This window comes from Euleptes europaea, chromosome 19 (assembly GCF_029931775.1).
Source record: "Euleptes europaea isolate rEulEur1 chromosome 19, rEulEur1.hap1, whole genome shotgun sequence".
NCBI lineage: Eukaryota > Metazoa > Chordata > Lepidosauria > Squamata > Sphaerodactylidae > Euleptes > Euleptes europaea.
The window spans coordinates 6,841,485-6,983,316 of record NC_079330.1 but is presented as its reverse complement, the minus strand read 5'-3'; the positions used below and the strand labels follow the sequence as shown (position 1 = coordinate 6,983,316).

At 48.6% G+C, this 141,832-nt stretch overlaps 5 protein-coding genes and 1 non-coding gene across 6 annotated transcripts in view; 5 read left to right on the top strand and 1 right to left on the bottom strand.

Moving 5' to 3' along the window:
* Positions 1 to 128, top strand: part of FNDC10 (fibronectin type III domain containing 10) — a 723-nt gene extending 595 nt beyond the window's left edge. The window contains exon 1 of the mRNA XM_056865521.1: positions 1 to 128. This exon is cut by the window's left edge and continues 595 nt beyond it. Coding sequence (XP_056721499.1) covers positions 1 to 128 — 128 coding nt within the window.
* A 19,127-nt stretch (positions 129 to 19,255) lies between these two features.
* Positions 19,256 to 20,359, top strand: LOC130491457 (actin-related protein T2-like). The gene has a single exon (XM_056865199.1). It carries the CDS (start codon positions 19,256 to 19,258, stop codon positions 20,357 to 20,359), a length of 1,104 nt encoding a protein of 367 aa, XP_056721177.1.
* Positions 20,360 to 23,136: 2,777 nt separating this feature from the next.
* SSU72 (SSU72 homolog, RNA polymerase II CTD phosphatase) lies at positions 23,137 to 69,958 on the top strand. The gene is made up of 5 exons (XM_056865200.1): positions 23,137 to 23,227; positions 43,758 to 43,901; positions 63,093 to 63,232; positions 67,537 to 67,655; positions 69,742 to 69,958. The coding sequence occupies exons 1-5, from the start codon at positions 23,148 to 23,150 to the stop codon at positions 69,841 to 69,843; spliced, it is 585 nt and encodes a 194-aa protein (XP_056721178.1). The 5' UTR covers positions 23,137 to 23,147; the 3' UTR covers positions 69,844 to 69,958.
* An 819-nt stretch (positions 69,959 to 70,777) lies between these two features.
* TRNAP-GGG (transfer RNA proline (anticodon GGG)) lies at positions 70,778 to 70,849 on the top strand. Its single transcript has one exon. It is a non-coding gene; the product is annotated as a tRNA-Pro (tRNA).
* A 5,591-nt stretch (positions 70,850 to 76,440) lies between these two features.
* Positions 76,441 to 103,831, top strand: TMEM240 (transmembrane protein 240). The gene is given in 5 exon segments (XM_056865372.1): positions 76,441 to 76,477; positions 76,480 to 76,688; positions 76,941 to 77,047; positions 101,486 to 101,694; positions 103,683 to 103,831. Coding segments are annotated over 5 exon segments (711 nt in total).
* Positions 103,832 to 117,835: 14,004 nt separating this feature from the next.
* The window catches only part of ATAD3A (ATPase family AAA domain containing 3A), a 29,612-nt gene continuing 5,615 nt past the window's right edge, over positions 117,836 to 141,832 (bottom strand). The window contains exons 6-16 of the mRNA XM_056865089.1: positions 141,095 to 141,260; positions 140,512 to 140,581; positions 135,645 to 135,800; positions 134,582 to 134,638; positions 133,418 to 133,543; positions 132,361 to 132,485; positions 131,042 to 131,093; positions 130,250 to 130,320; positions 127,712 to 127,879; positions 126,027 to 126,135; positions 117,836 to 118,004 (exon numbers count right to left, since the gene is read on the bottom strand). Coding sequence (XP_056721067.1) covers positions 117,837 to 118,004; positions 126,027 to 126,135; positions 127,712 to 127,879; positions 130,250 to 130,320; positions 131,042 to 131,093; positions 132,361 to 132,485; positions 133,418 to 133,543; positions 134,582 to 134,638; positions 135,645 to 135,800; positions 140,512 to 140,581; positions 141,095 to 141,260 — 1,268 coding nt within the window. The 3' untranslated portion in view covers position 117,836. The remainder of the gene's footprint in view (positions 118,005 to 126,026; positions 126,136 to 127,711; positions 127,880 to 130,249; positions 130,321 to 131,041; positions 131,094 to 132,360; positions 132,486 to 133,417; positions 133,544 to 134,581; positions 134,639 to 135,644; positions 135,801 to 140,511; positions 140,582 to 141,094; positions 141,261 to 141,832) is intronic.

Here is a 141,832-nt window from a genome sequence, read left to right as displayed (position 1 = left end):
CCATGACGGCCGTCGGGGGCTCCATCTGCGTCATGCTGGTCCTCATCTGCCTCCTGGTGGCCTACCTGACCGAGAACCTCACGCCCCCCGACGCCCCCCACGGCGGCTCGGCCAAGGGGGCCAACTGAGGCACCTGACGCCGGAGCCACACCTTCGGGGGATGCTGCCTCGGGAGGCGCAAGGACTCCGGAGTAAGCCCCGCTGGGCTTTACTCCCAGGTAAGTGTGGCCAGCCTTGACTCCCTAGGGTTGGGCTGTTGGGCTTGCAGTCAGAGCCTCCCCTTTGAACGCATGCAACTGCCTTGTACTGGATCGGACCCTCGGACCATCAAAGTCAGTATTGTCTGCTCAGACCGGCAGCAGCTCTCCAGGGTCTCAGGCAGGGGTCTTTCACATCACCTACCTGCCTAGTCCCTTTAACTGGAGATGCTGGGGATTGAACCTGGGACCTTCTTCATGCCAAGCAGAGGCTCTACCACTGAGCCACAGCCCCTCCCCATAATTTCAAGAAACAGGACATCATATGAACACATGAAGCTGCCTTCTACTGAATCAGACCCTTGGTCCATCAAAGTCAGTATCGTCTGCTCAGACCGGCAGCGGCTCTCCAGGGTCCCAGGCAGAGGTCTTTCCCATCACCTACCTGCCTCGTCCCTGGAGATGCCGGGGATTGAACCTGGGACCTTCTGCATGCCAAGCACCTGCTCTGCCATTGAGCCACGGCCCCCTTTTTAAAAATGAGAGTAAACCTCAGTTGAATCCAGCAAGGGTTCTCCCCCTTCCCCAGTGAAGCGAGAGCAGACTAGTGTTGGAGCGGTGGAGTCTGATCTGGAGAACCGGGTTTGATTCCCCACTCATAGAATCATAGAGTTGGAAAGGACCACCAGGGTCATCTAGTCCAACCCCCTGCACAATGCAGGAAATTCACAACTACCTCCCCCCCACACCCCCAGTGACCCATACTTCATGCCCAGAAGATGGTCAAGGTGCCCTCCCTCTCATGACCTGCCTAAGGTCATAGAATCAGCATTGCTGACAGATGGCCATCTAGCCTCTGCTTAGAAACCTCCAGGGAAGGAGAGCTTACCACCTCCCGAGGAAGCCTGTTCCACGGAGGAACTGCTCTGCCCGTTAGAAAATTCTTCCTAATGTCTAGACGGAAACTCTTTTGATTTGATGAGCTGCGGAGGCTAATCTGATTAACTGGATTTGTTTCCCCACTCCTACCCATGAAGCCAGCTGGGCGACCTTGGGCTAGTCATACTCTCTCAGCCCCACCTACCTCAAAAGGTGTCTGTTGTGGAAAAGGGGAAGTGATTGTAAGCCTGTTTCATTCTTCCTTAAATGGGAGAGGAAGTCGGCATATAAAAACCCAACTCTTCTTCTTTGCCACCTGGAAGCCAGCGTTACTGAACTGAATTTATCAGGGATTCTGTCTGAGAAAACGCAAAAAATGCTGGGGAGCAATTTTGTGCACGTGTGAGCCGGTGTTTGCTTGGTGGAGGTGGGAAGTGCCCTCAAGTCACAACTGACTTAAGGTGACCCTGCACGGTTTTCAAGACACTTGCCTGCCTCTGCGTCATGTCCCTGGTTTTCCTTGGCGGTTGCCCATCCAAATGCTAGGCAGGGGCAAACCCTGCTTAGCTTCTGAGATCTGATGCGATCAGGCTAGCCTGGGCCACCCAGGTCTGGGCAGATGAACAGAAGTGGTTTGCCATTGCCTGCCTCTGCATAGCAACCCTGGACTTCCTTGGCGGTCTCCCACCCAAATACTAGCCAGGGCCGACCCTGCTTAGCTTCCCAGATCCGACAAGATCGGGCTAGCCGGTGCGTGCTTACCTGGTCGTAAGTCCCGTAGAATGCAGCTGGGCTTACTGTCGATTAAAAGTGCAAGAGATCTGTATCGAAGTAAGGCTGCACGGTTTAGGCTGTGACCCTATATGTTTACTGGAGAGTAAGCCCAACTGAACTTGGTGGGGCTTGGTTGGAGCCCCTGTTTAATTCCCCAAGAAAGATAACACTCTCCTTCTTTCCAGACAGCTTTTGGATGGATCCTTGCCCGGGGGTTGCTGCCTGGGGAGTTTCTCATCCGCTCTTGAACGACGGGTTAGAGCTCTGACTCAGTAAACAGATGGATGCTCATCTCTTATCAAATACCACCATCCAGATGAGAGTGAAGACCATTCCACCTCTGGCACAAAGGCCGGCAGGACCCACATCCATCCAACATATGGGGCCTCTTCATCCATCTTGAAATGAGCAGTTCTCAGTCAACAAACATCCCTCCACGTCCAGAGCATAGATGGAAAGGCACCTCCAGGGGAGAGACCACCGTGTCTATCCGGCGGACATCCGATACCTTAATATTCTTGTAACTGACTTTAGAGAGTTACCAGATCTCACATTGGTAAGAGCTGCTCCGAAGATGAAGACAGAACCCCAGATCGGATGTAAATATGACATTCTGGGTTTTGAAGCGACTTTTTGGAAGTTTTCTATGCTGTTGGGAGCAGGTTTCTGCTTGGGTGGGGTGGTGTCCAGCAATACTCAAATTTCAGCGGCGACTCCCGGTATATTTTGTCCTCCAAACTTTGGTTCTCAGCACAAAGAAATTGTTCTCTTAAAAAAAAAGAAAAAAGTAATACCATATTTTTTTATACACAAACGTTCTGTCTGAATTCACTTGTTCCAGATGGTTGTCAGAAGTCGTTTCCTGTCTGAGCATCACCATTATGTAACGTGGAAACGGAGATGGCGGGGAGCTACGGTGTCTTTAGCGATGCCTGGGTATTTAGACTTTGCTTCTTGAAAGGCCATTCTAATGCAGGCCAATTTTGCTTGCTGGATTCTTTGGGGAGGGGTCGCTGCTCAGTGGAAGAGCCTCTGCTTGGCATGCAGGAAGTCCCAGGTTCAGTCCCTGGCGTCTCCAGTTAAAAGGATCAGGCATAAGTGATATGAAAGACCTCTGCCTGAAAACCTGGAGAGCCTCTGCCAGTCAGAGTAGACAATACTCACCTCAATGGACCAATGGTGTCTGATTCAGTATAAGGCAGGTTCATGTGATTATGTGGGCCAATAGTGAGGGAAACCCATCTTTTTGTTTTGTTCAGAAGTAGGTACAAATGGTTTTGTACTAGGGCCTAACTAAAAATAACAGTGGAGTTCTGGGGCTGGAACTCCAGACCTGTGCTTTGTCATTGTAGGGCAACTGGGGAGGTAGCTGGATTGGTGCCGTGGTTCTGAGGAAGGAGAGGGGGGATGCAATTCTACTCCCCAGTGCTGTTTCCCTGATCAAAAATGCCTCCTTTAGGTTGCTTTTAGCTTGGGGGGGGGGGGAGGAGAGAAGCACAAAATAAGAACCTGTCTTTTTTTGTTCCCAAGTAGCTTGGGGTGGGGCATTTCTCATATGGAAAATGGCATAGGAGAGTTATTCCCCCCCCCCAAGTGCTGCAGTCCTTATCCGGATCTCTGTTACCCTGGGTGCTTTTGAGAGCCAAATACCATGTCAGGAACTCTAGTCAGCGTGGTGTAGTGGTTAAGAGTGGTGGTTTGGAGCTATGGACTCTGATCTGGAGAACTGGGTTTGATTCCCCACTCCACATGAGTGGCGGAGGCTAATCTGGGGAACCGGGTTGGTTTCCCCACTCCTCCACACGAAGCCAGCTGGTTGACCTAGGCTAGTCACAGCTCTCTTAGAGCTCTCTCAGCCCCACCTACCTCACAGGGTGTCTGTTGTGGGGAGGGGAAGGGAAGGTGATTGTAACCCGGTTTGATTCTTCCTTAAGTGGGAGAGAAAGTTGGCATATAAAAACCAACTCTTCTTCTAGTCATTGTCTTGCGTAGTTTTGCTTTCACTTAGGTGCTCATGTATTTTCCCGTTTCTGTGATGGAAGACTTAATAAACTGTGAAATATTTGCTGGGGTGGGTGGGCCTTAGATGATCACGCTTGTCAGACTCACTGGTTGGGCCTGATAACTGGTGGGGGGGGTCTTCTGCCAGTGGTCACTTCCGAGTGGAACAACTAAATTTTTGACATTTGGTTTATTAAAATACGTAGAATCCACCTGCCTTCTGAATCGGCTGCTTTCGGGACTTGGGATAACCACAGGCAAATGCTAACAGATCAGAAGAGGCGGAAAGCTCCCAAAATATGTCACGCAAGAAAATAATCCAGGGTAAACCATGGCAAGGCAGACGGGCGAACTAAAATGGCTGGAAACTGATAGAAAAGCAGAGGTGGGCGGCAACAGTACAGCTCCAAATCCCCTTCTTGATGGCACAGATTTAATTTGATGCTGAAATGCTATTGGGGAAGGAGAAAGGTGAATTTCCCGGAGCAGTGAGTTCCACAGTCTCAGAACCAGAGCTAAAAACGCCCTATTCCTCCCATAGCCACCCACTGACTTTCTGATCCTGTCTGCTTCTCATCTCTCCTGAGTCCATTCCTCTTCCACCCTCAGTTCTACCTGGGGGTTTTGTCCATGAGGTTCCGGTGACCCCCAGCACAGCCTTTTTGGAAGTGGTGGGGTGTAGTGGTTAGCGTGTTGGACGAGGGCCTGGGGTGACTGGTTCGAAAACCGCGGAGGCCCGCCTGGTCGCCCCGGGCCAGTCACAATCTCTCAGCGTATCATCCTCACAAGGGTGTTGTTACAAGGATTAAGTGGAGGGGGAGGAGATGTGAAAATTCACTTAGGGGAGAAAAGCAGGATATAAATTTTAAAGAAGCAAAAATAACTTCCACGAGAAAAGCTGTCAGGATCTAACCCTATCTATGGAACTCAACGAGAGTGACAATACAACCTCGGGACCCGTTTGCGGGAGAGAGAGGGGAACCGTTTCATGGCAGAATTGCCTGCCTGTGCGAACTGGGATCCCAACGCGATGGTAACCTTTAACAAGAATGATCTAATGTCATCTTCGGTCACTAACGTATTGTGGCGGTCCCGCGATAAAGGGACTCTCTTTAGGCCAAAGCCTTCCACTGTTCCTGGCCGGCTCTTCTCCAGCTTTTGGATCGCACCCGTTATCTGCTGCTATGATATCCCGATTGTAGCCCTACACTGGAGCTAATGATCTCGTGCCTTAGTGTCGAACGCTTCCTCCTGCATCCGCAGTCGCGACGTTTGTCTTTTTTATAGGATGACAGACCCCGCTCCGCTGTCCGTTTCACGGAGCTACGCTTATAAAGACGTTATTCAGCATGGTTTTGAATTGTCTTCTGGTGAGATATTGGTACGTCCCGGTAGAAGAGCTGTTTGAGGAGAAGCGATTGTGATTTCTCTCGTTCAGAAAGCATAATGAAACTTTCTCGAGCTATCCAGAATTTCTGTAGCCATGCCAATATGCATAGATGGGTTTGGAATCTTTTCTGCAGTCAATTCCCTAGTATTTATTTATTATTCACATTTATAGCCCTCCCTCCCCCAGTCAGACTGGGCTCAGGGCGGGTTACAACCTCTAAAATCAACAAAGACCATAAAACATTAAAATCAATAATTAAAACATCTTTCCTCTTTAAACATATAAATCTAATGCCTCTGTGTCTGACATAATGCCTTTTTTATTAAGTGACCGGGATCCCAGGGCTACATTGTCAGTGGCAAGATTTATTTCAGTCCTTATATCCCTCAGACGTTAGATTTAAAACTACGCTGCTCAAGATCAATGGATCAAGGAGCTTCTAAGGGATAAAGAAAGGAATAATTAAAACACAACAAAAGATGACATTTAACAGCGGTAATTGCTGTGGTACAAACTGGAACCGGGGCTGAGAGCGAATAGGTAGCCCAAGATCATTTTTTGTGTTTGTGGCCGAGCCTTATTTATGTTACAGATTAGTTTTAAAAAAACTTGGGGGGGGGGCAGACATTCATAGTGGCTACGACACAAATCATTTATGTAGAAAATGCAGTTCCTGGATACCCTTTGTCACACTGTGATGTAACCAAGAGATTAAATCCAAGGTGGAGCTATGCAAGTATGGGTGGGCTTGAATCTCAGAATCTCCCACGATCTGTAGGGGCCAAAAAATCCCTTTGATAAAACAGGGTATGGTTTCCCATATGCTTTCTTTTTGTGTGTTGTGTTCGTGTGTGCGCAGGCGTGCATAAATGTATCCGTTTGTAATGAATAAACCAATACCCCACTGTGTTTGTTAAGTTGTGAACCGTGTACAATATACACTGACTCGTGGCTGGATCTATGGTTTAAATGCTGACTCTTCCATTAGGTGACGGACTGCGTGGTACAACCCTCCTTGGACTGTACCATTTCGGCAGGTGGGTGGGCGAATCACATGTTGGTGCGTTCCCTCCCTGGTGCACTTCCTCGAAAGCGGAAAACTAGCACTTCAGGACAAAGGTTGGGCTTTTCCCTGATGTGCAAACATTCCATTTGCACCGGATTTAAAAAAGAGCAGCTTACAGGAAGTAGAAAGGAGTTGTTAAGCCTCCAGCACTGTACAAAGTTCCAAGGGTGGAGAAAAAAAAATTATTGTGGTCTTTGACCAGTATAACAAAAGTTATAACAAGATTTAACAAAAGTTCCAGATTTAAAACAATGATTCCAAACAGCGGAAGAATAAAAGTCTCCAGTTTTACAACAGCTTTACTATCGTTCCCCCGAGTCTTACATATCCCGAGGCAAAATTTAGCAACTTGTCTGGATACCCAGTGATTTTTATCAGACAGTAAGTTTTCCCATTTAATTTCATCGGATTCGCCCAGAAAGCCATCTAGTACAGGCTGAAGATATTTTGATCTGGCCTTCTTGTGATGTGGGCATCTCAGAATACCAAGAGTGGAGAGATGATCTCCGTGGACACTTGCTGTCTTTAAGCATTTGAAGGGCTGTCACATAGAGGAGGGCAGGGAGCTGTTCCTGTTGGCAGCATAGGAGAGGATTCGCAAAACGGGTTCAAATTGCGGGCAGAAAGGTACTGGCTGGATATTAGGAAAATTTTTATAGTAAGAATTGTTCGACAGTGGAATCGGCTACCTAGGGAGGTGGTGAGCTCCCCCTCACTGGCAGTCTTTAAGCAGAGGCTGGACAAGCACTCATCAGGGATGCTCTAGGCTGATTCTGCATTAAGAAGGGGGTCGGACTAGATGGGGAGGGCATGTGGCTCAGTGGTCGAGCATCTGCTTGGCATGCAGAAGGTCCCCGGCATCTCCAGTTTTGGGGAAGGGCCGTAGCTCAGTGGTCGAGCATCTGCTTGGCATGCAGAAGGTCCCCGGCATCTCCAGTTTTGGGGAAGGGCCGTAGCTCAGTGGTCGAGCATCTGCTTGGCAAACAAAAGCCCCCAGGTTAAATCCATGGCATCTCCAGTTAAAGGAACCAGGCAAGTAGGTGATCTGAAAGACCCCTGCCTGAGACCCTGGAGAGCCGCTGCCGGTCTGAGTAGACAATACTGAGTAGGCAATACCGACTTTGATGGACCAAGGGTCTGATTCAGTATAAGGCAGCTTCATGTGTTCATGGCCTGCATGTCCCCTTCCAACTCTGATTCTTCTGCGATGGACCATTCCTTTCCCTTCATCCTTTTATAGGATAGGGCTTTGACAATTTTTGTTTTGTTTTAATTCTATCCCCTCGGGGCTGGGCTCCAGCTTTCTTGAATTGTGAGGTTGCTATAAATAGATTCGCCCTGTGTGTGTGTTTGGGGTGTGTGTGTTACCAGATGGTGCTGCACGCGATGAGGACAATTGAACAGATGGTCCTTTTGGGAGCTGGTTTCCTGTGCGACGTCGGCTTTGCCGGAATTGAAGCAAAATGCTGAGCGGCCGCATTCTCCCTGGGCCCGCAGGTTCGGGCGTGCCACATGCAGAGGTGCAGGTGGGTTGCTTCTCTCCTTTCCCACGTGGGAACAGATTCCTCTGTGGCTCGGCAGCCCCAGCGTGAAACATTTGCACAGAGGGGCAAAGCCTGTTGCCAGAAAAGGCGGTGGTCTTTTGTTCTGCGTGCCGCTACCGAAGCCGGTCCAGCGCCTTTCGGTGCCTATCCTCTTAGAATTGACCCCTTCCTGACAAGAAATATGTTATCCAGTTAGACACCTAATAAGAAGGACTCAACTTATATTTACTTACAGAAGCGTGTAAATCTTTTTATTGAAGTGCTTCAATTAAAAATATATAGATATGTATATGTATGTACAGTCTTAACATACGAAGTATGTATGCACGTAGATGGATACGAAGTCTTTAAATGTTACAAAAGGTCAGACATAAGTCTTAAACATATTTCTCGTTACAAGCAATCTCAATCTTAAACCTCTATTTCAAACCTTAAAACAGTAATAATATTTCATTCAGAAAATAAAAAGTTTCAGAAATCTGTAAAACGGTCGGTTCAGTAAATGTAATCTGATTTAGTTAAAAGTATCTTAATTCAAAATATCTAGACTATAAGTAAGTAGGCATACTTTACCCAATCATGTCTTCTGTGAAACTCTCCAGTCCATAAGGACTAGAGAGATCTGAGCGTCCCCAGTCTATGCTAAGACTGGGTAGACCTCTAAGACCCTCCCTTTGTTGGAGAAATCTCTGAATCTCTAGCAAGTTCTCTTGCTGAGTTCTGACCGACCAGTCCAATGTTAGATTTGTTTAAAAAAGCGGGCAAAAGCTGTGGTTAATACCTGATCTTTTAAGTGATGGGTACATCCCTGCAATTGATAATGGACTGTGCAATTAACTTTCATTCAAGTTCAGGCTGCCTGGCATTAATGAATGGCGATGTGCCAGTGGTTTTGTTTTGTTTTTGCATTGAGGCTTCATTCATCTTCATTATCCCCATTCCCATCAATGGGGAAACTTCCGTGTCAGCTCTGTATCTCAACCTCTCCCACAGGCCTCTGCTTAAATATGTTGCATTGGCCGTACTTGTTTGACTTTGCTGATTGGAAAGCTGCGAAGTCAGTTTTAGATCTCCTGCTCTTTTGGACTTCCTTGAATCACACGTTTTAACTATCCTTAGTCATAATAAAGAGCCCCATGGCGCAGAGTGGTAAGCTGCAGTACTGCAGTCCAAGCTCTGCTCATGACCTGAGTTCGACCCTGAAGGGAGTCAGTTTCAGGTAGCCGGCTCAAGGTTGACTCAGCCTTCCATCCTTCCAAGGTCGGTAAAATTAGGACCCAGCTTGCTGGGGGTAAAGGGAAGACGACTGGGGAAGGCCCTGGCAAACCACCCCGTAAACAAAGTCTGCCTGGGAAACGTCGGGTTGTGATGTCACCCCATGGGTCAGGAATGACCCGGTGCTTGCACAGGGGACTACCTTTACCTTTTACCTTTCTGGTCATAATAATTGTGTGCCGTCAAATTGCAACCGACTCAGGGCAGCCCCAGGACCATGGGGTTTTTAAGCCAAAGACAAGCAGAGGGGGTTTGCCGTTGCATAGCAACCAAGGTCTTCCTTGGTGGTCTCCCATCTAAGTGCTGACCATGGCTGTCCCTGCTTAGCTTCCAAACTGCAGTGAGTTCGGGCTATGCTGGGCTAAGCATCCTTATTCAATTTTTCCACCCTTGCACATTTTTCTTAAGAAGAAGAGTTGACTTTCTCTGCCACTTAAGGAAGAATCAAACTGGCTTCCAATCTCCTTCCCTTATCCTCCTCACAGCAGACCCCCAGTGAGGTAGGTGGGGCTGAGAGAGCTGTGACTAGCCCAAGCTCGCCCAGCTGGCTTCATGTGGAGGAGTGGGGGAATCAAACCCGGTTCTCCAGATCAGAGTCCACCGCTCCACACCACCGCTCTTAACCACTACACCACGCTGGCCCTTAGCATCCTGAACCTCCTAGCCTCATCTCTGGTTAAAGGATCTGAAGATGCCTTCTCAGCCCTGAGAGCTGATCACAGGAGACGAAACTGAACTGGAGAGACCAATGGCCCGGCTTCGTATAAGGCTGCTGCTTGTGGGGTTTTTGCAGCCTCTCCAAACTCAGCACCTCTGAACTTCGGCGCAGGTGGATCAGATGTTGGTTTTCATCCTCCCTCTCCCCCACCTCCCCCTCCTTTTAGGAAGGACACAAATAGCCCTAAAAACAGCCCTTGAGTAATTACAGTTCTTAAGAGTCTCCTGCCAGGCGGTTCTTCTTCAGGAGCCCTCGACTGCTTCTGGCGTATCAGTGGCTGAAAATAATGTTATGGGTTTTTTCCCTCCCCTCTCTTTTTCCCCTTGCAGGACAAGTGGAAGAAAAATAAATAAATCCAGAGCCAAGTTCAATACAACCGAATTGACCTTGAGCTAAAAATGGAACAGTGTGGGTGTGATATCCATTTAGGATGCAGATGTTCCTTCCGTTGTCAATTTGGGTGATGTGACGGTGGATGGATAACACTGTAAATGATTGGGAAGGCTCAACTAGGAAGCTTTGGCTGCAGCGTTTGAAGAAGAGTCGGTTTTTATATGCCGACTTTCTCCAACATTTAAGGAAAAATCAAACCGGCTTACAATCACCTTCCCTCCCCCTCCCCACAATAGACACCTTGTGAGGTAGGTGGGGCTGAGAGAGGAGGGCAACAAAGATGGTGAGGGGTCTGGAGACCAAGTCCTATGAGGAAAGGTTGAAGGAGCTGGGTATGTTTAGCCTGAAGAGGAGAAGACTGAGAGGGGCTATGAGAACCATGTTCAAGTATTTGAGGGTCTGTCATATAGAGGATGGTGCTGAGTTGTTTTCTGTTGTCCAAGAAGGCCGGACAAGAACCAATGGTTTGAAATTAAATCAAAAGAGTTTCCGTCTAGACATTAGGAAGAATTTTCTAACAGAGCGGTTCCTCAGTGGAACAGGCTTCCTCAGGAGGTGGTAAGCTCTCCTTCCCTGGAGGTTTTTAAGAAGAGGTTAGATGGTCATCTGTCAGCAATGCTGATTCTGTGACCTTAGGCAGATGATGAGAGGGAGGGCATCTTGGCCATCTTCTGGTTACTAGGGGTGTGTGTGTGTGTGGGTAGTTGTGAATTTCCTACATTGTGCAGGCCGGGGGTTGGACTTGATGACCCTGGTGGTCCCTTCCAACTCTATGATTCTATATACAGACCATACCTTCCAGCCTATATCAAAGTCGGAAACCCAACTATCTTCAATATATTTACTTAACTTGGCTATCTTGGCCAACTCCATAACTTTCTGATGCCATTCATGCAGCGTGGGTACTTCTTTTATTCTCCATTTTTTTGCCCGTACAATTCTTGCTGCTGCTGTCAAATATTAGCTGCTTATGATCCTTCTTGGACCTGGGTAGTCCAAGGTTTCCTGATCTTTCAAACCAGCCAGCCAAATTTTGCCACCTTAAAAGTAATCTCCTGATGCTTATCTGGTAACATACTATAAAGGTAAAACATTCTATTCTTCCCTGGAGAGCCCTTCATTATTGGAACAATCGAAGCATCCCGAGTATGTTGGTCCGTCCAGAATCTACTGCCCATGTCAAGGTGCCTTATCCCGAATCAGACCGTTGGTCCATCGATTCCTGGCCATCTCTAGTTAAAAAGGATCTCTGGTAGCAGAGATTCCAAGAACCACCGCCTTGCTGGAGTGGACAGCGGGAGGCTGGCTGGACCAATGGCCCGGCTCTGTATGGGGCAGCTTTGGTGGTGGCGGTTTCGGAGAGCTGTTCTTCCCTGGCAAAAGCTCCTGGGTCCTTTATCCCCAGGACTTGGGGGGGGATTTCTTCCCTGAACTCAGGCAGCTGGGAAAATAAAATATTTCCCTGGCTGCACGCGTGCAAGGCAGCTTGGCTAAAGGAGGGCTATTTTTAGAACTGGCGGGCACTAGCGAGGCAGGAATAGAACTGTGGTTCTCACCCCTCGCATCTTTCTCCGAGGACTGTAAATAAAGAGAGCAGCTCGCTGCCGGCGCGGGTGGAGGAAAGTCTCAGAATAAACATGCGAGAGGAGGGAGGAAATGCCGGCAAGCGCGTGTGGACGCATGAAGATGGGGAGAAATTAGGGTGCAAGAGACGATGTGGAAAAGATGAGTCTGTCTTGCTTTTATCTCACTCGTCCACCAAGAATGTCAGACGTATGTCCGCCGAGAATGTCAGATGTATGTGGTCCTTCCCCTCCTCTGTTTGGCCTTCACAACAACCCTGGGAGGTAGGTTAGGCTAGGAGAATGGGGTAGGCTTGAGTTTTGTGGCTCAGTGGGGATTTGAATCCGGATCTCCCAGTCCTAGTCTGGTATTCTAAACTCACTGGCTTGCCTGTCGTTTAATGACAGAGACATGCTGTCTAATCACAGCTGAAAAAAGGGCTGTTGCCGACAGGTAAGAATGCCCCTGTTCTCACAGCATGGATTATCACTCAGTAAGGTGCTGGGGTTCTCAAGCCAGGGACTTGAACAAGCCGTGGGCTGCAGGAAGGAACCAAGAGCTGGTTTTCTGCCGTAGTACAGTGCCACCACTACACATGGCCAGAGAGTGGTATTGCAGCCACCAGCTCAAGCAGGGTCAGGTGATACACGGAAAAATAGGATTCCACCTTGTTTCCATAAAGCCTCTGGCTATAGCTCGGTCCTTCAGAATGAATATTTGGGTCACCCATCCGTTCTCAGCCCACCCCTTCATCCAGCGAGGTCTCATACAATCCTGCTATTTCAACTGATCTCCGGCTGATAGAGATCAGTTCCCCTGGAGAAAATGGCCACTTTGGCAATTGGACTCTATGGCATTGAGGCCCCTCCCCAAACCCCGCCCTCCTCAGGCTCCGCCCCAAAAATCTCCAGGTATTTCCCAACCTGCAGCTGGCAACCCTAACTGGTGGAGTCCAGTGCCTGGATGTCCTTTGCTGTCCGGTGAAAAACCCGTTCTGTCTAGCATGCTGCCCGCACTAAGCCTCCAATTGAGTTGATATGTTCCTTTTTATCCGCTGCCTTTAAAAAATGCAACACATCCTCCAGCATCAAAAAAAAGGGAACAATTTTAACCATTGTATATAGCCTACCATATACCATGGCGCCTAGCTGGTTTCTTCTCTGATAGCTTCCTCGCTGGAAGCTTGAGGGAAGGGAGGATCTAGCCTTAACAGAAGGGTGCTTCCTCCCCTACCTGTGATACTCCTATCGAGGGAAAGGTGGTTTTGAATCTTGCCTCAGCACTTCTGAGCTTCGTTAGCTCCTCGAAACAGGGCGCAGAGAGCCAAGAAACCACCCTGTCTCCGCAGCGTCTGGCACGCTGCAGGAACTCGGTAACGAAGTGATGATGATCATTATGAATAGTCATAATCAGCCCCAAAGCCGCTGCGGGGAAGGCTGCCGTTGCACCACAATAAATCGGGGGCCAGTTACAGAAGCGAGCGACAACGTCCAGAGCTTATTAACAGGTCTGCAGGACTCCGGTCCCTAATTCTCAGTTTAATATCTGCCAAAGCTCCTAATTAAGACCTTAACGAAAAGGCAGGGTGGGGGTCGATGCTGCAAAGGTTGGCGTCCCCCAGGCCCGCAATATTTCAGAACATTATCCTCGCTTATATCGGCCGCGCTCGGCCCCGTCCCTGCAGACGAGAGCTCTTTAATCTGTGTCCGTTTTAATAGAAGATTGATTTTTGCTCGAGAGCCGCTCCCCCCAGCATCCTTGGTTAGTGATTGACTCATAACGGGCCTGCGGTAGGCGAGATGTCAATGCGGTCGCGCCCCAGGCTGGAAAGAGATGGTGGCATCCAAATGGCTTCCCCAGGCGTTGTGGTGTTCTCCTCGCTGGCCGACAAAATCACTCCGGGAGGCTCTGAGCAGGGGACGGCCTCTTCTGCGGCCTACATTTTGTGGTTGCGCAGAGAAAGGAACCCTGCCTGGCTGTCGCTCCCAACATCGCTGATGGATCCCTCCCAATTATGATTACGCGTCAGTCATCTTGACGTCTGTGCCGTACCCCATCGCTGGTCGCTGAAACCTCTTGTTACTGTTGTTTTGCAGACAGCTCCATCGATGGACACGGCTGTCGAAAGAGCAACTTAGTGAGTTTAAAAAGGCAGAACCCTGCCGTGAGGGGCTTACAGCTGGGGACATCCACGGAGCCCTGCTTGGTTCGCATGGAGGTGCTGGGTTTGATTCCCCGCTCCTCCACATGAGCGGCGGAGGCTAATTGTCAGCAAGGGCTTTCTGTCGACCCCGGATAAACAAGATGGTTCCTCACCAGAACAAAATGGAGTTTGAGTTCGCTCCGTCCTTCCCCGTTTACATTCTGTCCCCCGCCCGGCATCTGCACCACAATGGAGACCCGCCCGGGATAATCGCTAGTATGATACCAGGTCCCGCAGTACAATGCCTGGGAGCCCTGGAGATCATCTAGCTATTTTACGCGTTAATTCCTTGTATGCGTTTTCAATGAGTAGTTACCGGCAGTTACCTTCTGTATTGTCTCCTTGTATCTGAACTATCAATACAGCTCTGCCGCACCTCGTCCTTTTGTGTTATACCCTGAACATAATCAATCCTATTGTATGTACCCTATAAATGTACTGGTGTTTCCCCACGTCTGTATTCTAGCCTTATGTTTCTATGGACTTACTGAACTCGCTGGCTTTCTTAATAAAACTTTTAAACACGCGACTACGTCTGGAGTGAAGTTCCTTATGAAAGAAACGCAACGAAGTACTGCAGTCTGACACTAATCTGGTGAACTGGATTGGTTTCCCCGCTCCTACACATGAAGCCAGCTGGGTGACCTTGGGCTAGTCACCGCTCTCTCAGCCTCACCTACCTCACAGGGTATCTGTTGTGGAGAGGGGAAGGGAAGGTGACTGTAAGCCGGTTTGATTCTCCCTTAAGTGGTAGAGAAAGTCGGAATTTAAAAAACAACTCTTCTTCTTCTTCTGAAAACAACATGGGAGGGGAAAGTTTTGATCAGGGAGAGGGTTAAACCCCTTCTCTGCTCTGTGTAGGGAGAGGGTTAAACCCCTTCTCTGCTCTGTGGCTAGGGTCGCCTGGAGATTTTGGGGGTGGAGCCTGAGGAGGGCGGGATTTGGGGAGAAAAGGGACTTCAGTGGGGTATAATGCCATAGAATCCACCTTCCAGAATGGCCATTTTCTCCAGGGGAACTGATCTTCATAGCCTGGAGATGTAATAGTAGGAGATCTCCAGCCTCCACCTGGAGGTTGGCCACCCTAACTGCGGCACCAGTCGAGACCTTTTAGATAATGCTGTAGAGGTCAGTTCTCGATTGGCCCTTCACCTCTAGCCCAGTCCACACACCCCCGCTAGCCATTTCATAATACAGGGGAAATCCCATTGCGCCCCCTCCTCCCAATGTTTCCCCAATATCTGCCTGAGGCTTCTAAACTTTGTGGCCTGAGATTGCCACCTAGTGTTCCCCTGCAGTCATAACCACCGGTTTCCAAAGATCAGAGAATCACAGAGTTGGAAGGGACCACCAGGGTCATCTAGTCCAACCCCCTACATAATGCAGGAAATCCACCACCACCTCCCACACAAACACACCCAGTGACCCCTACTCCATGCCCAGAAGATGGCCAAGGCGCCCTCCCTCTCATCATCTGCCTAAGATCTCCCAACAGAGAACTCGGGTTTTGCAAAAAGAGGAGATGGCTGAGGAAAGGCAGGGGTTAATTTCTAAGCCAGCGGTGAGCATCTGTTTGGAAACCACGTCCTCCAGCCCAATCCACCACATCCAGAAATGTAATCTAGGTGCTGAAAGGCATTTTGCACATGGTCTGAGACCCTGAAAGCAGGGACCTGGCCAAAACACCGTGGATTCTTGGGCAGAGAGGCCTGCACGAATAGGGTTGCCAACCTCCAGGTAGTTAGCAAAAAATAGACACTGCTGTACAAATGTTAGTTACAACCTCAAAAATACAGTCACAACTTAATATAGATGCAAATTCTTTGTTACAAAAATTGTCAACACACCCATATAAACTATACAATCCACCAACTAGTGTACACATACAAAGTATCAAAAAGGTACAAGATCTTTCTTATATCAGATAAGTATAATAAATATTTTGTTTTTACTCTAGTTAACAATATTGTCTATAAAAGACTAATCATATATGAATTCTTGAAACAAGAATTCATGTATGTATACACAATTTTTATGTGTACACTAGTTGGTGGATTGTATATATATGGGTGTGTTGACAATTTTTGTAACAAAGAATTTGCATCTGTATTAAGTTGTGACTGTATTTTTGGGGTTGCCAACCTCCAGGTAATAGCTGGAGATCTCCTGCTATTACAACTGATCTCCAGCCGATAGAGATCAGTTCACCTGGGGAAAACGGCCGCTTCGGCAATTGGACTCTCTGGCATTGAAGTCCCTCCCCTCCCCAAACCCCGCCCTCCTCAGGCTCCGCCCAAAAAACCGCTCACCCTACGATTGCGCCACTTAGGAAACAACCGATTCCTTAGGTGTGTTTCTTTCCAAGTTAAAAATTAAGGGCCAAATTGCAAACAATCCAGGGGCTGTAACTGGAACTCAAGGCTCATAATTTGCCACCCCAAAACAACAACTGGTGGGGGAGGATTGGGGGAGGATTGGGGGAGGATTGGGGGAGGGGGTCAACTCCTCATTCCCACACTGTTTTCCCAATCAACAATACACCCCCCCACACACACACTGTTATATGACCCAGTAGTATGAAAAAAGATACATGCCCATATTTAGTCCTTGATATAGCAAATCTTGCTTTGGTGGGCTGTTAAATCGGTATGTAACTCTGTTAACAATGGCCATTTATTTTTTTAAAAACCAAAATTTCAGGAGCTGTTCGGCCTTTAAAAATATATAGTTATTATTTTTATTATTATTTATTTACTTAGAAGAAGAAGAGTTGGTTTTTATGTGCCGACTTTCTCTACCACTTAAGGAAGAATCAAACCGGATCCACCGCTCCAAACCCCCGCTCTTAACCACTACACCACAATGGCTCTCTTACTTCATTTTTACCCCGCACTAAGGTTTGTAGCTAGTTTGTCAACCACAGTTTGCACTATTTGCGGTTTCTTATGACATCTGAATTCACAAACTACAGTTTGTTGAACAGCCCTCTCCCCCCATGTAGGCTCAGAGATAGCGACTGAGGTCGGCTGTCCTCCCAGCTGGGGGTGGAGGGGGGTGGAGAGAAGGCAAGAAACCGACAACCCAGGATTTGCGCACAAACCAGAATTTGTTCCTTCTGTTTGGTAGATCTCGTTTGGCAAGTCACGGTTTTGACCGAGTCGCGGTTTGCTGTAGTGACTGAACACAGCCGGTAGTCTGTGAGCTATAAAGTTGGGGAGTAATCAGCCGCCAGAACGGCAATCTTTCTGCCGCTTTAAGGTTTATCGGGTATAACCGGCGCAAGCTGGTTATGTAAACAAACTGCAAAGCTGATACTGAAAAACTGCACTTGACCCCAGTCTGGGATGCATTCGCATTTTGCAAAACTCCTCCGTCAATGCGCGTTGCTGTATAAAGTCTGGCCTGCGGGCCCAATTCATTTGTCCAAACCTGACCTTTGGTTCTGGCCAAGACCAATGCACTCCAACTGAACTTTAAATCTCCCGACAAGTTTGTGGATGTTGGGGTTTCTCTTGTTTGTTTGCTTCCAGCGTGGTGGAGAGCCAGCGTGGTGTAGTGGTTAAGAGCGGTGGTTTGGAGCGGTGGAGTCTGATCTGGAGAACCAGGTTTGATTCCCCACTCATCCACATGAACTGCGGAGGCTAATCTGGTGAACTGGATTGGTTTCCCCACTCCTACACACAAAGCCAGCTGGGTGACCTTGGGCAAGTCATGCTCTCTCAGCCTCACCTACCTCACAGGGTGTCTGTTGTGGGGAGGGGAAGGGAAGGCGATTGTAAGCCGGTTTGATTCTGCCTTAAGTGGTAGAGAAAGTTGGCATATAAAAACCAACTCTTCTTCTTCTTCCTCCCTTTCAACAGACAACACATCATTCTGCCTCCTGGGGAGGGAAGAACGGAGCAGGCAATTCTCCCACTAACATCACCAGAGCCGCCTTCCATGTCGATTTTTGATGAAAGCCTTTAATTAGGCAACCCTTGCTCTGCCTCCCCAGATGGCCCGGCCTTTGCATTCCACTGCAGTGTAATTATCGCCATTGCTCAGCCGGCCAGACAACCGGCTGATTTCATTTTTTAAAAAATGAAAAAACTTTGTGTCCATTAATATTTTTTATTGACTGCTTTCTGCAATGCTGTGCAATAGCATTGGGGCCAGCATGGTGTAGTGGTCAAGAGCGGTGGTTTGGAGCGGTGGACTCTGATCTGGAGAACCGGGTTTCATCTCCCACTCCTCCATACGAGCGGAGAATGCTAATCTGGCAAACCGGGTTGGTTTCCCACTCCTACACGTGAAGCCAGCTGGGTGACCTTGGGCTAGTCACAGCTCTCTTAGAGCTCTCAGCACCACCTACCTCACTGGGTGTCTGTTGTGGGGAGGGGAAGGTGATTGTTAAGCCGGTTTGATTCTTCCTTAGATGGTAGAGAAAGTCAGCATATAAAAACCAACTTTTCTTCTTCTAGGCAAGTAGGTGATGTGAAAGACCTCTGCCTGAGACCCTGGAGAGCCGCTGCCAGTCTGAGTAGACAATACTGACTTTGATGGACCGAGGGTCTGATTCTGTATAAGGGAGCTTCATGTGTCCACTCAAAGCAGCTTACAATCTCCTTTCCTTCCTCTCCCCACAACAGGAACCTTGTGAAGTAGGTAGGGCTGAGAAAGTTCTGAGAGAACTGTGACTAGCCGAAGGTCACCCAGCAGGCTTCATGTGGAGGAGCGGGGAAACAAACCTGGTTCTCCAGATTAGAGTCCACCGCTCATGTGGAGGAGTGGGGAATCAAACCCAGTTCTCCAGATTAGAGTATGCCGCTCTTACCCACGGTACCACGCTGGCTTCAATAAATTGCTAGAAATCAGGGAAAGGGGCTGAACCCTGAAGGATAACAATGGTTTTCACCAAACATCCTCAAAAAGGCAAAAATTGGTTCGGTGACTTGCCAGGGAAAGGGACTTCAAAATAAGGGCTGCCTAACAGGAACAGTTGGAGTGGGTGTTACCGAATCAGTTCTGGTTCATGGTGTACATATACCTGAATGTAAAGTATGGCATAGGTTACTATGCCCCATCTTGTTCCTAGGATTCTGTGAGGCAGAGGTGACAGTTCAAGGGAGTACAATCGTTGTCATGTGGGCCTCATCTATTTGTGATGTCAGGACGCTAGAACAGTTGACTGCCCGACATTCCAACCTGATGCAGAGATCCCACATGGAAATCACCAGACTGCCAGCATTGTGGCTTTTTCCGTAGACGGGGCGATGTTTGGTACGAAAGCCTTGCTTATGCCAGCCGTCATCATTGACAATGGATCCGGATCGTGTAAAGCCGGGATCACAGGTGAACTGGAGCCACGGTCGACCGTCATGTCGGTTGTTGGCCACCCGAAAGAGAAAACAGAGGAGTGCTACACAGGGTGGAAAGCCCTCTCCAAGAAAGGCAGCTTGGTTCTGAACTATCCTGTCAATCGCGGCACCATTACTCATTGGGATGACATGGAGAACCTATGGAGGCACATCTACAAGGACAAGCTGAAAGTAAAAGCCAGCGAGAGGCCCGTGCTTCTTTCGGAACCACCCCTGAATCCTCTTAGGAAACGGGAAATAATGACAGAGTTGATGTTCGAACACTTCAACGTGCCGGCTTTGTACCTGGCCATCCAAGCCACGTTGGCTCTTTACGCATCAGCACGCACCACCGGGCTGGTGATGGACACTGGAGACGGGGTAACCCATGCCGTCCCCATCTACGACGGCTACTGCTTGCCTCATGGGGTGTCCAGACTCGACGTTGCGGGAAGGGACATTACCAAATACCTCACCCATCTCCTTTTGGACAACAGCCACTTGTCCGTGAGCAGGGCCAAGGAAACCACGGTGAAGGATATCAAGGAGAAGTTCTGCTACGTAGCTCTGGATCCCAAGCAAAAAGCAGAGAAGAAGACGGAGGGGGTCCTGAAGCTGCCGGACGGAAACTCCATCAAAATCAACCTCCCCCTCTGCAGGGCCCCCGAAATCCTATTTGCGCCAAAGACCGTTGGCGTCGATGCGCCGGGTCTTCACACCATGATCACCAACAGCATCCGGACGTGTGACAAGGATATTTGCGGCCACCTCTATGGGAACTTGGTCCTCTCAGGGGGGTCTTCTCTTTTTCAGGGGATGGCCGAGAGGATTTTTAAAGAGATAGAGTCTGAAGTTCCAAACAGAGTCCCGGTCCGAATCATTGCGCCCCCAGAGAGAGCGTGCGCTTCCTGGCTAGGAGGTTCTATAATAACTTCCTTAGTCTCCTTCGTACCGATGTGGATTACCCCAGAGGACTACAAAGAGTTTGGTGCTGCTGCAGTCCATCGCAAATGCTTTTGAGGTTGGCGATCACATCCAAATGGGAGCCTTCAGCAAGGACTGATAAAAGGGCGCAGATTGAATGAAATAATCTCACAAACCAATGTTTTAAAAATTATTGCTTGAATAAAAGATCCAAAGGTGTTCCTCTCAATAGGTGTCTGTCCGTTTATGAGAACGTCCTTTATTTTTGCAGGTTTCCCTTCTGGTTCCGAAGGAGCTTTTAAGATGGAGAAAAGGATGGATTTCTTTTCTGATGTTTTCAATGAACCTTTGAATGAGGGGAAATTTCCAGAAATTTTTGAAGACAGGCCAGGAGAATAGGATTTCTCCTATGTTGGGAACATATTAGGAAAAATTGAAATACACACAGTAGAAAAGAGCAAAACTCCAGCAGCACCTGAAAGACTAACAAAATTTCTGGCAGGGTATGAGCTTTCTTGAGTCACAGCTCACTTCTTCCGATACTCTGAAGAAGTTAGCTGTAACTCACGAAAGCTCATACCCTGCCAGAAATTTTGTTAAGTCTTTCAGGTGCTACTTTTCTACTTCTCTTTTCTACTATTTTCTACTGCTACAGACAAACACGGCTACCCTTCTTGAAATACACACAGTACTTCCTTCCTTATCAAGCCTAAACTTATTCCACTGCCTTAACAACACATAATGCATAATTTATAACTTAGCACATACCACTGAAATATTTGGCATACTTATAGAGTCCAAAAGAATAAATATTCTACAAGCAAATCTGTAAATGTACTCTGCTGGATTATTCTACCGGTCCATCTAGTCCAGCATCCTGTTTACACGGTAGCCAATCAGTTGTCCTGGAGGGCCAAGAAACAGAGCATAAAGGTGGGGACCCTCCCTTACTGCTGCCTCCCAGCAGTGGTATTCAGATGTTTACTGCCTTGGTAGATGGAGGCGCCCTCAGTCACCACGGCTAATAGCTATTGATGGACCTCTCTGCCATGATTTTGTCTAATTTCCCTTTAAAGCCTCCTATGTTCATAGCTATCACTACCTCCACTGGCAGCTCACGAGTATGACTTGAAAACTACAGCATACGGTTGCCAACTTGGGAGATTTCGGGATGGAGCCTGGAGATGGTGAGGCTCGAGGAGGGTCTAATTAGGATTGCCAGGTCCCTCTTTGCCACCGGTGGGAGGTTTTTGGGGCAGAGCCTGAGGAAAGCATGATTTGGGAAGGGGAGGGACTCAATGCCATAGAGTCCAGTTGCCAAAGTGGCCGTTTTTTCCAGGGGAAGCCCACAAACAAGACAACTGCAGCAGCATTATCCTGCTTGTGTTCCACAGCACCTCAATAATAGGCATGCTCCTCTGAAGCTGGAGAGAACAGAAAAGAGAGCAGCATTGCTGGACTGGGCTAAACAAATTAAAACAGCAGGCCGGGGAGAACCTGACCGGGCCTGCAGGACTTCTCCACTCAACCCCTAGAATAGTGTCTGATCCGGGGGCCTTAGTCGATTTATTTATTTATATCCCCCTTTTCTCCCCTGTGGGGATGCAAAGCGGCTTACAACAGCCTTCCCCGCCTTCCTTCATTTTATCCTCACAAGTCGATTCTGGGGATGGGCTGTGGCTCAGTGGGAGAGCCTCTGCTTGGCCTGCAGAAAGTCCCAGGTTCAATCCCCGGCATCTCCAGTTAAAGGGACCAGGCGAGTAGGCGATGTGAAAGACCTCTGCCTGAGTCACTGGAGAGACGCTGCCGGTCTGATAATGCAGCAGCATTAACCTGCCTGTGTTCCACAGGACTTAGTATAACAGGGATGCTCCTCACTGGTTCCCAACCAGGGGTCCATGGACCCCCAGGGGTCCGCGAGAACTAAATTAAGGTCCGCAAAACAAAGTTATAAACCCATAATGAAATTAATATTTTCAATTAAAAGTTCTCTATTATAAAAATATATATTCGAATATTATTCTAAGTTTAATGTTTAACTAACAGTTATGATTAAAGTTTATTTTCAAATTCTCAGAATTTTTATTTTGAACCTTGGGGTCCCTGCACCGAACAAAAAAGTCCTAGTGGTCCCTGGTCAAAAAAAGGTTGGGAACCACTACTGGAGAGAACAGGTATGCATCATGACTAGTATTTATTTTGACTAGTAGCCATGGTTAGCCCTCTCCTCCATGAACATGTCCACTCCCCTCTTCAAGCCTTCCGAGTTGGCAGCCATCACCACATCCTGGGGCAGGGAGTTCCACAGTTTAACTATGAGTTGCGTGAAGAACCATATAACGACTCTCATCAGCACCACGTGGCGGGATCGACCAATCCCGCTAGGGCGGCGCTCGACTTCCGCGCCGTCTCCTTTTATGGCCGCCGGAAACCGTTTCCATGGAAACATGCAAATGACCTCTATGGGGGGGGCGGTCTCTCCACGGCCTCGAGGCTGGATAGATAGGGCGGGAGGGGGAAGAGAGGAATAGCCATAGAGTCGTCGAGATAGAAAGGCCAGGATTGAGACGGGAAGGAAGAACCCCGCTCTCTCTGTCTTTGTTTCCCCTCCCCCGCCCGGAAACGCCAGGGCGTGGCCGGGGGGGGGGCGGTGGCGCCTTGCACACCGCGCCTGCGCGAGACCACGTCGCCAGGCCCCGCCTCTTCCCTTCCCCGCCGCCGCCATTTTGTGAGCGCCGGAGCGAAGGGAGAGCGACGGAGGAGAGGTTCGCCGCCGCCGCCGCGAGGAGTGCCGCGGCCCGAGGAGCCCCGCCGCGCGTCCTTCGCCGCCCACTCGCTTCCCCATTCGGCCCCCCCCGGCCCCTGCCCCCCTTCTTCGCCGGCCATGCCCTCCTCGCCGCTCCGGGTGGCGGTGGTCTGCTCCAGCAACCAAAACCGCAGCATGGAGGCCCACAATATCCTCAGGTAAAAACAGCCACTTCGGGCCTCGTTCAGCTCCTTCCCCCCCCCCCAACTTGAAAAAACGGCATCTCCGTCGGAGTGAAATTTAAACCTTTTTTATAAAAAACACAAAAAAAAACCCCTTTCTTAAAATACACTTGAACTCCATACTTAAATATTCAGGTAGGAATTTCAGGGGGGAGAACCAGGGATGTAGGGGGTTGATATCCCCCCCATTATTAGTTCCCCCCCTCCTTTATTTTATCTCTCCCCCCCAAGTCAAAACTGTACCTGCCCCCCCTCCAAATCATGCTTAAATGTTCAAGTAGGAATTTTAGGGAGGGGCCTCTATTCGTTTTCCCCCTCCTTTATTTTATCTCTTTTTTCCCCTCCCCTCGCCCAAGTCAAAACTCTTACCTTGCCCCCCCCCCTCCAAATCATGCTTAAATGTTCAAGTAGGAATTTTAGGGGGAACGAGATTTACAGGGTTGATCTCCCCCATTATTAGTTTTTACCCTCCTTTATTTTATCTCTTTCCCCCCCCCGCCCAAGTGAAAACTGTACCTGCCCCCCCGTCATGCTTAAATGTTCAAGTAGGAATGTTAGGGAGGGGCCTTCATTAGTTTTTTCCTCCTTTATTTTGTCTCTTGTTTTTCTCTCCCCCCCCCAAGTCAAAACTGTATCCCCCCCAATTGTGTTTAAATGTTCAAGTAGGAAGATCTCCCCCATTATTAGTTTTTATCCTCCTTTATTTTATCTCTCCCCCCCCAAGTCAAAACTGTACCTGCCCCCCCTCCAAATCATGTTTAAATGTCCAAGTAGGAATTTTAGGGAGGGGCCTTTATTAGGTTTTTTCCCTCCTTTATTTTATCTCCTTTCCCCCCTCCCCCCTCCCCCTCCCCCCTCCCCCCCTCCCCCCCCTCCCCCGCCCAAGTCAAAACTGTATCTGCCCCCCCCCCAAATCGTGCTTAAATGTTCAAGTAGGAATTTTAGGGAGGGGCCTCTATTCGTTTCCCCCCTCTATTTTATCTCTCTTTTCCCCCTCCCCCCGCCCAAGTCAAAACTTTTACCTTGCCTCCCCTCCCCTCCATATCATGCTTAAATGTTCAAGTAGGAATTTTAGTGGGAACAAGAAATTTACATGGTTGATCTCCCCCCATTATTAGTTTTTATCCTCCTTTATCTCTCCCCCCCCCAAGTCAAAACTGTACCTGCCCCCCCTCCAAATCATGCTTAAATGTTCAAGTAGGAATTTTAGGGAGGGGCCTTTATTAGGTTTTTTCCCCTCCTTTATTTTATCTCCTTTCCCCCGCCCAAGTCAAAACTGTATCTGCGCCCCCACCCCCAATCATGCTTCCATGTTCAAGTAGGAATGTTAGGGAGGGGCCTTTATTAGTTTTTTCCTCCTTTATTTTGTCTCTTGTTTTTCTCTCCCTCCCAAGTCAAAACTGTATCTCTCCCCCCCCCCCAAATCGTGCTTAAATGTTCCAAGTAGGAATTTTAGGGGGGACGAGGTATTTACAGGGTTGATCTCCTTTATTAGTTTTTCCCTATATTTTATCTCTTTTTAAAAATTCCTCTGCCCAAGTCAAAACTGTATCTGCCCCCCCATCATTCTTAAATGTTCAAGTAGGAATTTTAGGGGGGGACAAGGGATATACATGGTTGGTCCCCCCCCTTTATTGGTTTTTTCCTCTATTTTATCTCTTTTTTCCCTCTTCTGCCCAAGTCAAAAACTATCTCCCCCCGCCCCTGAAATTGGCCTTCGAGGTGCCCAACAAACAGCTCCGCGCCCAGTGCGGTGATGGGGGGAGAAAAAGGGCACATAATTGGGCAAGATCATGCTGCTGTTATGACGGGGGTGGCGATGTGAATTTCCTTTACTCTTTTATTACCAGGCGGGGGTGGGGGGAGAAATGTAGCTTCGCATCCTGTGAGGACCGTGTGTGATCCGAAGAGAAGAGAAGAACATCCCCTTATTTTTGTCAAGTGTGTATGTAGTATTTCTACCAAGGCTTCTCATTTTTTTTTAATATAAAAAATTGATTGGTTTTTGGTCCCTGCCATCATGGACCCTTCTTCTAGTTTGAGGCTTGGCTGGGGGTGGGAAAGAAGGAAGGATCGTTTTCTCATTCTTCAAAGTTAAACGGAAGGCCCATAGTACCTTCGAGGCCAACCAGAGTTCTGTTTAATTTTGCTGCAACAAACCCTTCTGGAATCCTGGTGTGTATAAATAAACATTGAGAAGTGAGGACATCCCCCCTTTGCTTAATTTCGATTATTTCTCCGTATAGCTATATTACCCAAATGTGCCCACTGAGTGGCCTTTGAGGCTGCTTACCGGCACTTTTTTTTCACTGTGGCCTAAAGTATTTTTCTCTTTCATCTCTTCAAACCCCCCTCCTCCATGAGAGACTGGAGGGAGGGAGGAAATAAAGAAGAGCTTTGCATCACATGACAAGCATTTGCTAACATGGAGTCTGTTTCATCATGACATGGCCATTGTCAACATTTTATTACAAGCTGCTTTGGGTGTGTGGGGAAAGGCAATTTCAACACAAACTTACGCAGATGAAACCCTTCTTTTTATTGTTCCAGTGTATTTTTAATAGATGTTAACAATTGGAGGAAGAAAATCAATGCAAAACTATTAAAAAAGAGGGTGCGTGGGCTTAAAAACGGAGAGGAGGGGGGAAAAGGGAAAGTTGGAGGAACCAGGAAATCTTTGGGGTCTACTAGTAGGTGGTAATCAAAGTCAGTAGGCTCAATCAATATTGCTGTCTTTTTCTTTGTCTCTCCCCCCATCCCCTGTGTCATAGTGTGAATTCTAAAGGATGGAAACAGAGCTTTAAATCCCTCCCTTCAGCTTTTTTTACCTTACAGGCCCCTATTCTTATTGAGACTCGAGGTGGATTACACAATATAAAAGTGATACAGTCAAGGTAGCATGAGAAATCACAGTGCAGTAGGTTTATAAAACAAAAAATGTAAGATACGACATACTACAGATGGAGGAAAATGAGTTGCAAAAGTAGGAGACAGTGCCATAAGAATAAGATAGTGCAAACAATAATAGTGGGGTGTTTTTGCTGTCAAGTCACAGCTGATGGAGGCCACCCCATAGGGTTGTCAAGGCAAGAGACTTTTGGAGATGGTTTGCCATTGCCTGCCTCTGCGTCACGACCCTGGTATTCCACGGAGGTCTCCCATCCACATACTTGCCAGGGTCAAGGATGAGAGTGTGTGACCGGCCCATGGTCACCCAGCAGGTTTTCATGGCAGAGTGGGGATTCGAACCTGGGTTCCTCAGATCTTAGTCCGACACCTTAACCACTACACCATGCTGGCTCTCTGCAATAATAGTGCTGCAGAACGCAATCCTGTTGCTTGTGTAGGTTAAAGACAAGGGAGAGAAAATGAAACAAATTGAGTGTGATTTTTATAGGATAGCCTATATGGAAAGTTCACTTTGAATCCACAACTGCTGAGGGATTTACAGTTTCCCCCGTCACACTTGTACACTTACTCTCAACCAACTCAGCAGTGGTTTGGAGCGGTGGACTCTGATCTGGAGAACGGGGTTTGATTCCCCACTCCTCCACATGAGCGGGGGAGGCTAATCTGGTGAACTGGATTTGTTGCCCACTCCTACACGTGAAGCCAGCTGGGTGACTTTGGGCTAGTCACACTCCCTCAGCCCCACCTACCTCACAGGGTGTCTGTTGGGGGGGGGGAGGGAAGGTGATTGTAAGCTGGTTTCATCTTCAAGTACCCCCTCCTTCACAAATACCATGTCTGTTAAGAGTGCTTTAGAGCAGGGACCCCCCAGCTTGTTAGACTTGCGGGCGCTTTTGGAATTTTGAGAGAGGTAGTACATTCCACCACAAAATGGCTGCCGTGGTTTGTGTTTGGCTTGGACACTCCCCTCCTACAGCGTTGTCAAGTGGGCAGCGTAAGAGCCAAACCAGAAGTTCGCCCTCTTCCCCCTTGACTGCATAGGCATTTGAAAGGGCTGGGGGACAAGAGTGCCTCAGCTACTGGCCTGATTAGGATCAGGCTCTTGCAACATTTTAAAATGGCAGTGGCGTCCATGAGTCAGACCGGTGGATGCTGTTACATTCTAGTTTGTCCCTAAGCAGATGCAAAATCGATGTCTCCTGGACTCTCCTGAAGCACTTCTGCACAAAGGCGGTGGAAGGAAGCCAACATTGCCTCTCTGCTTTTGGAAAAATGTGCTGTTTAGTTCTCGCTTCCAAAGAAAGGGAAGGGCTTGCTTCCTTGGAGCACTCCCACAGAGAGAGGTTTCCAAGTCCAGACATGCAAGAGCCTGCGTCTGTGGCCAAGCTGAGGGCACTTGGGTGTGACGTGCCAAGGTGAGCTCAGTGCATTCCTAGTCACCCAGCTGGTATGGGGCAGCCAGGAGCTCCTTGTTCTTTTCTTCTCCATTCAACAAGACCATTTGGATTTTATTCCTCAAGAAACGTGGGTGTGTTGTATTTATGATTTAGAAAGTTCAGATTGCTTATACATCCTCTGCAACTTTACAGAACTGTTGTAAATGCATGTCAGTATTCTCCCTGTGGAGGTGTTGAGAGGGTGGCTCACCTAAGGGAACCACATTTGCCCCCCCAGATGGAAATGATACTTGCTTAGGACTTTGTGGACTCTTAGCAGAAGTGAAATTGATGCTAATGAATTCTGGTTTACTGCTCAGTCTCACACATTATGAAGAAATAGTTAAGATATATGTAATGTTTACATTGCTTCATATAATTATCTTGCAATTCATGCAACGACCTTGTAAGGTAGGTTACTTTTGCAATTCCACAGTGTGTGTGTGTGTGTATGTCTGAGAGAGAGAGTTCAGGGCAGCCTGGCAAGTCCATGTCAAATGAAAGAGTCAAACCTTGACTTGCCAGTGTGCGGCTTTGTCTGTTAGACACAGTGCTACAATAACACTCCTCTTTCGCCTCCCCACAAAGATAGAAAGGTTCACAAAATCAAAGCTCATTAGTACCGATACCTGTGAGGTCCAGGCACATGGGGGCTGGCTGGTGGCAAGAAACCTATTGGGAGGGCGGAGGGAGCCTTGTATTCATGAGATAATTGACTGCTGCGTATTTTTAAAAGCTCCGTGTCATTAATATGAGTCTTACTCATTAAGACCTGCTTTCCAGCTCATGCAGAAGCACCTGGAGGTTTGGGGGCAGGATTTTGCTGGGAGCAGCGCTCAACAGGGACTGGGTGTAGTGCTTTTTTATCAAATTACTTAATGTGTGTCTTTAAATTGTTATTGACACTCTGACTGTTGCATTAATGAGGTGCTTTAAAAGGGCTTACTGGTGCCTCATTAGAATTCTCAATTTGCTTGTTTCACACATTGTATTTGGGGGGAGGTATAACTTGCAAGAACAAACAAAGAAATCTTTTCTAGATTCTTTTGTTGGTGTGGATGTGAATCCAAGAGATTCGGTTCCTTTCTGGATTCATGAGATTTGAATAGTGATCAGTACGTGGCTCTGTGTCTAATACAGAGTAGAATCTCAGCTCCGTGTGTGAATGCTCACTGAAGGATTGTTGGTGGGGTGTCTACCCTTTTGCCACTTAACAATCTTCACCATTTGCTCAAGGAGTATGTAGTGAAATTAAAAAAATACTGAAAAAATATATACCAGTGATCACCGGACAGAAGAAAGGGTGGTATTAATGTTTACATTGATTAAATAATCCAAGGTAGAGGAATATTTAATTCAGAATCCCCTCTTCGTTAGCTCTAGATTTTGGATGCAAATGCTGTTGATATTGGGAGTAAGAGCATTGTCTTTTGAAAAGTCTGTAGCTCATCAATATTCCTGTTATTTGCTACAATCTCCTTCGTTCATTATCCTGGAAAGTTCATTCTCCTGGAAAATGATTTGTTGAGCTGTTATTCCAGGATCTCCTCCCCTTTCTCCATCGCTAGGACAACTTCGTACCATGGGTTTTCTTCCTTTTGGGACATTTTACTATAGCTGTCCCATACCAGGCTACATGTGTGCATTGGAAATTAGCTGCCACTGGACAGCTAAAAGACAGTGTAAGGAGCTGCATCATTTCCAAGTAATGGCCAGGCTTCATTTCTCAGTAAGAATTGCAGAGTTTGAGTTCTAAGGGAGGGAGCTGTGGCTCAGTGGTAGAGCATCTGCTTGGCATGCAGATGGTCCCAGGTTCAATCCCGGGCATCTCCAGGCAAGTAGGTGACGTGAAAGACCCCTGCCTGAGAACCTGGAGAGCCCAAGTAGGTGATGTGAAAGACTTCTGCCTGAGACCCGGGAGATCTGCTGCTGGTCTGAGCAGACAGTACTGACTTTGATGGACCAAGGGTCTGATTCAGTATAAGGCAATGTCGTGTATGTAAGCATTGTTGACTAAGGTCCTGATCGTAAGTTCCAAAAGCTTGACTAGCACACCTGCTCTCAGTCATTTTTGACTTAAAAGATAAAACAGCTTCCTAGCCTAGCAGCTGTGCTTAATCACCAAAGGTGACCAGGCAAGTAGTATTTACATGGATGGTGCCAGTAGAACTTCCTTGCAAAGAATTGTGCATTGGATTACCGTAGAAGTCCTCTGTTCACTCCATTTAACACATCCTTCATTCCCCCACTCGCTTTTGCCACAGCACTGGCTTGGATTGACTGCAGCTGCCCCGCGGGCCAGAAAGTCAAGGAGAAAACTCTGCCCTTCTAAAAAAGCTGCCTTTCTCTCTTCTGCGAGAATGTGCCTACTTGTCAGTTCTGAGCATTTTTATCCGCTTCCTCAGTGGAGTGGAAAATAACAGTAATCCTCCCCCTCCCATCTACTCCACTTCCTATTTGTGTTTTCTAACGCTGTAAAAAGGATCTGCTTGAAATCTTGAGATGTTAGTTTGTGATTCTAGATCAAGCTGTTTGGCTGGACGGGCTAGCTTAGTGAAATAACCGAAACGTAAAAATGTTTCCATGAACTGCCAGGTGCTCAGGTGAGATCTCTGTAGTGTGACAGATGTCAGTCAGCTTGGATCACCTGAATGGTACAAGCTTATTGTACAAAAGGGATGCAAAATGTATCCCAGTTGTAAATGGTGGCTTCCAGTTTGACATGTAGTGGTCAGATCTGGCAAGGCAAAAGTGAACCAGCATAGTCATTCGTAAAGGCTGGTACTTCCTGTATTGCATGGTTAATACTGGTGTTCCCTGAACATCTCGTTTTTCTTATCGTAATACTGTTCACCAAGGTCAATCGAAATGCTCATATTGCATGTAAATGGGAAGGAGACAGCTGTCTGCTAGGACTGATACACCAATCAGTTGGCCCATTTAGAGATTGTAGGTGGACCGCCAGTTAGCTTTATGGAATATCTGACCACAAGTATGCTACTGTGTGGGTTGCTGGTTGTTGTTTTTATTGCGTTATCAAGAGCTGGAGTGTGGGGTACTATCACAGCTTCCTCTGTTGGCCACCTTCAGTACCTGCAGGCATCTCCAAACAGAATTGTGTGGAATAGCTTTTACTTTCTTCTAATATTATTTTATTTTTATTTTAATATTTATTTTAGAAGAAGTAGAATAGGAAGCTGACCCTTACTGGGTTAGGCTATAATCTAGATAGCTGTTCAGTGTATCATTCCCATTTATAGAAATATTACTTAAAATGAAATATACTGTTTTTTTAAAGTTAACTGTTAACATGAAGCAATTTGTTTTTATAGTTGCTGGAATTATGGAACCAGTTAATAACTTTGTTTCAGATGGAAAGGTAAATGCTAGGCCATTAGTGGATATTGTTTGATCTGTTGACTGAATCTCTCTTGACAGTGCCCGAGCCTTGTATTCCTTAGAGCTGTGTCATCAAGTGTAGTACCAAAGATAGTTGACCAGTGGCTTGGTCTTGCATAAGACTTGTGTGAATATGGTGGGCCCTAGGTTTGTGGATGTGGTGTTCCTAATTTTGGGATGTATTCTACCAGTGTTTCAGCTGGTGAAAGGGAGGGGCTTTGGATCATAGAGAAGGCTGTACTACAGTGGTCCCCACCATGGTGCTTGCTGCCACCTTTCCTGGCACCTGCATCATTTATAACTTAGCATATAAAATTGTACTATTGCCAATATTAATTGAATTTAAAAATTATAAATATTTTCATTTTCTGCAAGAATAATTGTAAATATGTCCAGTACTTGAGAGAGAGGTGCAGATTGCTGCACCTTATGTTGTCATAGCACATGTATTTTGTCATCTGAGAGGTAGGGAAAGTATAATTTAAGGGCAGAAAAGAAATAGTGTAATAAACAAAAGAAAGAAACTATCATAATCACAATAGATAGGGCTACCAGCAACATGAGAGAGTTTGTGTCCAAGCAAGTTTGGATATTAAGCCAAACATGAAAACACGGAACTCTTCAGTGTATATCACTAAACACATTCTAGCATATTAACTGCTGCCAAAATTATTTATATTTAAATAAAAAAAACTTTTGTATATATCTATAGTATAAGAGGGTTTTTCAGTGCCCCCCACAATTTCCCATTTTTTTCTCACTGGAAAAATGGAGAAAGCGCTCAGATTTTTTCATGCTGTACATTTGGAATGTGAAAACCCTTGTCTTAATCATTTTGCTCATTGCAAGAGAGAAATATTGTATCGGAATTTTTCCCGCAGCACCCCCCCCCCCCAATTTTTCCGTTCTTATGTTGAATTTTTTTTAAGTCTTTGTGGACCGGTGTTTTTTCTTCAGGCCTTCCTATCTCAAGCCATTTCCTTTTCTTGCCACAGTCAGTGTGAGACTTTGCTTCCTAATTAAGAAACCAGTTAAACCAAGTGTGTCTTTTCAACACTACTTAAATCTCAAAATATTTCACTGTACTTGAAATATTCTTGAATCCAGTACCTTGGCTTGTGTATTGTCTGGCTCATATAGAATCATCGAATTGGAAGGGACGATACAGGCCATCTAGTCCAGCCCACTGCTTAATGCAGGATCAGCCCGGAGCATCCCTGACAAGTGCTTGTCCAGCCTCTGCTTAAAGACTGCCAATGAGGGGGAGCTCACCACCTCCCTAGGTGCTTCACTAAGAGATTCTGTTTCATTTATCATTCATAAAGATCCTTGGTGCCACTGTTAATGGATCTCCGCTAACCCAAGAGCCCTCATTTCGAAAACATGCACTCTTGTAAATTTTAGAAGCTCCTATTCAATCTTAAAAGAGCATTTTGTGCTTTCATGCATTGAACAGAGCTGCTTCTGATGTTTCAATGTGAATTGTGGCGGTTTGAGGAATGATTCATCCAACCAAAAAGCTGCAAGCCTGTGCCCTTTTAAAGGGATGATGTAAGCTTACTTGCCTGAAAAAATTTCTAAAAATGTCTGACTTCATTCTGGATGGATGTGAGCAGGTTGTGTGCGTTGGCACACTGTCTTCCCTGCATTCCTATTGCAGCTTAAGCCACAGAAAGTGTCCTGTGTTGATTCACTGATTTGTAACGGCTTGCGATTTGTTCCGCCTCCATACTTAAAAAGGCTGAGGGCTGGCTCCACTTGAAAATAGATGCTTCACATTTTTGTGAACATTCAGTGGCAACCTGTTTTTCTCATTTAACGGACCCAAAACAAAAGGAGGGCATATATGTTAGCAAGATTAAATGTGCTACCCTCATCAATATTACAGGGGAGATTTCAATCAGTACCACTCTCTGCAAGGTTATGCCCCTGTGGAATGAATCTCGTAGAATCAGTTGCATGTGTTCTTTTGCACTGCCCTCTTTATCAGAGAATCCGCCTTGTTCATCAGCCCATTGTTTGCTGGTAGGGAACCCAGTTGAGCTCAAGGTGGCCCTTCTTATGTCTACTTAGGATGTGGCCACGATTGACCATGTAGCCAAGTTTTTGCAATATGCATTGTGAATCCGTGAAAGACACTGGGACCAGGCGAGCTCTGTTGAGTAAAATTGTATGATTACGTTCTCTGCAGGTATTGTGTATGCCAATAAAGGATTGATTGAATTCACATTTTTGAGCAAGTGTGGCTGTGGTGCCTTATAGACCAACTTATTTGCTTTAGGTTCTGCAAGCAGTACCTTTATCCCCCTCTGATGCATTAATTAAATGATCTGGAACTGCTTGGCTTGTTATATTTTTAACTTATTCTCCCTTCCGGGGAACTTGGGAGCCGCATACATTGTTGGGTCCCTGCTTTCAGTCCTTGCTGCTGTCATGTGAGGGAGGTTAGACTGAGATACAGTGACTGGTTAAGGGCACCACATCAAGTTGTCCTAACACATAGGGCATAAATCGGTTAGCTTTTAAAGGAGCCGCAGTGCCATCTTTTTCTTTTGCTTGCAAGAGCAGGTCTGGAAGTATTGTGTATTTCGCTTCCCAAATGTGCCTTCTGTACTACTCTAAACTATGCTTTCTTTACACCCAGTCATTTTATCTAGGTCTCAGTGGGGCCCTGTGAAAACGTGTTCTTGTAGTTTCTTTACCCATGACCACACAATGCTTGCGCCCCCCCTTAAATCGCCAAACCACTGACTCACAAACTAACATACCTAGCAAAATCTCTGTTAATGCATCTTTCTTCAACAATTAAATGGAGCAGAAACAGGACCTCCAGTCAGGAAACCTGCCTGCATAAGGAGCACATACCCAGAGCCTGTTATTTCCAGTGCCTCCCAGCTTTGAAGCCCTATCTGTTATCCCTGCTCTCCTTCCTTCATCGCAGCTTCTTAGAATAGATGGCTTCAGAAGGGGATTCAGTTCATGGAGGATAGGTCCAACGATGGCTGCTCGCCATAATGACTAAATGGAAACTCCAAATCCAGAGGGAGCAAACCTATAAGTATTAGTGCTAAAAAATCTCATTAGGCAGAGGCCTCCCCCCCCCCCCCCGATTTGTTGTGCTGACTTTATTAGTAACTTGAATCATGAGTTAACCCTACCCGGTATAAAAAGGATCAAGGTCTGAGTCTAATTCACCATTGACTTCTGCTCTTGCCTTGCTTCTGTGCTCACCCAATGCCACACTTCCTTGAAGATGTGGTGACTTCGTGCTGGACAGCTGTTTCTAGGAAAGAAGGAAGTTGATCTGGGCATGAATTGCAGTCCCTAGTGAGAGTTTTCTAAGATGCTCATTGGATGTAGAGAGCCTTCAGGTGGGGGCGCTCCTTCGATTGCAGCATTGTGAATTCCACATTAGTCATGGCATGTGTTTCATATCTGCCTCAAATGCTCTGGAGGACTTATTTATTTATTCATTTATTTTATTGGACTTTTATCCCTCCCTTTCCCGGCCAGGACGTAACACTGTAACTCACTCTTTCTTCTCTGTCCCCCGAGGTCCAACTACCAACTTATTCATTCCTCAGTGTGTCCCTTCGCAGCTGCCGTCCCTGCTAGCCTTAATGTTGCTCATCCTCTGGTCCACAATACCAGGAAGCCAATGCTTGCCACGTCAAACTGCAACTGAGAGAGTAGAACGCGGGCCTTGTTCTTAGTTCTCTGAAAATCCAGAGACTATAAACAAAATCAGAGAAGCACTCTTTTGTGTTTTAGTTGTCACACCAGATGTCCCTCTGCAATCATCCACACTGGTGAAGCCTGACTCATCTTGCACATCCTATAATTAGTTCCATCATTTGCATTTGGAATGAGACACAATGTTCTTTTGGATAGGGTTCTCAGTTTATGGAGCAGTGCTGCATTATGGCCTGAGTTATGGATGTGTGTGCATCTCATGCTCTAGAATGCCTGTCGAATTCTAGATAAGCACCTTCTAAATTGACTGGGAGGGAAGGCGGTAAACAGCGCTCAGTTCTCAGTCTGAGTCAGGGCGTGTGTGTGTGAGATGCATGTTCTTAGGGAGTGATCTGCTGGAAGCAGAGCAGCTGCAAGGTTTTCTTTAAGGACCCCAACTGAGAAGTCTCCAAGCAACAGCTGGCCAAATAATTTCCTTGGTTGCTGCGTCCTAGCACTGCCAGATGGGCTTTGCTGCTAGGCCTCAGGGATGGGCCAATCAGCGGAGGGGAAGCAGTCCTGGTCATCAGTTTTACAGGGAAGGGCATGGCATAGAAGGCTTCAGATAAACTCTTTTCCTGATGGCGGGACGTGTGCTTATGCAAATGAGAACCTTCACAGACTTGCTGACTAAATGCGCTGGATGTGGTGGTCCTAGAAACTCAACATATGAACATGTGAATCTGCCTTATACTGAATCAGACCCTCGGTCCGTCAAAGTCAATACTGTCTACTCTGACTGGCGGTGGCTCTCCAGGGTCTTTCACATTACCTACTTGCCTGGTCCCTTTAATTGGAGATGCTGAGGATTGAACCTAGGACCTTCTGCATGCCAAGCCGGTGCTCTACCACTGAGCCACAGCCCCTCCCTTATTCAAAATCTCAGGTGCCTGACTATGTGGATCAACAAATCCTCTTTTTTTTGAGAGAGAGAGTATACATTCTTTAATCACAGTCCAAATGCTTGATGAAAAGAATGGTTCTGGGATTATAAAATTAAGAAGGATTTTTTACTTGGCTGGAGAAAGAAACAGAATTGTATTTGTCCAAACTACTGCATGAGTACAACAACCCCCCCCCCCCGCCCCCGGTCATTTGAGTGAAGAGATCTACTTAGGTTAGGACTCTGTTTCTATTGCCAGGGATTGTCTCTGAGTATTAGTGAAGTGTTTTTTGTTCGACCAGAAGCAATCTTGTATAGTCCATATGGAAGAACTTTCTAGGTCTGTCTTCTCTGAGGCAGGCACACAAATGACTGCCCTACTCCTGAAAAAGCATTGCTGCAGAAGTAGTTAAGTGCAAAGGAATAAGAATTTGACATACCTTCTTCCAAGTAAATGAGGTAGCAGGTAACTACATGCCGCCTGGCTTCCATTTATCTGTTACCTAATTTCCCCTAATGATAGACCTATTGAACTGTATTCGCACCTACTTGGCTTTGCAGTTCTCTGCGAGGGCTTCTGTAGCAAATGGTAAACTGCTAATTAGACATTCGGTTCACACTTTTCCTTGATGGCAGTCTCGGGACGGAAAAGTGGATAAGAGTTCTTTCTCAAGACTGGGCCCATATATGGAATACGGAGCAATGGATGCAAGCGGTTTTTGCAAAACAAAACCAGTTGGTTTGTGTTTCAAGAGTTCTGGCTCGGTTACTGGCAAGAAGAAGAGGAGTTGGTTTTTATATGCCGACTTTCTCTACCACCTAAAGGAGAGACAAACCGGCTTACAATCACCTTCCCTTCCCCTCCCCTGTGAGGTAGGTGGGGCTGAGAGAGCTCTTAATAGAACTGTAACTTGCCCAAGGTCACTTCTGGCTTTGTGAGTAGGAGTGGGGAGACCAATCCAGTTCACCAGTTTAGCCTCCGTTGCTCATGTGGAGGAACGGGAAATCGAACCGGTTCTCCAGGTCAGAGTCCACCGCTCTTAACCGCTACACCACGCTGGGTCACGGAAGGGTTCGGTTAGCACTGAACTGAAATGTCCAGTTGGTCTCTACTGTGGCTTGGTCGGGTTTTGAGACACCACCTATGGGCACTTTCTAATCACCAGAGGCGACCAGGTTACCTGTTCTTAACCAGCCTCACTGGTTAATAACAACCGAGGATAGTCTCGGTTTTAAGAATTCGAAAGAGTTTGTATAACGTCTGGCACCACCAAGGGCTAAATACATTGAAAGGAAAAGCAAAGTTAACCAGGCTTAGTTTTGTTTCAAGCCGAAACTCCCATAATGATCGTTAGCCAAAGGTGGCATACTGGTGCCGGACTTGGCATTCTGCCCAACAAAGGATATCTTTTGGGAATGGAAGCTTGGGGTCCTAGCAGCTGTTGGGGCTTTCCTTAGGGAAGCCTTTGTGAGCCAGAACACAGAAATAGAAGAGCTGTAATCCTTTAGTGCGCTGCTGCAAACAGTCTCCCTCCCCTGTGGGTGGTTTGTGCCACTTGTGTCGTGAGGGGGGGAGAAACTTCAAAACCTGGACCAGTCCTGCTCTGTGAGTACCTCCTGTAGAGAATTCGCTTGTGTGAGAGCCAGCGTGGTGTAGTAGTTAAGAGTGGTGGTTTGGAGCAGTGAAGTCTGATCTGGAGAACCGGGTTTGATTCTCCACTCCTCCACATGAGCAGTGGAGGCTAATCTGATGAACTGGATTTGTTTCCCCACTCCTACACATGAAGCCAGCTGGGTGACCTTGGGCAAGTCACAGCTCTGTTAGAGCTCTCTCAGCCCCACCTACCACACAGGGTATCTGTTGTGGGGAGGGGAGGTGGTTGTAAGCTGGTTTGAGTCTCCCTTAAGTGGTAGAGAAAGTCGGCATATAAAAACCAGCTCTTCTTCTATTGCCTGGCTGGGTCTGCAGAAGCCAAAGAGACAGTTGAATGAGGTTCCAAGTAGGTGGAGGAGTTGGACTGCAGTCTGTCCATCCCCATGTACATTTGCCCCAGTCCCTGTCCACATCTAATAGAATAAATTACACAAAATAGAGATGTGCAGAATAAACTGGGAAGTGAGAGACAGCAGGGACGTTTGCATGATTTAATACAGGCTGAGGAATGTAGCTCTGTATCTGCAGAATCTTGAGTTACCTTGGTGCAGGATTCCACTCTCTTGGTCCACTGTCCTCATACTCATAGCACGAGCTTGCCACCCATTTGAAGATAGGTGTTCCCCTGAGAGTAACCCAGGAGTGAAGTGGAAGTAGCCATTCCCTGGGGCGTAGAGCGTATTGCTTTGACTCTGGGCAGTCTGTGAGGCGGTTGTCGCCTGTTCAAGGTAGGTATTACCCAAAGCACCTTAGCATAATCTTTTTCCGCTTGCAGTCTTGACTTCTGCTGTCGGAAAGCAGCAGAAGATAAAATGAGTTGGATTTGAGACTGCAAGGCAGCTTTAAAAACAATATGATTGCCTCACTTTCCTTAACCATGGTGTGTAAACATTTTACGGGGTTGCTTTAAAAAAAAACACCCCAAAATCTCACTTCTTTGTTTGTTTGTTTTAACCTATTTGCCGAGTTTCCTGTAAAACGCCATGGTTTAGCACAGGTGTATGGAGTGTGTTGTGCTGGTTTTTCCTGGAACATTGCCAGATGGGACTGGGGAGTGACATCATTGCCGAATGAAACATAATAGCTGAGAGACTCTGGTCGGCGCTTAATTAGGATGAAACCGCCCAGTGTTGTCACAGTGGGCGGCTAATCCAGTCAGCCGAGTTCACCTTACCATACGCAGCCATGAATCACCACTCTTTAGAAGGATAGGGATTTGCGACTTTGTGGTGGAGGTTCTTTTAATTGGATACTTCCCTCTGTTCTCGGAGTTGAAACAAACAAGCCTGCCTTGTCCTTAAATGAAAGCAGCAGTTCTTCTGGCAGGCAGTCTTGGGCTGTCTTGGGTGGTTCTGCTGTCGCCAAGTTACGGATGTGCAGAAGACCACCATAAGAGCCCCAGTGCAGGAAAAAGTGTGCCGCAGTCTCTTATTCATGAGCACCCGGTGGGCTTGTGTAGCTCAGTCCTCTCCCTCTCTGCTTTTCAGAGAGCCAGCGTGGTGTAGTGGTTAAGAGCAGTGGCTTGGAGCGGTGGAGTCTGATCTGGAGAACCGGGTTTGATCCCTCACTCCTCCACATGAGCGGTGGAGGCTAATCTGGTGAGCCAGGTTGGCTTTCCCACATGAAGCCAGCTGGGTGACCTTGGGCTAGTCACAGCTCTCTTAGAGCTCTCTCAGCCCTACCTACCTCACTGGGTATCTGGTGTGTGGGGGAGGTGATTGTAAGCAGGTTTGAGTCTCCCTTAAGTGGTAGATAAAGTCGGCATATAAAAACCAACTCTTCTTTGTCCAAGGGGTATCTGACAAAGACAGCTTTGACTCTCGAAAGCTCATACCCCAAAAATCTTCTTAGGTCTCTAAGCTACTGGACTTGAATCTAGCTGTTCTGCTGCAGACCAACATAGCTACCCTTTGAAACTATCCAAGGGGTAGATATTTTTGCTTGGTTGCCTTGCCCTCTCTCTGATCACCACCTGCCTTAATTGCTAAAGCCCCGTAGAACTTCCTAAGAGGTTTTTTAAAAAATGGGCATGCTTATATGGGTGCAGGTGGTAACGGAAGCCTGCTGTTAACCTCCTCCTTGAAATCTTTTTCATCAAAGCTTAATTCTGAGACTCGGATAGGCAAGGCCCACACAGTTTCAAGCAGCTCTTCCCAGCCATATGGGCTAGAAGGACTACTTTAAAAGAAAGAAAAGATATTCTCACAAACTTGAATTCTCCCCTCAAAACCATTTTTATGCTGTATTTAGGCCTTCCATCCTTCCGAGGTCGGTAAAATGAGCCCCCAGCTTGCTGGGGGTAAAGCGTGGCCGACTGGGGAAGACAATGGCAAACGACCCCATAAACGTAGTCTGCAGTAACGACCTGGTGCTTGCACAGGGGACTAGGATCGTAGATACTTCTACACACTACTTCACATGGATACTACACTACACATAGATAGTTCTACATGACTTCTACATAGATGGCTTCTACACACGAATGTTGAATATCGGATACTATATTGGTACATCAGGTCCAATTCTTGGTCCTTCAAGCTCAGTGTTGCCTCCTGACTGGAAGCAGTAGCTGTCTAGAGTCTTGGGCAGAGAAAAGTCTTTCGGGGCACCTGCTACTCAAGGCCGTTCAGCTGGAGATGCCAGAGATTAGACCATAAGAACATAAAAGCTGTGCTGGGTCAGACCAAGGCCCATCAAGTCCAGCAGTCTGTTCACGCAGTGGCCACCCAGGTTGAACGCCTGGGTCTTGGGCAGGTAACGTCCACGCTCTGCCCCAAGCCACACCCTCTCCCTAATTTGAGGGGAATCTCTTGTTAAAATGGAAGAGCCATCCTCACTGTTAGTAGGCCTGAAATAGCTACCCGATTTCAGTCCTCGTAGACACCACGCCGCTTAATATGATGGCACCGCCCTCGGCTACGGATGTCACGAACATTTTGGTAACGTTGGGTAAGCATTTGTGCAACCTGTGTGTCTCTGCCTCCTGCCGGGTGGCGTTAACGCAAATTTCAGAGTACTTATTTCCTGCTTCTAAGTGAGGCTAATAATTCCCTTGTGATCTGACACAGCCGGTGATGGAAATGCCCTTGCTCCCAGCAGCTAGTCATGTTCTGCGCAGCTCGATTAGTTTGGTGATTCACCAGCGTAAGCGTGCATTTTATTTTTCAAACGCTCATCCCCGAGACGCCTCTAAGAGCTAAATAAACTTGGAAGTGGGAGCGGAGGCAAAAAAAAAAAAGCAAGCTCGGCTCCTGCCCCACTGAGGAAAGAAGACAGCCGAGTGCTGGGAACAGTTTCCTGCGAAGCAGCGGCGAGAGTCTCGCAATGCGGTGCCTCTAGTTTCGAACAGTTAAATATTTGCATTTGACCGTTGAAGCAGTAAATTTCAAGAGCAGAAGGCCTTTGGGGATTAATCCAAACTTTGTTTTGTGACGTGTTGAGAGCAAGAAGGCCGTTTTAACTATGGCGCTCAAGCATTGGCCATTTGGGAGCAGCGCCGTGTTGGATAACTGGCAGGTGACGGCAACTAACGGTGCCTTACGCATACAGGAGGCGCAGTGCCTGTCCGAAGAATCGGCTTCTCGTTGTCACTCCATCCAGCACACACACAGCATTCCTGGAGCGTCTCAGGACAGGCTGGGGAGGGGAGTTGTGTGGTTATACGCTCTTCTACTCAAAGAAATCCCCTCAGAAAATTAGTGTATCAGGAAAGGCGCCTAGGCTAGAAGACTCCTTGAGATCCTAGTCTTCTGCGTGCAGAGAGATGTGTAGAAGAGCATCCAACTGTGTTTCCCACTGCCTGCCTTCTATGCTGCTACAGTCCTGGAGCAGTTTTGCCACTTCACCTGCCGTTTGCATGAAACGAGGCCTGTTTTGAAAGATCGCCAAGTCTTAGAATCACATCTGTTGTGTTGAGACTTCTGCCATTGGAGGGAGCTTGATTGGAGATTCTAGGGATCAAATCTTATGAGGTTAATCCTCCTGCCGACTGTGGTGTTAAAGATTCCTGTTCCTGGATTACAGGGTGCTTTTCCAGTGTGGGTTGGTATGGTTTTGGGGGAGGAGAGACACACATAATCTAGTTTATTTGGGCTTGCGAAAACTTTGTGTCATTAATTTTCCCAGTACTGAAAATGCTCCTTTATTCAGAGCTATGTTCTCAAACATTTTAAACTGGGGAGGGGGTGGGTGGGTGTCTTATGAGCTGTTCTAACGTCTGCCTCTTACCTATCCAGAGTGTGTGTGTACATGTGTGCAGAGTTGTAGCTAAGCACATACTGAAGGGAAGATAGCCATTAAAATGCTTATACTTTATTTTTCAGTAGTTGACAACATTAAACAGCGACAACCTTTTTTTTTAAACGGGCAGGAACTCCAGCAGTGGAACTGAACTCCAATAGTGATACTCATGCATCTGTCATGCTCAACAGTTACTGCAGGGCTTTTCTTTTACAGACCCACCTGGCAGGTGGTGGGCAGGAACGGGAACCGGGCTGGGTGGGGCTGGCATTGATTCCCTCCTGGTGAATGGGCTGCGGGGTCCATCCGACAGTTTACAGACTTAGGTATCAATGTTAGATTATTTTTCTCTTTCCTAGAATAGAGCGCGGTGCATCAGTTAAACGTTGTTAAAAATAATCAGCCTGCCTGTATCTTGCAAGCTGGCTTGAATAACTGGGCCTGGCAAGCAGTTTGCCGAGAAGCAGAATTTTCCGCGGAGAAGCGGCAAGCTTCAGAATTGCTGTAGAGAGATCTTTGGTTCTGTTTCCCGATGATAAAACACGAAGAGGCTTCCGCAGTTTTAGAAACAACACACAACATTTAAGCAAGCGGTTCTTCCTTCCCTCTTTTCAGAAGCTGCCGCTGATCCGTAATTGGGGTAGGGAGGGTTGCGTGGCCAGACGTTCGCAATCGGGCGTGGGCCCAATTTGCCTCCCTTGCGAGAAGCAGCTAAAAATAGCCCCAATTATTCCCTGCACAGCTGACTTTTTCCCTGAGATTGCAAGGGCTGTCTTTTTGAAACGACGTGCGCGCTCTGAAACTGAAAATGGCAAATTCGGGCACTCGAAGATGGGAGCCTTCGAAGGTCAGAAGTACTGCCTGCCTGACAGTGTAATTGACAAATGTTTTTAAATTGCTGGGCCTTTGAAAGGGCAGTGATTAGAATACTGAAAGCTACCCCACCCCTTGCAACCAGAGGAGGAAACGAAACTAATTCTTGGGCTCTTTTCATTTTCTTGGCTCGCTATGGAGACTCCCGAGGAGAACTCTTAGGACTTTTATGCATGGATGTATCCCTCGCGGTCCCTCCTCCAATGACTTCGGGTCTTTGTTTTGATCATGCTTGTATTTTCCGACCATCAGCGGTTTCCTCGCTCTCTCTGTTCATTTCCCTGTGTTTTGCTGCATTTTTCAAAATTGATGATAAAACAGGTCCCTGAAAACATGGGCAAAACGGTGGACTCAGATCTGGAGAACCGGGTTTGAGTCCTAGCTCCTCCACATGAGCGGCGGACGCTAATCTGGCAAACTGGATTCGTTTCCCCACTCCTACATTTGAAGCCAGCTGGGTGACCTTGGGCTAGTCACTGCTCTTTTAGAGCTCTCTCAGTCCCACCGACCTCACAGGGTGTCTGTTGTGGGGAGGGGAAGGTGATTGTAAGCCGGTTTGAGTCTCCCTTAAGTGGTAGAAGAAAGTCGGCAGATAAAAACTAACTCTTCTTCTTCCTGTGTTTTCGAATTTGTGATAAAACAGGTCCCTGAAAACACAGGCAAAACGCGTGGAAACAAGTGACGGGAGCACGGTGACCTCTGACGGTCAGAAACGGCACGCATGATCAAAACTAAGACCCGAAGTTGTTGGCGGGGTGATGGTGGGGGAAACAGCCATGCAGAAAAGGCCTTAGTGTCTGTGTTTGTCAAGGTTCCCTCTCATGCTGATTATGTTGGGATTAGGCAGCAAGAGCAGAAGCTTTAGAATTTAGGTCTGAATAATTGGAGCGATCTAATCACTTGCTTCACCATGAAGGATCAGTGAATTAAACCTTCTAGTCATTCAGTAAACATATGTAGCAAAGTTCAGGAGTGTGTGTATTTTACAGTTTAAGATAATTGGTCTCTGGGAATCCCCCATAAAGATGGAGTTGGGAGAATCTCACTTTGGAATGGGGTGCCACTAGGATTTTAAAGATTAATAGTATTTTTACCTGGGTTCAGATGAGGCATGAGTGTGTGGTTAATCTGCATTTTTACATAATGTCCAGTACTTCATGAGGCATAAAAGTTTTGAACTGAGCATGGACCCAACTGGGAGCCAGTGAAAATGCTTTTTGTTATGATGTGATGTACAATGCGCTACCGATTTTCTCCCCACAAAATGTTGTAATCGCAATAGGGTTTTTTTGCGGGGGGGATTTGGACATGTAAATCTGGAATCCAGGCTAATTAAACATCTCTCTCCCTCCTCCCCATCCCTTTTTTTCTGTCTTTCAGCAAACGAGGCTTCAGCGTTCGATCGTTTGGTACCGGGACTCACGTGAAACTGCCAGGACCGGCTCCGGACAAGCCAAACGTTTACGATTTCAAAACGACATACGATCAGATGTACAGTGATCTGCTTAGGAAAGACAAAGAACTGTATCCCTGCAGAACGCCCCTTTCAAAACCCCGCCGCCGCTCACCTTTGCGAAAGGTGTCCTTCGTCCGTTTCCATACGGAACACGCTGCTACTTGACTGTGGCAAGATCTTGGTATTTTACAGTTCTAGGCAGGGGGCTTCGGACGACGGAAGGGCTCTCAGTGCTCCCGTTAATGGTTTCCCCTGCGTTGAGTAGCAGTGCATGCGTCAGAATCGTTAGGGGCAGATTGATGTTTCTTTCTCAGGATGTGTTTGCACTTCCCTACTCTGTGTAACTGCATTGGATTTTGCACCCAAACTAGTGACTCCACCATAATTGCCCTGTAATAATGAAATCACAGCTACGGCTCGCTGCCACTCTCATGATTTCAGATTGGTGTGCGATTCCTCTACTCTGGGTTAGTTCTCCCAGCCTCCTTCCTCTTATTAATTCTTCTTTTTGGCCTTCTACTCTTCTGCTCAATCTCCCTATTCCTGTTTCATTAAGCCTCTTTCTTCCCTTGAGCTTCTCAAGCCCAGCTCTCGCTTTCCCAGCCCTCCCCTGCTTCTGCAGCCTCCTTTTAAGAGAGAGCCAGCGTGGTGTAGTGGTTAAGAGCGGTGGTTTTGAGCGGCGGACTCTGATCCGGAGAACTGGGTTTGATTCCCCACTCCTCTGCATGAGCGGCGGAGGCTAATCTGGAGAACCGGGTTGGTTTCCCCACTATATGAAGCCAGCTGGGTGACCTTGGGCTAGTCACCGCTATCTTCGAGCTCTCTCAGCCCCAGGGTGTCTGTTGTGAGGAGGGGAAAAGAAGGCAATTGTAAGCCGGTTTGATTCTTAAGTGGTAGAGAAAGTTGGCATATAAAAACCAACTCTTCTTCTTAAGGCTTGATGGCAGTCTTTCCTCACTAGGTTCTAATGGCATCCAGAAGCCCTGCCCCATCTCTGTTCCTTCAAGGAAACCCAGCCAGACCTTGTCAAAGGCATGTTCGCTACCCACAAAATTCCTTAACCCAGGGGTGTCAAACTAAATTGTTATTAGGGACGGATATGACGTAAATGTCACTTGGGTGGGCTGGGCCATCCCTTCCAGGCCAGATTGAGAATGGGGGGTGGGAGCTGCTGCTGGTTTGTGGGCCAGATAAGAGCTCTCAAGGGGCCGTATCCAACCCTTGAGCCTTATGTTTGACACACTTGCCGTAACCGCTTTATGCTACAGAGAAAACTGCATCCCATTTCTCCTCTCAGTTTGCCTCCTTGGACTCCCTCCTCCTGAGACTGACCCCCCCCCAGTGCTCTAAGGTAGGAACTCACCTCTTGATGATGGAGTGTGGGGCATTTCCCATGGCAGTTGCCATAGTAAAATGGTGGTGCAAATGCATCCTTAGAAACAACCGGGTACGTCTGGCACCTTCCAATATCATTCTAGTGTACCGTCCCTTGCCAGTGCGAAGATAATTCTTTGCTGTGGGCAGGGCTGTGGGTTACCCCCAAGTATGATGTAGTTCAAGAAGGTGTAGAGGAAAAGCAGGTAAGAATTAAAAAAAAAAAAAAACCTAGGTCCTCCTGTGTCGTGTCTACGAGGGCAATGTGCTCTTAGCTCTGACCCACACGTTTTGGAGCAGCTAAAAACGCATCCTTGAAGACCAGAAGTGCCGAGAGCCAGCACGCTCGCCCGTATTCTCCACGAAGGGTATAGACTCAATATCACCTCGAGCTCATCTGTAGCGTTCAGTATCCAGGGTGTTTTGGGGGCTTTTCCTTTTTTGCACGTGATTTAAAAGCCTGGCAAATTTGCACAGAATATAAGCCTACTATACTTGCTGACCTGGTCCTTTTGGTGAGATTAACATGTAGGTGCCAACACCTTCTAAAGAGGGCACATGGTTTAATAACACGCAGCCTTGTCTTGCCTGTTTCTCAAAACAAAACTACATTTGAAAAAAAAAGGAAGTTTAAATTACCCACAGCTCCAAGTTTATGCTGGATTACACTGAATTTTTTTGCAAATGTCAGTTACTCTAGCTCAGAACTTTTTGAGAACTGGAATGGAAAGTTAATCCTCTCTGGCTTGTCAGTAGCAGTGGGAATGTGCATAGGGAAAATCAGTAACCTTGTAATCGGCAAGGGCTATACCAGGTAGCGAGAGGTCCCCGCCACTCCTTTTCTCGGGAGTCGAACAGGAAGTAAAATAGGGGGAGGTATTATTGGCCAGGAGGCCACACTTAGGGAAGTCCAATTTTATGAGCAAAGGCCTGCCAGCAGCAGTCGGCTCTCTCTGTGTGTGGGATATCCCTGTAGCTTTTTTTGGAGTTAAGAGCACACTGATAACCGGGTGCCCACAATGACCAAGTACAGTTAACCACCTGGCAGTAAGTCCATCCAGTTGGTCAATGGAACTGTGGCTCCTGAACTTGTTTAGGCTGGGATATGATGGTCAGAGACTTAAGGGCATGGCATTGGAAGGCCGCCAGTCCGCAGCTCACCATGACTTGGGGTTGTCCGGGCCGAGTGTCAGCTTTGTATTTTGCCGGTGGGACATTAAACCTTGAAAGCCTGCAGCTCCTAGTAGTGGCGGTTTTCTTGACCTGACATAACTGCGCCACAATACTGTTCTGGGCTGGTACAGCACACGCGGGCGTTGGTTTTATTTCGACAGGGCCTTTGCCCCATCAGCCAGGACTTTCTGTGACGTCAGGGTTGGAGGTGGGGGGGGGGCAACTTGGGACCCATGGCCCTCAAAGACCTTTACCTGCCCCCGGCTGTCTTGCAGGCTGAGCTCTTGCTGAGGTGGCCGACCTACACCTGGGCTGTATCACTTCAGTGGGTGGAGGATCCATCTATGGTTGCCAACCTCCAGGTACGAGCTGGAGATCTGCTATTACAACTGATCTCCAGCTGATAGAGATTAGTTAACCTGGAGAAAATGGCCACTTTGGCAATTGGACTCTAGGGCATTGAAGTCCCTCCCCTCCTCAAACCACACCCTCAGTCTCCGCCCCAAAAACCTTTCACCAGTGGTGAAGAGGGACCTGGCAACCCTACTAATGGTGGAAAATGTAGAGGAAATGGCCTTTTTGAAGTTCACTAACTAGAGGCCTTAAACGCAGAGAGAGACCTTGGATGTAACAGAAACTTTATTTTACCGGTAAAAGGAGAGATCAAACCTTAGCCATGGGGCTAGAAGAGAGGTGCTGGTAGATAGCAGGTTTGGGGGGAATTAGGAGCTGAAGGAAGGCATACAAAGGTCAGGAAGCAAAGCATTAAGGCCAGGGCAGGAGGAAAGCAAAAGGAAGAATGAGGCAAAGAAAAGATGTTTAGTCTATGAGAAGCACACAGGCAGTGCTCCATAGAAAAATGTACCATGGATAGGGCTGCCAGCCTCCAGGTACTCCGCACAGGAGCGAATGAATATTACAAAGTGCTAATATTTATATAAATCACTACAACATATAACATAGAGTCACAACTATACACTTATTGACACAAACAACCTAAATAGTCTCCTACTATGTACAATGTCTGTTACAACAATCAGGCTGGAACAAACCAGACTGAAGATTCAAAGTATAGGTGTAAGGTTATTTTCAATCATCACAGGGAAGTCCTTGGTTCCTCTTCAAGCTTTTAAATAGTGTTTCTGACGTTACCATAAGATTATACCAAAAATTGATGCCAAAAATTGAATTGAAAAACACCTATAATTAGAATTGAAAACACCTGTACTTTGAATTTTTGAACGTCAGAAACACTATTTAAAAGCTTGAAGAGGAACCAAGGACTTCCCTGTGATGATTGAATATAACCTAAGGACTACACCTATACTTTGAATCTTCAGTCTGGTTTGTTCCAGCCTGATTGTTGTAACAGACATTGTATATAGTAGGATAGACTATTTAGGTTGTTTGTGTCAAGTGTATAGTTGTGACTATGTTATATGTTGTAGTGATTTATATAAATATTTGCACTTTGTAATATTCATTCGCTCCTGTGCTGATTTCCAAACCTAGGTATATGCACAGTGGTGTCTCTTTTCTTTCCAGCCTCCAGGTACCAGCTGGAGATCTATTACAACTGATCTCCAGCCGATAGAGATCAGTTCACCTGTTGAAAATGGCTGCTTTGGCAATGTGACTCCATGGCATGGAAGTCCCTCCCCTTCCCAAACCACACCCTCCTCAGGCTCCACCCCAAAAACCCGCTGGTAGCGAGAAGGGACCTAGTAACCCTAGGTTCATCAGTGGCCTGCCATCCTGTGTAACGGCATGGGAAAAGACTTGGAATGCCAGTTGTCACCTCGCCCCTTCCCTTCTTGGATTGACTGGCGGGCGGCTGCTTTGCAGAAGAGGGAAGGGCGAGGTAGCAAGGCCTTTTGGCCGGCCGGCTTTCACAGAACCATAGCCGTCTTAACCTTCCTTTACAGAGAAAGCTAGGGTGTAATTGTGTTTTCTAAAACTAACAAATGCCTTTGCCTGTTCCTCCCCAAGAAAAACCCTCCTATACGTTGAATACTTACCGCAGCCTAGGGCGGAACAGTTCTCCTTGGCAGGCTTAATTTTACGTCCTTGGCAGAACTTTTCCGTAAGAAAAGCAGCATCCAGTTACGAGAGTCCCCAACAAGACCAGGCTTGGCTGGACGACCTCAGTGAGAACTCGGCCTTGGAAACGTCAGGAAAAAAGATCACCCCCACAGTCCTAGTGGACCACTTTAAACAGAATATTTGGGATTCTCCTGGGGTACTTGAGGATCCACATTTGCATTGGTTTCCTGTGAACCTGGCGGGGTGGGAAGTTTAGCCCTCCTGTCCCCACTTCCAAGTTCAGCCCTGCAGTAGAGAAGTGACTAGTTCTCTTTCTACTGGTGTTTTTTGCACTGTGGTCACCCAGCCCTGTCCGGAAAGCGGGGAAGGCTGGGAGAACATTTTCCTATGCAAAGAGGCTAGCTGTTCTTCTTTTTTTAATCTGGCCTGAGTTGCAGCAAAGAGAGCTGCAGGCGTCATATACTGACTATAATCAGTCCTAGGGCAGTCAGGTACGAGGCAGATCTTTGGGCTGGAAGGTTTTTGGGATGGTCGTGGATCACGGTAGCCCAAACGCTAGGCTCTACAAAGGAACAGAAGGATGACAGCCCTGGGGAAAGGAAGTCCTGATAGCTAGACCCTTTATCAGCAGAACTGAGCAATCTGAAAACGAGCACGGATGGAAGTCATCCTCCAGATGATTCGTCCTAGTCCCCGAATTTGCTTGCTTTCAGGCGCTAGAGGGCTTTGCCTTCCAGCCTTCGACATCCGAAGCAGCAGCTCCTTTCTTTGTCTTCGCTTGGTGTCAGCACACGCATGGTACGTGGGGACACGTAGGCCCACGTCTTGGTTCCAAGGGTGTTCCCCCCCCCCTTCTCTAGTGCAAGCTAGGCACACTGGATATTTGCTTTGGAAGGCTTTGGTTACCCCATCTCCCCTCCCCTCCCTACCACTCCAGTCGAGGGAGCAGCCATTCCGACCAGGCAGGAAGCCCCGCAGTGGTGAACACCAAGAAGCCAAGGTAAAAAGCTGCTTAGAATGGCAAGGGATGTGGGAAAATTTCCTTCTTTTTTCCCTTCCTCTAAGTGGGAAAGTGGTGGGGAATGCGTGTGTGCAAATATCAGGTTTTTTTGGGGGGTGGGGGTTGAAAATTAGAAGAGTTTCTCAATTGCAATGACTTATAAGCATAATGCATACTCATAAATGCAGGATTCCCATATTCTTTCCCTCCTTTAAGACACTTAGAAACATGGGTGCCTCCAGAGGAGCACCAGGAGATATGGCGGGCAGCTGCTGTTGAGCTGCAGACGACATGCCTTGCTTGCACAACATCTTGCATGTTGAATCCTCGACGTCTTCCCAGTAAAAAGCTCATGGAAAGTCCCTTTCCTCGGGGAAGTCTGATCCAGCAGGGCTTTCCTTATGTTCTTAATGGGTAGTTGTGTTTGCAGTAGTAGAAAAGAGCAAGAGTTCAGTAGCACCTTAAAGACTAACAAAAATATTTTCTGGCAGGGTATGAGCTTTCTGAAGAAGTAAGCTGTGGCTCACAAAAGCTCATACCCTGCCAGAAAATATATTTGTAAGTCTTTTAAGGTGCAACTGGACTCTTGCTCTTTTCTACTTATGTTCTTAAGTCGCTGGTAGTCAGAGTAGCGGTACTGAGCTGGATAGAGAGCAGAGGAGGTGTAGTATTTAAAATAAATACTTTTAAATGTTTACATGCTGCCTTTCTACCCAAATAGGGTCGCCAAGTAGGGTTAGGGTTGGGGGAAACTCGTGTTCAGTTTCCTGTTCAGCCATGAAGTTTATTGAGTGACCCTGAGCCAGTCGCCCTGTTTCAGCTGAACCTATTTCGCAGGGTTGTTAGGATAAAATGAAGTAGTAGTAAACCAGTAGTAGACCGTTGTAAGGAAAAACGGATGAGTGATACTAGGGGGCGTGGGTTAACTGTAGAGCACATTTGAAGACTCGAAGCACATTTTTACCGAAGTTATTTTTATTATTTTTATTATTTTCCATTTCTATCCCGCCCTCCCCAGCCGAAGCCAGTTAACTTAAAGCTGTGTTCCATTTGAAAACCAGAGGGGATGAACAGCAAAAGACAATAGTGTGAATGTTCTAAGCATAATAGGAAGGAGTTATAGAGCGATGGGTTTTTTTAAAAAAATGCATAGGTATAGAATCCATTAGGAGCCCAGATTGGGGCAGGCCCCTTTACAGTGTCAATAACCAGACTTTCCCATGGAAGGGAGTCCCCTTGGTGAAAATTAATTTCAGTAGGATTCAGATGTGAATTCTGCTAGGATCCATTAGCACAGTTGTCTCGTGATAGCACCTGCTGCTGAGATATCAATTGACCGTTGCAAATAGTTCTTAATTGCAGGAGAAGAGTATCGGTCATCTGTTAACCTGTTACTAGAAAATTAATACGTACGCAGTTCACCTCTGGTAGTATGGGCGGAGACCTTGGCATATGCTTGTTCTACTGAGGGATGTCAACTGATTTAAAAATGGTAGCAGTTGATCTGACTAAACTCAAGGTACCCATTGCATATTGCCAAAAATGCCAGCATACGATCCTTCAAGGATGTTCCACAAGAGAACATACAATTTAATAAATCCATTTAATATTTTTATTCCTTAAAAGTAGTAGCAGGCCAGATACAAAATATTATTATTATTGATTAGACATAACCCTCCCTCCCCAGCATGCCGGCTCAGGGCGGGTAATACATCAAGTGTTCGCCCTCAACTGATGCTTAAAACTGCCCCCGCCAATTTTAATGACTCAACAAAATATTTGAGCAATCTACTTATTTTTTTAAAAAAATCTTGCAACCCTAGCTGTGAATTCCATGTCTGTTAAAAAGCGCTGCAGGTTGGTATTACTTTGGGGAATTGTGAATACAGTGAATCCCGATACATAGGCTGCTATACCCATCCCGGACTCTCTGGGTTCCAGCGCTGCATGCCTGTGTTAGGAGCGCAATCCCAGTATGAACCTTGGTAGATTTTCCTTCCACCACTTGGAGAGAACTTTCAGCAAATCCCCCCTATCTTTTGAGTGGTGTTTAATCATAAAACAAATGGTGTGCAGAATTTCTAAAAACACATTCTCAGTGTGTTCAGCCTGCACTGTTTAAAATATTGATAGATTTAAAATTACAAATAGTTTTAACTTCTCGCACCCCGCACGGTCCAGGAACTTGGATCTTCCAGTCATGTCGAAGAGCTACAAAGCCTATTTGGCAGGAAGCCGTTTTCTGTAATGGCACCATAAACCACGTATGCAGTATCAAAATGGCCCAGGGCACATGTTTCACTGTGCCATTTTTCAAGATGGGTTTCATATTTCTTTCCACCCCATTCTCCCCATCAACAATACCCAATCCTTTAACTTTGAGCAGTCAACCCCTTCAAAAATTAGTTGGGTGCTTCAAGACCCCAAGCGCAATATGAAAGAGTTGCTTTTGCATTGCCAGAAATAGACAACTTCTTTCTGGATGAACGTCAGTTTGATCGAAACACAGATGACAAGCCAGTGACAGCGACAGTATGTAGACATGCAAGGTAGCAGAGAGTGACCAACACGTGGTCAAGAGGTGCCCACCTCTTGGGGTTGTGGTGGATAGCTTGATGAAAAAACATGTACACTGGGGAGGGGCTGTGGCTCAGTGGTAGAGCATCTGCTTGGCATGCAGAAGGTCCCAGGTTCAATCCCCGGCATCTCCAGCTAAAGGGACTAGGCAAGTAGGTGATGTGGAAGACCTCAGCCTGAGACCCTGGAGAGCCACTGCGGACTTCGATGGACCAAGGGTCTGATTCAGTATAAGGCAGCTTCCTGTGTTCATGTGTACACCACACCGGTGAAAAACACAAAACACCAGGCTGGGGCTATTGAGGAATGGGATTGAGAATTCGCTGCCCGTGGACATTGTGATGGCCCGCTAGCGTCCATAGCTTTAAAGGGAATTAGATTCACGGAAGATAGGTCGATCAATACCTTTTAGTCATGAGGACTGAAGGAAACCTCCGCATCCAGGGGCAGGGATCCTCTGAATAATGGGGCTAGGAGGTAGCTGCAGGAGAAGGCCATGGCCTCTGTGTCCTGTTCGTAGGCCCTCTGGGCCCACTGGCTAGCAGCACCAGCCTGGTACAGACAATTCCATCCACACGTTCACTTGTTACATGTGGAGGGAGAGTATAAGCGCTATGGCCCCCTTCCACTCCAATGGCTGAGTGGTGCGCATGGGGCTCATGTGCGGATGCACCTCCCTGTGATCAGTGAAACAGTGTCGCTTATCAGGAGGAGCACACAACTTGGGGCACTTCCTGTGCACAACCGCCCCATGAGCACCACTCAGCCATCGCCACAGATGGGAGAAACGTGCTTGCGCCCGCTGTCCCTCTCTGTCCCCGGGAGTGAACATGCCCCGTGGTGGGTAGGGAGTCTGTGCTGAGCTTGTATGATGCAGGACTAGGTGGATCTTGGGTCTGATCCTGCTGTGCTGCTCTTCACAGCATCAAGAGCATAAGAATACGGCACATTTTTTCGCCTTGGTTGAGCCCTGATTTCTAGAAGAAGTAAACAGTTCAATTGGCTAACCAAGGAAATGCAGAACCCCCTTTTCCTATTTGGCCTGGTCCGTTTCACTGTGAGCTCATACCAAACCGCTAATGGTCCGTTGTGAGTAACAGGCAACATTTCCGTAGCATTTTTGAGCGTTCAATGCATTTCATGTATACTGGCTTGGCAGTATCTACTGCAGCCCTGTAAGGTAAAGCAGCTGTGCCCCCAAGCTATAGATGGGGGGCTGAGAGAGAAATGGTTACCTGGCTGTACCATGTGAATCCATGGCAGTAACAAGATTTGAACTCTGGGGTCTTCTTGAATCATACCTGTGGTGTTTGTACCTGTTTTTTTGCCCTATAGGTTCACAAGGCAAGTAAAATTGATACAAAATTAAAACGGGCGTTTAAAAGCAAGGGGGTAACATTTTATAACCTAACAACTCTAAAGGCTGCCCTTTCCCAGTGAATTCCAAAGTCATGGCTGCTACCACAAACCTTCATTTCTGGCACATGCCCGGTTTCTCTCATGGCAACAAGAGTTTTGCTTTCTGATCCCACCTGGGCTTCACATGGAGTTGAGCAAATCATAGAATCATAGAGTTGGAAGGGACCACCAGGGTCATCTAGTCCAACCCCCTGCACAATGCAGGAAATTCACAACTACCCCCCACCCCCAGTGACCCCTACTCAATGCCCAGAAGGTGGCCAAGATGCCCTCCCTCTCCTAAGGGCATAAAATCAGCATTGCTGACAGATGGCCATCTAGCCTCTGCTTAAAAACCTCCAGGGAAGGAGAGCTCACCAGCTCACCTGAGGAAGCCTGTTCCACTGAAGAACCGCTCTAACTGTTAGAAAATTCTTCCTAATGTTTAGATGGAAAGTCTTTTGATTTAATTTCAACCCATTGGCTCTGGTCCGACCTTTTGGGGCAACAGAAAACAACTCGGCACCATCCTCTATATGACAGCCCTTCAAGTACTTCTTCAGGCCTGGCTCTTTTACACTAACATAACGCTCGGTATCGTTCAGAATTATGTAAAAGTAAAATGTTCATGCCCTGTCTCCTAGCAAGTTTCAAGGCTGCTTATAACTTACCTAAGAAACTATAAAACCCATGCTAAATTATAACTGAGCCCACCAAACTTCAAGAGCCACGCCGGGGAGACTTAACAGCAGAATTGGTAAAACGAACCACCATACTTAGCACTTACAATGCCAGACATTCAGGGCCTTTTCAGGAGATCATGTAGGCTGGTGGTTAGCAGCGCAAGATGGTTCTGGGTTCAAATCTCGTATCTGCCATGAGTTCATTGGCTTTCGAAAAGGCCTTCTCAACTCTCCAATATAGAACCTTAAGAACTTACGTCCTTTACTTTTGAAATTAGGGTGGCATGCTAGCAAAATGTGTGGATGGAGAACTTGCATGGGTCATGGGCTCCATGCATTCTGCAAAGAAATGTGCCCATGGTTGAAGTACCAGCATGAACTTGTCAATCAAGTTTGTGCTCTTGCATTCAAGAGGCCTGGACTTAGGAGGCAGTGGAATTGGTTTTGGTGTGGTTTGAACCAGTTTTGTGGACTTGCCTTTGCTAGAAAGTGCGCGAAAAGCTAGATTGAGCTGGCAGAGTTAAATCAGGGGTGGCTCTAGGGTAGCCAGCTCTGGGTTGGGAAATTCCTGGAGATTTTTGGGTGCACAGATTTGGGGAGGGGTGGCACCTCAGCAAGGTATAATGCAATATAGCCCACCCCTCAAAGCAGCCATTTTCTCCAGGGGAGCTGATCCCCACCACCTGGAGGTCAGTTGTGTTTCTGGGAGGTCTCCAAAGTTGGCAACCCTACTTTGCTAGTCTTTTTGGTCTAGTTAATTTTTAAAAATTAGAATCCTCTCAGTCCACTTAGACATATAAAACATATGATTACTTAGCAGTTTAAGATATCACATCGGGGAAGGCCTCAGCCTCTATGCCAGTGGTCCCCAAATTTTTCGGGCCACCGCCCCCTTGGTTCCACAAACTCAATCCCAGTACCCCCTACCCTATCCTATAAGAAGCATTATTCAAAATAGGGGTTTGCATGATGCACTAAAGGAGATAATAACAATAAAATTTCAAAACAGTAACAATGAATTGCACATCTATTCAAAATCAAATTAAAACTTTTTTTAAAAAGTGAAGGTTCCCTGTGCAAGAACCAGATCATTCCTCTGGGTGACGTCACATCCCGACGTTTCCCAGGCAGACTTTATTTTTACAGGGTGGTTTGCCAGGGCCTTCCCCAGTCATCTTCCCTTTACCCCCAGCAAGCTGGATACCCATTTTACCGACCTCGGAAGGATGGAAGGCAGAGTCAACCTTGAGCCGGCTACCTGAAACCAACTTCTGTCGGGATCGAACTCAGGTCGTGAGCAGAGCTTGGACTGCAGTATTTCAGTTTACCACTCTGCGCCACAGGGCTCAACTTTTTAGTTGAAATTTATTCAACAAAACTGACGAACTTGATCCAGTGGTACCAGCTCTTCAAAGTCTGGGAAAAATTCTGATAGTTTCCACCAGATTTGCCAGCATGGTGCCCTAGTTTGATCTATTGTAAATTAGTGAGCAACACAGTGGAAGGGGGCCACCTCTAGGGCCCCTGCTGCCCCCTTGCCTCTTAGTGCTCCCCTAGGTAATCCCACTGCCCCCCAGGGGGTGGTACTGCCCACTTTGGGAATCACTGCTCTATGCCCTGTTGTTGGCCTTCCAGAGTACCTGGTTGGCCACTGTGCGGGATGAGATGCTGGACTCGATGGGCCACTGCTCTGATCCAGCCCTTCTGATGTTCTCATGCAACCAACCCGTGTTAAATGGTTGTGAGAATGCGCTCAGCTTCTTAAGCAAAAGTGCTGCGCTACACAAGACAGAGGTCCAGCATTCTAAGCCAGCGATTTGCCTTACAGCTAGCCCAGAGTTAAACAATAACTTAAGTTTCAAGGTAGCGGCGTTTACGGGATGTTACTTTTGTGCCAGACTTCCCAAGTGTCATCCCTAACTTCCCAAATTTTCTTTTAGTCCATATTCTGTGTTCCAGAGAAAGGTGGCACCTGGCCCAATAAAAATTTGGTGTTTCCCTCCCAGTCCCCCCCATTGGCTTTCAACATGCACATGATTTCATAGTAACAAATGTGCATGTTTCGTGCCGTCACGTCGCTTCCGACTCATGGCAACCCTATGAATCAATGTCCTCCAAAACTTCCTATCCTTAACAGCCTTGCTCAGGTCTTGTAAATTGAGGGCAGTGGCTTCCTTTGATAGTCAATCCATCTCTTGTTGGGCCTTCCTCTTTTCTTTCTGCCTTCCACTTTTCCCAGCATGATTGTCTTCGCCAGTGACTCTTGCGTTCTCATGATGTGACCAAAGCCTCAGTCATTTTAGCTTCTAGGGTCAGTTCAGGCTTAATTTGATCTATAACCCACTGATTTGTGTTTTTTGGGGAGCAGTCCATGGTATCCATAACACTCTCCTCAAACATCACATTTGAAAGGGATCTACTTTTTTCCTGTCAGCTTTCTTCAATGTCCAGCTTTCTCACCCCTACATAGTCACAGGGAATACGATGGCATGAATTAACTTGATCTTGGTTGCTAGGGACACATCCTTACACTTAAATAACAAATGGGATACGACAATTTTGCCCCCCATCATGCTCCCATTCTTTTGAGAAGCCCCTCTTTCGTCCTTTGTAGTCTTTGCCAAAGTGCCTCTTCTCTCCCTCCCTCCCCAAACCCTTGGCAGTTGTAATTCTTCAATGCTTAGGAAAAGAAAAATTTCACCGCCGCTACCCAATATGCAACAACAAATTCCAGTGTCTGTAAGGCAAAATCCCCATTCACGTCCCCGTGTAGCCGCAGCTTCACTGTGGTGGAGAGACATCAGAGTGTGTGTGAGAGAGTCTTTAAGAACAAGAAAGGCCATGCTGGATCAGACCATCAAGTGTAGCAATCTATTCACACAGCGGCCAACAAGGTGCCTCTAGGAAGCCCCAAACAAGACGACTGCAGCAGCATTACCCTGCCTGTGTTCCACAGCACCTCATATAATAGGCATGCTCCTCTGATCCTGGAGAGAATAGGTCTGGGTCATGACTAGTATCCGTTAGGCAGATGATGAGAGGGAGGGCATCTTGGCCATCTGGGCATGGAGTAGGGGTCACTGGGGGTGGGGGGGCAAGTAGTTGTGAATTGCTTGCATTGTGCAGGGTGTTGGACTAGATGACCCTGGTGGTCCCTTCCAACTCAATGATTCCATTTTTACTAGTAGCCATGAATAGTCCTCTCCTCCATGAACAAGTCCACTCCCCTCTTAAAGCCTTCCAAGTTGGCAGCCATCACCACATCCTGGGGCAGGGAGTTCCACAAACTAACTATGCGTTGTGTGAAGAAATTCTTTTATCTGTTTTGAATCTTTCACCCTCCAGCTTCAGCAGAGGACCCCGCATTCTAGTATTATGAGAGAGGGAGACAAGCTTCTCCCTGTCCACTCTTTCCATGCCATGCATAATTTTATAGACCTCTGTCATGTCTCCCCTTAACCGCCTTCCTACCAAGTTAAACAGCCCTAAGCGTTTAAAAGGGGTTGAAACTGGAGGAGTCATGTCCACGCACAGAAAACGTTACTTTGCAGTCCTACTCTTCAACTGGGTTGCGCCCTAAGTTAAGCTGAATCACCTCCGCTATTTCCTTTTTTTTAATGAGAAGGGAATGCAGAATGAAAGGAGACAGGCACGGCTTCCATATTTCAAGTTGGCCAGTTTTTTCCCCAATGTGACCGCTTGTGGTATACAGCCAGGATTAGAAACATAGAGCTGGAAGAGATCTGGAGGGTCATCTAGTCCAACCCCCTTCGCAACGCAGGAAAATCTCAAAAAAAACCCACTCCCCCAGTGACCCCTGCTCTATGCCCAGAGGAAGGCAAAAAGCCTCCAGGATCCCTGGGTCAATCTGACCTGGAGGAAAATTCCTTCCTGACCACACAGTGGCAATTGGCTTTACCCTGGGCATGTAATAAAGGGGGCCACAAGAGCCGAGCTCTGACTCATTTCTTCCTGCCCTCCCTCTCATGATCTGCCTAAGTTCGCAGAATCAGCCTTGCTGTCAGATGGCCATCTCTTCAAAGGAGAGCCCACCCACCTCCCGATGGTTATGTTCGACCAATTTCCCCCTCCCACTTTCCATCACGATCTGACATTGACACAGAACCCTTGTGATCCTTGTACCTGATATTTCCCTTTCTCTGTCACCAAACCAGATACTTCATGTCACTTTTGGAAATGGATTTGAGCCTTTGGCATGCTCTCTCCCTGCGTCCCACCCGCTTTCCAATCCAGAATATCTGAAATCATCGAAAATCATAGAATCTGAAGGGGACATAGAGGCCATCTAGTCCAACCCCTTGTTTAATGCAGGATAAGCCCAGAGCATCCCTGACAAGTGTTTGTCCAGGCTCTGCTTAAAGACTGCCGGTAAGGGGGAGCTCACCACCTCCCTAGGTAGCTGATCTCACTGTCGAACAACTCTTACCGTAAATTGTTTTCCCTAATATCCAGGTGGTACCTTTCCTCCCACCATTTAAACCCATTATTGTGAGTCCTAACCTCTGCTGCCAACAGGAACAGCTCCCTGCCCTCCTCTAACATAGTTGAAACCTCTTCCGTTTTACTTTTGTATGACACCTTTTAACCTTCAGCTACACCTTGGAACTCTTTAGTTAGGAGACAGTAACTTCTAAAGTAGTGATCCCAGATCTCAACCTGTTGTGCATCTCGTGGGGCTGTGACTTGCCAATGAGACGTCTATTCCGGCTATTGCTTCCCACAGCAAGAAATCGCCAGTAACTTGCAGGCTAATGTTTCCAGTTCACAGCGCTGAAAACCCAGTAGAGGCAAGTGCAATTCAGTAGGTACAGTTGGCTGAACGCCTGAATTTTTCTGAAGTGCTCTGCGCATCTACCCCAATACCTCCTACCTTGTGCATTGCCTCACAAATCACGTAGGTGTGAAACTGTAGGCTGAGCTGGCATTAGACATTTTGGCATTCAGTTTGAATAATGAGCTCCCTCCTCCCATGCTCTTTGCACCCAGCAGATGCTAAATCCCCCAGTCCTTGGCAGAACGCTTGATTCGCTTGTCGTGGGGCTTAGCTGCTGGGGGAGAGACCAGGGCCTTGGATATGTGGGTGGGAAGAAGACCATGGGCTGTGTGGTGATGTTTTCACTGTCACAAGATCTGACGAAGGGAGCTCTGCCTCTCGAAAGCTCACACCCTGAAACTCTTGTTGGTTTCTAAGGTGGTAAAGGTAGTCCCCTGTGCAAGCACTGGGTCATTATTGATCCATGGGGTGACGTCACATCCCGATGTTTACTAGGCAGACTATATTTAAGGGGTGGTTTGCCATTGCCTTCCCCAGTCGTCTACACTTGACCCCCAGCAAGCTGGGTACTCATTTTCCCAAACTTGGAAGGCTGAATTCTGAGCTCCCTTTTTGGCCTGGGCAAACATAGGAAGCTGTAGAGCCAAATATGCAAAAACCTGGCCACATAAGCACATTAAGCTGCCTTATACTGAATCAGACCCTTGGTCCATCCAGGTCAGTATTGTCTACTTAGACCGACAGCGGCTTTCTAGGGTCTCAAGCAGGGGTCTTTCACATCACCTACTTGCCTAGTCCCTTTAACTGTAGATACCGGGGATTGAACCTGGGCCTTCTGCGTGCTTAGCAGATGCTCTACAAAAGGAGCCACAGTCTACTGGCACACTTAACGATGTGAACACTGGCAGTTTCGAAACGGTGCTGAGACCCACATGGGCGTATGGCAGAACTTGTTTATAAATTCGAGATTCATTAGCCAATACTATCCAGAGTGGACTGTCCAACAAAACTTAAAGCTTGTCACATGCAACTTTCTCACAGTACTCTTACTTCCCTGAAATAATGCAGATGAGCTCTGAGGTGGGGAAGTATTCTGTTCTGTGGAACCTATGACCCTATTCTAATACATGATTGCATGTATTGTTGAGAATAAAAATTTAGGTTAATAATTTTGACAAAGAAGCCATTAACTAACCATCCTTTTGCCTTTTCCCCTCACTGCTTTCTGTAACATTCAACTGTCTAAAAATTCCCAAGAGCCATTCAGTAAGGGAATAACAGTGGCCGTTGCGCTCAGAGAGGGACCGTACCAGCTATCCTCCATTCCGGAGAGTGTTTACAAAGGCAGGAGAAGGAAGGTATCCAAAGGGAGGCAGGAGTGGAGGCATCTAGAAGTCTTCTGGGCTATTAAGAGCCTCCTCAGACCTGGAGGTACACATCTAAGATGAGTCAAGTTTGGGAGGGGCTGTGGTTCGGGGTAGACGGTCCGGGGACGGACTCTAATTTCTTTTTGTGTGAGCGGACCAACCTGGGGAGGGGCCGTGGCTCAGTGTTATCTGCTTGTCATTCAGAAGGTCCCAGGTTCAATCCCCGGCATCTCCAGTTAAAGGGACTAGGCAGGTTGGTGATGTGAAGGACCATTGCCTGAGACCCTGGAGAGCTATGGAGAGAGTCTGTAGCTCAGTGGTAGAGAATTTGCTTGGCATGCAGAAGGTCCTAGGTTCAATCCCCCGGCATCTCCAGTTAAAGGAACTAGACAGGTAGGGGATGTGGAAGACCTCCGCCTGAGACACTGGGGAGCCACTGCCGGTCTGAGTAGACAATGCTGACTTTGATGGAACGAGGGTCTGATTCAGTATAAGGCAGCTTCATGTGTTCAAGTGGCGTCCCAGTGCTAAAACTTGCATTGCAGCTGCCATTCTGGACAGTTTTGCTGAAAAGCCTTTGGTTGGCAAGTGGCCTTTGCCCCGGTTTTGAACCATAACCAGCATCCGTCATGTGTTACTGGCGCCATCGTCTCCACGTTCTCCGTAATTGCAGAAGACATGATGTGGGGAAGAAAGGCGAGCATCAAATGTGACCCCGTGCAGAGCGCCTGCAATCGTCACAGCCGAGATAAGGAGGGGCTGTTTTTGGCAACCTTGCCGTTGGAACACAGTGTTCTCTCCCGTGAAGACATCACAGCTTGTACCTTACCATTCCCTACTGATGGAAGGAGCCCCTTGGTGCAAAGTGCTAAGCTGCAGTACTGCAGTCCAAGCTCTGCTCACAACCTGAGTTCGGTCCTGACGGAAGTCGGTTTCAGGTAGCCGGCTCAAGGTTGACTCAGCCTTCCATCCTTCCGAGGGCGGTAAAATGAGGACCCAGCTTGCTGGGGGTAAAGGGAAGATGACTGGGGAAGGCACTGGCAAACCACCCCGTAAACAAAGTCTGCCTGGGAAACGACGGGTTGTGATGTCACTCTATGGGTCAGGAATGACTGGGTGTTTGCACAGGGGACCTTTACCTTACCCCCTTCCCCTTCCACGTGGCCCCGCATCCTGTTTGTGAGGGTTCCTGTCCCTCGGGAGAAGGATTTGGGGCTGGGCTTGGAGAGCTGAAGGGGAGGAGGAGAAGGAAAGTCCCATTCTGTCAGCTTCATGCCGCTCACAGTTTCATTCAACACAAGCCAACATTCCTGTGCCTTAATCAGTAAAGGATTTGCGTATGTACCCCACAAATGTTTTGGGTACAGGAGTGGACAGGGAGAAGCTTTTCTCCCTCATAATACTAGAACATGGGGTCATCTGCTGAAGCTGTAGGGCGAGAGATTCAAAACAGATCAGAGGAAGCATTTCTTCACACAATGCATAGTTAAATTGTGGAACTCCCTGCCCCAGGATGTAGTGATGGCTGCCAACTTGGAAGGCTTTAAGGGGAGTGGACATATTCTAGGAGGAGAGGGGTATTCATGGTTGCTAGTCATGATGCATACCTATTCTCTCCAGGATCAGAGGAGCATGCCGAATATATTAGGTGCGGTGGAACACAGGCAGGATGGTGCTGCTGCAGTCATCTTGTTTGTGGCTTCCTAGAGGCACCTGGTTGGCCACTGTGTGAACAGACTGTCGGACTTGATGGGCCTCGGTCTGATCCAGCTAGGCCTTTCTTATGCTCTCAGCCTTCTTGCCCATTTCATATAGAACTGGCCTATCCTTCCTCTGCCACCCCCCCTATTTTATCAAGGTTTCTGCACTGAGCTTCACGCTAACCTGAGTTGGTGACTAAATCAGGTCTTGAACCTCGTTGCAAAGTTATAAGTGAAATGTAGAAAAGAGCCAGAGTCCAGTAGCACCTTAAAGGCCAACAAAATTTCTGGCAGGGTATGAACTTTTGTGGGTCACAGCTCACTTCTTGAGATACCTGCAGTGACTAACTGATTCAGATACCTGAAGAAGAAGAATATCTGAAGAAGTGAGTTGTGATTCACGAAAGTTCATACCCGGCCAGAAATTTTGTTAGTCTTTAATTGGCTACTAGACTCTTGCTCTTTTCTACTGCGACAGACTAATACGGCTACCCATCGTGATCTGTAAGTGATGGTCGAGTGGCAAAATATAACTTCGAGTGTGACAAATGTCTGTGTATAGAGGGATGTGTATGCATCGTAGAGCCAGCAGTACCCCTGTCATTGGGGTCTAGGCCCTTGATGGAGGGGGAATAGCTTTGGGTTCATCGCACCTGTATCCCCAGGTACCTGTGTATGATACTTCTCCCTTTAGAAGAAACTAAAGGCGTGCATCAGGATGGGGAACCACTGGGGTGGGGTGGGGGGTTGCCTCTGTCGATCCACAGTGACCCCTGAAATGGTGAAAATCAGGTTTATTTGCCTAATACCATCTTTGCTTCTGTTTCTTCATCACACTAAGGCGTGATAGAACGTTGGATGCAAACAGCCGAGTTTCTTTACAGTCTGAGGCGGCTCTTGGGTCTGGCTGGGATAAACTTTGGGTGTTCTGGGGCGGGGGGGGGGGGGAAAGCAAAATGGCTGTACTGTTTCTTCAGAGGGAGGATGCCCGGGCCGTGCTGAAGTTTGCCCAGCCCTTTTAAAAAGACAGCCTATAATTTGGAATGTCCATGCCACCAGCAGTTTCCGTCCCCTGCCCAAAGCACGGCTGGTTTGTCTAAACAAAAAATCTCTTTGCCTGTGGAGTTCCTTAACTCTTGGCCCCCGCAGCTATACACAGAACGGGATTTTGCACATGTTGGACAGGAACAAGCGGATCAAGCCGCGGCCGGAAAGATTCCAGAACTGCAAAGACGTCTTCGACCTCATCTTGACGTGCGAAGAAAGGGTCTACGATCAAGTAATAGAAGGTAAGGGCCGTCCCTTGGATCCAGCCAGAGCCTGGCTGAATTTGAGCCGGGGCAGAGTGGTCAACGAGGCCCGTCCTACAGGAGCCCAAGAATGCAGCCTGCTTGCCGTGCTGACATCTCACGCCAAATTTTAAAGAGCCTGAGACTAGTGGGAACAATATGCTTGGAATATAGTTCTGAAATCTTCCCAGCCAGAGGTGTTATCCAGTGGGCTGCCGGTGGGGTGGGGTGGGTGGCGGGGCATTCGATACCCAGTAGAGCTCCCCCCCAGGGCCAGCAGGACAAATGATACTAATTTTTTTAAGTCACTGGCTGAGAAGGATTTGTGCATCTGCTTGATTCGTGTAATTCAGGGGTGTCAAACATACGGCCTATGGGCCGGATCCGGCCCCTTGAGAGCTGTTACTCGGCCCGTGAGCCAACTGAGGCAGCCACACACCCCCAGTCCCAATCTGGGCTGGCAAGGCATGGCCCAGCCCAACCAAGTGACATTTACATCATATCCGGCCCTCGTAACAAATGAGTTTGACACCCCGGTGTAATTTATATCGATTGCAGAATTTTGATGGCAGAATTTAGGTAGAGTGGTGCAAAATTTCAGGGCAGGCTGAAGCTCAAAGAATGCACCCTCTTGCCTGTGGAACCAGTTCTCGCCTAGGCTGAGAGAGACCGCAGTGTGCGGTCAGCATTCTGGGAGGTGGCTTTTGAGCCACCCCCCCCCAAAAAAACAACAACAACAATCTCATAGCACCTTTTCTCAAGCACAATTTCTTGGGCATGAGTACATTCTAACAGAAAGGTTTTTTAAAAACAGTGTTCATGCCCTGCTTTCCCTTCCCGAGATCTTCAAGGCAGCTTTATGGTCTGAAATAAAACCATGCACAAATAAAATCTTTATAAACAGTTTTAATAGAAAAGACGTGAAACTCCCTGTTAGAACCAGCTGCAGTGGTAAAACAGGTGGCCCTAAAGTGACAAAGCAAACGCTCCAGAGAATAAGTCAAATGGTCCCTAAATTGATCCCTGAAACGACTGGGGCACAGGCATGCCAAATGAGGTGCGTGGGGCGCACGGCTCAGTGGTAGAGGACGTGGTTCACAAGCGGAAGGCCCCCATGTTCAGCCCCCCAATGTCTCCTGCTAAGGGATCCTGGAGAACGACCGTTAGGAATTATCCCCCTCTTCCCAAGGACCTTGAGAAAAGCTGCCAGCTGGAATAGACCCCACTGAGGCAGAGCGACCAATGGTCCGATTTCTGCATAAGGTGGACTCATGTATTTAAGGAGTGCCTTGGGAGGGGTGGTCCACGATCTAGGTGCCAACACAGAAGAGGCCCTGTTGGGACCTGTCCTGTCAAGGTTGATATAGGAAGAGGCAATTCTCACGGCCCCATCTCCGTTAACGCGGGACACGTGGCCATTGGAACGAGAGCCAGCGTGGCGTAGTGGTCAAGAGCGGTGGTTTGGAGCGGTGGAGTCTGATCTGAAGAACCGGGTTTGTTTCCCCACTCCTATACATGAAGCCAGCTGGGTGACCTTGGGCTAGTCACAGCTCTCAGAGCTGTCTCAGTCCCACCTACCTCACAGGGTGTCTGTTGTGGGAGAGGAAGGGAAGGTGATTGTAAGCCGGTTTGAATCTTCAATCAGTGGCAGAGAAAGTCGGCATATAAAAACCAACTCTTCTTCTCCTGTCTGACTGCTCAGGCCCAAATATTTTCTCGTTCTTAATTGCTTCTACAGTGTACTTCCATGTTTTTCACCCCCTCCTCCAGACACACATCTTCAATGAGTTTAGGGTGGTATACAACGACCCTGTGAGGTAGGCTAATGTGAGAGTGGGTGGCTAGCCCAGCAAGCTTCACAGGAGAATGGGATCTGAACATTTTGTCTCATGAACACATGAAGCTGCCTTATACTGAATCAGACCCTCGGTCCATCAGAGTCAGTATTGTCTCCTCAGACCGGCAGCTGCTCTCCAGGGTTTCAGGCCAGGGGTCCTTCACATCCCCTACCTGCCTAGTCCCTTTAACTGGAGATGACGGGGGTTGAACCTTGGCCCTTCTCCATGCCAAGCAGATGCTCTGCCACTGAGCCACGGCCCCTCCACCCCCGCTCCAGTATTCAAACCACCACTTCACACTGGTTCCTGTGTCGGGGTGTACAGGAGCAAATGGAGCAGGAGGCATGGAACGTAACCCAATAGATCTTTTGAGGGGGCTTGAAAGCGCCCCACCCCTTGCGGTTTGCAGAAGCTGAGACATGTAAACTGCTGCACGGGCAGTGCCTTAAAACAAACCAAGAAGATGGCTTTCTTCTCTTCACTCCTTTTTTGGGGGGAAAAACCCAGGCGGTTAAACAAACCCCGTGCAACCAAAGCAAAGTTAAGCAGCCTCTCGCCTCGTCGGCAGGGCGTCCGCTCTTTCTCGGGCGCCTGGCTGCACATCGTCTCCCGCCGCGATGTGGCGGACGCTCTGCAAATTAGAAAGCAGCCGAGCGAAGCTGGCATCTTATAAATAAGAAATGACCAGGGATGGAGTGTGTGGGGAACTGTCCCTCACCGGCTGGGCTGAGCGCCCCCCCCCCCTTCGCTCGGGGGCCGTCCACTCGACTGCCGCAGAGGCCGGAGTGCATTAAAGGGAACCGGCTCGGAACTTTCTCCGGCGGCTTTAATGAGCCGCCTTGCCGAGAGATGAATGAAATTTCGACTTGATTTGGCCACAGTTGCTCCTTATTCGCATGCCGCTTGTTTTATAGAGGTTGGGAAGGACAGTCCATCTATGCTAATCTCCACCTTTCCCCTTCTCCCTCCCCATTATGCGGTTCTTCGCGTAACTAGCACAGGAGAGGCCGTGAAACCCCGCTGGCAGCTCCCGCTAGGAGCAGATGATGAGATTTTTTAGGCCGGCCCGCCTCTCTCACTTTGTTTGGCCTGGCTCCGGTGGAGAGGATGCGAGAAACGAGGGCCGTTAGCGTTCGAGAAGCTGCCTCCGAGGCGGGGCAGAATCCGGGTTGCTTTGTTGGCCGTGCGCACCGTTCCACAATCTGGTTCTGCGCTTGCACCTTATGCGTGGGACAGTTATTTTCTCTAAACGCGCTGTGGTGCCAAATCGATCCATCGCAGGTTTATTTGACAGCAGGCAGGTTTTTTTAAAAAACGAGCAATTAAGAACGAGAAAACATTTGGGCCTGAGCAGTCAGACAGGAGAAGAAGTTGGCTTTTATATGCCGACTTTCTCTACCACTTAAGGGAGACTCAAACTGGCTTACAATCACCTTCCCTTCCCCTCCCCACAACAGACACCCTGTGAGGTAGGTGGGGCTGAGAGAGCTCTAAGAGCTGTGACTAGCCCAAGGTCACCCAGCTAGCTTCGTGTGTAGGAGCGGGGAAACATCCAGTTCACCAGATTAGCCTTGGCCACTCATGTGGAGGAGTGGGGAATCAAACCCGTGTCTCCAGATCAGAGTCCACCACTCCAAACCACCGCTCTTAACCACTACACCATGCTGGCTCTCCCCAAGGATCCCCAAAGCCCGGGTTCTACTGAGACAGGTGCTGCTGCTAGGTCTCTTTAGGAGAACGTCTTTTGCCCTGAATGACTAGGCAAGCTTCCCTCCCCAAACCCCGCCCTCCTCAGGCTCTGCCCCCAAAACCTCCCGCTGGTGGCGAAGAGGGACCTGGCAACCCTACTCGCAATAATGGGTTTAAAATGCGGGCAGAAAGGTACCACCTGGATATTGGGGGGGGGGAATTAACAGTAAGACTTGTTCGACAGTGGAATCAGCCACCTAGAGAGGTGGTGAGCACCCCCCCTCACTGGCCGTCTTTAAGCAGAGGCTGGACAAACACTTGTCAGGGATGCTCTAGGCTGATCCTGCATTGAGCAGGGGGTTGGACTAGTATGGCCCCTTCCAACTATGATTCTATGAAATTCTGCCCCCTTGACCTGGGAAGGAAGTGAGTCTCGTTGGACCTGCAGTCCGGGTCGCATAATAAGGCTGCAATTCAGCAGGTGTGCAAACCGAACAACCCCGGCTTTAGTTTTTAAAACAAAAAAGGGCGAGTCTTGGAAGCCAGGTGGGTTGTTGGACAGGACTTCCGGCCGCCAGATGCACGGCTTCAGCGCCCCGCGTCGCTTCACCCCAGGCTAGCAATACCCAATTTACACGGGTTGTCAAATCCAGTTTTTCTGGCTGCCTAGATTTTCAGGGCCTGGAGCTGGAGAGGGTTTTCCTTGGAAAGAAAGGACATATTTATCTCACGTCACCTTCATGGCTTTGTTTTTTTGTTCCTTTGTGCCTGCTTCAGACTTAAATTCTCGAGAACAGGAGACGTGTCAGCCCGTACACGTGATAAACGTGGACATTCAGGATAATCACGAAGAGGCGACGTTGGGAGCTTTTCTCATCTGCGAGCTATGTCAATGTGTAAGTATCAAAGTTGCTCTTTGGGGCATTTTCGTAGGGCTCTTCTAAATGGGGGATGTGGGGGAGAGAACGTTGGTGCAGCTACATCTTGATCAGCTCCTCCGATCAGAGGGATTTGGGAAATGCATACCACTTCTTTGGTGTGTGTTTCCCCAACCTACAACGCTCTCCTTGTGTGTGTCACAGCGTGTGCGTATGAAGCATATAGTAGCTTTAGCTGTGCATGCCCAAACTGCTCACATACGCTTGAAGAGAGGAAGTGAATGATCGCGTGTTGAGTGCGGTCAAAGTGCCGTCTCTGCTAAGGAAAGAAACGGGACCAGCTGTGTTTTGTAAGTGGGTCAACAAACCTGGGGCAGACCTGGGAATAGAACCTTCCTCTCCGGAGGGCTGTGCTCCTGCCAAAACGAGGCCGCTCTGCTTACATCTGAATGAGCCGGCTGAAAAAATAACAGGTGTTATGTCAAATTCCTTTTCAAGTGTTCCACGTACCAATCGTTCCTTCATTCCATAGTTTTCTACGGAAAATTCACATTCTGGGTGTTTTGGCTCATCTAAAGCAAGTTTCTGGCCCACACAGGCGAGAGTTTAAAATACAGAAAAAGCCATAGTATTGGCATGCCTTGGGGTTCCAGAAGAGTAGACTTTAGAAGGGGGATGATGAAGAACAGTTGGTTTTTATATGCCAACTTTCTCTACCACTTAAGGAAGAATTAAACTGGCTCACAATCACCTTCGCCTCTCCACAACAGACACCGTGTGAGGTAGGTGGGGCTGAGAGAGCTCTAAGCGAACTGTGAGTAGCCCAAGGTCATGCAGTTGGCTTCATGTGTAGGAGTGGGGAAACAAACCTGGTTCGCCAGATTAGCCTCCGCCACTCATGTGGAGGAGTGGGGAATCAAACCCGGTTCTCCAGATCAGACTCCATCGCTCCAAACCACTGCTCTTAACCACTACACCACACTGGTTCTCAGAACTCTAGACTCAGGTCTCCCATAACTTTCTGTGTCCCTATTTTGTATTTGGGGAGGGGCCGTGGCTCAGTGGTAGAGCACCTGCTTGGCATGCAGAAGCTCCCAGGTTCAATCCCCGGCATCTCCAGTTAAAGGGACTAGGCAAGTAGGTGATGTGAAAGACCTCTGCCTGAGGCCCAAAATGATCATGGATTCAGTAACAGGAACTTTATTTATCATGTCCTTCCCCGCTAGCGCTTACAGAGTAGACAGGATGACAGTGTGCCCTTGGCGTCAGGTGTGCTGTCATTAAATGAGATCACGAGATCCATTTCAGCCAATCAGATGGGATTATGTTGATGACATTGCGGGGGGGCGGGGGGAGCGACGCAAAGCAGAGTCATTCAGTGAAATCACATGGGTTGATTCAGCCAGTCGGATAGGATGGCACGATGACATCGTGGGGAGAGGAGCGCAAAGCGGGGATGGTTGAGAGTGAACACTAGAAGTGTCGTTTCCCCCAATCTCAGTCAAAATGTGCTACCCCTCTTTTTTTTGGGCACAGCTGAAAACATTCACAGATCGTGGCGAGAGGTTTGATTTTATCCCTGAGGATGCTTTTTTTGTATCTACGGCTGATGATTCACTGCAAATTAAAAACAACAACTGATTAATCAAATAAGGAGCTCCGTGGCGCAGAGTGGTAAGCTGCAGCACTGCAGTCAAAAGCTCTGCTCACGACCTGAGTTTGGTCCCGACGGAAGTCGGTTTCAGGTAGCCGGCTTGAGGTTCTCAGCCTTCCATCCTTCCAAGGTTGGTAAAATGAGTACCCAGCTTGCTGGGGGTAAAGTGTATACGACTGGGGAAGGCACTGGCAAACCACCCCGTAAACAAAGTCTGCCTAGTAAATGTCGGGATGTGACGTCACCCCATGGGCTAGGAATGCCCCGGTGCTTGCCCAGGGGACCTTTACCTTTAATTAATCCAATAGGTGTTGTGAACAGGATTGAAAAAATAACTGCAGCGTTTTTAATTTTTCTTGCTGTTTAGACTTTAAAAGCGTGTCAAAACGTTTGTGGAAATATATTCAGTGCCATAAATCGGCCTTTTTCCCCTCCTTTCCCCCCTTCCAGATACAGCACACGGAAGATATGGAAAATGAAATAGACGAGCTGTTACAAGAATTCGAAGAGAAAAGCGGGCGGACTTTTCTGCACACGGTCTGCTTTTATTGAAAGCCCGCCTATCTCCTCCTCTAGGCCTTACTATTGCAGACAGAAGACGCATGAGGTCACGTTCTGGAACGACTGGACTTTTGCCCTTCTCCTCAGAGAGTGACTTTACAACCTACTTATTTTCATTGTTGCTGTTTAATTTTTTTTTTCTTCCTTGGTGTTTTTCGTTTTTTAACTCTTTTTTTGTGAAGGGGGTGTTTCGATGTTGAAACACAAAGACGAACTATGTGTATGAAAACAAAGGAAATTATTATAAACATAAAAGCTGCTTTATTTAAGAGAGATTTAAAAAATCAAGATTTTTTAAAAACCCTTTCCCCCAACTTCTGTCCTCTTCCCCTGAATATCCTACTTTAACAGTTACAAGTAGGGTTTTAATTATAAAGATAATATTTCCAGAACGGTATTGTTTGTATTTTCCAGCTTAAAAAGGTTTTATTTGAGTTGTTTTGGATGTTTATTTTGTGGAGGAGGATGGGAATACCTTTTTTTTCCTTTTAATGGAATGGACTGGATGTTTGGGATATATAAAGTATGACTGGGACAAATATCTGTATATTATTACGAATGAAGTTGGAAGTCTCCAATAAATCCAAACCGCTCCATTTCTGCCCTGTTGTTCGTTAGGTTTATTGCAGGGCGGGCTTGCCTTGAAAACCCTCTGGGGTCACCATAAGTGGGTCGTGACTTGATGGCAAAAAACCTACACCGGCAGCATCCCTGAGGACATCGTTCTGTTGAGTTTGGCCCTACAGTGTCCACTGGTAGAAGAGGTGTCCCATCAGTTGGAAGGGAGGGCAGTTTCTCCCATTTCTCCCCTCCCCCTGCTGACCCCTATTCACCCCCCTCCCTCTGCTAGAGTTCCTTTGTCTGCTGGGGGTGCTATTATAGGAGGCACAGCAGGCGGGGGAAATTGGAGAGCTTGCTTCCAGGAGGGGCTGTGGCTCAGTGGTAGAGCATCTGCTTGGGATGCAGAAGGTCCCAGGTTCAATCCCCGGGACCTCCAGTTAAAGGCACTAGGCAAGTAGGTGATGTGAAAGACCTCCGTTGAGACCCTGGAGAGCCGCTTCCGGTCAGAGTAGACAATACTGACTTCGATGGACCAAGGGTCTGATTCAGTTTAAGGCAGCTTCATGTGAATATTTCTCGGTTCATGCTACGTGTGATCCAAACCAAAATTTACTTGTAAGTAAAGTGGAGAACATGAAATTGGCAACCTGAGCTCCCCCTCAGCAGACAAGGTAAGAATTTCTACACACTTTGTAAACTCCCCATATGTGTGCAGAAAAATGCAGCATTGTGAATTGACCCCCCCCCCCAAAAAAAACTAAACACCCCCCAAAATGCCCTGGCTCAAAGCCACCTGCGGTGCCTGAAGTTGTTTTGTTGAAACCAATGGCAAACCTCAGTACTCCTTGCTTCTGAGTGTGTTTCCTTGATCCTTATCATATACGCTTGAAGAATCTCATATTTCTCTTCCTGGGTCTTCATAACTGGTTGCCATGGGGACTACGGTCACTTTGTCGAGTCTTAAAAAGGCTGGTTTCTTGTCGAGATGGCTGCCATTTTGTCGGGGGGCTGTTTGGAGGCGGGGGGTGTTTTGCCTTCCCTGCTTTGGCGGGAGCCTTTCTCACATTGGAAGACTTAACAAGGTTTTTCAATAAATTGCCTTTGCTTTAGGAAAACGCGTCACCTGCTAAACGTTGACATGCTGGGTTGGCGCTAAGGGTGGACGAGCTAGCGTGGTGTAGTGGCTAAGAGTGGTGGTTTGGAGTGGTGGACTCTGATCTGGAGAACCGGGTTTGATTCCCCACATGAGCGGCAGAGGCTAATCTGGTGAACTGGATTTGGTTCCCCACTCCTACACACAAAGCCAGCTGGGTGACCTTGGGCTAGTAACAGCTCTCTTAGAGCTTTCTCAGACCCACTTCCCTCACAGGGTGTCTGTTGTGTGGAAAGGAAGGGAAGGTGATCGGAAGCCGGTTTGATTCTCCCTTAAGTGGTAGAGAAAATCGACATACAAAAAACCAACTCTTCTTCTTCTAAAGAGGCATGAACGTTATTTCCAAAACATGAACCAGGGTGCTTTTATTTATTTATTTTGCAGGTGGGGAGAAGAGAAGGTTGTAAGCGAGCAATTAGTCATTGAGCAACATTGTAAATATGACCTAAAATCATCCTTATAACTCCAGTGCCTATACAATTATGGTCCATCCCCATAGCAACGGGCCCCGTGGTTTTGCAAAACTGCAACGCGTTTTTGGCTGTAGCCAGCAAGAAGTCAGATGGTCAGCTTAGAATCTAAAGCTCAAAGGGAGGGTGGATCCTGGGAACTAATGGGTGGAGCTTAGTAAGGTAGGGGTGGAGCCTAATGGTACCTGAATGGGAGGGCCCCTGAGTGGTCATGGGAGTTTACTAGCATCCATTTTGACTAATAGCCATGGATAGCCCTCTCCACCATGCACATGTCCACTCCCCTCTTAAAGCCTTCCCAAGTTGGCAGCCATCGCCACATCCTGGGGCAGGGAGTTCCACAGTTTAATTAAGGTTTTTCAATAAATTGATGAAAATGGGTTACCGGTAGATGGGGAAACCAAATGTTTTTGTGGTGGTGATCTGGCCATCCGGCCCCCAGGTTGGCCGTTTGTGATCCAGATCGTCTCTTCTCTGCCACCCGTCTGTGTTTGTGTTCCTTTTCTCCTTCCCCGAAGAAACTTTTGTAGTGCCGGATTTCATGTCTGAGGCTGTTTTTCATCTTTCAGCAATAATGGAATTTAATTGTCTACTGAAATTCGCTTTATATAATCTTCCCTTTTGGTGAGGAGGGGGGGAACCTCGTTGCCCATTATAGGGCAGTGGAAAGAGCCAAAAATACAGTCACATAATTAAAATTAGATTTTGCCTTCCAATTAGAACACGCAAAACTGCAAGTTCTTTTTTCCCCCCTTTCCTAAAGGGAGGGGAGATTAGAGATGGAAACAATTCAATAATTGTTTTCAAGCGTGAGAGTAATGGTGCCTTAAACATGGGAGATGGCCGTGTAAAACTTTCTCCGCTTAAGATCCAGAGACCACTGAGATACCAAGGTCTGAGTCAGGCCCTAGATTTTTTGGGGGGGGGTGGTGGGCAGAGAGAGCCAGCATGGCGCAGTGGATAAGCGTGGCGGACTCTAATCTGGAGAACTGGGTTCGATTCCCCACTCCTCCACATGAGCGGCAGACTAATCTGGAGAACCGGGTTGGTTTCCCTGCTCCTACACATGATGCCTGCTGGGTGACCTTGGGCTAGTCACAGCTCTCTCCTAACTCAGCCTCACCTACTTCACAAGGTGTCTGTTGTGGGGAGGGGAAGGCAATTGTAAGCAGGTTTGAGTCTCCTTAAAAAGGTAGAGAAAACCGGGGTATAAAAACCAACTCTTCTTCTTCTAAATGGTGTGGGGGGGGGGAGAACGTTGGTGCAGCTATATCTTGACCAGCTTCTCCGAACAGAGGGGTTTGGGAAATGCATACCACATCTTACGTGAGTGTTTTCTCAACCTACAACGCTCTACTTGTTTGTGACACGTGGGCCAGTCACACACTCTCAGCCTAACCTACCTCACAGGGTTGTTGTGTGGATCAAATGGAACAATGTGAGCTGCTTTGGGTCTTTACTGGAGAGAAACGTGGGGTATATATGTATAAGGTAAATGAAGGAGATAAGAAAGCGTCAAGCAAAAGTTTGCTGTTTACTCCCCCGACAGATGTTTGCGTTTACTTTGGTACAATGTGAATTCAAACACAGGTGTAGCACTCTGCAAATGTATGTGGTAGAGCATCTGCTTGGCATGAAGAAGGTCCCAGGTTCAATCCCCGGCACCTCCAGTTAAAGGGACTAGGCGAGTAGGTGCTGTGAAAGACCCCTGCCTGAGACGCTGGAGAGCCGCTACTGGTCTGAGTAGACAATACTGACTTTGATGGACCAAGGGTCTGATTCAGTAGAAGACAGCTTCATGTATTCAGTTCACAATTTTCTAAACCTCTAGTATTTCTTTCTTAGGGGAGGGGCCGTGGCTCAGTGGTAGAGCATCTGCTTGGCATGCAGAAGGTCCCAGGTTCAATCACCGGCATCTCCAGTTAAAGGGACTAGGCAAGTAGGTGATGTGAAAGACCCCTGCCTGAGACCCTGGAGAGCCACTGCCAGTCTGAGTAGACAATGCTGACTTTGATGGGCCAAGGGTCTGATTGAGTATAAGGCAGCTTCAGGTGTGCATGTGTTCAAATGCATTTGGAAGACTACAGCTGAACAATCGGGAACCAAGGCACGGAAAAAGCCATAGAGACAACCGGATGGCGTTGAGGTGGTATCAGATGCAAGATTTGCACCGGTGACTTCTCACAATTGCTATGCTAGCTTGGGGGAGGGGACCATTCTGTCCCCCCAACACACACACACAGTGAGTACGGAAAGGTGTTTAAAGTGTTGAGATGGGCTTTCTGCCTTCTCAAGGACCATGAATGAACCCTAATGGGAGAACACGACTGGGATCTCTTTGCTGTACCAAAAGCTACCAGCAGAGAGCAGGAGTGAGCACAGACACATATATGTCTTTTGCCAATGTAACACTACGATGCCCTACTGGGGGGTGGGTAGGTTACTTAGGTGCCTTTTTAGAGATTAAAGATGGTTTTTTTTTTAAAAAATGACAATCTGCAAGTCCTTAGATCTATCCCTGGGGATGCTTGTTCTGGAAAACCAGAAGTGCAAAGTTCACCCTTCTGCCCTGAAGCATTTCCCACTCTCTTATGTCCCCCCCCCCATCTTCCCTCCCCAATATATTTGCACCTGTACCGCAGGCTTTAAAATCAATTCTTCCTAAAAGTTTATTTTGGGGAGGGGGGAGGAGGGCGTTAGGGGGTGCTGTAGAGAGGAGATGGACAAGGGGACCTTCTCTAGTTGGGGTGTGTGGGGTGGGGGCAAGCTTTCTCATCAGGGATTTCCAAGCCATAGTGGGAGGGTGGTGGATTTCGGTGCTGGTGACAGCCAGCCCGGTAACCGGAGCAATATATATATATATATTATATATAAGGCAGGCTCCAAATGTGATCAAGACCCGTTTTGATTAAAGGAAGAGGAGAAGGGGGGGGGAAGACACCCAGTTGTGCAAGGTTTTTTTTTTTTTTGACAGAGAAAGAGAGAGAGAGAGAAGGAGGGAGCTTAGTAAACAGAGGGGAGCATCTGCAGAGTCTCACCCCCCCTCCCCAGCAAACGAGCCTTTAAGATGGAGCAGCGTCACCTCAAATAGGTAAATGCCTTTCCTCTTTCTTTGCTGCCTGCAATTGGGGAAGGGGGCTTGCCAATTGCTCGCGAGGAAGCCGACCAGGGGACCTGCACTGGCTCCTCTCTCCCGTGCCCGGGAAGGGGAGGCTCCTTGACAAGAGGGGTGGGGGTGGGAATCAGCCTGACTGTCCCACATCTGAAATTCACTGGGCGGGGCTGGATTGGGGGGGGGGGAGAAGGGGGATTTATTTTTGTGTTTGCTGAGCCTGATTTGCAGATGGGGGGGGGGGAGAAGGCGAGTCATGTTTCGTTCTGTTCATTTCAAAAAAGAAGAAGAAAAGAAACCTTGCCCCCTCCTGGTTCCTGCTTCCCTTAATTTTTTTTAATTTAGCTCATTGTGGGGGTTTAAAAAAACCCCACAATAATTATTATTTTTTTTAAATCCATTGCACTCCCGCGCGGTGCGGCAGATCTTTCCAACCTCAATGTCACCAAATAAATACAAGCAAGACGGGGTGGGAAGAGTGGGGGGGGGGAGAGGGAGCAGCTAGCCAAAATCCATCCTCAGGTCACGTTTTTTTTTTAAAGAGGGGGGGTTGGCTCCTGAAACACACACACACACACACACCACCAGCAAGATGCACCGGCTGAAGAAGCTGGCGATGCTCTCTGTGTGATTCTCTTTCCCTCTAGCGATGGATTTTTGCATTCCCCCCCCTTTTCCTTCCTAGCAAACCAGCCAGGGGAGGCGATTCTCTAGTCTTAAAGGACTCCGGCATGAAGCCCAGCTCTGCCCGCCGTTCGCAGCCAGCCTTTTCTCCCCATTTTTAGCCTTGCTGGGGAAAAGCAGGGGGGAGAGGAGCAGGGGGGGGAAAACCCCCCACATTTATCCCCCCCTCCTCCAACCTTTGCATCTGTCGCTTGCCCGTTTCCAAAAAGGATGGATTTTAAACCAGGCTGGCACAGAGAAGCAGCGGCCCTGAACGGGGTCCTTGGGAACGGTTCCCTAGACTGAATCTTCTCCCACTTCTTGGTGATTCCCCCCCCCTCTCAACCCCCCCCCCAATTCGGATGGGATCCATTTCTCTCCGGTGGTGTATTCCTTCAGTGGTGCAGCCCGGGCGATGTGGTGGTTCGGCGGATCTTGGGATTTGCCTGCAGGAAAAGCACCATATCCATTTTGGGTCTGAATAACCCAGGGAAAAGGAAGGACGGAAGGAAGGAAGGAAGGAAGGAGACAGAGAGAGGAATAAAGGCAGAGGCGCCCCCCCCTCCCCAAAGGAATCAGCTTGGGGGGAAATCCTAGGAGTGTGTGTGTGTGTGTGTGTGTGCTTGCACATGCTTGGAAAGTGGGGGGGGCTACGTTCTTCCCCCCCTCTGGACTGCAGCTGGACTTGAAAACCTTGTTTGTGACCATCTCTGACCTCTGCAGGAAATCTTGGCACCCTTTCCTCTCTTTTTTCATTTTGGGCAAGGGGCCGGGGGGTGGGCTGGGGGGGAGTGACGCGGCGGCTGTCCATTTCCAGCGGATGTCCATGAATACAAACACCATGATATTTATGATCCTGGGGGCCTCTATTGTTATGGTAAGGAAACGTTTCTTTGCATTGGATTTCATTTCTTTCTCTCTCTCTTCCCCTCCCCGTTTCTTGTGCCTTCAGTCCAGCTGTGGTCTCTCCTGCATGCCTTTTCCGTGTCCTGTTTTGGTGTGTCTAGGCTTGGGTCACGTTTAAAAATGGTCTGATTGCACCCCCCTCCTTTTTTAGCAATGAAATGCGAGTGAAATGTTTAATTCCACCGTCTCTAGACCTGACCAGCTACCCTCTGGCCTCTTTCAGGCAATCGCGTGCTTGATGGATATGAACGCGCTCCTGGACCGATTTCACAATTATATCTTACCGCATTTGAGAGGCGAAGACCGAGTCTGCCACTGCAACTGTGGAAGGTAAGTCTCCCAGTGGCCGGGCCTGTCCCGTTGCATTGGGGGAGGGGGAGGGAGAGCATGCCTGTGACCGCCGAGAGCGAGCCGGGATTCATCGCATCCCCCCCCTCCATAGATTTTGCAAATTCAAGGAGAGGGGGTGCATTCGGGATTCTGGGCGATGTCTTGCCAGAATGCTGTCTGTCAGCCAGAAATGGAAATCCATAGGGTTGGAGCATTTGAAACACTTTACGGGGCCTTGTCCTGGAATCCTTACAGCAGCCTTTTGAGGTAGGCCTGGTGTTACCTCCGGATTGTGGCGGGGGGACGCTGAACATAAGAAAAGCCATGCTGGATCAGACCACGGCCCATCAAGTCCAGCAGTCTGTTTACATAGTGGTCAACCAGGTGCCTCTAGAAAGCCCACAAACAAGACAAATGCAGCAGCACCATCCTGCCTGTGTTCCCCAGCACCTAATATTATAGGCATGCTCCTCCGATCCTGGAGAGAATAAGTATGCATCTTGATTAGTATCCATAAGAACATAAGAAAGGCCATGCTGGATCAGACCAAGGGCCATCAAGTCCAGACGTCTGTTCACACAGTGGCCAACCAGGTGCCTCTAGGAAGGCCACAAACAAGATGACTGCAGCAGCACCATCCTGCTTGTGTTCGATAGCACCTAATATAATGGGCCTGCTCCACTGATCCTGGAGAGAGATTAGTGGCTTCCCTTAAAGCCGCCAGAAGCCTATGTGGCATTCGAAGAAGGTGTTCCAGATCCGAAGTTTGCGCCACCATGCTGACTTACCTTCTCGTCTCTTTTATCTATCGACCCATCCGTTTCAGTGTGCAGTTAGCTTGTGGGACTCACTGCCACCAGGTGTGGTGACAACCACTAGCTTCAAGGCCTTTTTTTAAAAAAAAGGGGGTTACACAAATCCCTGCAGAAGGATAGGTCTGCCAGTGGCTGCTACCCTTGAGGGCTCAGAGGATCCTCCATGTCTAGGGGCAATCTACTTCTGAGTAATAGATTCGGGGGAAAGCTATCCCGGTTTTGGGTTTTGCTTGTGAACTGGCTGGTTGCTTGGAAACAGAATATTGGACTCAGTGGACCTTGGTCCAACCTCGCAAGGCTGTTTCTACGACACCTGGCTTCTGGCCTGCTTCATTTATTATTATTTTTTAAAACCACATACAATAAAATTACTCCAGAAGAACGAAAATGCCCACTTTGTCCAGATCAAATAGATTCCCTAGCCCATGTTGTTTTAGCACGTCCACAAAATAATATTGCTTGAAACAAATATATCACTCCCTGGATAAAACAGCTAAAGACTACTTTCTGAGAAGCAGATCCTGCGTTATCTGCTGTCAGATAGATCGGCCAATTGCGCGAGAGATGTGGCAACTTTTCTCCTTATAGTGTCAAGGAAAAATTACATTTCATTTCCCCTTTTTAAAGGGCGAAGTGCTGGATGGATAGCCAGTGGCTGCTAAATCTAGGCAAAGGAAAATCACATGCCCCTTGAAGGAAAGATGAACTTTCCTGCTCGCAGGCCATACTTATCACTAAAATCTGTGTCACTTCTATCGCTGTTGGACAACTGTTAAGGGAGGCTATTCAGTAATGGATAGCCGTCTCCTGTCGGCCAAAAATGTTGGCCCTGTGAAGAGGGAACCATCTTGGGCGGCTCTCTCCCTCTTGGGCTCATTTGAGGTTATTTCATTCCGGATCCAACATTTGTTTGGCTCTGTAGGTATCTGGAACGGGTTTGAGCGTTCTGCATGCGCCTGTTCCGGATGCCGAATTCAGAACAGCAGAGTTTCCGTTTCGCGCCGGTTTTGTGATCGCTGTGGGGAGGGGGGCTTCAGATTGAGACCTTGAGCGGACCCTCAAACTCTCCGTATGCCGAGTGGATCGCCCTTGGATCAGAGTTGATCACCCTCGTTGGCAACCTGAATGATACACCTCAAATATATGGGCAATAGGCTAACCGGAGAAGTGCGCTTTTGCATGGAGTTACTCGAGGCCATAGCCGGGAGTTCCAATAATAACCAAAGTTCAGGAGGTGACCCATTTCCCAATTACCGTGGCCTCCCCAAGGGAAGCCCTGTTTGTTCTGTCTTTCCGTAGTTCCTCAGGAAGATGGATGGCATCGGAGTGTGGCCTTTTCGCTTGCGAGTTTGTGGAGGGGGAGACAGAGCTGTTAGCTTTCAACCCAGGAGGATCTGGGTTCAAAATCCGTCGTTTTTTCTCCTTCGGAGGAAAGGCAGGACAGGAATATATTAACTTGCTGGAGGTCGGTTTGGATTCTGTGGCTCGGTGGTGGAGCCCCTGCTTTGCTCATCCAAAGGTTCCAGTTTCCCTCCCTGATATCTCCTGTACAAGAATATTGTAGGTACCGAGTATTGGGTACCAAGGCTGGTTGCTACCACCAATGGCACTGCTTTGCTCATTCCTATACCAGTCGGGAGGGGCTGTGGCTCAGTGAAGAGCCTCTTCTCGGCATGCAGAAGGTCCCAGGTTCAATCCCCGGCACCTCCAGTTAAAGGGACCGGGCAAGTAAGGTGATGTGAAAGACCTCTGCCTGAGACCCTGGAGAGCCGCTGCCGGTCTGAGTAGACAATACTGACTTTGACAGACCAAGGGTCTGATTCAGTATAAGGCAGCTTCGTGTGTTCATGTGGGGGGTGATCTTCCCCTCTCTGAATCCGGAGAGGTACAGAGGAGTCGATATTGAACTAGACGAACCAGGGGTTTCATGTGATATTGGGCAGTTGTATAGGTTCCCAGAGGAAAGGGCTGTAATAGGGAAGGTTTTGCATGATGATTCCCTGGTGTGTCCATCTGAAGGATCGCAGGCAATGGGAAAGACTCTTCTCCGCCTGAAAGCCGGTCAGTTTAGACTATACTAGGCTGTCTGGACCAATGGTCTGACTCAGTTGAAGGATGTCTGTGTAATCATAGAATCATAGAGTTGGAGGAGGCCATACAGACCATCTAGTCTAACCCCCTGCTCAATGCAGGATCAGACTAGAGCATCCCTGACAAGTGTTTGTCCAGCCTCTGCTTAAAGACTGCCAGTCAGGGGGACCTCACCACCTCCCTTGGTAGCTGATTCCACTGTCGAACAGCTCTCACTGTAAAAATTTCCCCCCTAAAAATTTCCAGTCTGTACCTTTCCTCCTGCAATTTAAACCCATTATTGCTTGTCCTATCCTCTGCTGCCAACAGGAACAGCTCCCTGCCCTCCTACACCCACTACACCACCGTGGTTTGGAGCGGTGGACTCTGATCTGGAGAACAGGGTTTGATTCCCCACTCCTCCACATGAGCGGCGGAGGCTAATCTGGTGAACTGGATTTGTTTCCCCCACTCCTACACATGAAGCCAGCTGGGTGACCTTGGGCTAGTCAAAGCTCCCTCAGCCTCACCTACCTCCCAGGGTGTCTGTTGTGGGGAGAGGAAGGGAAGGTGATTGTAAGCCGGTTTGAGTCTCCCTTAAGTGGTACTGTAGAGAAAGTCGGCTTATAAAAAACCACTCTTCTTCTTCCTCCTCTAAGTGACAGCCCTTCAGATACTTCGAGAGAGCAATCCGGTCCCCCCTCAACCTCCTCTTCTCCAGACTCAATATTCCCAACTCCCTGAGCCTTTCCTCGTAGGGCTTGGCCTCCAGGCCCCTGATCATCCTCGTCACTCTCCTCTGCACCGGCTCAATTCTTTCCACGTGGAATCAACACCCTCTCTGGATGGCATGGTCAATGGGCCAGAGAGAATTTCCGGACTTTCCGTGATGAGTCATAAATCTCTGGTATTGGACCGTGGTTTTATTATAGGGTTCTCCTTAAGTGTCCACTGTGAATGGTGCCAGTTGGCTTGGGGTGACCGTCAGCTCTGGGCGAATCCAAAAAGGCATATTAATCGGCAATCAGATAAAATAATAATAATAATAAAACAGGAGAAGTCTCCTACCTGCCGTTAGCAAGGACACTGGTCTCGGATTCTGTACTCTTGAGTTTCCTTAGGAAATAGCTTTTCCTTGCCTCCTGGCGTCCCCTCTCTCAGTCTTGGACGGGGTAACGAATGCAGGGAGAATCCCACCGTTGGGAAGAGCTTGAAGGTCACCGCCTCCGATGGCGACCTGATAGTTCCCGCACACCCAAACAGTCCTGATATCAAAGGGAGGAAGAGAAGAGGGGTGCAACATCTGGCCATCCAGATGGGCCACAAACAGATTTTTCTGGGAGGAGGCCAAGGTGAGCAAGGCTGAGGAAGGAAAGGAGATGGGAGAGTCCATGAACGTTCAGGTATTTCTTTGCAAAATGAAATCCCATTTCCCGACTGGTCAGGTGGCTGGCAGAAAACTGCACAATGTCTAGGGTTGCCAACCTCCAGGTGGGGCCTGGAGATCTATTGAGCACCATCTGTTGTTTTACTATGGTTATTTATGGTTTATTTCATTGTTTTAATGTATATGTATTATAGATTGTCTCCCAAAAGGGAGACTGCAGCCAAGAAATCAGAAGGAGATTGAGACTGGGAAGGGCAGCCATGAAGGAGCTAGAAAAGATTCTGAAGTGTAAGGATGTGTCGCTGGCCACCAAGATCAAGTTAATTCATGCCATTGTATTACCTATTACTATGTATGGGTGTGAAAGCAGGACATTGAAGAAAGCTGATAGGAAGAAAGTAGATTCCTTTGAAATGTGGTGTTGGAGGAGAGTGTTACGGATACCCTGGACCGCCAAAAAAAAAAACAAATTAGTAGGTTATAGGTCAAATCAGGCCTGAGCTGACCTTAGAAGCCAAAATGACTACAATGAGGCTATCGTATTTTGGTCACATCACAAGAAGACAAGAGTCACTGGAAACGACAGTCGTGCTAGGAAAAGTTGAGGGCTGCAGGAAAAGAGGAAGACCGAACAAGAGATGGACGGACTCAATCAAGGAAGCCACAGCCCTCAGTTTGCAAGATCTGAGCAAGGCTGTCAAAGATAGGACATTTTGGAGGGCATTGATTCATAGGGTGGCCATGAGTCAGAAGCGACTTGACGGCACTTAACACACATAATAGAATAGAATAGAATAATGTCCTGGAATTTCAGTTCACCTGGAGAAAATGGCCGCTTTGGCAATTGGACTCCATGGCATTGAAGTCCCTCCCCTCCCCAAACTCCTCAGGCCTCACACCCCAAACCTCCCACTTGAGTTGAAGAGGGATCTGGCAAGAGGGACCTCTTTGCTGTTGGCGAAGAGGGACCTCCAGACGACAGAGATTAGTTCCCCTGGAGAAATGGCTGCTTTAGAGGGTGGACTCTATGCTGAAGCGGCCATTTTCTCCAGGGGAACTGATCTCTATCGGCCGGATATCAGTTCTAATAGCAGGAGATCTCCAGCTAGTACCTGGAGGTTGGCAACCCTATCCAACTACCCTCCTCAGGCTCCACCCCCAAATCTCTAGGGGTTTCCCAACCTGGAGCTGGCAACCCTGGGTAAGCAAACGAGGACTTCTCTAGCCCACAGTGTTGGTAGATTGGGTTGTTTGGAGAAGGATTTCCCATGTGTAGGTTTCCCCCTCTCTGTGCCCTTCTTCATGCCCTCCCTCCCAGCCTGTTTGATTTATCCACAAATCCGCACACCAAGCATCACACAAGCCAACTAGCTCTCTGGCAGCAGGGCCGCCTTGGAAGACAGTTTGCAAACGGCAAGGAGTGCCGATCTCAGCAGGGAGACTGTTGACTCCGCACAAGAACTTCTCTCCCTGGTCTTGAAAGGTCGCGATCCATTTCCAAGCACCATTGAGATAGCTGGTTCATAGGGACGCCGACTTCCAGGTACTAGCTAGAGATCGCCTGGAATTACAACTGATCTCCAGCCGATAGAGATCAGTTCCCCTGGAGAAAATGGTCGCTTTGGCCATTGGACTCTATGGCACTGAAGTCCCCTCCCCAAACCCTGCCCTCCTCAGGCTCTGCCCTGAAAATCTCCAGGTATTTCCCAACCTGGAGCTGACAACCCTACTAAAGCCCTACTATGTCCTTCTTGGTTGACACACCCCATCGAGAACCTGATGGCTGAGAGATAGGGTTGCCAGGTCCTTCTTCGCCACCAGTGGGAGGTTTTTGGGGTGGAGCCTAAGGAGGGATTCATCTGAGTAGACAATACTTACTTTGACGGACCAAGCGTCTGATTCAGTATAAGGCAGCTTCATGTGTTCATGGCAACCTTAATATCACTCATAACCTCTTAAGACTGAGATCATCATCAAAAGGGAGGAGGAAGGGAAGCAACAACCCCTCTCTTAAGGGTAGAGGCTGTGGTTCAGAGGCAGAGAATCTGCTTGGCATGCAGAAGGTCCCAGGTTTAATCCCCGGCATCTCCAGTTAAAGGGTCTAGGCAAGTAGGTGATGTGAAAGAGCCCTGCCTGAGACCCTGGAGAGCCACTGCCAGTCTGAGTAGACAATACTGACTTTGATGGACCAAGGGGGGGGGTCAGATTCACTACAAGGCAGCTTCATGGGTTCATGTGCTAAGCTTCTAAACTGACACATCCTGACTAGACTGGGCTATTGAGGCTGGAACAATGAAAATGTAGGACAGGGAAATCCTGGAAACAGCACAGCTGCAACATGACACTGTGTACAAACTCCCCAAGTTTGGAAGCCATGGTGGAGAAATCCTATGTGTGGCAGGAGCCAAGGCTTTGAGGGATTGTCGGTGTGCCGAATCCTGGCTTTGCCAACTGCATGGGGTTACAATAACTCATGATTTTCTGCTACATCTGAATGGAGCTAGTCACTTAGCTAAACGGGGAACACGATCTGCAATATGTAGGGATGCTTTTGCACCGCTTTTCTGTCCCTTCCGATGTTTTGTTCATTCATATATTGTTGAGACTCTTTGAAAGCTTATTTCCAGATTTCTTTTCCTAGGGGCAGCCTGGCTTGAAAAACGATTAGCGGGTCGCCATATTTGCGATGCTTCCGTTGCAATCTTATGGCTGTTCTTTTAGGCGCGAGCTCTATCAGGCAGCGTGCAAAGGGTTGCCCCCTCTGTCTTGTCCTCACAACGCCCCTGTGATGTAGGTCAGGCTGTGAGAGAGTCACTGGCCCGGGATCACCCGGCGAGTCTCGCGGTTGAGTGGGGATTGGAATCTATCTGTGATGACATTTTCCATTGATGACATTTCTATCCTGCCTTTCCTCCGACGTTTGTGGGGTGGTGGATGAGAACAGTGGGTGACCCTGTTGGAACCAGCCGGTCTCTGTGCCATTGTGCGTTCAACCCCCCCTCCCCTGCTCTGGTCTACCGCATGTACTCTAGAACCAGCATGGTGTAGTGGTTAAGAGCGGTGGTTTGGAGCGTTGGGTCTCTGATCTGGAGAACCGGGTTTGATTCCCCACTCCTCCACCTGAGCGGCGGAGGCTAATCTGGTGAACTGGATGTTTCCCCACTCCTACACACGAAGGCAGCTGTGTGACCTTAAGCAAGTTACAGTTCTATTAAGAGCTCTCTCAGCCCCACCTATCTCACAGGGTGTCTGTTGTGGGGAGGGGAAGGGAAGGTGATTGTAAGCCAGTTTGAGTCTCCCATAAGTAGTAGAGAAAGTTGGAATATAAAAACCAACTCTTCTTCTTTTTTTGGGGGGGGGGGATTCTGTCAATTTCCCTTCAGGGGCTCCTCCAGCTTGTGCCCTGAAATTCCAGTAGGATTCCTTGCAGAAGTCAAGGAGGGAAGTCCTGTCAAATCCATTTCTCTCTGCTTGTGGAGTTAATAAAGTTCCCACACGGGCAAGATAAAAGGGGCGTCAGAAGATTAGGGTGGCCAGGTATGATGATCTACTGCTACAAGGTACCAATTCCCAGCTTTCGTTGTAAAAAGCAGGTCTCCAGAACTTTTCATTCCAGCGCTATAAAGGGAAACATGCAGCCTTCACATTTCCCCTTATAACTCTGCAAGGAAACATGCTCAGAAGTGTTTTTTCAAAATGAAAGCTGGGGAACAGTACATCATAACAGTAGGTTGTTTTAACGCCATAGTGGTTGGTCAGTTACAGATTTAAAGAAAATCTATGGTGAAGGGAGGAAATGTTAGCTGTTGGGTGGGGGCTGAGACAAGGAAAGTGCAAGGGAAACAGCTGTGCGGAAGCTCTGATGCTATGGAGGCCTCTGTATTCACAGCAGTAACAAGAGCTACAAAGAGATCTGTCTTCATGTGTACGCAGTCATGGTTTATTTATGTCCAAAGCAAAACGGAGTGTTTCTTTTGTGACTCATGTGACTGCCAGGACTGATTCACACATGCAGGGGAATGAGGTGGCGCTGGGTAAATGTGGCGATAGAACTGACGGTTACTCTTTGCATGCAGGAGAGCCAGTGTGGTGTCGTGGTTAAGAACGGGGGTTTGGAGCGGCGGAGGATCATCTGGTGAACTGGGTTTGTTTCCCTACTCCTACACATGAAGCCAGTTGGGTGACCTTGGGCTAGTCACAGCTCTCTCAGCCCCACCTACCTCACAGGGTGTCTGTTGTGGGGAGGGGAAGGGAAGGAGATTTGTAAGCCGGTTTGATTCTTCCTTAAGTGGTATGAGAAAGTCGGCATATAAAAACCTCCTCCTCCTCTTTCTCCTCCTCCTCCTCCTCCTCCTCCTCCTCCTCCTCCTCCAGAGAATCACATTTTGGAACGCTCCCCTGTGTTATCAGCTCCCTCAAATATAGAAAGGTATCATGGCATAGAAAGAAGGGTGGCAACCTTTGCCAATATTAGGCCAGCTTTCTAATTTTAGGGATTTTGGTGCATTCATCGCTGGAATCCACCACCTGAAACGGTGCTGCCCACTTCGCCACTCCATTCTCCTGCATGTGTGAACGAGGCCTGTATATTTAAGGGGTGATGGCGTCGACAGGCAAGCTGCACAGGGTTGAGAGAAACGAGGTGGGGCTATATGGAACAGGGTCTTCTTGGTGGTGGTACCGAGGTTATCAAATTCCCTTCCAAGAAGTCCTGTTGCCCCAGACAGTTCGGTCCTTAGAGGCGTGGCAAAACCACTATGTTTTTTTCTCAGTGGGCGCTGGAGGAAAGGCAGGCTTTTCACTTAAATGATATTGTTTGCTTCTGGAGACCTGGTTTCGAGTCTCTTCTCAGCTACCACTTTGTGGGCCAGCCGCTATTTCTCAGCCAAACTGAGAAAGTAGGGTTGCCAGGTCCCTCTTTGCCACCGGCGGGAGATTTTTGGGGCGGAGCCTGAGGAGCGCGGGGTATGGGGAGGGGAGGGACTCCAATGCCATAGAGTCCCATTGCCAAAGCGGCCATTTTTTCCAGGTGAACCGATCTCTATCGGCTGGAGATGAGTTGTATTAGCAGGAGATCTCCTGCTACTACCTGGCAGTTGGCAACCCTACCTCGCAGGTTGGTTTAGAGGATACAGTTGCAAAGCAAATCAAGTATACAACCCTGAAGTCCACAGAGGAATTTAGGATAAAAATTTAATAAGGATCTCTCCTTCCTCCTTTTCAGTTTCTGGCTGTTCAGCAGAAACTGTGCATTTCTGTTGATTTTTGAGTTTGTTTTCTGTTTTTATCCTAATTTGCTTAGTGGGACTTTCTATACCCCGAAGTGGGGGTAAGCCTATTATAAATGAATCAGTGTTGTCGTCAAGTGACTTGGGATCGATTTTGCAATGGTTTTGAGATTGTAAAAAAAGAAATGCCAAATAGAAAATATTGTTTATTACAGTATCTAATATTATTTTTTAAAAACCATGTAAGCACAGGAGTAAACCCCCAAAGACACCCCCTCCACACACACACTAAGACGAGAACGTTTTGTCATATTGCTCAAAAACATCCCTTCAAAAGAGTAGGGTTGCCAACCTCCAGGTGGTAGCTGGAGATCTCCTAGGACTACAATTGATCACCAGGTGACAGAGGTCAGTTCCCTTGGAGAAAATGGCTGCATTGGAAGATAGTTTCTGTGGCATTATACCCAATTGAAATCCCTCCCCTCCCCAAAACCATGCCCTCCTCAGGCTCCGTCCCAAAAATCTCCAGGTATTTCCCAGCCTGGAGCGTAGGGTTGCCAACTGCCAGGTACTAGCTGGAGATATCCTGCTATTACAACTGATCTCCAGCCGACAGAGATCAGTTCCCCTGGAGAAAATGGCCGCTTGGACAATTGGACTCTATGGCATTGAAGTGTGTATGTGTGCGTTGAAGTCCCTCCCCTCCCCAAACCCCACCCTCCTCAGGCTCTGCACCCCCAAAACTTCCCGCCGGTTGCAAAGAGGGACCTGGGAGCCCTACTGGAGCTGCAACCCTACAAAGAGTTGAACTGCCAAATTTGCTATTTCCTCCAGGGAGACACATCTCTGTTGTCTGGAGATGGGTTATAATTCTGGGAGACCTCCAGACCCCACCGGGAGCCTGCCAAACCTAGCTGCAAGCAGAGTTTCTTCACGGAGTCTTCTTCACCAGCAGCCACCCCGCAGTTTCCCTTTACACTGGAGGAGAGGAGGTTTTCCTTTCGTCCGTCTGAAAGGACCAAGCCGCAGGGCTCCACCAGTTTGGAAAGAGCGGGTCATCATTAGGGTGGCCAGGTCTCTCTTGGCCACCGGTGGGAGGTTTTTTTGGGGCGGAGCCTGAGGAGGGTGGGGTTTGGGGAGGGGAGGGACTTCAGTGCCGTAGAGTCCAATTGCCAAAGCGGCCAGTTTCTCCAGGGGAACTGATCTCTATCGGCTGGAGATCACTTGTAAGAGCAGGAGATCTCCAGCTGGTACCTGGAGGCTGGCTACCCTAGTCATCATCATGTAGAATCTCCTCAACAAAGTAGGGGTCATGTTGAGTTCCACTCAGGGGAAAATTGGTGTGTGGGAGCAGCCCCAGTAAATCCCAAAATGGATTTTCCAGTGTGGATAAGAGAATCAAGTTGCAAATGATTGTTCTAGTGCACACACATTAACACATGAAGCTACCTTCTACTGAATCAGACCCTTGGTCCATCAAAGTCAGTATTGTCTACTCTGACCGGCAGTGGCTCTCCAGGGTCTCAGGCAGGGGTCTTTCCCATCACCTACCTGCCTAGTCCCTTTAACTGGAGATGCCGGGGATTGAACCTGGGACCTATTACATTCCAAGCAGATGCTCTACCACTGAGCCACGGCCCTTCCCCAAGCCCACGATCCAAGCATGCGTAGATGCTGCCTAAGTTGTATCTGTTTCAACCATTCTCTTCCATAGCATTCTCACTTTCCAAAAATTAACATCCTTATATATTGACTCACCCTTTTTGGGTGTGTGTGTGTGGGGGGGGAGGATTGCTTTAAATGGGAAGCCCTGTTGCTAATTAATCTTTTCCTGTGAGGTGACCTCCTTTAACAACCCACGCTTTCTTAAATGGAGATGCTAATTTTTTAAAATGTTCTCTGTTTTATCCCCCAGTCCTTTCTTGGACTAGCCACTGCTCACGGCTAGAGCCAAGTTCTCCCCCCCCCCCTTTTAGCAACACCCTCGCTAGCAGTGTTGGGGAAAAACACAGCCCTGAGCCAATTCTCACGTCCCTCAAACCAGAACTGTCAATTAATCTTCGAAAGAGCCAACCAAGAGTTCTTACGAGGCCGTTTGATTAAGCATGCATGAAGCTGGCAGGCCCAAACAGAGGCCAAGATCACACATGAACACATGAAGCTGCCTTCTACCGAATCAGACCCTTGGTCCATCCAAGTCAGTATTGTCTACTCAGACTGGCAGCGGCTCTCCAGGGTCTCAGGCAGAGGTCTTTCACATCACCTTACCTGCCTAGTCCCTTTAACTGGAGATGCCGGGGACTGAACCTGGGATCTTCTGCATGCCAAGCAGATGCTCGACCACTGAGCCACGGCTCCTCCAGAGACACACGTGCATGCAGCCAAGGATGAGTAGAGCCTGCATCTTTTTGAGTAGCGCCCCCCCCCTCCATGTCACGTTGCTTAGAGAGAGCCGCACTTATAAATGTAGGCGAGCGCCATCAAGTTACAATTGACCTATGCCCACCCAAGCAAAGGCCTTTCAAGGCAAGTGAAAAGCAGGGGTGCTTTGCTATTGCTTTCCTCTGCAGAGTTTTCCTTGGTGGTCTCCCATCCAAGTGCCGACCCTACTTAGCTTTCACGATCTGACAAGATTGGGTTACACCACGCGACCCTCCCTCCTGACTCTGTCTAAGCTAGCTTTGTATGTTTGCATGATTTATGCCTAGGGTTGCCATGTCCCTCTTCGCCACCAATGGGAGGCTTTTGGGGCGAAGCCTGAGGAGGGCGGGGTTTGGGGAGGGGCTTCAATGCCATAGAGTCCAATTGCCAAAGCGCCCTTTTTCTCCAGGGGAACTGATCTTTATCAGCTGGAGATCAGTTGTAATAGCAGGAGATCTCCAGCTAGTACCTGGAGGTTGGCAACCATATCCCACTGGGGTCTCTCCCCCCCTCAACTCTGCTCTCCGCAGGCTCCACCCCTAAATCTCCAGGAATTTCCTAACCCAGAGCTGGCAACTTTAAGCCTAGTTTTACTGCATCCCTCAGGAATAGGGTTGCCAGCTCTGGGTTGGGAAATACCTGGAGATTTTTGGGGCGGTGCCTGAGGAGGGCGATGTTTGGCGAGGGGAGGGACTTCAATGCCATAGAGTCCAATTGCAAAAGCGGACGTTTTCTCCAGGTGAACTGATCTCTATCGGCTGGAGATCAGTGGAAATTGCAGGAGATCCCCAGCTATTACCAGGAGGTTGGCGATGCTATTTGATGGATTGAATGGGCTTCCCCCCCCTCCCCCATGCGTGCCAAGAGCCCTGAGCTCCCTGAATCCTCTAGGGCAGGGGTGGGGAAACTTTTTTTCTGCCAAGGGCCATTTGGATATTTATAACATCATTCGCGGGCCATACAAAATTATCAACTTAAAAATTAGCCGACCAATACGTTTCTCTGTGGCCCGGGTGGGAAAGGGTTAACACAGTTTCATGGGTGGTCCTAGCAGCTCCATAGCTAAGGCCTCTTCTGCAAGGGGAAAAAGGTTCCTTTTCTCGGCAAAACAAACTCACATCTGCCTTGAATAGAGGCTATTCCTGTCCGCGGGAGGGTGTGGATCACCAGTCTTAGATCCTTCTGAGCTAGAGATCTGCCAGGACCCACGAAGGGCCAGACCAAATGATTTCGCGGGCCTTAAACGGCCCCCGGGCCTGACGTTCCCCACCCCTGCTCTAGGGGAAGAGAATCAAGTCACTAGCTAAAAACTGAAAAAGACCAGAGCAGGGGATGACAAGCAAGTGAATTAGAGCTCCTTGCTGCCAAGAAAAAGTGGAGAGGCCTGTCCTGTTCCATTCCTGTGTTTTCCCCGGCCAAGTCTATCGAGCGACAGTCTTTCCCAGCTAATGACTTGAGGCTGCTTGTGCCTTTCCCATCTCGCCGTTGTCAGCTTGCGTTATTTTCACCTGGATATTGAGAGAGGACCGAAGGAGCCATTCTCCCCTCCGTGCTGGATCGGTGTATTTAAATAATAGCTGAAGTCAGTTCCAAGCTCCAGAGCAATCCCGCACTGCAATGTGATCTGCCGGCCTCCTTTGGGATGGGGGCCATCTCGTTCCTCTGGGCACGATGGACATTAACTGGGAGTCAGATCTTGGAAAGGTTTGGGCCCGTCACCTGGTGGGCAGAGATGGACATGGCAGAGATGGACATTCATGAGCCAGCGTGGTGTAGTGGTTAAGAGCGGTGGACTCTAATTTGGCGAACCAGGTTTGTTTCCCCGCTCCTCCACATGAAGCCAGCTGGGTGTTCTTGGGCCAGTCACAGTTCTCTCTGAACTCTCTCAGCCTCACCTACTTCACAAGGTGTCTGTTGTGGGGAAAGGAAGGGAAGGAGATTGTAAGCTGCTTTGAGACCTCTTAAAGGTAGAGAAAGGCAGGGTATAAATACCTTCTCCTCCTCCTCCTCATTCTGCTGCTGCTACTGCCACTAGGGTTGCCAACCTCCAGGTACTATCTGGAGGATCTCCTGCTATCACAACTGAAAGATCTCCACAAGTACTGTTAGGGTTGCCAGGTCCCTCTTCACCACCGGCAGGAGATTTTTGGGGTGGGGCCTGGAGAGGGCGTGGTTTGGGGAGGGGAGGGACTTCAATGCCATAGAGTCCAATTGCCAAAGCGGCCATTTGCTCCAGGGGAACTGATCTGTATCATCTGGAGATCAGTTGTAATAGCAGGAGATCTCCAGCTAGTACCTGGAGGTTGGCAACCCTAAGTACAGCAGATCCCAATGAGATTCTCTTTCTCTCCAGCACTGATCACGTTTCCTCCTCAATTGTCACTCATCCCCCACTCAATTGTCACTCGTCTCCTATGGCTACGCTGAAAAGAGCAGAATGTCCCTTTGCTTACACCCCTTTGACTTCGAGTTACCAGATCTCTCCCCGCACCCCGCAATAGAGCAATGACTGGCATTGCTGTGTGTAGGGTTGCCAGCCTCCAGGTGGGGCCTGGAGATCTCCCACTTTTACAACTGATCTGCAGGCAGCAGAGATCAGTTCCCCTGGAGAAAATGGCTGCTTTGGACGATGGACTCTATGGAGTTATACCCCGTATGGCGTTATACCCCATTGAAGCCCCTCCCCTTCTCCACCCCCCAAATCTCCTGGTTTTCTCCTGCCCGGAGCTGGCAACCCTAACTGTGTGTAAGAGAGCGGGGGTGGGGAACAGTTGCAGTCAAGAAGCTGAACTGCAGCAAAAACCCAGTGCGGAAAAGAAGCCCCCCATGAGACTGTTGGGCCTGTCTTAGGCTTGGAGTGGAGAATCTCTTGAGCCCAAAGGACTACGGCCTGGCTTTAGAAAGGTGTGCCGAGATGGTTGGGCTCTGAAAATGAAACTCCTGGGGATATGTAGAATCATAGAGTTGGAAGGGACCACCAGGGCCATCTAGTCCAACCCCCTGCACAATGCAGGAAACTAACAACGACCTCCCCCCACATCCCCAGTGACCCCAACCCTCCCCACAGCCATGCAGGATTCTACAATCAAAGCACTCCCGACAGATGGCCATCTAGCCTCTGCTTAAAGACCTCCAAAGACGGGGACTCCACCACCCTCCGAGGAAGCACATTCCACCGTCGAACAGCCCTCACCGTCAGAAAGTTCTTCCTAACGTTTAGGTGGAATCGCTTTTCTATTAGTTTAAATCCATTACTCTGTGTCCTAGTCTCTGGAGCAACAGAGAACAAGCCAGTTCCCTCATCAACATGACATCCCTTCAAATATTTAAACATGGCTATCATGTCTCCCCTCAACCTTCTCTTCTCCAAACTAAACAAACCCAACCCCCTAAGTCTCTCCTCATAGGGCATGGATTCCAGACCTTTGACCATTCTGGTCGCCCTCCTCTGGACACGCTCCAGCTTGTAGACATCCTTCTTAAATTGTGGAGCCCAAAACTGGACACAGTATTCCAAGTGAGGTCTGACCAATGCAGAATACAGTGGTAGTATTACTTCCCTTGATCTAGACACAATACTCTTATTGATGCAGCCCAGAATTGCATTGGCCTTCTTAGCTGCCACATCACACTGTTGACTCATGTTCAGTCTGTGGTCCACTAAGACTCCCAGATCTCTTTCACATGTACTGCTGTCAAGCCAACTCTCTCCCATCCTGTACCTGTGCCTTATGTTGTTTCTGCCTAGGTGAAGTACTTTACACTTCTCCCTATTGAAATCCATTTTAATGCTTATGGCCCAGCTCTCCAGTCTATCGCGGTCATTCTGAACTCTGACCCTACCCTCCGGGGTATTAACTACCCCTCCTAACTTGGTGTCATCTGCAAATTTGATTAGCATGCTCTCTATTCCATCATCCAAGTCGTTTATAAAAATATTAAATAGTACTGGTCCCAAGACAGACCCCTGTGGTACCCCACTGGTCACTCCGCTCCAGGATGAAGTTGTGCCATTAATGAGCACCCTTTGGGTTCGGTTGGTCAACCAGTTACCAATCCACCTAACAGTAGCACTGTCCAGCCCACATTTTACTAGCTTTGTTTCAAGAAGATCATGGGGGACTTTATCAAAGGCTTTACTGAAATCGAGGTACGCTACATCTACAGCATTCCCTTCATCTACCATACTTGTCACTCTTTCAAAAAAAGATATGAGATTAGTTTGGCATGACCTGTTTTTGAGAAACCCATGTTGACTGTCAGTGAGCACGGCATTTCTTCCTAAGTGCTTACAGACCGTCTGTTTAATTATCTGCTCTAGTATTTTACCTGGTATTGATGTCAGGCTGACTGGGCGATAATTGTTTAAATACTCTCAGCCCAAGTGTAGGATGCCAGCGGCCCAAATCAAGGGCATTGCCTTGCTTGAGAGCTTCAAAAGAGCCAGATTTGGAAAAGTTTTTTTCCCCTCCTCGCAAGAGGGGTGGGATGACGAAGGCAAGCCGGGTGACGCTGGAGAGAGCCCGCACATCGGAGAGCCGCTAATGGGCTCTGGTAATCGCCGCATAACACGCCGGAACATGAACGCCCTCGTGGGGGTCTTTCCAATAACCTTGTCAGCGGCCTTGTGCATGGCATGTGCGGGCGCCTGGACCGTCTTAACGCATTGGCTCTTTGCTGCAATCGGCAGCGATCAACTTAGGGAAATTATCCCATCGATCGGGCCTGTGGAAAGCGCCGGGGAAATGGTTACTGCCTTTTAATTGGCCTCATCTTTGCGGGCTGCACAATGACACGCCTGCTCCTTTCCTGTGTCATTTCCACTCACCCCTCTCGGCAGGCATTTCAGTCCCGCTTTTAGGGTGACCGATGTCACCACACCTAAAAATGGATGTTGCAGAGCCTGAGAAGGTGCAGAAAAGAGCAACCAAAATGATCAGAGCAAGTGCCCTATGAGGAGCGGTTAAAACCCTTAGGGCTGTTTAGCTTGGAAAGACGGCGGTTAAGGGGAGACGTGATAGAGGTCTATGAAATGATGCATGGTTTGGAGAGAGTGGACAGGGAGAAGCTTCTCTCCCTCTCTCATAATACTAGAATGTGGGGTCATCGGCTGAAGCTGGAGGGGGAGAGATTAAAAACAGATAACAGGAAGTATTTCTTCACATAGCGCAGGGATGGGGAACCTCAGGCCCGGGGGCCGTATGTGGCCCCCGAGGACATTTTCTGTGGCCCTCGGGAGCTCCGGGGCTGGGTGTGTGTGTGTGTGTGGGAGGCGTGGAGGCTGGGGCCTGGTCGTGTGGGGCCGGCGGGTGTGTGTGTGTGGGGGAAGGCTTTTCTTTCTTCCTCTTTTTCTGTCACTCTCCTTTCTCTCCCTCTCTCCCTCTTTTTCTGTGTCTTTGTCTGTCTCCCTCCGTCCTTTTCTTTCTTTCTCCCCTCCCTCCATTTCTTTCTTCCTTTCTCTCTCTTTTCCCCTCCCTCCCTTTTCCTCTTTCTCTGTTTTCTTTCCTTCCTCCCTTCCTTCCCTGTGGATCGGCTGCGGGCTGCGCCCCCCTGGCGCCTCGTTTGCTTGGGCCCACCGCTGGCTGCCTCCCGCCTGGGGGGGAGGACGGGGGGAGCAGGGGTGCCCTCCAGGCCCTCTCTGCGTGGCCTCCCCTGGGGTTGCCAACCTCCAGGTGGTGGCTGGAGACCTGGCAACCCTAGCCTCCCCCCGCCGGGAGATCTACACCTGGTTATGGCCCCCGAATGATGGTATAAATATGCAAATGGCCCTTGGCAGGAAAAAGGTTCCCCATCCCTGACATAGCGCGTAGTTAAATTGTGGAACTCCCTGCCCCAAAATGTGGTGATGGCTGCCAACTTGGAAGACTTTAAAAGGGGAGTGGACATGTTCATGGAGGAGAGGGCTGTCCATGGCGACTAGTCAAAATGGATACTAGTCATGATGCACACCTATTCTCTCCAGGATCAGAGGAGCATCCCTATTATACTAAGTCCTGTGGAACACAGGCAGGTTAATGCTGCTGCAGTATCAGACCGGCAGCGTCTCTCCAGGGTCTCAGGCAGGGATCTTTCACATCACCTCCTTGCCTAGTCCCTTTAACTGGAGATGCCGGGGATTGAACCTGGGACTTTCTGCAGGGCAAGCAGAGGCTCTACCACTGAGCCACAGCCCCTCCCCTGAATCAACTTGTGAGGATAAAATAAAGGCAGGCGGGGAAGGCTGTTGTAAGCCGCTTTGCATCCCCACAGGGGAGAAAAGGGGAATATAAATAAATCGACTAAGGCCCCCGGATCAGACACTATTCTAGGGGTTGAATTGGAGAAGTCCTGCAGACCGGGCAAGGTTCTCCCCGGCCTGCTGTTTTAATTTGTTTAGCCCAGTCCAGCAATGCTGCTTTCTTTTCTTTTCTTCTTTGCTGTCAAGTCACAGCTGACTGGGGTTTTTCAAGGCAAGAGACGTTCACAGGTGGCTTGCCACCGCCCGCCTCTGCGTCACACCCCTGGTATTCCTTGGAGGTCTCCCATCCAAATACTTGCCAGGGTCGGGGCGGAGAGTGTGTGACCCGCCCAAGGTCACCCAGACCGTTTCCACAGCAGAGTGGGGAATCGAACCAGGGTTTCCCAGATCCTAGCCTGGCACCTTAACCGCTATACCACGCTGCCTCTCGATGCCGCTTTAGGGGAACAAAACTGGTCGGGTGGATTCCCGTTCTGTCGACAAATGCCCTCTGCAGGTACCGCAGGACGCCCCCTCCCCTCTTCTCTATTAATAGCTCTCGGGATAAAAATCGATCAGCGCAGAGGCGGGGGTACTCCAAGGGGCTTGGTGGGCAGAGGGAAATCCCCGGCTCCTTTCTTTCCCCAATACACCTGGCATGGGTTTACTGTGTGCTAATTTAAAATTAAAAAATCTTGCGCCCAGCGGAAGCTGTGAATTCTGCACCAGTTGGGCAGGGCTTGTGTCACGTCTTCTGTGTGTTTTTTTTTTTTTAAACTATTTTGCATCATTTTGTTCTGGTTTTGTTAATAAGATGAAAAAGGGGACAGGTCCTGCTAGAGCTGCCGGCCTCCAGGTGGGGGCTGGAGTAGGGTTGCCAGGTCCCTCTTCGCCACCGGTGGGAGGTTTTTGGGGCAGAGCCTGAGGGGGGCGTGCTTTGAGGAGGGGAGGGAGTTCAATACCATAGAGTCCAATTGCCAAAGCGGCCATTTTCTCCAGGTGAACTGATCTCTATTGGCTGGAGATCAGTAGTATTAGCAGGAGATCTCCAGCTACTACCTGGAGGTTGGCAGCCTTAGGCTGGAGATCTTCTGGAATTACATTCTGTCTCCAGGTGACAGAGAACAGGTCCCCTGGAGAAAATGGCTTGTTCGGAGGGTGGACTGTAGGGTATTGAGGTCCCTCCCCAGGAACCACCCCTAAATCTCCAGGTCTTTCCCGAGTGGGAGTTGGCAAGTCTAGGTCCAGCATCAGGAGCCAGCAGAGTTGAGCCCCTGCTGAGACCCACATCGTATCCAATTCTCCCACTCCGATCAGGAACTGATAGGGTTGTCCACTCCGGCTTGGGAAATTCCTGGAGATTTGGGAGTGGAACCTGGGAAGGGCAGGGTTTGGGGTAGGGTTGCCAACCTCCAGGTAGTAGCTGGAGATCTCCTGCTATTAACACTAATCTCCAGCTGATAGAGATCAGTTCCCCTGAAGAAAATGGCCACTTTGGCAGTTGGACTCTATAGCATTGAAGCCCCTCCCCTCCTCAAACCCCACCCTTCTCAGGCTCTGCCCCAAAAACCTCTCGCTGGTGACGAAGGGGGACCTGGCAACCCTACGTGTGTGTCAATATGGTTCTGGTCAAACAGACACCCTTCAACACTCTCTACTCAGCTGTGACCTGCTCAATGTGGCAAGAGGCGGATGGATAGAACCTTTTATCCATAGGGTTGCCAACCTCCAGGTGGTGGCTGTAGATCTCCCGCTTTTACAACTGATCTCCAGCCGATAGAGATCAGTTCACCTGGAGAAAATGGCTGCTTTGGCCATTGGACTCTATGGCATTGAAGCCCCTCCCCAAACACTGCCCCCCTCAGGCTCCACCCCGAAACCTCTTGCTGGTAGCGAAGAGGGACCTGGCAACCCTAACCAAGCATGGGTTTCCTGTGAAACTGGGGCAAACGCCTCTTTAATTCCCGCAATCATGGCTGCTTTCAACCTTGGAGCCGCTCAGCCGCTGAGCGCTGTCTTGTTGTGTGTCAATATTTGGAAGTTGTCTCAGGTGTCTTAATCCAGTGCGCGTCTCTTGCGCATATTCAAGAGGGCTTCTGAGGAATTCCTCCCCCGCCTTCCAGGGAGGTGGCAGAGAGGAAGGCAGGCATTTGAAGCCAGAAAGCCAGTGGGCAGAGAGACAATGTTCTCCAAAATTGCAAGGATGGAAACATGTATAGTTGCTTCTGCGTTCGGAAGACACCCCATTATAGGGCTGCCAACCTCCATGTGCTAGCTGGAGAGTTTCCATCTAGACATTAGGAAGAATTTTCTAACAGAGCGGTTCCTCAGTGGAACAGGCTTCCTCGGGAGGTGGTAAGTGCTCCTTCCCTGGAGGTTTTTAAGCAGAGGCTAGATGGCCATCTGTCAGCAATGCTGATTCTGCGACCTTAAGCAGATGATGAGAGGGAGGCCATCTTCTGGGCATGGAGTAGGGGTCACTGTGTGTGTGTGTGAGGGAGGTAGTTCTGAATTTCCTGCATTGTGCAGGGGGTTGGACTAGATGACCCTGGTGCTCCCTTCCAACTCTATGAGTCTATGATTCTATCTCCTGCTATTACAACGGATCTCCAGCCGATAGAGATCAGTTCCCCTGGAGGAAATGGCTGCTTTGGCCATTGGACTCTATGGCTGAAGTCCCTCCCCTCCCCAAATCCTGCCCTCCTCAGGCTCCGCCCCAAAAACCTCCCACCGGTGGCAAAGAGGAACCTGGCAACCCTACCTCATTACCTGTCCCCTTCCCCCAAAAAAAACTGCTGGCAAGTTGCGTTCATCTGCAGCCATCTCCTTAAAAAAATGCCATTTTTAAACCTGAAAATTGATCCGGTTGTGTTTGTTATACAACAGCTGCAACTTGGGATGCATTAAATTAATGTGTGTTGGGGGGGAGCAATGTTTTCTCTGCTCGCTTGCAGCGCAGTTGAGCGCATCCGCCTCTCAGAGGCCAAACTTCCACAGAGCGAAGGGAGGGAGGGGGCTGGAATCTGGGGGAGCGCATTCATGCGCATGGACCCCCGTTTGAAAAGGCCCTTTGCGACCATGCAGAAATCAGGGCTGTTTTCCAGCAGGGATTCCCGAGGCCACCCCTGAGACGAGGCAACCAGGAGCGGATGCCGGTTCTCTGAGCTGCCTTCGGCCGCATCTTCCTGCACGCTGCAGTAACCAAGTTCCTTCTGCAGTGGCCTGATGCAGGCTGTTGTGATGCCGGCAGGCATGTGCTTGACGCTGGCTGTCCTTCCCAGAAGCCGATTGGCTGCCCGGCTGCTGTGGCAGCGCATGCCGGAGCGGTCCCAACCCCTGAACGAGCAGAGCCGGAGGCCGCCGGGAGTGTGAGTGTGGGAATCATAGAATAGAATCATAAAATCATAGAGTTGGAAGGGACCACCAGGGCCATCTAGTCCAACCCCCTGCACAATGCAGGAAATTCACAACTACCTCCCCCCCCCACACACACACCCAGTGACCCCTTTTTGGCCCAGAAGATGGCCAAGATGCCCTTTCTCTCGTGATCTGCCTAAGGTCATATAGCATTGCTGACAGATGGCCATCTAGCCTCTGCTTAAAAACATCCAGGGAAGGAGAGCTCACCACCTCCCGAGGAAGCCTGTTCCACTGAGGAACCGCTCTGACTGTTAGAAAATTCTTCCTAATGTCTAGATGGAAACTCTTTTGATTTCATTTCAACCTGTTGGTTCTGGTCCGACCTTTTGGGGCAACAGAAAACCACTCGGCACCCTCCTCTCTATGACAGCCCTTCAGGTACTTGAAGATGGTCATCATATCCCCTCTCAGTCTTTTCCTCTCCAGGCTAAACATCCCCAGCTCCTTCCAGCTTTCCTCATAGGACTTGGTCTCCAGAGCATTAGGGAAGGGGCAGCAGGAGGAGGAGAAGCGGCAAACACCTCCTGGAGTGGTATGGAATGGTGATCAGTGCGCGCGCATGGGAAGTGCGCCCTGGCTTTCGTGCGAGGTGGAAGGACTATCTTGAGGGATGCATTTTGGACAAGCATTGTTCACAGTGGGGTGCAGCAGGGAGGTCTGAGCCGAGGGGCGCGATCCGCTGAGAAGGTCACCCAACAAGTTTTGCATCCAGCGGCATGCGCTGTGCGTAGGCTTGCCAGATCCCTCTCTGCCACCAGTGGGAGGTTTTTGGGGCGGAGCCTGAGGAGGGCAGGGTTTGGGGAGGGGAGGGACTTCAATGCCATGGAGGCCAATGGCCAAAGTGGCCATTTTCTCCAGTGGAATGGATCTCTATCAGCTGGAGAAGAGGGACCTGGCAACCCTAAACCCTATTCAGTGAGAATATTGCTTCTGACACCAATGGGATTTCCTTTGTGCATTTTATAGCCTTCTCCCTTGGGATTCCAGGAGATGGCGCACCATTTAGGGAACACGCCGCGTGAGTTTTGGGCATGCTAAGGGAATGATGTTCTGCATTCATTTGTTTTCTGAAATCCAGTTCCCTTGTGCGCGGGTATAAGAGGCCATGCCGTTTTATCTCTTCAGCTATGGTTGTCCAGCTATGGTTGTAAGATGTCTTCTCTTCTGAGTCCAGCCAAAGGCTGGGAAATTTTTTTTTTAATTGAGAAATTGACCCATCAAAGATTGGGGAGTTAGGGAAGGCTTTAAGCATGGTTCCATTTTGTCACTCCTGTCGATAATCGCAATTCACATGTTAATCCATTCAAATATTGTTCCATTTTGTGTTTTATTGATTACGATTTTGGTTCCCATCAATACAAGAACGATTCTTTCCTTTCAGATTTCTCTTTTTAGTAAATAAAATCCAGGAGTTAGTGGTTGTAACAGCAGTGTGTATATGGATACACTCTGTCTTTGCGGCTAATAGTAACTGATTGTGTTGGTTAACTTTTATTTTATGTTTTGAATCAACTTTCTGATTTGCGCGGGGGTTTTATTTTATGCTGCTTGCAAAACTGAAGCAAGTTTCTAGCCCTTTGCGTGACTGCAAAGATAGGCTGAAAATATATTTTTAAAAATGCAATGTATGGTGGTTATATGATAATTTGTTATTTATATGTATATAATGCAGATTTAAGGACGCACACATGAGCCAGTATATTGTAGTGGTTAAAGTGGAGGGGCTGCGGCTCAGTGGTAGAGCAACTGCTTGGCATGCAGAAGGTCCCAGTTTCAACCCCCAGCATCTCCAGTTAAAGGGGCTAGGCAAAGGGATTGGTGATGTGAAGTTAAAGGGACTAGGTGATGTGGAAGACCTGAGACCCTGTGAGAGCCGTGGCTGGACTGAGTAGACAATCCTGACTTTGATGGGCCGAGGGTCTGATTCAGTATAAGGCAGCTTCATGTGTTCAAGTGTTGGACTAGGATCTGGAAAACCCAGGTTTGAATCCCCACTCTACCATGGGAGTTTGCTGGGCGGCCTTGGGCCAATCGCATACTCTCGGCGTAATCTACCTCACAGGGTTGTCGTGAGGATAAACCAGAAGAGAGGCGAATGATGTCTTTGAGTCCCCGTTGGGGAGAAAGGCAGGATATGAATGATACATAAATGTTGAAAAATGCATACGTTGGTGCCCGGAAACAGGGAATGGTGTGAAAATAAAGAATCGCAGGTTCCACATTTTAAAAAGAAGTGACAAAACAAGGGACTTGCGGCTCAGAAGGGCAGGAGCCCGGTCCCTCCTACCGATAGGGTTGCCAGGTCCCTCTTTGCCACTGGCGGGAGGTTTTTGGGGCCGAGCCTGAGGAGGGTGGGGTTTGGGGAGACGTCTTACTTTGCCGTCCATGTGTACAAGGAAGGTACACTCCTTCATATATTGAATGAATTGTGCACGGAAGGACTGAGAGCTTGAAAAAGTTTCATATGAAATGGAATTATACCGGATTTCCATTGCACAACGTCTTGTCTCCGTTGCCTAACTGTTGCATTTTATATGTATGGACTTGAAATGAATTGAGCAATTTTGCCTACGTTTACCTCCTTGTAACGCCTTTGCGTCGCCATATTCGGTCTACTTTAAACCAATCGTAAAAAAAATTTGTCTGCTCAACTGAGGTTGTGTTAGTGATAATTTATTCTCAATATATTTTTCTAAAAAGCAACTTTGCATTGTAGTTACCCTATTGTGGGTTTATTCTTGCTGGTGCCCTTATTTTGAATTCTTAAACTACCTGGAGGCTGGCAATCCTACCTACCGACCAGTCTGTTCTCCTTGCCCCCCCCCCCCAATCGCTGATACTCTCCTCCTTTCTTTTCTCCCCCCACCCGACTCCCAACAGGCACCACGTCCACTACGTCATCCCGTACGATGGAGATCAATCCGTGGTGGATTCCTCAGAGAACTACTTTGTGACTGACAATGTAACCAAGCAGGAAATTGACCTGATGCTGGGACTTTTGTTGGGTTTCTGTATAAGCTGGTTCCTGGTGTGGATGGACGGGGTGCTCCATTACGCTGTGCGGGCCTGGAGAACAAGTCGACGGTATGGTAAGTGGATTGTCGCCTGACGGGTTGTGGCCGGGGTGGATTTGGCAAGGGGAAGGCTGAAGGCCAGGCGAGTGGGGAAGGGGGGCCAGTAGGGTTCCCAGCACCGTGTTGGGCAACACCTGGAGGTTTTGGGGGCGGAGCCTGAGGAGGGCGGCGTTTTGGGGAGGGGAGGGACTTCAACGCCATAGAGTCCAATGGCCAGGTGATCTCATCTCTATCGGCTGGACATCAGTTGAATTAGCAGGAGATCTCCTGCTACTACCTGGCCGTTGAACAGATAATTTGGTAAATTTCCTTACGGAAAATATATATCAACATGCAGCCACTTTATGCAATCTCTTTTTGTATTTCAATTCTTCTTATTTCATTAAGTTACAAATTATACCACTAACGAAATAAAGTATACAGTAATCCTCTATAACAATATAGTACAACTATAACACATGGCTCTATGTTGTACTATATTGTTATAGAGATATTACTGTATACTTTTCATTAAGTTACAAATTATACCACTAATGAAATAAAGTATGCAGTAATATCTCTATCTATAACAATGTAGTACAACTATAACACATGGCTCTATGTCGTACTATATTGTTATAGAGATATTACTGTATACTTTATTTCGTTAGTGGTATAATTTGTAACATAATGAAATAAGAAGAATTGAAATACAAAAAGAGACTGCATAAAGTGGCTGCGTGTTGATATATATTTTCCGTAAGGAAATTTACCAAACTGCCTGGCAGTTGGCAACCCTACCTGGAGATCAGTTGTATCAGCAGGAGATCTCCAGCTGGTACCTGGGGGTTGGCCACCCTAGGCACAAGATCCAGCTCCCCCCCACCCCCTGGAAGCTTCCTAGCATATCCTCATAAAAATTGGTGGGTGGTAGAAGTGGAACAACTAGATTCGAGTCTTGGATCACCGGAGACCTCCGTCAGATATGGGATGAAGGGAGCTTTGATTCTTGAAAACGTATACCTCAAAAATCTGGCTGGTCTCTAAGATGCTGCTGGACTCGATCCTAATTTTTCTGCTGCAGACCAGCACAGCTACCCCCTGAAGCTATCTTCCTGAGTGGAGGGCCTTTTCTACGGCAGAAGGAGCTGTCTTCTGACGCAAGAGATTTGCAGGATCCAACGTATATACCCACAATAGTAGATACTTTCCCTCACGTGGGACTGTTGCTTATTATTTGTCTATTGTAACACAGTGTTTTGGGTAGGTTTGCCAACAACAGGTTAGGGAATTCTTGGAGATTTGGGGGTGGCGCCTGGAGAGGGCGGGGTTTGGAGAGTGATGGGACTTTAGTGGAGTATAATGCCACAGGGCCCCCCATCCACTGCAGCGTTTTCTCCAGAGTAACTGCTCTCTGCCTAGTAAATGTCGTGATGTGACGTCACCCCATGAGTCAGTAAACCTGGAGCTTGCACAGGGGACTACCTTTCCCTTTTAAACTGCTCTCTGTCGTCTGGAGATCAGCAGTAATTCTAGGAGATCACCAGGCCCCACCTGGGGACTGGCCACCCTAAATTGGGGAGAGATGCTAAAACAGGGGTGTCAAACATATGGCCCGCAGTCCCCTTAAGAGCTCTTATCTGACCCCCACTCTCGATCTGGGCTGGCGAGTAGGGTTGCCAACCTCCAGGTAGTATGTGGAGATCTTCTATTACAACTGATCTCCAGCCGATAGAGATCGGTTCCCCTGGAGAAAATGGCGGCCTTGGCCATTGGACTCTATGGCATTGAAGTCCCTCCCCTCCCCCGCCCTCCTCAGGCTCCGCCCAAAAAACTTCCTGCCAGTGGCGAATAGGGACCTGGCCACCCTACCTGGAGAGTCGTCAAATTTTCGTTCTGCATGGGAATTTTCATTCTCAACGAGGATGCAGGTTCTTTGCTGCTAAGTTGTGGTCCAAACCATGCTGAGGTCTCTCTTCTCTCTTTTGCTCTCTCTCCTCCCCCCCCCCTTCTTCTCTTTCCAGACAATTCGTGGTCTTGGATCCCAAAATTTTGTAACTTCAAGGAGTTCAGGAAACGTCACCACAGGCAGTATGATGAGCCAACCGGGAACATGGTGCACATTAAACAGAAGCTGTACCATAACGGGCATCCTAGCCCTAGACACCTCTGAAAAACCTGAGACTAATGAGGGGTGGTAGAACTTGCCTTTGCCGTCGGCTCAGAGGAACGTCCGTACGCCCGTTCCTCAACAGATGCCCGCGAAGGACTTCCTTTTACTCACCCACACTGTGTGTCCTCCCGACACACAGGAGAATGCACAATTTACCCTTGTCCCGGATGCAAGGCACACCAGACGTTGCACTGTGGTTACCATTTTATTGGTGGACTTGTGTATAGATGTAAAAACAAACTAACCAGATCAATCAAACAGAAAGAGAATTTGCATTGTATTTCCAATCCCATCGTCTTCGATAGTGTCCCGCAAATGGCAATGTATCTTTTTTTCGGTTCGTTCCTGTTTGGGAATCTGTCGTTGCTCCGGGTCGTCTTAGGTGAGTTCAGCCAGAAGAGGCAATGCTTAGCGATTCAAGGACTTTGGAACTACTTGCCGGTTGTTTCCAATTCCCCCTACCCCTGATCCTTTCCGGTGTTAGGGTGTCTCGTTCCAATGCAGATTTGGTTTTAAGTTTCATTCTGTCCGGTAGCTATAATGTCTGTCTGTCCCATTTCAATTGCTTTTGGGACCAGGTTGGTAGCTTGGTTTCCCCCTTCAGTATTCTTTTCTGTTTCTGAAACAAATGGGACGTGTAGATCTCCCCGCCTGAATTTGCTGTTTCTCAAGGACCAACCAGTACTGTTTTGCCACGTAAAATTTAGCAGTCTGCAGGTTGGATGTAAGTTAGGCAATATTGCTCGGGCATCACATTGGTGTTACTCCATTGGCTTTGGTGGAAACGCCACGAGGTTGGTTCCCATGTCTCTTTGATTATGTGAATGCTCCGGAGTCTGTGTCAACCAGTCACATCTTCCCTGTCTTGAGAATTATTATCCCTTTTATATATGTCGCCTTGCTAAAGCGTTAGTGACAAAGTCTTGACAACCAAAAGACGTTTTGTGATAACTTAACTCCTCGCCCATAGAACATATACAGGGGTCTCTGATGACTGACAGCTGATTCACCAAACCATCTCTCTCTCTTTGGCAGATGCCAAAGAGTTGATTTCTTGGGTGCGTTGACTGGTCTTAGGAATGGTTCAACCTACTATGTAACAGTGCTACATGGATCAACCCATGTTTGAGTCGTTTCTCCAAACCACGGTGAGCCATGATCTTGGCAGGCTCCAATACACATTCAAATCAGAAGGGCCCTGCTGGACCAGACCAAAGGTCTGTCTGGTCCAGCGTACTGTTTCCCACGGTGCCTAACCAAGTGCTCTTGGAAGGCCTACAAGCAGCCCATGGAGGCCAAAGCCTTCCCCAGTTGTCGCCTCTCCGCGACTGGCGTTCAGAAGTACCCTGTCTCTGAACACGGAGGGTTTCATTTAGCCATCATCTCTAAGAGCCATCAACGGACCGATCTTCCATGAATAGATCTAATTTTTAAAGCCATCTAATCTAGTGGCCATCCACCACATCCTGTGGCAGTGAGTACCATGTGTGAAATTAAGTGTCGTGCGAAGGAAGTCTTTGTGCAAGTCAAGATCATGGTTCATCGAAGGCTGGAAAACACTTAGTGTGGTGGATCTGGGCAGACAGCGAGGTGTTAGTGCCTCCAAGGGTTGGAGCATTTTCAAGACCTCGCTCCCTTCTAAAACCAACCCACAAAGATTAACTCTGCAGTGGCTTCCCCATGTTAAAAAACCTACTGTGTGAATCAACTCTGATGTTGTTGTACATGATGGGGTAATTCTGTCCGCTCCCGCCCCCCAATACTGTTGCGTGTATAGCAACTCATTACTTCATCCAAATGACTCGTTATTTTAATACAAATGATTTAAAATGCACGTTTTAAAGTCGTGAGATGTACTGGCCCTTTAAGGTCAATGGGCGGAGGAGACTCTGTGTCCTTCCCCTTAAAGGGACATAGTGCATTGCTCAAAGTAGAATTTCAAACTCCTGGCGTTGATGGGACCTCTATATCTTTAAGAGCTCAGTGCTAGGGTAGAGAGATGGGTGCAGAGTCTTCCCTCACTGCCTTTGCGGAATAAGCAACACCTGCTGAACTTCTGTTTGCCAGGTAGCTATTAAAGGCACCGCGTTCTCCTTCGAGTTGAGTGGACAAGTTCTAGCCTGTGTTTTTACATCCAATCCCCCCCTCATTTATTTAATAATTTGCATTTTGTTTCCAAAACAAAACAATTATATCCTGCCTATTTTATATAAACTCTAGATGGCTTTACAATTAAACTAAAAATAACCAAGTGGAATTGCATGCATGCATTAGGGCATAATACTAAGTGTGCTAATAAGGAACAACCTAGCCAAACAATATCGGGGTAAGTCAATGGTGCGGCACTAATTGGAATGGGGCAGTTTAGAGAGGAAGGCCTTGAGGGGCTGTGGCTCAGTTTGTAGGCTTGGCATGCAGAAGGTCCCAGGTTCAATCCCCGGCATCTCCAGTTAACAGGGACTAGGCAGGTAGGTGAGGTGAAAGACCTCCGCCTGAGACCCTGGAGAGCCATGGAGAGGGGCTTTGGCTCAGTTTGTAGAGAATCTGTTTGGCATGCAGAAGGTCCCAGGTTCAAACCCCGGCATCTCCAGTTAAAAGGGACTAGGCAGGTAGGTGATGGGAAAGACCTCCACCTGAGACCCTGGAGAGCCGCTGCCAGTCTGAGTAGACAATCCTGACTTGGATGGACCGAGGGTCTGATTCAGTATAAGGCAGCTTCATGTGTTCGTGTGATCCAACGCAGAGTGGAGCGCAAAGAGGGTGGAGCCTGGTAATGGATTGGTGGATCAAGAGGGGTGGAGCCTGGTGAAGTATTTTCGGGTCAAAGGTGCGGAGCCTGGTACGGGATCGGTGAGTCGAGAGGGCGGAGCCTGGTGAGATGTGTGTGGGTCAAGGGGGTAGAGCCTAGTGAGGTAATGACGGGGACGGGACCTGATGAGATATAGGCAGTTTAGGGGACCGTTGCCCCCCCCCCCCAGCTCAAAACATTAGGTTGAATCAAATAAAAATAAGCCTGCCTTCAAACTCAAGGAGAAAATGCCAAATGAACAGAAAAATCTTGCTCATTGATAACCGTACTTGATGCTTACCGGTACTTAACTCTGTGCTGGATTGTGGCCCAGGGGTCCCTGCAACCCTATGTTCGTTTACTTAGAAGTAAGGCCCAGTATTCTTAGTGGGACTTCCTTTTGAGTGAGCATGCGCAAGCTCAGCAATCCGGGAGGGTAACCCGATTAACTGCCACCATTCCCCCCAAATACCAGGGAAACACCACGACGTTCCAAGTCATCTCTGAAACTTGTCGAAAAACGTCCCTTTCCCCTCTTCTTTTTTCATCCCCTTTTAATTTAACGGACCGAGTTTGAATAGGAAGGCCCCAAACTCGTTCGGCGTTCTTCCCTCTCCCCCCGCCACCCCGGAAAAAAAAGGAAGAAATTTGGACAGATCCTCCTTTTGAAACTACTGTCTGTGATTACTCTATTGTTTGATTGCAATGTCTATGTGATTAAAACGGAAAAAGAAAAAAAAAACACAATCCCATGCAAGAAATCTTATTGCTGAAAGGAACCCCAACAAATGTATGGTTTGTTTGATTTTTGTTGTCGCTTCCTCTGTCAAAAGATCGGGTTCATTAACTCCTGTGTGTGTGGGGGAGACGATTTGATGACAACGAACGCCATCTCCATTTTGTCTCTGTATGTTGCACATCTTGCTTATAGATATATATAGATATATTTTCACAGCTATTTTTTCAAAACGCCTTAATTTTTTCATGTTTGTGATAGTGTGCTTTTGCCGTTCGAGGGGATTCGCAAAGCTGGATGAGATTCTCAAACCGTGAACCTGATCAGTAGGGTTGGCTGGTCTCTCTTTGTTGGCATTTTAGACTAGGAAGTAAACAGATTGTGGTGATCTAGGAGACAGCTAGTTGACAGCTGAGATCACATGTCAAAGTGATGACTAATGCCAGCTCATCATGACTCTGCAGGAAAACTGGACGCCATCACTCTTTGCCACCAGTGGGAGGTTTTTGGGGTGGAGCCTGAGGAGGGCGGGCTTTGGGGAGGGACTTCAGTGCCGTAGAGTCCAGTGGCCAAAGCGGCCATTTCCTCCGGGGGAACCGATCTCTATCGGCTTGGAGATCAGTTGTAACAGCAGGAGATCTCCAGCTAGTACCTGGCCGTTGGCAACCCTAATTATGGAGATAGATCTTAGACCTGTCCAAGGAGTGAGAAAAGTCTTTGGTCATCTGGTAATTGTTGCATGTTAACTGCATGCAAGGTAAAGGTCCCCTGTGCAAGCACCGGGTCATTCCTGACCCATGGGGCGACGTCACATCCCGACGTTTTCTAGGCAGACTTTGTTTTGCGGGGTGGTTTGCCAGTGCCTTCCCCAGTCATCTTTCCTTTACCCCCAGCGAGCTGGGTACTCATTTTACCGACCTCGGAAGGATGGAAGGCTGAGTCGACCTTGAGCCGGCTCCCTGAAACCAACTTCCGCTGGGATCGAACTCAGGTCGTGAGCAGAGCTTCGACTGCAGTACTGCAGCTTTACCACTCTGCGCCACGGGGCTCAAACTGCATGGGGTAGAAACCTTTAAAAAACCATTGCTCTGGATGAAAGTTTCATTGACTTTTATTAACAGTACCGGTTCTGCAAACACGGATGGCATAGACAAGTGGCCAGGATAGCATAACTGAAGGAAGCCTGCCATGCTGGAAGCAGCTAACATCTTGTGCCAGCATGGTGTAGTGGTGGTTTGGAGCGGTGTAGTCTGATCTGGAGAACCGGGTTAGATTCCCCACGCCTCTACAGGAGAGGTGGAGGCTAATCTGGTGAACTGGATCTCTTTCCCCACTCCTACACACGAAACCAGCTGGGTGACCTTGGGATAGTCACGGTTCTCTTAGAACTCTCTCAGCCCCACCTACCTCACAGGGTGTCTGTTGCGGGGAGGGAAGGTGATTCTAAGCCGGTTTGATTCTTCCTTAACTGGTAGAGAAAGTCGGCATATAAAAAACAACTCTTCTTCTTCTTCTAAAATCTGAATGTGCGTAGGGTCACAGGGGGTTTAGCCACACACAGATAGGTTCATTGGGGCTTCCGAAGTTCAGATTAGGGTTGCCAACCTCCAGGTACTAGCTGGAGATCTCCCGCTATTACAACTGATCTCCAGCCGATAGAGATCTGTTCATCTGGAGAAAATGGCCGCGTTGGCCATTGGACTCTACAGCATTGAAGTCCCTCCCCTCCCCAAACCCCGCCCTCCCCAGGCTCCGCCCCAAAAATCTCCCGCCAATGACGAAGCGGAACCTGGCAACCCTAGTTCAGATCCTCAATCAGAGATGAAGTTTGTTGTGGGAAGCGGAGCTTGGTGGCACATGATTTTGACGAAAGAGAGGGCCACGTCCTTTCCTTCTCAAGGACCTCTCTTGCATCTCTCACTCCTATATTTCCATGAGTGATTTGATTCCTTGCAAACGAGATGCTCGAACAATGAAGTGCCGTGCTCCCAATGCCCGTGTTCCCCTCAAATCGAGTGTCCCGTATGTTCACATTGAGGATTTGTTCACAATTTAAAATGAGCAATGTTTGAAGTGGGTTTTGCTGTAGCAAAAAGTTGGCGGCATTCTGCACGGCAGCTGGCCGGGTTGCTGCTCTTGGCACGCAGTTGTCAATTTTACTGGCTCTCTTGGAGTAGGTATGATCCAGGGTGATCATGGGCAGCTCACGCATCATTTAAAGCATCTACGTTTTTGAGTGGGGTATGATGCTTTTGTGCATGTACAGTTGACAGCGTTTATGTTGGGGGCATGCACACTTAATGGATTGAACCTCAGTTTCTTGCTAGTAGTGCAAGAATACATGAAACATTTGCAATGCTGTTGCAATGGACATTGGATAAAAAGCCAACTTTTTTTTTTTTAGCGATAGAATATAAGAACATAAGAAAAGCCATACTGGATCAGACCAAAGCCCACCAAGTCCAGCAGTCTGTTCACACAGTGGCCATCTCACATCACCAAGTAGGTGATGTGAAAGACCCCTGCCTGAGACCCTGGAGAGAGAAAAGCTTCTCCCTGTCCACACTTCGCCATACCAAGCATAATTTTATAGACCTCTATCATGTCTCCCCTTTTAGAATGATGCTCGCAATAGGCTATCTAGTTATAGTTTGAACAGAGAGATGTTCAACCATTGCTTGTTTTAAAACTGTGTAATTGTGCATACGTACCGGTGATCCTCCAGTACATGGGTCCCCAACATTTTTGAGCCTGCGGGCACCTTTGGGATTCTGACATAGCATGATGGATGCAGCAACAAAATTGCTGCTCCAGGAGGCAAAGCAAGTCGCACAATTATTGCCGCAGCTTAGCTTCGGTCACACAGTGAAGATCCTTATGCTGTGGCAGCAGCAATACTTAACAAAAAAATTGCATAGCCAATCAGAAGTCTTGCTGGGCGAAAGCAGGGTTTGGGGAGGGGGGGAGATTTCAATGCCATAGAGTCCAATTGCCAAAGCGATCATTTTCTGCAGGTGAACTGATCTCTATCGGCTGGAGATCAGTTGTAATAGGAGATCTCCAGCTACTACTTGGATGTTGGCAACCTTATGTCAGGGAGTAACGTTCTGCACAGCGTTGAGAGCCGCTCTTCAACATTTCAGGGAGAAGGTCAATTTAACAAATCAGTCAGATGTCCAATGGCCAGTTAGAAGCCCTGCTGGGCAAAAGCCCCACCCATCCCCATGTACTTTCCAAAAGCCCTAGGTGGGCATCAGGAAAGGTGTTGGCAGGCCCCATGGTCCCTGTGGGTGCCACATTAGGTGCCTGCATTAGCATGTTGGCTTGTTTCTGTATGATCTGGATCTGTGTTTTGAAAATAAAATGATTTTTAAAAGGGTTCAGAGAGAGAAAGGAGATCTGTGTGCGATAAGGCTGGGGAAGGCAGTAGGGGAACTCTTCAGAAATTCTCCTGCTTCCAAGCATCTCTTCCAATTTTAGTTTACCTGATTTTGTTTCCAAAGGAGAAATGATGCACCTGGAATAGACCATCGTCGCATTTTCTGTTTCCTAATTTCCTATAGAGCACTGCGCATGTGCGCTTGGCAGCTTTCCATTCATTTATGTCACGCCCCTCCTTATCTGTTACCAATGTGCTCATGCTCATTTCGGCGTTCCAGAAAGGCAGTCTTCTAATCGAACACACAACGGCGCATGCGTGCATCACTGAACCACTGCTCCCGGACAATCATATCAAAAGTTTGCTTTTTGGGGGGAAGGGTTTTTAGCAATGCACACATGTTCAGTATCAGTGGGGTGGTGGTGGTTCAGAAACCAACCGAAGGAGCAGAAAGCTGTGGGTACCTGCTCCAATTCTGGGCTTAATTTTAGAAATTCTTCAAATCCAGTCGGGATTCCGGAGGAACAGCATACAGGGCATTGGGATCAACAAACGGCACAGAACAGAGGAAATCCGCTCGTCCCCCACAAGGAATGAGGCACAAGGTTAATGAACAAGGCCTAGGGGCCAATCCTTCAAGGAAAGTATCTTCTAAAGGGGTCCAGGGACTGCGTATGCTTGGCTTGGGCATTCATTCAAAAACTGTAGGGATTGCTTTGCAGGACTGGAGCGTGTTGGGGGGGGAGGATTTGCTGCCACATTGGGGCACACTCTATTTTTGGAGCCGCCGGGTTTTTTTTTTTTTGACAATGTGTTTATGAAAATCTTAGCGGTTTCACCCACAAAGAGGGCTGGAGGAGGCGGGAGGAGACCCTGGGGCTGTGGTGTGCGTGTGGGAGAACATGGTTGAGAAATGCCTCTAGGCACAAACAACGGGCTGGGCATATATATTTTTGCAGCTCTCTACTAACCAACCCTTGTGCTGCTGCAAAGAAGCAATTGTGGAGGTGTTGGGGGGGGGGAGGCACAGCTAGGGTTGCCAGTCCTTCTTCGCCACCGGCGGGAGGTTTTGGGGGCGGAGCCTGAGGGTGGGGAGGGACTGCAATGCCATAGAGTCCAATGGCCAAAGGCGGCCATTTTCTCCAGGGGAACTGATCTCTATCGGCTGGAGATCAGTTGTAATAGCAGGAGATCTCCAGCCAGTACCTGGAGATTGAGCAATCAAAATATACATCACCACACTATTACACACAGTCAGGAACTTAGTATGGAGTCGGCTAGTTAATTTCAAGTCAATCACAGACACAAAGTAATCCAGAACTTGACAATTTATCACATAGGTGCAAAAGTGCAAATGTGCAGTGAAAGACTTACAACATACAATTCTATATACAATCCTATGTTCTCAATCCTATAAAGTAACAATCTCCACGATTTTCTCTTGAGTAATCTTCACAAAGGTAACTGGAGAGCAAAATTCAAAAAGTCCCGTGAGGATAAGGTTTCAATAGGGATACAACTGTTCCTTTGGGAACAGATAACAGCATCTGAGCAACCACGTATGTGAAATGATATACCCTGAGTGGGAACTTTGAAAATATATACAGTACGTGGCAGCAGCTTTATCCTGAATGGAAAAATGGAGATAAGTTGTGAACATATACAATTGAATTAAAGTGAAAAGGGGCTGAAGAAGAACTGAAACGATCGTCCCCCTCTTCATTCTTCTAGAAATACTATTGAAACCTTACCTTCACGGGACTTTTTGAATTTTGCTCTCGGTTCCTTTGTGAAGATTACTCAAGAGAAAATAGTGGAGATTGTTACCTTATAGATTGTGCGTAGAATTGCATGTTGTAAGTCTTTCACTGCACATTTGCACTTTTGCACCTATGTGATCAATTGTCAAGTTCTGGATTACTTTGTGTCTGTGACGGACTTGAAATTAACTAGCCGACTCCATACGAAGTCCCTGGAGATTGGCAACCCTAGGCACAGCCGAGGTGCGAGAAAAGCGGAAAGAGAAATTCACAGCGAAACCCAGACAGCTAGCAGGCACCGGTAACGCTGGGGGCAGCTCTCTTGTGCCAATTGTGCAATTCAAGGGATAGGAAGAACAACAGCCGGACTGAGGTCTCAGAACGGTGCGCCAGTTACTCTGGGAACTTCCCTATCAGGAGCGCGCCCGTCAAACTGTTTCGGCGAAGCTTAAGGCCATTTTTATACAGAAGGTTAACTTCAGGCTGGAGTAGGGTTGCCAGCTCTGGGATGGGAAATCCCTGGAGATTTTGTGGGCGGAGCCTGAGGAGGGCGGGGTCTGGAGAGGGGAGGGAATTCAATGCCGTAGAGTCCAATGGCCAAAGCGGCCATGTTCTCCAGGGGAACTGGTCTCTGCCAGCTTGTAATAGCGGGAGATTTCCAGTCACCACCGGGAGGTGGTGGATGACGACGCCTTTTCCTCCTGCTTCACAGCTTCTCTTTACCAGGTCTCTTAAAAAAATAATATTGGCTACCAGCTCCCCTCGGGGAGGGGCTGTGGCTCAGTGATAGAGCATCTGCTTGGCATGCAAAAGGTCCCAGGTTCAATGCCCAGCATCTCTAGTTAAAGCACTGGTTCCCAACCGGGGGTCCGTGGACCCCCAGGGGTCCGCGAGAACTAAATTAAGGTCCGCGAAACAAAGTTATAAACCCATAATAAATTAATATTTTTAATTAAAAGTTCTCTATTATAAAAATATATATTCAAATATTATTCTAAGTTTAGTGTTTAACTAACAGTTATGATTAAAGTTTATTTTCAAATTCTCTGAATTTTTATTTTGAACCTTCGGGTCCCTGCACCGAACAAAAAAGTCCTAGTGGTCCCTGGTCAAAAAAAGGTTGGGAACCACTGAGTTAAAGGGACAAGGCAAGTAGGTGATGTGAAAGACCTCTGCCTGAGACCTGGAGAGCCGCTGCTGGTCTGAGTGGATAATACTAACTTTGCTCAACCCAGGGTCTGATTCAGTAGATGGCAGCTTCATGTGTTCATTTCCTTGGCAAGTAGATGGTCCCAGGTTCAATCCCCAGCATCTCCAGTTAAAGGGACTAGGCAGGTAGGGGATGTGAAAGACCTCTGTCTGAGACCCTGGAGAGCTGCTGCTGGTCTGAGTAGGCAATACTGACTTTGCTGGACCAAGGGTCTGATTCAGTAGAAGGCAGCTTCATGAGTTCATGTGTACCAGCTGGAGGATGGAAACAATCTGGGGACATAACACCTGTAATTTGGAGCTACTGTCCTGTGGCCCTTTATATACCTGTATTTCCTGCCAGCCCGCGCACATGCAGAGCGACGGAGAAATGAGCTTATCCATCACCGGCCGTCACCGGCGATACCAGCTTGGGTGTACCTTGGCCAGGGCAGAACGCCGCAGCCCGAGGCAGACTAATTGGTTTTCTCTCTCACGTCACCCCTTGGCCCCGGCCATCCATCACAACCTTGTATTTTGCTCCCTATGACACGGGAAGATAAAAGATCCATCAACGCGCGGGGTGGAGATGGGCAATCTGTTGCCGAAGCCGGCTCCGGGAGCCGAGGCGCACAAAGCCAGGTTAGTGCCGAGCAGAGCTTGTTAGTGGTGTAAGCGTTCCCGTTGCATCCAGGGCCTCATTGGACAGATTATCAAGAAGCTTTTCGCATGGGGCGGGGGTGTGCGCTTTCATAGGTGCTAAACGATTGACTTTCAAATGCACTTTGCAACTGGATTTCACTGTGTGAAACGGTAAAATCTACCTGCAAACAATTGTTAAAGTGCACCGAAAGCGGATTATTCTGCATGTGTGAAAGCGACGGAGAAATGTGGAGAGACAGCATGGTGTAGTGGTTAAGAGCGGTGGTTTGGAGCTGTGGACTCTGATCTGGTGAGCCGGATTTGTTTCCCCACTCCGTCACATGAAGCCAGCTGGATGACCTTGGGCTAGTCACACTCTCTCTGCCCACAGGGACCCATCGTTTATTCAAGATTGGAAGTGGTGGAGGGTAAAGCAAGGGCCATTGCTTGTAGCCTTTTGTGAAGCTCGTGTGTGTGTGTGTTTAGTGCCTCCAAGTCGCTTCCGACTCATGGCGACCCTATGAATCAATGCCCTCCAAAATGTCCTATCTTTTGACAGCCTTGCTCAGATCTTGCAAATTGAGGGCTGTGGCTTCCTTGATTGAGTCCGTCCATCCCTTGTTGGGTCTTCCTCTTTTCCTGCTGCCCTCAACTTTTCCTAGCATGATTGTCTTTTCTAATGACTCTTGTCTTCTCATAATGTGACTAAAATACGATAGCCTCAGTTTAGTCATTTTAGCTTCTAGGGTCAGTTCAGGCCGCCTGATTTGATCTATAACCCACTGATTTGTTTCTTTGGCTGTCCACGGTATCTGTAACTCTCCTCCAACACCACATTTCAAAGGAATCCACTTTCTTCCTATCAGCTTTCTTCAATGTCCAGCTTTCACACCCATACATAGTAATAGGGAATACGATGGCATGAATTAACTGGATCTTGGTGGCCAGTGACACATCCTTACACTTCAGAATCTTTTCTAGCTCTTTCTTAAATGTGAAGCTCTTATTGATATATATATATATATATATATTTTAAATCCCAGAACGAATTTGGAATGGGGCGAGGTTGTATTCTCCCCGCCATTGGTTGACTCTTTGCTGTTTTTTTTTTAAAAAAACATGCGGCTTATTAGCATCCCTTTGCTAATTGTCCTTAATTGCTTTGTTTATTCTCAATCCTCGTTTTGGATAGATTAATTTTTGCTAACTGCCTCGAGGCTATACTACAGAAGAAAGGCAGGAGAGGAACTGGAGGGAAATGAACAGATAAACCCTTTCCCACCTTTTTCCAGAGCTCGGATCTGTGGCCACAGGGCCTAAATGTAGGGAAGGGGCCAGCGCGACAGATGCTCAAGGGATGTATAACCAAACGTTTCTCCCCTCGAACAAAGGTAATCCCCTGCCCTGTGCCACCGCCACCCCCCGCTTCCTACCAGGATGCATTTCCTCAAAGCCGCAAACCCTGTCACTTTGTATAGGAGCCAGGGATTTGAGGCAAGGCGCATGAAGGGCAGGTTGCCAAGCCCAGCCAAAATGTTTGCATGGAGGGAGGGGGAGTCGTTTGCAAGGTGCGCGCGGCTTCTCTCGTGGGTACCGACGTTTGGCCGGTTGCTCGGCTCTAAAACCAAGAGGAGGTTTCCGACTTCGCTCTTTCGGCGCTCCGTCTCTCTTGAGAAGAGGGGAAAATGAGCACTGTGTGATTTGGGAGGGGGCCTGTAGAGATTCTGCACAGCTGTGGCAGGAGCAAAGAACATCCCGCTGTGGTTCTGTATCTGGACAGTACAAACTGCCCAGCCTACCTCCATATGAAAAAAATATATTGTGTGTGTGTTGTGGGCTAATTGCCTGACAGGCTAGCTTTCTAGAGGCAGGTTTTTTTGGGGTATAACGGACCACTGAGTCAAAATCCACGGCTGCCCCTTAATCCCATGTGGCACAGGCTGTGAAAGGTATGCTCACCCTAGATATCTAAGAAAATATTAGAGCAGGGGGCCATGACTCAGTGGTAGAGCATTTGCCTACAGAAGGGTCCAGGCTCAAGTCCTCGACATCTCCAGTTAAAGAGTCTTACGTACTAGTTAGAGGGGAAGACCCTGAGGGAAATAAAAGCAGCTATCACTAGGATTGCCAGCCTCCCGGTCGAACCTGGAGTTCTCCAGAAATAACAACTCCGGACTTCAGAGGATACTTCCCCTGCAGAAAATGGCAGCTTCGGGTGGAAACTCTATGGTATACCACAGATTCAAAGTGAAACCTCTCCCCAAATTCCGCCCTTCACAGGCAGCGCTCCCAAATCTCCAGGAATTTCCCAGGCGAGAGTTGACAGCCCTAGCTACCAGTCTGAGTAAATAATACTGAAAGCAGCAGTCGGGGGCGGCATGAGGCCATTTCCCACATTCCAGACGTGAGAGATGCACAGCCCTGGACCGACCTGTTCCTAGTTGGGGTATAAAACAGACACTGATAATTCACAGTGGGTAGTCGTGTTAGTCTGTCTGCAGTAGTAGAAAAGGGCAAGAGTCCAGTAGCACCTTAAAGACTAACAAAAATATTTTCTGGTAGGGTATGAGCTTTCGTGAGCCACAGCTCAAGTGAGCTGTGGCTCACGAAAGCTCATCCCCTACCAGAAAATATTTTTGTTAGTCTTTAAGGTGCTACTGGACTCTTGCCCTTTTCTACTACTGAGAGACTGATGAAAGAGAACAATGGCAGGGCAGAGGTAAATAAATATAAAATGAAAACACCTTGCCCCAGGATGTGGTAGTGGCTGCCAACTTGGAAGGCTTTAAGAGGGGAGTGGACATGTTCATGGAGGAGAGGGGTATCCATGGCTACCAGTCAAAATGAATACTAGTCGTGATGAATACCTATTCTCTACAGCATCAGAGGAGCATGCCTATTATATGAGGTGCTGTGGAGCGCAGGCAGGGCGGTGCTGCTGCAGTCGTCTTGTTTGTGACTTCCTAGAGGCACTTGGTTGGCCACTGTGTGAACAGACTGCTGGACTTGATGGGCCTTGGTCTGACCCAGCATGGCCTTTATGTTCACCTGTGTGAACATGTTCTTATGTTCTTCTGGCCACTGTGTGAACAGACTGCTGGACTTGATGGGCCTGGTTCTGATCCAGCAGGGATGTTCTTATGTAAAATACCCCTCTTTTTGAATGCACCTGTGCTATTCTCTCTGCTGCAAAGCAGTTTATAGCTGGGAAGTTCTGAAAAAAAAAAAAAACGAGACGAAAACCAGAGGTTTCAGCAAATGCCCGTTTTGGCACGGGAACTCTTAATATCGTGGCGTCCCATTTCTCCCGATACACGCACAGACACAATTATTCCAGGTGTCACCCTGAGGTATTAAAAACCGCTTCTGAATCTCACAGCCGTGGCACTCTCCCTCTCTTTCACCAGCGGAGAGCCTCTGTCAGCTCAACATGATTTCAGCCAGAGAATGGTCCCAAGGCACCACTTCCCCCAGCATCCTTTGCTGCAGGCCCGCCATGCTCCATTGGCTCTTCACACCGACTTCCCCAGCGCGAGGGGCAGGGGCTGGCTCTTGCCGGGCTCTACCCCTTCGGCTTTCAGCCACTCCATTTTCTGCTTGTGCTGCAGGACAGCGTCTGTTACCCGGGCGTCTATCATGGCCTCCGTGAGCACCCCGTCCTTTGAGGCGTAGGCTGCAGCCTGAAGAGGGAAGAGAAGGAGAGAGAAAAATCGACGGTGAAGTCCCTTGAGAGGTCCCAGGCCGTTACAAACTTTCTCGGAGTGCTTCAGCAAAGAAACCTTTTAAGATTTCGGCGCACTTTTGACCAAACCCCCTCTTTTATAGGGTTGACAACCTCCAGGTAATAGCTGGAGCTATTACAACTGATCTCCTGCCAATAGAGATCAGTTCACCTGAAGAAAATGGCCGCTTTGGCAATTGGACTCTGTGGCTTTGAAGTCCCTCCCCTTCTCAGGCTCCGCCCCAAAAACCTCCCGCCGGTGGCAAAGAGGAACCTGGCAACCCTACCCTTTTAAGCCCTCTCCACTACAGGGATTTATTAATTTATTTAAAGCATTTTTTATGCTGCCTTTCTGATCAGGGTTCCCATAAAAACATTAAAGCACTTGAACAATTACAAAAAAACTTTTAAAATGATAAAATACTTCAATAAAAAATACATAAACAACACCAGAATTGGGGGAAAGGGCCAATAACTGTTATGGCAGAATAAATTATGTGAAATAATTACCAAGCAGAATGTGGTTAAAAATAGCCTACATTTAAGCCAGGCTCGTTGTGCTGATAACACATTTTAAAAAGTTTTCCTAGGTTTTAGTACATTTACAACAATAATTAGTCCAGTTTAAGGAGATTATTTATTTAGTTAACATATGAACGCATCTTCCTTTGTTTTTACTGACCACATCTCTGCTCACAATAAAATCTATTAACAATTGCAAAAAAATAAAAGAAAAAAGACACTCCAAAATTTAAATTGCAAAAGCCAAACAAAAAGAAGCAGTCATAAAGGACAGGAAAAGAAAACAACTTTGGGACTAAAAGGTTAACCGCCTGTGCCAAGCAGGGATTTCGGGGGAGGGCTTTCCAGAATTTGGATGACCCCAGTGCAGAATTTTTGAAATTATTGTGCAAAGGATGCTTAGGATGTGCTTGTGGGACCCGGTCCCAGCATAAGGTCCGGTGCTACGATCCTCGAAAATGCCCGGACCGCACCATTCTCCGTCCGTTGCCCAAGGAAACCCTGAGGCCATCAAGAAGGGGCATCCATTGGAGCTGCAAACTCCTGGCGATGTGGAGATTGGCTTCGGGGAAGATGTAGTGCTTTTAACAAAGCATGACAAGTGCTTTCCCTTTGACAGGGATTGGGGAGGGACATGAAGGGGAGCCAGTGGGATGTAGTGGTTAAGAGCGGCGGACTCGAATCTGGAGCATTGGGTTTGATTCCCCCACTCCTCTACCTGAGCAGCGGACACATGAAGCCTGGTTGGTGATCCGGGGCTAGTCCGAGTTCTCTCTAAAATCTCTCAGCCCCACCTATTTCACAAGGTGTCTGTTGTGGGGAAGGTGTAAGCCGGTTTGATTCTCCTTAAAAGGTAGAGGAAGTCAGCATATAAAAACCAACTCTTCTCCTCGTCACCCCCTGGGACCATTAGGCTTCTGATTCCCCCCCCCCCCCGCTTTTTTATTGTGGTTCCGGCTGCGGCCTCCTGGTTCATACTTCACTGCCTCTTCCAATGACTTTCTAAAAACAGACCTGCCCGGGGGCCCAATGGCGAGAAAGCCAAGCTGAAGAAAAGCGTGGCGAACCCGGCTGGCTGCCCCTTCCAGGAACAGCTTTCAGTGCATTTCAAAAGACAAAAAAAACCACGCACTTGGCTTTATTGAGATGTTATCATTTGCCAAGACATGCAGACCAGGGCTTTAACCTGACTTCCCTGCCAGAACTGAGAGGCAGACACGCATTTGCTTATGCCTTTACAGGTTTTTACCCCACATCTCTCCACCTCAATCCATAAGGACTAGCGACGTGTTCATTTTTTAAAAAGTTTAAATCTGTGAGGCTTAGAAAGCTGAATTCTGCATGGGGCCATGGAACGATCCCAGCCTACCCATGTGAACACACTCACCCGTCCACCTCCAATTCCTTTACAGACTTCTCTTTCTTTGAGATAAGCCCCCTCAATTGATTTTCAGTTAGAAAAGAGCTAAACGTGGTGTAGCGCCAGCGTGGTGCAGTGGTTAAGAGCGGTGGCGTCTGATCTGGAGAAACGGGTTTGATTCCCTCACTCCTCCACCTGAGTGGCGGAGGCTAATCTGGTGGACTGGATTTGTTTCCCCGCTCCTACACACGAAGCCAGCCGGGTGACCTTGGGCTAGTCACACTCTCTCAGCCCCACCTGCCTCACAGGGTGTCTTTGCGGGGAGGGGAAGGGAAGGAGATTGTAAGCCAGTTTGAGTCTCCCTTAAGTGGTAGAGAAAGTCGGCATATAAAAACCAACTGTTCTTCTTCTAAACTGTTCAAAGTTAAGTGTGTTCTGCACTCTCTCTCCCATTGCATAACCCACATACATTATGCCAATTGAGCAGATTTGCATGGGTTTAGATAATTTATTAGGGCGGCCCGCGCGATTAATCAACAAAGGCGTCTTCCACTAGAAGAGTTTTAAATGAATAATCAATTAACTGTGCAAAAATCTGCATGAAAATTAAAAACCACTTCTGAAGAAAACCAGCACTTTGTTTCTAGATAATACAGCTATGAGATGAAAAAGGCCACATGCCGGAGGAGGCCTTTTTCTGGGCGGGAGAGAAGGGGGAATTCTCGGGGCTCTGCACACGCGGCCTGCAACTGGCTGCAGGATCCTGAGAATCTCAGCTGCCTCCCCCCTCAACCTTTTTTTAAAAGCCAAGTTTATAGTTTGGATGATTTCAGAGTTAGGCTTGAAAGCGTGGAGGCAAATCCAGGCGACACTCTCAACACCCAGAGAAGGTTCAAGCGAGGCTTGGACTTTGGTTCTTTCCATTGAGAGCAAATCACACACTCACATAAAAACCCAAAATAAATAACGCAGTCAAAATCTGGACAGTGCAGAAGAGGCTGCAGGATTTACATCTCCTTGGTGCAGAATTTAAAGGGAACATTGAGACACGCAGTTTGTTTGCTTCCTCTGCAAAAGAGGTTCCGATCACAAAAAGGCATGAACCTTATTAAGCACTGGTTTTCTGGCCAACCATTTGGCGTGAGGCTGCACCAAAGGAGGGCCACTCAGGGATCAAGACCCGGTTCAAATCCCCACACTGTCATCGGAAGCTCACCTAGTCACTCTCTCCCAGACTAGCCTACCTCACGGGGTTGTTTTGAGGCAAAAATACCGGAGGGAGAGAGAACCATGCAAGTACGTCTTTCCCAAACTCTTTGTAAGAAGGGCAGGATAGGAAGCATTAAGGTTCCCGAGGCCCTCAAAACGATTCCGGGAGAGATTAAAAGTCTGCAAAGGAGGGGGGAAGAAGGAAAACTAATTACAGAAATTAAAAATATGAATTGGAGGAGAATTAAGCAACTGCTGCGTCAGGCAATTAAACCTCCCCTTTGGGATTCGTTCCAAGGCTTGATGGGGGCATGGCGCAACACCCCCCCCCCCCGGTACAAAAGGCAGCTGAAAAATCTCTGCCGTTAACATTCCTGCTTTCTGCGACTGGCAGGATACACTGTGGTTTTGTGCGGGAGGCCTGAGCTCCAGCCAGATTTCATGCCCTGCCTTCGGCTGTTCTAGAAGGAAAATATAAGATTTCAAGATCAGAAAGGCTATGCCCTTTGCAGGTCAGGAGACATCGAAACCACTGAACATGTATTGTTCAGCTGTTCATTCCATCACGAGGCCCGTATTAAATTCATTGCTCCCCTGGTCAGTGAATTCCCTGATAAGCCAGTAGAATTCTTGACTGAGGCTCCTGGTGGGTGAAACTCCACACTTTTTGCTCCCAACAGCCAAATTTTGCGTCATGGCAATTAAAACGCGCAAAAACAGAACGGAAGAAATTCCTAAACCAAGATATCAAGTTAATTCTCGTGATTTGTTTTAATAGCTGACATTTTAACATCATTCGTCTTTTTACCTAATTTTGTAATTTATATTAGTTTTCAGTTTTATTAAGTCAGATAATTTTATGGATTAACCTTTGGCTGGTCGAATGGACCGTATCGATAAATACCTATCTGTGGTTTTGTGCTCCGAAAACCACCGGCTAAAGAGGTTACAAACTTTCCTGCCTGGCCGGCAAGGGCTTCCCGCCCCCCCGCTCCTCGCAACAGGCTGAGGTTAAAAGGTGCGGGGGGGGGGGGGGAGAACAGATGAAAGATGGAGAGGCGAGAAAGAGAAGCAGACCTTAAAATACCTCCAGACATCAATTTGCGTCAAGGCTGTTTGGAGGAGGTGTAAAAAAACCCTCCAAGAACAATAATGCACCTGCCTTGCCACAGCTGCTGTTTTTCAGCCAGGAAATGCAGGCACGCCTGGGAGGGAGCATGGAGGTGACGCCTTGGCCCCCTCTCATTTCCGCTTGAGTCGGAGTCATGAGAATTTCTAGCGCCCTTTCGCGACGCGGGCCTGCCAGCTTCCAGTTTGCACCTAGGCCACCTAATCCCCTTGGCTGAGGGAGCATTACAGCCGGGGAATGTGAAACTTGGGGAGGGGCTGTGGCTCAGTGGTAGAGCATCTGCTTGGCATGCAGAAGGTCCCAGGTCCAATCCCCGGCATCTCCAGTTAAAGGGACTAGGCAGGTAGGTGAGGTGAAAGACCTCTACCTGAGACCGTGGAGAGCCGCTGCCGGTCTGAGTAGATAGTACTGACTTTGATGGACTGAGGGTGGTTCAGTAGAAGGCAGCGTCATGTGTGTTCATGTGGAATGACAGAATCATAGTTGGAAGGGACCACCAGGGTCATCTAGTCCAACCCCTTGCACAACCCTGTTGGAACCAGCCGGTCTGCGCCATTGTGCGTTCAAGCCCCCCTCCCCTGCTCTGGTCTACCGCAGTGTGCTCTAGAACCAGCATGGTGTAGTGGTTAAGAGCGGTGGTTTGGAGCGGTAGACTCTGATCTGGAGAACCAGGTTCGATTCCCCACTCCTCCACATGAGCAGCGGAGGCTAATCTGGTGAACGGCATTAGTTTCCTCACTCCTACACATGAAGCCAGCTGGGTGACCTTGGGCAAGTTATAGCTCTTTTAGAGCTCTCTCAGCCCCACCTACTTCACAAGTTGTCTGTTGTGGGAAGGGAAGGTGATTGTAAGCCCATTTGAGTCTCCCTTAAGTGGTACAGAAAGTCACCATATAAAAACCAACCCTTCTTCTCTTTCTTCTCCTTCTCCTCCTCCTCTTCCTCACAGGGTGTCTGTTGTGGGGAGGGGAAGGGAAGGTGATTGTAAGCCGGTTTGAGTCTCCCTTGACTGGTAGAGAAAGTCAGCATATAAAAACCAACTCCTCTTCTTCTTCTTTGTGCCCTCTGCAGCCCTGCAGCAAACGGGAAGGGCTAAGAGATTGGCATGCACCCCCCCCCTTTATTTTGCAGAAGCTAGAGTTCTCAGTATTGCGAGTGTCAGTGAAATCACTGCAAAGATTTTTATTAAAAATCCTGGATATCCCCAAACCTCGTTGCTTCCGAACTCAAATTCTGCAGCTCGTGAGGAACTCTGCATAACAGCACAAACCTGTTATAATAACCAAGCACCAAAGGAATGGTGGGGGCGCAGATGAAATCTCTGTGCTTTCCTGTATGCCCCCAGATTCATTTCCCTCCAACTGCAGGTTCCAAGGCCAATTAAGTCTTTTGCACTTTGTGTGAAGCCCGCTGGTTGCTAGGCATGCAAATAGCTCTGAGAGGAGGGTGGGGATTGGCGCAATGAAGGCTGATGGCACCAGCGGCTCCACAAAGCAGGGCAAAGTCACGACAATCTCCTATGTGGTTCCCAACAATATGGAGTATTGGGGTGGGGGGAACAGACGAACTCTTTTGTAACCAAAAGGTTGTGGAGTTCCCAAACACACCTCCTGTTCAGTTTTCCAACAATATCTTTTCTGTTCCCACAGGGAGGGAGGAAAAAGAAAACACCCCCAGCAATGGATAGGTTTAATCTTCTTCCTCCCCATGGCAAGCTAGTTTTCTAAGTATGGGGAATTCCCCCCCCCCCATATGGAGTCAGTCACCTGTAGTGGTACATCTCAAACACAGGTAGCCTGTCTAAGGGAGAACAGTTCTTTAAAAGTGAGGCTTCGTGAAGGAAGACAGATTTTTGCAGCTATGGAATTGTTCTGAGAAAGGGGAATTGATTGGCGAGTTATCGGAATGAGGCAGGAAAATACCTAGAACTCGATTGTGTGGCTCGGCTAAAACGCTTGCAGATATGTGATGTGCTCAGAAACAATGTTATTCTGCAGTTTTGAAATATGCTAGAGAGCATCTGAAGTCCTTACAAATGACAAGACTCAACCCGGCCTACACTGGCAGTGGAACAAGGCAACAGAATCCTGAAGCTGGGCCTTATATCAGACAGGAAGATGGGAATATAGTTTTTAAATGTTTGCTATGTAAAAATAAAATCCCTACCATGCAGAAAACTAGCACTACAAGTAGTGAGGCCAGCCTGTTCCCTGATGCACTAATTTTCTACTTGCAGTGAGTGTCCAAGCAAATCTCTGCATGTTAAAAAAAGCATACTAGCACAACAGGTATAGAGGTTCCACCCTGTTTCCACCTTGTTGTGCAAAGTTTTTCACTTGTAGGGATTTTTGCAACACACAGGAGCATTAAAAATAAAGGATGACCCCCCCACCTGTAATTAGAATATTTATTTGCTTAGACAGTTAGATAGACACCCGTTTTCTCCCCAACAGAGATTCAAGGAATTATACATCTTCATTCTCCCCTCCTCTATTTTATCCCTGCAACAACTGCTCTGTGAGGCAGGTCAGGCTGAGACTCAAGGTCTCCCAAACTCCCATGATAGAGTGGGGATTCGAACCTGAGTCTCCCAGATCCCAGTCCGACGTGCTAACCACTGCACCAGGCTGGCTCTCCAGGAACGGCTCGAGCCATTCTTCCACCTCCTCCCTAGAGACAGGCCACGTTTCGGTCCCAGTTCTCACTGGTGTGGCAAATGGAGATTTAAACGGCACACCTTTTTGAATCCGGGCTTGCTGCCCAGCCAAAGGGCAGGCTGAGCAGAACTCCACCAGCCTCTCAAACGCAAAAGGCTACGCTCTGTTATGGCAGGCGCATGCTGTGGTGTAGTGGTTAAGAGCGGTGTTTTGGAGCGGTAGACTCTGATCTGGAGAACCAGGTTTGATTCCCCACTCCTCCACATGAGCGGCCAAGGCTAATCCAGTGAACTGGGTTGGTTTTCCCATTCCTTCACATGAAGCCGGCTGGGTGACCTTGGGCTAGTCACAGCTCTCTTTGAGCTCTCTCAGCCCCACCTACCTCACAGGGTGTCTGTTGTGGGGAGGGGAAGGGAAGGTGATTGTAAGCCCGTTTGAGTCTCCCTTAAGTGGTAGAGAAAGTTGGGATATAAAAACCAACTCTTCTTCTTCTGTGGCTTGCAGCTGATGAATGAGGTTTTAATGAGCAAAATGGCATTCTGTTTGGCCAGAATACAGCCTGAATATAAAACAGGAAGGGCTGATTGCCTGAGAGCCAGATGTGGGTCAGCTGCTTCTCTCTCCAGATGGCAATGAGCCATGGGCCAGTGCATGCAACAGTGAGGAGAACGGGAGAGGGGACCTGCGAGAAACTAGGCTCCCACGAGAAACTCGGCACCGGCACAGTATACTGAAAGGAGCGAGGACCACTTGGCTTGCCTCTGGAAGACTGACTCAAGACAGGAAACAGGATGCATTTTGCTTGGCTCAGGAAAGAACGCAAGCTTGCAAGGCTCACAGAGCTTTCTGCACATGCTTAGGAGACTCGTGAGTCTGCCCTCCCCAGAGCTAGCCGCCCTAGAACAACTTTGCCGGGCTGGAATTGAAACTGGGCTGAAAGCCACACCCAAAGGCTCCGTGGCGCTGGCAGAATTTGGATTTTCAAACACAAGCACATCCAATGAGAACAGAAAAAACACCCACTGACCAAACCGACGGCTGGCTGCCAGCTCCTCTTTGGGAGCACTTCCTCCTCCTTCCTCCCGTCGAGAATATCTATCTTACCTGCCAGGCCACGGCGAGTTGTGAGATCTCCCGGCCAGACATGCCTTCTGTCAGCTTGGCAATCTCGGAGCACTTTTTCCCGTAGTCAAACTGGGCCAGCTTCAGGCGCCTGAACGAGAAATGCACACACGTCAGCAAAGAGGATAAAAAGACGCAAAGGTGCAAAGGATTAACTGCTCTCACTTCTCTTGCTTGGGCCCCCAACTCCCCATTCAGACCCTGCATGTGTGCATAGTGAACACATGAACACATGAAGCTGCCTTCTACTGAACCAGACCCTCGGTCCATCAAATTCAGTATTGTCCACTCAGGCTGGCTCTCCAGGGTCTCAGAGGTCTTTCCCATCACCTACTTGCCTAGTCCCTTTACCTGGAGATGCTGGGGATTGAACCTGGGACCTTCTGCATGCCAAGCAGAGGCTCTACCACTGAGCCCCAGCCCCTCAAGTTGCTTCTGACTCATGGCGACCCTATGAATCCATGTCCTCCAAAACGCCCTATTTATAACAGCCTGGCTCAGATCCTTGTCTTAAAACCTTTGCCAACTGGAAACCATTCTGCTTCTCCGTATTCTGCCCTAACCGTGGCCTCTTGTCCAGAGTACAGGTTGCGCATCAAAAAATCAAATGTTGTGGCACACCCATTTCCTTGAAAACCAGCCACAGCTTTTCGTGATCCACACAGTCAAAAGCTTTGCTGTAATCTACGAAACACAGGCTGATTTTCTTCTGAAATTCTCTCGTGTGCTCCAGTAACCAACGTAAATTTGCAATATGCTCTCTAGTGCCTCTATCTTTTATGAGTCCAGCTTGAACATCAGGCATTTCTTATTCCATATACGGTAACAGTCTTTGCTGTGAGATTCTGAGTCTTAAGTATCATCACGGGAACACATGAAGCTGCTTTGTACCGAATCAGATCCTTGGTCCACCAAAGTCAGTATTAAGAACATAAGAAAAGCCCTGCTGGATCAGACCGAGGCCCATCAAGTCCAGCAGTCTGTTCACACAGTGGCCAAGCAGGTGCCTCTAGGAAGCCCCCAAACAAGACGACTGCAGCAGCACCATCCTGCCTGTGTTCCACAGCACCTAAGATAATAGACATGCTCCTCTGATCCTGGAGACAATAGGTATGCATCATGACTAGTATCCATTATAACTAGTAGCCATGAATACCCCTTTCCTGAGTATTGTCTACTCAGACTGGCAGCAGGGTCTCAGGCTGAGGTCTTTCACATCACTTCCTTGCCTGGTCCCTTTGACTGGAGATTCCGGGGATTGAACCTGGGACCTTCTGCATGCCAAGCAGATGCTCTGCCACTGAGACACAGTCCCTCCCCTAAACACATGAAGCTGCCTTACATTGCATCAGACCCTTGGTCCATCAAAGTCAGTATTGTCTACTCAGACTGGCAGCAGCTCTCCAGGGTCTCAAGCAGAGGTCTTTCACATCACCTACTTGCCTAGTCCCTTTAACTGGAGATGGTGGGGATTGAACCTGGGACCTTCTGCATGCCAAGCAGATGCTCTACCACTGAGCCACGGCCCCTCCCCATTAAACTGCAGTTGACTTCTGGCCTTCCCAACATAGGGCCTTCCGGGCAAGGCAGAAGCAGAGTTGGTTTTGCCATGGCCTTCCCCTGCAGTCTGCCTTGGTAGAGCCCAGAGATCCACACGAATGACTCACTGCTTGCCCTCCGTGGCCGGCTTCAGGACGTGCTTGTCGAAATACATCCGGACCAGCCGCTCCCGCTCCTCTAGGCCTGGCAGCTTGAAGTGAACCATTTCGTCTATCCGGTCGTTGATGGCCCAGTCGAACTGCTCAGGCTGGTTGCTGGCTAAGACAAGCATGAACCTGCGGAGGAGGGAGAATAGGGGCTGGTGAGGTGTGGCTGTCCCCCCCAAAAAAAAATTCTGTCCTGTCCTTTGGTCTTTCACATGAAAGCAGACCTGTTGAATTTCATCTCTCTGTCATCCTGGGACAAGCAAAGCAAACTCTGAGTGACCCGCATCTGTCCTCAGCCAGCGTGGTATAATGGTTAGGAGCGGTGAACTCTAATCTGGAGAACCGGGTTTGATTCCCCACTCCTCCACATGAGTGGTGGACTCTAATCTGGAGAACTGGGCTTGATTCCCCATCTTCCACATGAAGCCAGCTGGGTGACCTTGGGCTACTCAGTTCTCTCCGAACTGTCTCAGCCCCACCTACCTCACAAGGTGTCTGTTGTGGGGAAGGGAAGGCGATTGTAAGCCACTTTGAGACTCCTTAAAAGGTAGAGGTAGTCAGCATATAAAAAGCAACTCTTCTTGAGCTTCGTGTAGTGGTTAAGAGCAGTGGTTTGGAGCGGGAAGTCTAATCTGGAGAAACGGGTTCGATTCCCCACTCCTCCACATGAAGCCAGCTGCATGACCTCGGGCCAGTCCCAGTTCTCTCCGAGCTCTCTCAGCCCCAACTACCCTACAAGGTGTCTGTTGTGGGGAGGGGAAGGGAAGGTGATTGTAAGCTGCTTTGAAACTCCTTAAAGGTAGAGAAAAGCAGGGTATAAAAACCAGCTCTTCTTCTTCTTCTACTGTTTTCCTGTCTTTCTCTGGAGCATTAAAAAGATGTGCACCTGTTAGAGATTAACAAACGCCCCCCCCATTTTATCTGTTTTTCAAATTCCGTTTTTTGTCAGTACTGGTTTTTCGCTTTCTGCTGTTAGATTTATAGAGGGATTTGGCATTGTGTACTGAAGTTGTTCTTTCGCATGCGATTTATATTTATGATATACAATGCTTGTTTTAGGATGCCCCAAATTAAGTTGTACGGGGGAAATATGGCACAAAGAAACAGAAAATCGCACCAAGGTATAGAGCTGCGGATCCAACCTGGTCAAGAGGGAAGCGAAATCGAGAAAGGGAATTTTCACAAAGGGGCCGGGGGCGAGAAACCTGAAATCTTTACTGGATATGGATATAACTCCCATCTGCAGCCAGGGCAGGGTGGGGTGTGCGTGTCGCTTGGACTCTGTGCCAAATTACAGCTTCCATAAGTGCCTCAATTTGGTCAAATTTACTTCTCAAAACTGGATAAAAACCTGACAAGTAAAATGTGGCACATCAGGTCTTGAAAAGTGGAGGCGTAACAGAAGCTGTGAAAACATTCGTGCAGGCTTTCCCCCCTGTTGAGAGCCTCTGAGGGACCCTGCCTTGGAAACCGGTGGCCATTTTTGGACAGCGGTGGTGAGGCAGCCATTTTGGAAGCGGCCAGCAGCTCCCAGAAAAACAGGACTCGCCCAGGACTGGCACTTCCCAGCAGGCCCGCTGAAAGCGTGAAATTGGCCACATAAAAACCAGCGCTCGCTCGACAGCGGGTAGAATGGTCTGTTAACAGGGTTCCTGAGGGACCTGTTAGCGGATTTACATGCGTATCTTGTGGCGTCAGGCAATCAGTGCCAATTCCCTGTTTCGTCGGCAGAGCTTGCCTTCGTCTGAGGAAGCCGCGGCCGTTAAAGATTTCGATCCACGAGAAAAGCTGGATTTTTTTCTAGAATCCTTTTACTTGGGGTGGGGGCGGGGGCGAGACCCAAAATAGGCCCCCTACAGTCAGGCTTATACAAGATTATGGGCATCTACAAAATCACAGCAGAAAGAGAGAAGTCTGGTCCTCTGGAATGGAAGAGGGCATTTTGAAAATTCCTTTTATTAAGAAGAAGAGTTGGTTTTTATACCCCGCTTTTCTCTACATTTAAGGAGTCTCAAAGCGGCTTACGATCACTTTCCCTTCCACCCCCACACAAAAGACACCTTGTGAGGTAGGTGGGACTGGGAGAGCTTGGAGAGAACTGTGATTAGCCCAAGGTCACCCAGCAGGCTCCCTGCGGAGTGGGGAATCAAAGCCGGTTCTCCAGATTAGCTGCCCCAACCTTTCCAAAATGGAAATAAACAACTCCTTTGTAATTCACTCTCCTTTTTGCAGCCTCTATCCCCCATGGCTTTGGTTTGTGCACATCCCGTGACACCTTCTTGGTAGCTAAAGAGACACGCCCCCCTTTTTCACCACCAGAAAAGCTGGTGAGATCCAACCCCCTTCTTTCCCACAGTGGCCCAAAAGATGCCCTCTACAAGCAGGGCACAGAAAAAACACAGCCTCTCACTGCTGCTGCTGTTTTTAAGATACACTGCCTCTGAACATGGAGGTTCCATCTCTGCTCTGAATAAATCCCCTTGAAAGCAGTTTCCTTACTTGTTACTGTGCTGTCCCGTCCGGTGAAGGAAGGCGTTCAACGTCGCTCTCAGATCTTCGCTGATCTTTTCCTATACGAGAGACAATGCTCCGTATCACACCATTTCACAACTGAGAAATCTTTCTGAATAAAAAGTTTCCCAGAGCAATCACGTTCTGAAGAAAAGGGAATCCCCGGCATCTCCAGTTAAAGGGACCAAGCAGGTAGGTGATGTGAAAGACCTCTGCCTGAGACCCTGGAGAGCCGCTGCCGGTCTGAGTAGCTATACTGACTTTGACAGACCGAGGATCTAATTCAGTATGAGGCAGCTTCATGTGTTCATGTGTATTGGGGAGGGGCTGTGGCTCAGTGGTAGAGCATCTGCTTGGCATGCAGAAGGTCCCAGGTTCAATCCCCAGCATCTCCAGTTAAAAAGGACCAGGCAGTAAGTGAAGTGAAAGAACTCAGCCGGAGACCCTGGAGAGCCGCTGCCGGTCTGAGTAGACAATACTGACTTGGATGGACCAAGGGTCTGATTCAGTAGAAGGCAGCTTCATGTGTTAGCTTGGCCCTCCGCAGAGGACTGGAAACAAGTCCCAAGTTGGCAGCTCTAATTCCACTGACTACTGTGATTAAGTGAGCACGAAGGCTAAGTCAGCCATTCCGAGGCGCTTAATGACAGGGGAGGACTCCAAATGCCTTCGGCCTGCCGAGGCCGACATCAGATTCAACAAGAGCGCTGCCGTACCAGAAGTGGGCCTAGCGGTGAACACATCTGACCGGGGACGGGAGGCCGCCACCAGAACACTTACCGTGGCCCTCTTTCGCAGGAACGCGTCAGCTTCGTCCACAAACAGCAAGAGGCTGGGAAGGAAAGGGGAAAACCAGAGTGAAGTGAGGTGTAGTGGTTAAGAGCTGTGGACTCTATAATCTGGAGAACTGGGTTTGATTCCCTGCTCCTCCATATGAAGCCAGCTGCATGACCTTGGGCCAATCACAGTTCTCTCTGAACTCTCTCAGCCACACCTACCTTTGTTGTGGGAAGGAAAGGCAATTATAAGCCACTTTGAGTCCTTAAAGGTAGAGAAAAGCGGAGTGTAAAAACCAACTCTTCTTCACAACAACAACCCTTCGAGGTAGGATATGCTGAGTGTGTGTGACTGGCACAAAGACTCCCAAGCAAGCTTTCAAGGCAGAGAAGGGATTCAAACCTGGGTCTCCCAGATCCAGTCAAACACTGTAACCACTACACCACGCTGGCTCTCAACCAGGATTGAATTTGGGACTTGCTCTGTACGAGGCATGTTCCAAACATCCCAGGGATGTGAGCCAGGTAACTCGGCTTGCACGGGGCAGCCCAAACACTCTCAGCTGATGCCCTGAGGGATGCGGGCACCGCCCCTGGAATGCAGCCGATAATTCCCTGCGGTGAGGGAACGTTCCTCAGCCTCCAAATCAATACGGAGTGGTATTCCACAAGCCCCCCACCCCCGCAAACACCTCGAAGGGGCTGCTTCCTTCGCCACGGCTTGTTTGCAAAATTGCGGCAGGCAGGCTGCCGGTCCCATCCCCGGGGTACGTCTTGGCTGGCACATGCCATTTCCCAGCAGACCGCAAGGCCGGTGAATAATTTAACAAAGGCCGCCAATCCATTGTTAAATACCCACACCCTGCCCTCAATGTTCATCCTCCTCCTTTCTCTCTCTCTAGGTTTGCAATAATGCAGGCCTCAAACTCCGCCAAAGGAGGTTTGCTCTGCCAAGTTTAAAATATTTCATTGGATTGTGTGTTTTTTTGGGGTGTGTGTGTGTGTTTGTTCTCTCCTGGCATTCTTTGGTGTTCTTTAAAGTGGAGAATAGAAACGTTTGGGTGATGAATGCGCCGGAGCATCGATGTGGACGCGGGGAGAGAATGTCTGTCGGAACCCATCAGGAGGCGCATGGATCACCGATTAGCCGCACTCACAGCTAGCCCCGAACCCCTCCCCCCAACCCTCCATTTCAATGCGTGTTTGACAAAGATGGCGGGAGGCAAGAAGGGGCAAAGGTAGAATGAAGAAGGTGGGCAGGGTGGGAGTACGTGGAGAGGGAAAGGACACCTGATCCCGGCAAGCCACAGGTAACCCACTTACCCTCGGCGGTTGGTATTCGCCCAGTCGAAGACCTTGTGCATGGCAGTAACTCCTTCCCGCCCCATGGGGGCGACATCGCCACCGGTCATGATGGCATAATCCATGCCAGAATGCATGGCTAATTTCTGGAAGAGGGGAGACATGGAGAGAGAAAAGAAGAAAACCCAGCGATGATTAAAACCCAGCGATGATTGGTGGGGGTGGGGGAGGTAGTTGTTAATTTCCTGCATTGTGCAGGGGGCTGGACTACATGACCCTGATGGTCCCTTCCAACTCTATGATTCCATGAAAACATCCACCAGTTCGACAATACGTCAGAACAAGCCATTCTGCACCCCTCGGGAAGATAATGCAGAACCTTGCACCCCAAGAATGCCAACCTGCATGTTTCTCTTTCAAAAGTGAGTTGCTAGCCCTCATTATTAAGAACTTGGAAACTGGCTAATATGCTAAGCTGCTAGTCCTCATGGCTGTGCAATTATACTTAAAAGAAAAGAAGAGTTGGTTTTTATATGCTAACTTTCTCTACCACTTAAGGGAGACTCAAACCGGCTTACAATCACCGTCCCTTCCCCTCCCCACAACAGACACCCTGTGAGGCAGGTGGGGCTGAGAGAGTGACTTGCCCAAGGTCACCCAGCTGGCTTCATGTGGACGAAACTAACCCAGTTCACCAAATTAGCCTCCGCCACCCAGGTGGTGGAGTGGGGAATCAAGCCCGGTTCTCCAGCTCAGAGCCCAGCGCTCCAAACCACTGCTCTTAACCACTACACCACGCTGGCTCTCAAGGACGCACGGATGCCACCTGCTGAAATCAGAGAAGCTGCCAAAGCAGCTAAACATGATTTTTCCCATGACTAGCAAAAACAGAACAAATGATGCAAAAAACTTCTTCCAAAAAAATGCAAAATAAGTTATGCAATGTGAGAGGCATTGTACATTTAAAGGGCTCTTCTTGGTGCAGTTTTAACTGTTTCTTTTTTAACACCCACAGTCCTGGCTGTCACACTGCCGGCCTGACTCCTCCCCGCACAGAACCGCGATTGGATCTTGTTACCTTCGCAAAGAGTGTTTTCCCGGTCCCGGGAGGGCCGTACATGAGGATGTTCCGGTACAAGCTCTTGTTGTTCCTCGTGTTCCGGGTCGCGATGGCGATGTCTCTGACCCGCTCCTCCAGCTTGGGCTGCAGAGTAAAAAGGCGGCACTCAACAAACGATAAAATGATAAAAAGGTGGTGCTCGACAGCAGTCCACGGGCCTGTCCTGTCCAGCACCCCTTTGACGCGCACAGCTGAGCTGGAATGCAGGAGTATACCTGGCAGCAATTCAGTCCACACCAGTACTGCTATATACAATTTATTTACAGTATTTAAACAATCCAGAATGCAGTTCTCTCCAACAAAATGCTCCGCCATACATCAATACTTCCTCCACCACGTATCTGCACGTAGTTCAGGGACTTATATTTACAGCCATACAGTTGACCAATCACATACGTTTGCTATGTCACTGTGAGTCATCCTGGAAATTCCCTTTTCAGGCCACTCAAGCCGGTTCCGGCTGGCTCAGTCACATGACACTAGCTGTCAACTAGATCAGTCTAATCTATGTCCAAACTGCTGACTAGTCACACATTTTTACATGTTGTCACCCTTCCCCACAACAGCCAGTGCCAGGATGTCCACAAGCAGCATAGGAAGAGAAAAGCCCTCCTCTATGGATGGTTTCCAGCATCTGATAATCTGAGGGTATACTGCCCCTGAAACTAGAGGTTCCATTCTCTGTTGTCATGCTAAATAGTTGCTGGTAAGAGCCTCCTTCCATGAATTTATCTCAGTGATTGCTAAAACCTTTTTACAAAATGTTATATATAAAAATTGGGGTGTATCTTACCCCCATCCTATCACTCCACTGAGCAAAGTTTAAAGGCGTACTCTAGTCGAAGGAGCTTTCCTTCAATTTGTGGCACTTCCATTGGCGGAAGAGCCCTTAAGTTGGAGGAAGTCTCCTAAATCCTCATGAAATCTCCTTGAAGAATGGCTGGATCCGCCTCCAATACTTGGGCTACCTTGAAAGGAAGGTTTTTTTGGGCAAGGTTTACTACAGAACACCCCCACCCCCTGATCTACATTACAAGGTTGTTGTAACCGCACTGGGCCCAACAACCGCACTGGGCCCAACCGGGTTGGGACACTCACATGCTAACGCCTGTTATTACTTACACTGAGAACCACTCCTTCCAGAGCATCTTGGGGCTTACTGGCAAGACGCTTCCCCACCTAGGAAGAAAACAGAAGAGCCGTCGTGTTACCAGCGGTGGATTCACTCCTGTGCCAAAACGCCCTGCTGAAAACGGGGGTTGAAAGATTTATATCGCCCCAACGAGGCTTCTAAAACGGATCGATTTGGGACGGGAATCTTTTGACGCTTCCAGTGGCTTTGAGGGGTTTCAGCTTGATGACGGCATTTAGCGATTATTAGATTAAAGGTGGCCTACTAATGCAAGTCCTCCTGTGAGCGATAACTTCTGCCGTTCGCCTGCTCGCCTATGGCGAGCAAACATTGCAGCAAAGCAAACAGAGCAGAGGGGTCTGGAGACGAAGTCCTATGAGGAAAGGTTGAAGGAGCTGGGTATGTTTAGCCTGAAGAGGAGAAGACTGAGAGGGGATATGATAACCATCTTCAAGTACTCAAAGGGCTGTCATATAGAGGAGGGTGCCGAGTTGTTTTCTGTTGCCCCAGAAGGTTGGACCAGAACCAACGGGTTGAAATTAAATCAAAAGAGTTTCCGTCTAGACATCAGGAAGAACTTTCTAACAGTTAGAGCGGTTCCTCAGTGGAACAGGCTTCCTTGGGAGTGGTAAGCTCTCCTTCCCTGGAGGTTTTCAAGCAGAGGCTAGATGGCCATCTGTCAGCAATGCTGATTCTACGACCTCAGGCAGATCATGAGAGGGAGGGCATCTTGGCCATCTTTTGGGCATGGTGTAGGGGTCACTGGGGGTGTGGGGGGGGAGGTAGTTGTGCATTCCCTGCATTGTGCAGGGGGATGGACTAGAAGATCCCGGTGGTTCCTTCCAACTCTATGATTCTATGAAACCGACAAGCAAAAACAGCCCGTCCTTCTCAAAAAACAAACCCAACAGGTTAACGGTGCTCCATTGCTAGGTTCTTTTACGGCCAGGGAGACAGCACGGGAATGGAAGCTAAGGACGGAAGAAACGGAAATCAAACGAGCAGATGACTTTGGGTGGAAGCCGGGCCGTCCGAAAAGAAGTTCCCATTTACCTTCACAGGATGCTTGAGCGCCTCCAGCAGGCTGATGCGGGAAGTCTCCCGCACCAAGGACGGCTTGCCCAGGCGAGCCTCGATATACCGCCCGGCCACAGCGGTGGCGTTCTTAGCACTGTAGATGCCCACTGCCAGGAGGGTCAAGCCAGCCACCTGCCAGAGGACAAAGAAAGGAAATGAACGCGGGCTTCGTGCAAGGCGGTCGAGAGCCGGCACGGTGCCTGCTCTTCATGTAGCTGAAGGGCCATCCCAGGGAAGAGAGCAGATCTGAGGCTTGTCGGTTTGAAGGGGCGAGGCTTTCTCGATTGGGCTCGAGGTATAAGAGGGTAGATTTTGGACGAACCTTAGAAAATCCCTAAAGCTAAGAACTGGACAGGGGCGGGCGCAGGACAGCCACCCGACAGATTCTCTAGCTTTGATTCTTCTCGAAGGGGACAAGGGGTGGGACTAGACCAGAGGTTCCCAAACTGTGCTCCGTAGAGCACTAGGCCAAACATCTCCTAGTGCTCCACGAAGAAATTGGAAAGAAAAATAACTACTGTTGTTCGGTTTAGTATACAGGCGCTAGGTGAAAATTAGTGCCCCGTGATTAATTTCTCTCCTGAAAAGTGTTCCTGGCTCAAAAGGCTTGGGAACCTCTGGACTAGAGGAGACCTTTAAGAGACCCCTTCTTAATCTACGAGTCTAGAATAAACAGGCCCTTTCTATTCCCTGAGGCTGTACTCCTAGCCCTACTGCATCGTGCATCGGTTGTCTTGCGCTGTTTAAGTGTGCCATTTTGCATCCTGGTGATTCGCCTTGAGTTTCGGCAGAGAAAGGCAGACTATCAATAAGAAGAGTTGGTTTTTATATGCTGATTTTCTCTACCACTTAAGGGAGACTCAAACCGGCTTACAATCACCTTCCTTTCTCCTCCTCACAACAGACACCCTGTGAGGTAGGTGGGGCTGAGAGAATATGACTTGCCCAAAGTCACCCAGCAGCTTCGTGTGTAGGAGTGAGGAAACAAACCCAATTCCCCAGATTAGCCTCCGCTGCTCATGTGGAGGAGAGGGGAATCAAACCCGGTTCTCCAGATCAGTCTCCACCGCTCCAAACCACTGCTCTTAACCACTACACCACACTGGCTCTCTGTTGGAGCGTTTTTTTAAAAAAAGGGGATGTTAACAGGCACCAGGAAACAGCTGGGGCGTGCAGGCCTCCCTCGAGGGTTTCATGACCCCTTTCTATCAGCACTGTACAGCTCTCAGCGGCAGCAGAGGGATGAAGCCGGAGATGGCAAATGAGACGCAGCGTCTTATTCTTGCGTCTGCCAGAGACCGCTGCTCTTCCCCAAGGAGCTTTCAAATAAATCCTGTTAATTTCGCAACCAGGCCCCTCGGAGTACAGGTGCCTGGGGCCACGGCTCGCGAGCCGGCCTATTTCCGCCACGACATCCCCAGAGCCTCCTTTGACAAGTGGCTCTTAAAAGCTTTCGAAAGCCGGCTCTGGCTCATTAAGGACAAACAAGGTCCTGAACCGAGTTAGAAACATTTTTTTAAAACACGGCCGGTGCAAGAGCAGACCAAGCCGACGGCTGCTGTATATTGGCGACCCTGCTGTGCTATTTGGGCTGAGGAGGTAAGATTATCTCGCCCGGGCCACACGTGCAGACCAGGCTTCCGTTTCGCTTGGAAGCAGAGGATAAATTCCACGCTAAGAGAAACGGCCTGGCTAGGAAGAGGGTCTGAGAAAGGGAAGCCAGGGCAAAGGTATTGGAGGAAGAGAAGGTTGGTTTTTATATGCCGACTTTCTCTACCACTTAAGGACGAATCAAACCGGCTTACAATCGCCTTCCCTTTCCCTCCCCACAACAGACACCCTGTGAAGTAGGTGGGGCTGAGAGAGCGCTAAGAGAGCTGTGATTAGCCCAAGGTCACCCAGCAGGCTTCGTGTGTAGGAGTGGGGAAACCAACTTGGTTCACCAAATTAGAGTCCACGGCTCCAAACCACCACTTTTAACCACTACACTACGCTGGCCAGAAAAGGCGGAGAATCAGGGAGGGTGGAGCAGGTAAGAGGACCAAGGTTCCGAGGAGCAAAAAGCTGGGAAAGACTCCTCTACCTTTTAAGGAGTCTCATACTGGCTTAAAATCGCCTCCACTTCCTCTCCCCACAAGAGGCACCACCTTGTGAGGTAGGGGAGGCTGAGAGAGTTGAGAGAGAACTGTGACCAGCCCAAGGTCACCCAGCTGGCTTCATGTGGAGGAGTGGGGAAATCAAACCCAGCTCTCCAGATTAGAGTCCGCCGCTCCTAACTGCTACACCACACTGGCTCCAATTCAGCCTGGTAGACAGGTACGGGGGCTTTAAAACTCAAGCACACACCTGCTTGGGACTGCGGAAATAAGGTACATTTGTCTCTGTGTTACCAAGCACTTGGAAAGCCACAAACAAGGTACGTGAGAGGTACACTTGGCTAGGTAAGGAACAGGTTACACGGAGCAGGGAAAACGGTTCTACCAGGCGCCAAACTGGATCATTCAGCTTGGCACACCGGGCCGGTTCTTCACCCAGGATGAGGCTGAGAGGAGCAGGCCGAGCACTGGGATCGCTCTCGGATCAGCCAAGCCCAACCCCACCCCACCTTCCGTTTCCTGGCTTGCAAACATCTTCACAGGGAGGCCTTGCAAGAATTTCGGCACTCGGGCCCAAACCCTCGCCGATGGGCTGTTATGTGCCAAGCGGCAAAGAAGCTGACGGCGGTCGCCTAGCAACTGTTGAAGCGCCCCCCATTTTCAGTTGTAACTTGGCAACCGCAACAGGCTTTGCTTCCTCCTTGAAATGGCCGATAACCTACTAGCCTCCTCTGCAAGCCACTTACAGGCTGGTCCAGAAGCAGCGAGGCAGGGGACACAGTAGGGTTGCCAGCCCCCCCCCCCCCCGGCCCTTGGCAGGGATGGGGAGGTAGGGTTGCCAGATCTAGGTTGGAGGTTTGGGGATGGAGCTCGGGAAGGGGCCGTGGCTCAGTGGTAGAGCATCTGCTTGGCCTGCAGAAAGTCCCAGGTTCAATCCCGGGCATCTCCAGTTCAAAGGACCAGGCAGTAGGTGATGTGGAAGACCCCTGCCTGAGACCCTGGAGAGCAGCTGCCAGTCTTAGACTAGTCTGACTTTGATGGACCAAGGATCTGATTCAGTGTAAGGCAGCTTCATGTGTTCATGTGACAACTGGGACCTCCATGGGGTACAGTGCCAGAGAGGCTATGCTCCAATGCACCCATTTTCTCCAGGGGAACTGATCTCTGTAGCAGTCTGGAGATGAGGTGTAAATCCAGGGGATCCCCGGCTCCCACCTGGAGGCTGGAATCTCTAGGACACAGGCACCCTGGCAGCTGCTGAGAAATCACATAAGGAAAGCCCTGCTGGATCAGACCCAGGCCCATCAAGTCCAGCAGTCTGTTCACACAGCGGCCAACCACGTGCTTCTAGGAAGCCCACAGACAAGACAACTGCGGCAGCACCATCCTGCCTGCGTCCCACAGCACCTAATATAATCGGCACCTAATATAATTCTCTGATCCTGGAGAGAATAGGTATGCGTCACGACTAGTATCCATTTTGACAAGTAGCCACGAATAGCCCTCTCCTTGAACATTCCACCTCCCTCTTCAAGCCTTCCGAGTTGGCAGCCGTCGCCACATCCCGGGCAGGGAGCCCCGAAATCACAACCCCCATCCTTCTCCATCAGCCTCCACTTTGAGGGAGGCCAGAAGACACTCCCCTTCTCAACTGAAAGGTTGAATTCCTCATGCGAGGACTATGGGGTATATTGGGAGAGAAAGAGAGAGAGAGAGAGAGAGAGAGGAATCGCTGGGCCCGTGGGCTACAACAGACTCAGCGTCTACTTCATCCCTGCGACAGCAGAGTAATTAGAACAGATGAAAATTGGGGTGGGGGACACAAAGAAAGGAGCAACTCCGAGCTCTGCAAATCAGGCTGGGTTCAGCATCTGCAAAAGAAAAATTTGGCCGTCCTGGCAGATGTGTGGTAGGAGGCGCCACCTAGTGTAACCACAGCGCAAATGCTTCTAGTAGGGGGAAATAAAAATCTTACAGGAAATTCCCACTACCAAGTAATTTCCCCCCAAAACTGTAAACGTTTGGGCCCCCCTCTCCCCACCCCACCCCTTCTGCAAGTAATGTGGAAGAACACCACACAGCTAGCAAGGAGTGGATGAACGGGGGTCTACTTCACAGGGTCGTTGTGAGGAGAAAACGGGTGAGGTGAGAGGGAAAACCATGACCACCACACCTTCGGCTCCTTGGAAGAATGGCAGGATTTAAAAGGGGGGGAAAAGACTAATAAAACGTAGCTCTAACAGCAAGCGGGGGAAGAGTGTCTGCCATTAAGGCTGAGGAAAACACTGATTTTCTTCCAGAGGGGTCGTCTGTCAGGAAGACTTTTTCACACACATACCCCCAAGCCCCCAACTGAACCACGATCTCCGTCCATCCCACAAGGAAGTCCTTGAAAGGAAACACCTGCAGATTTGTGTCACACAACAAGAGGGCCTGTGTGGAAGTTTGGTGGGAGGGCTTATTCCAGCCCCCACACCCAGGGCTGATACCCTGGTAAATGTCTACAATGGTCTGACTTGGGGGAAAGCAAATTCAGATAGTTTTGAAGACAGATTTATCAGGGCTCAGTGATCGAGAACCTATTAAAAGGATCACTGGTATCGGGAAAGACCCTGGAGAGCCGCCGCTTGTCACAGTAGACTATCCCAAGATGAACAGTCGCACTTGATAGACATCATGTTCTAGCCCAAAGTGTCAAGCAAGGAGGCAAAGACTGCCAAAAGCCAGATGGCACCTCTTCCACTTACCGTGGCTGTCACTTTGTCCCAGTCAGTTACAAAGGCACGAAATCCTTCCCCAAACAGAGTCCCGGCTGTCCTAGGAAGCAAAGCATCGAAGTCACAAAGGCAGAGAGCGGTGGAGAAGACATCTCTCTCAAGCAACACCAGAACCTTTAAATCTGCTTCACTGCTAATATGTCAACAATTAAACTGCTTGCATTTCTTGGCTTTTTAACCCCCCCCCCCCCCCCGCCCTCTAGTATGGATAAGGATCCACTCCATATGTTGTACGAAGCGGGCTCTTGGCCACAAATGTTTACCCCACAACAAATCATCTTTATGGCACAAAAAATCCCTTTTGGTTTTGGAAAACACAAAGGAATAGGTGGGCAATTGCCAGAGCTACCAAGATGTCTGCGTTCTCAAGCAAAAGTGAAGACTCCAGATCACTAAACGTGGATCACTTCTGATTGAATGCACGAGATCTTGATTTTGCTTTGCAAATTTAACACGCAACCCCGATTCAGGGACAAAAACAAACCATTTCACCAATGAGGGAAGCCAGGATACTTCCGCTGGACACAATGTTATCAACAGGTGTAAAACGTACTTGAGGGAATCCAGCACCGTCTGGCGGTGCTCAGCTGCCTTTAGCCGGATTTGTTCTCGGATCAGGTCCGCATTCTCCCGTTCAGCCTTCGCACGGGCACGGGCCTCGGCTTCGACGCGCAACATCTCGTTCTTGTGCCGAAGTTCCATTTCCCGCTCCACCGTAGCTGGGGACAGAAAACGGAGTTACGGGCGATAATTTAGGACACTGGGCAGGAAACGGGGGCTTCGGGAATAAATCGCAAGGAAAGAAGGAACGCGTGGGGTTCTGGAGGCCTGAGAGGGACAGGAAATGACGGCACCTACGGGGCAGGTAGCAAGAGCCTTTGGATGCAAGAAGCGTCTCGCCAAATCGAGCCAGAGGTCTACTTAATCTGGGGCTTTGCGTTCAATAAGTACCTGCCAGATGGACAGGTCATGAAGACCAGTCGGAAACCACCCTGATGGTCCGGTAAGACGGTGCCTAAATCTTTTAAATAAAATTTAAAAACATTTAAGACAGCAGTCATCTCCTGCTTGTCCCCAAGCTCTACTCTACTCTTCAAAGGTATACTGCCTCGGTTCATGGAAGTACCATTTTGCTATCAGAGCCAATAGGACAACACATGTTCTGCAGACAGCCAGGGTGGTATTGGGGGTCAGAGTTAGGCTAGGACCAACGAGACCTGGGTTGTCCCCCCACCCCGCTTTTTCACGAAGCTCATCAGGCAATCCTTGAATCAGTTGCTCTCTCAAGGCC

Coding starts and splice junctions, on each gene's coding strand:
- LOC130491457 (XM_056865199.1), top strand. CDS start 19,256: ATGTTTGGTACGAAAGCCTTGCTTATGCCAGCCGTCATCATTGACAAT.
- SSU72 (XM_056865200.1), top strand. CDS start 23,148: ATGCCCTCCTCGCCGCTCCGGGTGGCGGTGGTCTGCTCCAGCAACCAA. Junction 23,228..43,757: donor GAGGCCCACAATATCCTCAG/GTAAAAACAGCC, acceptor TCTGTCTTTCAG/CAAACGAGGCTTCAGCGTTC. Junction 67,656..69,741: donor TCTGCGAGCTATGTCAATGT/GTAAGTATCAAA, acceptor CCCCCCTTCCAG/ATACAGCACACGGAAGATAT.